At 43.5% G+C, this 143,835-nt stretch overlaps 3 protein-coding genes and 1 pseudogene across 12 annotated transcripts; 2 read left to right on the top strand and 2 right to left on the bottom strand.

The window, feature by feature from the left end:
• The first annotated feature begins 21,632 nt into the window (after nucleotides 1–21,632).
• On the top strand, nucleotides 21,633–36,482 carry ZNF852 (zinc finger protein 852). The gene is made up of 2 exons (XM_057706582.1): nucleotides 21,633–21,678; nucleotides 31,957–36,482. The coding sequence occupies exon 2, from the start codon at nucleotides 31,971–31,973 to the stop codon at nucleotides 33,408–33,410; it is 1,440 nt and encodes a 479-aa protein (XP_057562565.1). The 5' UTR covers nucleotides 21,633–21,678; nucleotides 31,957–31,970; the 3' UTR covers nucleotides 33,411–36,482.
• A 15,819-nt stretch (nucleotides 36,483–52,301) lies between these two features.
• LOC130835225 (transmembrane protein 14C-like) lies at nucleotides 52,302–53,647 on the bottom strand (annotated as a pseudogene).
• Nucleotides 53,648–56,304: 2,657 nt separating this feature from the next.
• LOC130834993 (zinc finger protein 445-like) lies at nucleotides 56,305–103,910 on the top strand. 10 transcript variants are annotated; one of them, XM_057706149.1, is made up of 8 exons: nucleotides 66,638–66,705; nucleotides 71,606–71,829; nucleotides 91,785–92,356; nucleotides 95,440–95,608; nucleotides 95,950–96,026; nucleotides 96,317–96,443; nucleotides 96,954–97,064; nucleotides 97,941–102,474. In XM_057706149.1, the coding sequence occupies exons 3-8, from the start codon at nucleotides 91,928–91,930 to the stop codon at nucleotides 100,109–100,111; spliced, it is 3,084 nt and encodes a 1,027-aa protein (XP_057562132.1). In that variant the 5' UTR covers nucleotides 66,638–66,705; nucleotides 71,606–71,829; nucleotides 91,785–91,927; the 3' UTR covers nucleotides 100,112–102,474. The 10 variants fall into 10 exon arrangements, 8 of the variants coding, with proteins under 8 accessions (XP_057562136.1, XP_057562133.1, XP_057562132.1 ...); XM_057706151.1 differs by having other exon boundaries at nucleotides 66,644–66,705; nucleotides 71,685–71,829; XR_009048810.1 differs by lacking the exon at nucleotides 66,638–66,705 and having other exon boundaries at nucleotides 97,941–101,099; nucleotides 102,336–102,465.
• On the bottom strand, nucleotides 85,393–85,687 carry LOC130834994 (ribosomal biogenesis factor-like). The gene is made up of 2 exons (XM_057706158.1): nucleotides 85,565–85,687; nucleotides 85,393–85,449 (listed from the first exon to the last, which is right to left on the bottom strand). Exons 1-2 carry the CDS (start codon nucleotides 85,685–85,687, stop codon nucleotides 85,393–85,395), a joined length of 180 nt encoding a protein of 59 aa, XP_057562141.1.
• Nucleotides 103,911–143,835: the final 39,925 nt, after the last annotated feature.

The following is a 143,835-nucleotide window of genomic DNA, read 5'->3' as shown; positions in this document are numbered from 1 at the left end:
GCTTATAAACAACAGAAATTTATTTTTCACTGTTCTGGAGGCTGGGAAGTCAAGGATCAAGTCACCAGCAGAGTCAGTGTCTGGTGAGAGCCTCTTCCTAGATAGCAGTCTTTACTGTGTGCTCACATGGTAGAAGGGTAACAGGTCTCAATGAGGTTTCTTTTATGGGCACTAATCCAATTCCTGAAGGCTCCACTGTCATGATCTAATCACACCCAGAGGCCCCCACCTCCTAATACTATTACCTTGGGGGTTAGGATTCCAACAAATGAAATCTTAACACATATTCAGACCATAGCAGGATCCAAATACAGCATACAGCTCAGAGCTGACCATGGATGTAATACTTAAAAAAGAAGAAGAAGAAGAAGGAGAAGGAGAAGGAGAAGGAGAAGGAGAAGGAGAAGGAGAAGGAGAAGGAGAAGAAGAAGAAGAGGGGAGAGGGGAGAGGGGAGGAGGAGGAGGAGGAGGAGGGGGGAGGGGGAGGGGGGGAGGAGGAGGAGGAGGAGGAGGAGGAGGAAGAAGAAGAAGAAGAAGCAAACTTGCCCACTCCAAGTTCTAAGCTCATTCATGACTTTCTGTCACAAACAGAAAAGTTCAAAACCCTCAGACATGACACCAAAGCCCTCCTCCACTCAGGTTTATGCCTTACTTTCTAACTTTGCATATCCCTCCTTCTCCCCCATCATCTTCAATGTAAACCCACCCATGCAGAGTAGGAACCTGCCAGAAGGCTCCTGATTTAATTACTAATCATGAATCCATGACCCGTTCAACCAAAGTCTCACTTAGAGGAAAGCAGCAATCACTTTTTCTCTATCTTGGGCTTCCTTTATAAGGCCCAGTTCTTTTATATTTTCTGATTCCTAACAATCCTTAATGTAGACAAGGAAAGAAGTGTTGAAATAAATTGACTGCCAGGTATTTCTCCAGCAAAGATGGGTGTATTCAGGATCAGCAAAGAATTGCAATTCAAGGTTTGCAATCATGGCAAGCCACATGCAGTCTCCTCACATGGCAAGGGAAGGAGAACACTTTCATAGAGAAGAAAAGGAAATTGGGATGGCTGTAGTAAACAAAGAATCCATGGCTTTTCATTGGTTGGGTCCTTGCTAGGAAAGGAGTCTTTCTTCTTTCTGTTGGGCCCCACTGTCATCACAGATGGTTAGAACTCCCCCTTCTAGTCTCCCAACTGTATTTAATTGAGGTTTTTGTTTATTAATTTTTTACATTTCCCCCTTTTGATCAATATCTTTCTCTGAAAGCATCACTGATTAAGAGTCAGGGTTTCTCGTTTTTATCCCTCAGGATCAAGAAGGATTTTTCTGGAGGTAGTGTCTCATGTCAGAGAGAAAGTGTACAGATTGGAAACCTATTCAAGTAACAAGGAGGGGTAAGAGGGAGAACTCTCAGGTGAATTTGATCTAAAGTTCATGTGTTATCAAAATCATAGACTTTTTTTTTTGAGATCTGAAGCATTATCAAAGCTTTGACAAAAGACTTCCAACAGCTCTGGTATGGTTATCTTGGGAAAGCTGTCTCATCAGATGTAATCAGCCTCAATTTCAGGAAATCTTTACTTTTAGATCACCAGATGACGTGCAGGTGCAGTCAGGACTCTGCTTTCTTTAAATGTATCTTGTGAATCCAAGAATTCCTTGGAGTTTGGTGGCACAAGGGTTTGGTTAGCAGTACTTGATAGGGGGCTTTCCACGATGCTGTAGAGAGTTCTTCTGAAAATGTTTCCTGTAGACAAAAATCTCTAGTTTGCAAGGTGTGGTGCTTAAGGTCTTTATCTCCTGAAGGTGCACTATCAAAAGATTACCCTACTAAAAACATGGTTATTTTTTATAATTAATTAATTAATTGCCTGTGTCAGGTCTTCATTGCTGCACACGGGCTTTCTCTAGTTGCAGCAGGTGGGGGCTACTTTTCATTGTGGTGCACGGGCTCCTCATTGCAGTGGCTTCTCTTGTTGTGGAGCACAGGCACTAGGCACGAGGGCTTCAGTAGTTGTGGCACATGGGCTCAATAGGTGTGGCTCAGAGGCTCTAGAGTGCAGATTCAATAGTTGTGGTGCACGGACTTAGTTGCTCCGTGGCATGTGGGATCTCCCTGGGGCAGGGATTGAACCCGTGTTCCCTGCATTGTCAGGCAGATTCTTAACCACTGTGCCACCTAGGAAGTCCAGCTATTTGGATCTTGATGGAAGGTGTGCTGTGAATTTTGCCAACATCAGTTGGAGATTTTGCCCATAAGGAAGATGGTAGATGATTCAATAGGAACTAATGATCAGCATTTCCAGAATCAGCTTTCGTACAGTCAGAGATGGAAAAAATAAAAATGTCAAAGAGTTTTTCAATTCATGTGTTGGTTACTTTAATGACTACAGTTTCTAGATTTTTTTCAATTTTGGGGGAGAAATTCCATCATAACACTTCTCTAAGAAGTCTCAGCCTAGTAAATGGATGGGTAGAGGAACTAAGGAGAAAAGGGTGTATATCTCTCAAAGGGCCTAAACAAAAGGGAATAGGTTCAGAGACAGGGACCTCTTAGAGATCCCCACTATTTGAACTGTTTTAGTACTCCAAGGCAGGGGCTGTTTTGTAGTGGTGGGGTTGAGCATCAAGAGCGGGGCTCTGGTGTCAGGACTGGAAGAGATTCATCCAAAATCTGGAGAAATGTTTCTCCAAGTGATTAAGGAGGATTGGAAAGAGTCCCTGTAGTTCCTCGGAGCCCCACCATTGAAAATTGGGAAGATGTTGGAAAGGCTGTTTGGAGGGCTGAAGGTGCTTAAATTTGTAACAGTCTCTTTCCAGTATCCTGGCTCCTTGCAGTAGCAGCAGAAACTAGGAGCGTTTTCATTTCATTTCTGAGCCTTCATTTGTTGAAGGTTAAGAATTTTGGCAGTCTTCCTTGGAGGTGACTCATCTAGAGTATAGGAGAGCTGGTTTGCCAGTTAACTAAATCTGGAGTGGACATAGTTTCCCATTCTATTCTGGTCCTTTTTACTAGAAGGCAATGGTCTCAGTTCAGCCTATTAATAGACACAATTAAAAGCTACTTGGATGGAATCAATATCTGAAGGAAGATCAGAATTTTCTTTAAAAACAGTCTGAAGTTGGGCTTCCCTGGTGGCACAGTGGTTAAGAATCTGCCTGCCCATGCAGGGGACACAGGTTTGCGCCCTGGTCTGGGAAGATCCCACATGGTGTGAAGCAACTAAGCTGGTGCACCACAACTACTAAGCCTGTGCTCTAGAGCCCTTGAGCCACAACTACTGAAGCCTGCACGCCTAGAGCCCATGCTGTAGAAGAGAAGCCACCATAATGAGAAGCCCAAGCACCTCGACAAAGAGTAGCCCCCGCTCACCACAACTAGAGAAAGCCAGCGCACAGCAACGAAGACCCAATGCAGCCAAAAATAAAAGTAAATTAAAAAAAAAAACATTCTGGAGTTGATTGTAATAATCATGAACAGGTTTGTCAGATTTGTGTGTGAGCCTGAATTTTGTTCCAATCAATGGGCCTTGGAAAGGTCCTAGGAATTACTTGATGAAGTTCTCTAGCGATTGCCCAAGCCTGATCAAGTAAATTAGCCAACTGGACTACCAGTTGTAATTCTAGAGACCTTTCACGACTTTCCTAAATGGTGGTTTTCATCCAAGGCTGGGTCTGGCCTTCACCAACAAGCATATGAACTAGCTGGTGTAAGTCAGAGAATCCAGGTTGATGTTTAAATGGCTACATTCAATTCCCCATCAAATCTGTGAGGAGCTTCATTTACTTTGGGAAAATTTTTGACTATGGTTTGCAGTTCAGCTTTAGTCCCAGGATTATAAGAAATTAAAGGTTTAGCTTCTGGAACCTTAGAGGACTTAATTTTAAAGGGACAGCTTCTGACAAGTTCAGAGGAAAGGGGAGCTGGGAGAGTTTCAGAGAAAAGGGGAAGTTTGGTGAGAGAATTAATATGGTGGAACTGAAAGTATAGAGGAAGTGTAGGCAGCGTAGATCACAGAGAGACAAGATGGTGCCCGAGGGAGAAGAGCCCGAGGCATCGGGAACTATTTCTTTTTCCTTTAATCTTTGTTTGCCTCAGTTGATCTCAGAATCTTACTTTGCAGAGAGGCAATTGAGACTCTTGATAATGTTGGAAAGCCTTAAAATATCAATGGAAATAAGCATTCTACTCAGTTCTGGAAATTTTTGAGCTCTTGTAGTCCATTTCAGTTTTAAGGAAATTAAGTTTGGGGATTTCAAAAATTCCCCATAATGGCCACTGATATTCCACGTTGCCTTTGGTCAGGTTAGTCCACTTAGTTAAAAATGCACATGAGGAAGCCATAATACATAAAAACATAAAATTGGCCCAAGTCCCTATAGGCACCCTCAAAATATTTAGATAACTTGGAACCCATCTCTCAGAGGTTTTTCTCTAGAGTAAAGAACAGTTTTCAAACAGCTCCAAGAGCTTACAGCACAAGCAGCTCAATTTAAATAGCTTGCAAGCCTGAATACCAGCCAGTCCTAAGGAGACAGCTTGGTCTCAGAGGAGCCAAGAGGAAAGGCTTTTTCAGCCAGTTTCCAGAGAATGGCCCTTTCCAAAGGAATAGGCCAAAGACTGAAAACCAGCACAGTTTCAGAGAAGCAGCCCCATATTTCTGAAGGAATCAGCCAAAGGCACTTTCAGCCAGCTTTGGTTGACAGTCTGACCTCAAAATCAGACTGAGGTGCCAAACATATACAAAACAGGGCTTAACCTGAAAGATGAAACATTTAAGTAGATCCCAAATAAAGCCTGAAGAGCTTCAAGTGCAAAGAGGGCACGAGCTCAGATTCTAGAGAAAGACGTGCCTTCAAACTCCAGGGTCGGCAGAAGCAATGAGCTAGAAAGCTCAGTAGGCTAAATTGCTGTTACCACACCTGTTTGCTCACTAGTGTGGAAGACATGGGCGGGGGAGGGGGGGTGTCTTTGATGGTCCCTGTATGAGCTACCAAAATTTTGACCCGAGACAAATAGACTGCCAGATATTTCTCCAGCAAAGATGGGTTTATTCAGGATCAGCAGAGATTTGCAACTTGGGGTCTGTAACCATGGCAAACCACACGCAAGTTCCTGCACAACAAGGCAAGGAGAACCCTTTTACAAAATTTATAAAGGAAAAGGAAGGACTTCCTAGGTGGCGCAGTGGTTAAGAGTCCACCTGCCAATGCAGGGTACATGGGTTTGAGCCCTGCTCTGGGAAGATTCCACATGCCACAGAGCAACTAAGCCCATGCACCACAACTATTGAGCCTGTGCTCTAGAGCCCATGAGCCACAACTATGGAGCCCATGTGCTGCAACTATTGAAGCCCTCGCACCTAGAGCCTGCGCTCCGCAACTAAAGTAGCCTCCACAACGAGGAGCCTGTGCACCACAATGAAAAGTAGCCCCCGCTCACAGCAACTAGAGAAAGCCCGTGTGCAGCAACTAGAGAAAGCCCGTGTGCAGCAACGAAGATCCAACGCAGCCAATAAAAAAAAAAAAAGTTTAATCACTAAAAAATAGTCATAAAAAAAAAAAAAGGAAAAGGAAGTTACGCAGATATAGTGGACAAAGAACCCATGGCTTTTCATTGGCTGTGTCCTTACCAGGATATAAGAAGAGTATTTCTGAGTATTTCTTCTTCCTGTTGAACTCTGCTGTGGTCACAGGGCCTAAGAGCTCGCCCTTCTGGTCTCCCAACTCTATTAATTGAGGTTTCTGTTTATTAATTTTTAAAAAGAGATTTTGTCTTTGCTCCTTTAAATGTGGCCCTCAGACTAGCAGCACTGCCCCCTCCCCCCCATTATCTGGGAGCTTGTTAGAAAGGCAGACTCTCAGGCTCCAGCCTAGTCCCATGGAATCAGAATCTTGTTTTTAGCAAGGTCCCAGGTGATTTGTATGTATCTTAAATTCTGAAAAGCCCTGGTCTGGGTGTTGCCTTTTGTTTACAATTCCCACTTCATCTCTAGGAGCCCCAACAGTCCCACGGAGGAGAGGTTGAGAAGCAAAGGGTACATATGGGATTAAGGTCTTCTAATCAATGGCACCTGTGGACTCTAAAACCTAGGGACGGAGGACAGGAGGCTGAAACCATTGGCCAGTCTTGGGGTCAAAGACAACTTGGGTGGAGCAGAGTTTTATACAGCCCTATCCTCCAGTTACACAAACAACTCTTTCTTAAGGAATCCATGCGGAACCTTTCCACAGGAAGCAAAACAAATTTAGGACAGTGCTTCTCAACTCTAATGCACAGAAGGATCTTTTCAGAGCTGTGTAAAAATCCAATGCTTGGGCTCTGCCCATGGGATTTGGATTGAATTGATTTGAGATGGGGTAGAGGACTGCATTAAAAAAATTCTCAAAAAAAAAATTCTCCTGAGATTCTAATGTGCAACTGAAGTTGAACTCCCAACTTAGAAGGTTTCCATTACGATAGTGGGTCTCCGAATGTGGTGCCCCAGGAAGATACTTTCCTGGCAGACCCCACTGGTCATTTTGCCTTGATTGTCCAGCTTACCCTCCAAAGATTCTGCTTATCTTTGCTTCCTCTTTACCCTACGGAAGAAAAACCACCTTCTGTTTGATTGGAGACACTTGCAGACCCTACGGTCATGTCCATCTCGCAATAACCCCCCCTTTCCTTTTTTTTAAATTGATTAATTAATTAATTTTTTATTGGTTGTGTTGGGTCTTCTTTTGCTGTGCATGGGGTTTCTTTAGTTGTGGTGAGTGGGGGCTACTCTTCGTTGTGGTGCATGGGCTCCTCATTGCCGTGGCTTCTCCTGTTGCCGAGCACAGGCTCTAGGCGTGTGGGCTTCAGTAGTTGCAGCACATGGACTCAGTAGTTGTGGCTCATGGGCTCTAAAGCGCAGGCTCAATAGTTGTGGCGCATGGGCTTAGTTGCTCCGTGGCATGTGGGATCTTCCTGGAGCAGGGATGGAACCCGTGTTCCCTGCATTGGCAGGTGGATTCTTAACCACTGTGCCACCTAGGAAACACCCCCCCCTTTCCCTTCTTGCATTAATTCTTTTGAATACAGGTCTCTCTCTCTTTTATTTTTAATGTTTATATTTATTTATTTAGTGGCTTCGTTGGGTCTTAGTTGTGGTGCGTGGGCTTCTCTCTAGTTGTGGAGAGCGGGCTCCAGAGCACGTGGGCTCTGTAGTTGTGATCCACGGGTTTAGTTGCCCCACAGCATGTGGGAGCTTAAATCCCTGACCAGGGATCGAACCAGCGTCCCCTGCATTGCAAGATGGTTTCTTAACCACTGGACCAGCAGGGAAGTTTCCTGAATACAGGTCGCTATTTAGTAAGTCTGGATTCATTTTTCTCTGGCAGTTTCCTACCATGTTGGCCATCTTTCAGTTTGTAAACATACCAAGCTCGTGACTACCTTGGGGCCTTTGCATGCTGCCCTCTCATCTGGAACATCCCTTCCCACCTTCTCTGACTGGCTTCACAGCCCTCGTGCCTGTCCTGACCCTGGCCCTGCTCACTGTATACCAGAGCCCAGGGTCATAGCCCTATTATGCACATTTGATAAATGAAATCATATAATATGTGGTCTTTTGTGACTGGCTTCTCTCACTTAGCATATGTGTTCCAGGTTCATTCACGTTGGAGCCTATGTCAGTACTTCATTTTAGAGCCGAATAATGTTGCATTGTATGGAGATACCACATTCTGTTTAATCATTCCCAGTTGATTCCCAGTTTGGGTTGTTTCCACTTTGGGGCTATCACGTGAATGCTGCCACAGACATTCATGTACAATTTCTGTGTGGACATATGTTTTCATTTTTCTTTGGTATTCTATGGGAAAAACCACCGGTTTTCTCCTCCTGAGTAGGGAAAAACACAGTTCTTCCCTCCTGTGTCTTTCTTTCCTGTGTGTCTCCTTTACTATTCACACAAAACACTTAATTTCTGACACTTTTGGTCACCAAATGTGTGAGCTTCCTCCCCACACCAAGCAATTCTCTGAGACACCAGTTGGGTGTCCTACAACTTAACTCAATTCTGACACTATGTATCCAGAGATAGTGTCAGACCCCACAGGTTAAGGGCTCAGTCCCACAAGACTGCCCCACCTCACTTCAGATGCCGATCACAAGTAGTACATCCCCAGGTGACCCACAACCCCTGTCTGCATCGGCTACAAATCAGAGGTTCCCTTGACCCTGTCCTTGGGTTGGATTAATTTGCTAGAGCCACTCACAGAACTCAGAAAACACTTACTTATATTTACCAGTTTATTAAAGGATATGATAAAGGATATGGTTGAACAGTCAGATGAAGAGATACATAGGGTGAGGTCTGGGAGGGTCCAGAGTTCAGGAGCTTCTGTTCCTGTGGATTTGGGGTATGTCACCCTCCCAGTACGCGGATGTGTTAACCAACCTGGAAACTCTCTGAACTCCATACTCTTTTTTTTTTTAAGAACTTTTATTGAGATACAGCTAACATACAATAAATGCATATATTTAGAGGGTACAATTTGGTATTTTTTTCTTATTAGTAATGCATATATAGCAATCCCAATCTCCCAATTCATTCCCTCCCAACCCTCCCCGCTTTCCCCACCTGGTGTCCATATGTTTGTTCTCTACATCTGGGTCTCTGTTTCTGCCTTGCAGACCAGTTGATTTGTACCATTTTTGTCTATTCTGCATATATGTGTTAATATATGATATTTGTTTTTCTCTTTCTGACTCACTTCGCTCTGTATGACAGTCTCTAGGTCCATCCATGTCTCTACAAATGTCCCAGTTTCATTCCTTTTTACAGCTGAGTAATATTCCATTGTATATATGTACAACATCTTTTTTATCCATTCATCTGTTGATGGACATTTAGGTTGCTTCCATGTCCTGGCTATTGTAAATAGTGCTGCAATGAACATTGGAGTGCATGTGTCTTTTTGAATTATGGTGTTCTCTGGGTATATGCCCCGCTGTGGGATTGCTGGGTCATATGGTAACTCTAGTTTTAGTTTTTCAAGGAACCTCCATACTGTTCTCCATAGTGGCTGTATCAGTTTACATTCCCATCAACAGTGCAAGAGCATTCCCTTTTCTCCACACCCTCTCCAGCATTTACTGTTTGTTGATTTTCTGATGATGCCCATTCTGACCAGTGTGAGGTAATACCTCACTGTAGTTTTGCTTTGCATTTTTCTAATAATTAGTGATGTTGAGCAGGTTTTCATGTGCCTCTTGGCCATCCGTATGTCTTCTTTGGAGAAATGCCTATTTAGGTCTTCTGCCCATTTTTTGATTGGGTTGTTTGTTTTTTTGATATTGAACTGGATGAACTGTTTATATATTTTGGAGATTAATCCTTTGTCTGTTGATTCTTTTGCAAATATTTTCTCTCATTCTGAGGGTTGTCTTTTTGTCTCGTTTATAGTTTCCTTTGCTGTGCAGAAGCTCTGAAGTTTCATTAGGTCCCACTTATTTATTTTTGTTTGTATTTCCATTACTCTAGGGGGTGGATCAAAAAAGATCTTGCTGTTATTTACATCGGAGAGTGTTCTTCCTATGTTTTCCTCTAGGAGTTTTATTGTGTCTGGCCTTACATTTAGGTCTTTAATCCATTTTGAGTTTATTTTTTGTGTATGGTGTTAGGGAGTGTTCTAATTTCCTTCTTTTACATGCAGCTGTCCAGTTTTCCCAGCACCACTTATTGAAGAGGCTGCTTTTTCTCCATTGTTTATCCTTGCCTCCCTTGTCATAGATTAGTTGACCGTAGTTTATCTCTGGGCTTTCTATCCTGTTCCATTGATCTATATTTCAGTTTTTGTGCCAGTACCATACTGTCTTGATCACTGTAGCCTGGTAGTATAATTTGAAGTCAGGAAGCCTGATTCCACCAACTCCGTCTTTCCTTCTCAAGGTTGCTTTGGCTATTTGGGGTCTTTTGCGTTTCCATACAAATCGTAAAATTTCTTGTTCTAGTTCTGTGAAAAATGCCATTGGTAATTTAATAGGGATTGCATTGAATCTGTAAATTGCTTTGGGTAGTATAGTCATTTTCACAATGTTGATTCTTCCAGTCCAAGAACATCGTATATCTTTCCATCTGTTTGTGTCGTCTTTGATTTCTTTCATTAGTGTCTTATAGTTTTCTGAGTACAGGTCTTTTACCTCCTTAGTTAGGTTTATTCCTAGGTATTTTATTCTTTTTGTTGCAATGGTGAATGGGATTGTTTCCTTAATTTCTCTTTCTGATCTTTCATTGTTAGTGTATGGAAATGCAAGAGATTTCTGTGTGTCAATTTTGTATCCTGCAATGTTACCAACTTCATTGATTAGCTCAAGTAGTTTTCTGGTGGCATCTTTAGGATTTTCTATGTATAGTATCATGTCATCTGTGAACAGTGACAGTTTTACTTCTTCTTTTCCAGTTTGGATTCCTTTTCTTTCTTTTTCTTCTCTGCTTGCTGTGGCAAGGACTTCCAAAACTATGTGGAATAGTAGTGGCGAGAGTGGACATCCTTGTCTTGTACCTGATCTTAGAGGGAATGCTTCCAGTTTTTCACCACTGAGAATGATGTTTGCTGTGGGTTTGTTGTATATGGCCTTTATTATGTTGAGGCCCATGGGCTGTGGTGCAGACACTCTGCAAAATGAGGTATGTTTGTTGAGATTAGTGATACCACACATTCATCAAAGTCTTATTACTCACCTAATGAGGAATTCTGGGAGAGCAGGGTGGCTCCCAAGTAGGTCCAAAAATGGCTTGAGAGAGCAGGGAAAGGAAATCGGTCTGAGGTTTTTACGGTGGTTCAGGATTGGGGCCAAGGTAGTGTTCTCACAGATGGGCAGAACTTGAATGGTTTGACTTTCCTACTGGCGTCAATGGAGGGAACACCTGGGATTTCTTACCAGCTTGCTCAGATATAGGGGAGAAGTGGAAGAGGAGAGTTAGGTGTAAAAGATGTCGGTTGTCAAACATAAAAAAAGATGAAGCAGACCCTATTACAGGCTGTAGTTGGCTGATCCCATATTTAAGGTTTTTGAAGATACCACATTATCTTCTAGCTTCTATTGTCATGTTGAGAAATCGGTTGTCAGTTTAATTGTAGTTTCTTTGTAGGAGGTCCTTTTATCTCTGGTTGATTATAGGATCTCTTTATAGCCTTTGATGCCCTGCAGTTTCATCACAATGCATGCAGGTGTTTATATTTATTTATTCCATTTGGGATATGTTGAGTCTAGGAATTTCTGAATCTAAAGATTCTGGCTTTTCAACAATTTTGGAAAATTATCGGCTATTCTATCATTGAACATACCCAGATATTTTTTATTCTTTTCTGAATTTCTTCTCTAATTCCTTCACCTATGTCTCTTAGTATCTCTTTCATATTTTCAATCTCTACATCTCTGTATGGGAGGGCTTGTTTTCAGGTTATCTAATATGCAAAATTACTTGAAACAGAAATCCTGTCCCACCACTGGTGACTGATCTCAGAATAAACATGCAGCTTCATCCTGGATGTTCCTGAGTTGTTTAAACTGCACTGAAAACAGAGCTATTTGGTATGTTCTGACAGACTTTCTGCTTCTGTTTACAGTGGCTTTTAAGACCCAGCTGCACCTCTGTTGTTCAAGTGTCTATATAAGTTCTTTTGAGTAATTTCCCCACTTGCTCAAACTAGTTTGATCTGTGTCTCTTATGTGTGATGAAGAAAGTCCTAACTTGTGCAGAGGACTATCTCAAAATTTCCAAGGACTATCTCAAAATTACCATTTCAGAGAGGGAGTCAGGAACTGCAGACCAAGGACAATGTGAGAAATTTGAGAGTTTTTTTTTAAACTTTGTGTGTTTGTTATCTACTGCTACATAACAAATTACCCTATAACTTATGGCTTAAACAACAATTTATTATCTCACAGTTTCTGTGAGTTAGACATTCAGGAGCAGCTTAGCTGGGGTGTTCTGGTTTAGGGTCTCTCCTGAGACTGAAGTGATGATATTGATTAGGGTTGAAGTCATGGTCCTTCCATAGTGCTGCTCAAATTTTCTGAAGACACGGCATCTAGCTTACCTCAATGTGAGTCATCTCAGAAAGACTGAGAGCAGAGAGGTAGCCTCAAGGCCTTTTTATGACCTAGTTTTAAAAGTGACACATCATCACTTCTGCCTTATTCTGTTTGTTAGAAGCGAGTCATTAAATCCAGCCCACACTCAGGGGAAGGGGAATTATGCTCCATCTCTTGAAGGTAGGAGTAGCAAAAAATTTGTGGACATATTTGAGAAACACTGCACTTTGTCATTCCTCCATAGGTTGTAAGCATGGCGCTACCGTCACAGCTCCAACTAGACCACTATTCCATCTGAATTTACAGCCTCTCTTCCTTTGAAGTTCTTGGTGCCAGACTTTGGCACTCACTACACCTCATGTCAGGAATTAAAACCCATGTTTTGCCATTAATGAAACCTACATCTTGGCCATAGCTACACCTTAGGAGGCCCGAGGGAATGTAACAGTTATTCTACACCACCAAACCCCTGAGATGGGTTGCCCCAGACCCCATCACTGATCCACATCCCTCACAGGGTGGCAGTAGATCATATTGACACACTTCACAAGAGTTCCTGTCCACATCAGTCATGGCCTACCTGTTCATCAAGGAGGTACCCTGTTCCCATGACTCCCAAGCCACTTGATTTCTGAATACTGTATCCAGTCTGCCTCCCAATTTTGGAAGGAACAGTTGAGGCATTCTGACTTGGTATTTACCCATTTGCTGCCCACTTTCCACTGATTGATGACCACACATGAAGTGTCAACTGTGTGCTCAAGAACACCTTCCTCATAACTCTCCTCGTTCTCTCATCTTGCCTCCTACAAGACTGCATCCAACTTGTATTCCACCGTCCCCAACAGAACAACTTTGGCCTCTATATCTCCCTGCTCCGTACACCCCTAACCCCCCTTACACCCCGGCAGTCAGGTCAAACAAGGGAGTCTACACCTTCTGCTGGTCTGGAAAGTAAGGTAACCAGAGCCAGGCCATGTGGGAGGCCATGTGCATGGGACACACCCAGCTCTCCTTCTAGCAGGCACTCCCCCATCTTCCACCCATGCAGTGAATAATTATCCAGGCTTGTGGAGAAGGGATGAAGTCCTTAACCCCATGACCCTATGATACCAGCCCTCCCTACTTTCTTAGCCTACTCCATCTTTCATTGCTCTACAATCATGCCAACCCTGAATCATCCACATGATCCAGCAGCTAAGGAGTTAATTAGGAGATGGAAAGATGCTGAGCGAATGCTCTTCTGTGGAAGGAAAATAAAAATGGAGCCTGTATTGCTAAGAGAGCTCTCTAACATGCCATTGAGGAAGCGTGACTTACCCTGTGGAATCTGACCTTTTGACCTAATGAAGTCATCCAGAACATCTACCAGAAATAACATATCTACTTATTGACACTCTGAAAAAACTTGTGATTCCTAAGGCCAAATCTTTTCTGATCATGTCAATGACAATCACAATTCTTGCCAGGCAACTTTTAACAGCCTCGTGGATTTTTGTCTTTATAAGCCCTTGACTATTCCTCTGTCCCAACAGGGAACACTCTTTCGGGGGTTACCTGAATCTGTGTCTCCCAAATTGCAATTCTTGCAATTGCAATACGATCTCAAATAAACTTTTTTTTTTTTTTTTTTTTTTTAAAGTCTCCTGCATTATTTGTTTGGTTGATACTTCCTACCTGGTCTCATTCTACCTGTGAGGAGGAGTTGCAGGTAGGGAGGGATATTAGGCCTCTCCAATGACTCCCAGTCCACAGATAGAACTGAAAGTGCTACTTAGGTCTCTTTCTCCCTTAGGGGTAATATTTAAATGATTAACAATTTACTAGCCTAAATGGATGAAAGCAGATCTGAAGGGTCCTTGATGGGCTAGGCATTAACTCTTCAATTGTTGGATCACATGAGTGATCTATGAAGGGGTGGTGGTGGTGGGAAGCTCCCGTGGCGTTCAGAGTCTATTTAAATAGTTCAGTCACCATTTACCAACTGGTATATGGGAACTTTAAAAAATGGTAAGAAATTGCAGATCTACTTTACAGAATACAGGAAAATCAACTCCGGGTGGGTTAAGGACTTAAATGTCATAACAAAGCTTTAATTTTTTAAAAGAATAAGTATTTTTCTGACCTTAGAATAGAGGATTTCTTAACTAAAACACAAAGGAATTAATGATGAGAGAAATTTGATTAGATGAAAATTAAGAACTGAATAATCAAGAGACACACTTTCCTAAAGAAAGACAAGGAAAGGAGTTTTGAACAAATGATCATTTTAATGTGATTTTACCTCCTTTGACTCTGTACCTCTACTCTCTATTACTGTGTTATTTTTCTGTAAAACTGATTTTTTGAAACCTGGCTTAAGGATTTCACATTTAATTCTGTAGCCCATTCACATTCTCTTTGTTTAACTGGTTTTAATGCTCAGTTTTAATTCATTTTGTTCATACCAGTGCTGCCCACTACAAACGTGAACCACATACATAACTTAACATTTTCTTCAAGTTTCATTAAAAAAGTAAAAAGAAATAGGTGAAATTAATTTCAATAAATTTTACTTAACATATGCAAAATTTTTTAAAAAATGGTTAGAACCAGAATAGCTGTAACCATATGTACAACTAAATTTTGTACGGCTTTGTACCTGCTTCTCGAGCTGATAATGCCACAAAATCTCCTCCAAGTATAGCCTAGGAACCAGCCTGCTCTAATTTTCTGATGTGAGTTTTGACCTTTATCCTTCCCTGTTGTTCTTGACATACTCTTGGCCTTGATTTTTGATCATTCCTGCTTCACTGTGTGGTGCCCATTCTTGGACAGGGACTTTAGTTTTCCTTGGAAACTTGTCCTTGAGCCTAAATAGCCCTCCTTCATCTAGGGTGGCCTCAGCCCGAAGCGGCTTGAAGCAGGGTTTCAGTTCCCAATCAGTGATTGAGGTCAGGTCCTGGAGGTGAGAACACCAAATCTAGCCACTAGACCAGTGGGCAGTGACAAGGCCCTGGCCCTATGGCTTTGCAGAAATGAATTCCCACAAAGACAGAAAGTAGTGAAACAAGTAAAGTATTTATTAGGGAAAAAAAGAGCAGAATACGTGTGGATAGACACATGGGTGGACTCAGAGAAAGTCTCGCCCTCGTGGCAATTTAAATCACTTACATGGGGCATTTCTTCCTTGTTTGCTTTGACCAATCATTTTGACTTGCTTGGTTCAAAGTCCACATTTGGTGTATCTCAGGTTTTTCCCATGTGTGCGTGCGCATCTCTTAGCCAAGTTGGATTCCACCCAAGAGGCTTATGGGTAAGTTTGGCCACTTGGCATCACTCCCCTTTTGACCTCCAAGGAGGCTTTCTGCACATGTGTAGTCAGAGAAGGTCTCCTGACTTCCAGAATAAGGAATATGTGGTCTCTTATCTTCTATATGGGAAGGACCCAGCCTCCTCTCCCAATTGTGCTTTTATTCCTGTCTCAGAGTATCAGTCCACAGGAATGAACTCAGACCATTTGCCCTGGGGGCCCATCTGTATCCTGCCTCATCCTCACTACCCCACCCACAACCCCCTTTCCCTAGCTTCTGGGATCCCAGGCAGAGCCATGCCATCCCCTGCTCTTCCTCTGGATGGAGGTGGGACAGGAAAGATAGGATGCAAAGCTGTAGTGAAAAGACCAAAGGATTTGTCCTGGGTGGCTATTCCACTTATCCTACTTCCTATGGCAACCCAAACAAATCTATGGCAGGCAGTGTGCTAGGAGCTACAGGAATTGTGAGGTGAATAAGAAAATATACAGGCATGGTAATCAGTTACTCTCAAATAACCCTGTTTTTGTTTGTTTGTTTGTTTGTTTTGGATGTGCTGCTCGGCTTGTGGGATCTTAGTTCCCCAACCAAAGATTGAACCTGCACCTTTGGTAGTGAAATTGTGCAGCCCTAACCACTGGACCACCAGGGAATTCCCTACATTCTGAAACTTAGCATTTGTAAATATTTGATATGAAGTTATTAGTAAAATGGCCTATCAGTTTTCCACACTGGACCACTGGCTTTTTTCATAGGAGGTACTTGAGAGCCTTGGTGTTGGGAAAGGCAGCTATGTCTTCAAAGACAAGGCTCAGATTTGTGGTCAGAAAAAGGGTGATGATCCCACCAGAACATTTTATTTCTGTCACTTGGCCACAGCTGATTCTCAGTTTTACGTTCTGATCCTTTTTCTCTGGCCACAGTCCCAACTACATTCCTCCTCCCCATACCCAAACTTCAAATAGGAGGGAAAAAATTCAGGGGGAGCTTTCCCCCTTCTTTTTAGAGGTAGAAAGCTGATACATTTTAAATTTGAAAACAAGCAAATGAACAAAACCTTTTAGCCTGTGGCTTTTGCACACTGCAGGGAATCAACTAAAAGGAAGGATCCTGCACTCCCAGGTTGTCAACTTTGGCTACATGTTGGGACTACCTGGGAGTTAAAGAAGAAGTAGCAACACTTGGGCCCCATCCACAAAGCTTTGCACTTAATTGATGTGGAATGTAAACTCTTTAAAAGCTCTCCAGGAGGAACTTCCCTGGTGGTACAGTGGTTAAGAATCTGCCTGTCAGGGGACATGGTTAGATCTCTGGCCCAGGAAGATCCCACATGCCTCGGAGCAACTAAGCCTGTGCGCCACAACTAGTGAGCCTGTGCTCTAGAGCCTGTGAGTCACAACTACTGAGCCCATGTGCCACAATTTTTGAAGCCCACACACCTCGAGCCTGTGCTATGCAATGAGAAGCCACCACAATAAGAAGCCCGCACACCACAATGATGAGTAGCCCCCACTTGTCGCAACTAGAGAAAAGCCCGCACACAGCAACGAAGACCTAATGCAGCCAATAAATAAATAAATTAAAAAAAAAACTCCCCAGGAGATTATACTGTGCAGCAGAATTAAGAACCGGTGATTTGCATTCACAGTTCTTTGCTACTCAAAGCCTCCTATAGGAACACAACACGGGTGGCGCACCTGTGAGTTTGTCAGACGTAGTCTTTGCCCCCTCCCACCACTTCCCGAATTAGAAACTGCTGTTTAGCCAGTGAAACCAGTTTAACCCCAAGTGATTTGTACTCATATGCACATTGAAGTTGGAGAAGCTCTACCCAGGGCTCCTGCCAAGCAAACTGGTCCAATGTGAAAGGAGGTAAAGCACTCAGGAAATAGAGCTCCAAGAATAGGTCCCCCACCAGAGGAAGGAAGAGACCTCCTTGCTGCAGGCTCTGTGCTGTGGCTCTCAGAGAAATCAGGTAGTGGTAGAGGTGGGCTGAGCCTCAGGGGGCTGGGCAGGACTTCAAAACAGAGCTGCTTTCTGAGCAGAGCAAACAGAGCAAAGAGCCTGTGCCTGCAGCTCTGCAAACGCTGGAGGGGCCGATCTGCTGGATCTGTTTGACTGCATCAGCCTGGGTGCTCTCCATGTTCGCTGCGGTCCCGTTGAGTCAGCACTCCGCAAACACAGAAGCTGCTCAAGCTCCTCTGTAATGGGAACATTTTGTTCTCAAACAGACTGTAAAACAAAAACTTGCTCACTATCCAGTTCTACAAGGATTAAGTCATTTACCAGTGCAGCTGCTCACTGACAGCACACTCTAGGAGGCATTCAGGTTGAGAACCAGGAGGAGGCGCTCTGTGCTTTGGAAAAACAGGCCCCTTAGACAGAGGTATATCTCAGGAAGAATTTTAATGAGTCCAGATTCTTGCATTTTCCCATACATAGATAAAGCACTAAAGTAATTAACTGAGATACCTGTTCTTTTTGACCTTTCACCGAGATGTGTGCTTGACAGCACCTATTCCCTAGACAAGATCATATGTGTCCTGGCTTCTCCCCTATCTCTGTGGAGCAGAGCTACTGAGAGGATGTCTTCTAGGCTATAGTCCTCAGTAAAACCCAATCTACCAGCTCTTATGTTGTGTGTTTTTCTTTCAGTTGTCAAGACAAAACTCAAAACTCTTTCCTATGGGTAGTTGCAGATGTTCAGTTCCTTACCCATTCACCCGCTTGCCGACTTCAAAAAATGCACAGTGTGAGAGCTGCGAGTTAAGTTTTATTTGGGGCAAAATGAGGACTGCAGCCCAGGAGATAGCATTTCAGATAGCTCTGAGAAACTGCCCCAAAGAGGCAGGAGGGAAGGTCAGTATATATGTGATTTTGGGGAAGGGGGAGTGCATGCAGTCAAGAATGTATTTTTACAGAAGGTTTCTGCTGGTCTCATGCAGGTTACTGCTAGTCATGAGGAGCAGACGTCACCATGAAGGATTTTAATGCTTTTCTAGATATGAGGAGATACAAGAACTGTGCTCATAAAATCGGCTCCTGAAAATATCGAACTATCTGAAGACCTGTTCTGCCAATTTTCCCCAGAGGACAGAGTGCCTCATTTCTGCTTTCCACCCGAACTCCTTTCAGGGGGAGTTGAAAGTCAGCAGCTGCAGCAGCACATGATTTAATCCTTATAGAGGTAGATGGCAAGTGCCAATTGTAGTTGACACACTCCTTGGAGACAAGTTACCAAGAACACTATTTCAAAAGGAAAACTGCATAGATCTGCAGTTCCCACTTTCCTTTTTGGGTGCATTGGATATTTTCCAGTTCTCCCCCATATTCATTCTCAATCCTTCTCAACCCTGCCTTGAGACCTGAGAAGTTGGCCTTCTTCTGCAAGCTTCCAGCTGAGTCATGTTGACTTAAACAAAAGTACACAATATAAGAGTTGTGAGTTTAAGTTTTGTTCAGGGTCTTACTGAGGACTAAAGCCCAGGAGACAGCCCCTCAGTATCTCTGAATAACTTCTCTGAAGAGTTGGGGGGCGGAAGGATACCAGTTTATATTTGATTTTTTTCTTTTCTTTTGGCTAGGAAATACATGCAGCCAAGCATAATCATGATAAGATTACTGCTAATCACAAAGAACAGATATCTCGAGTTAACAATTTCAGTGCTTTTCTATGTAGGAGAAGATGCAAGAATCTGCGGTCATTGAAATCCTTCCTGAGATACACATTTAACTCTCTAGGGGCCTGTTTATCCAAAGCACAGAGTGCCTAATCCTTTTTTCATCCTGAATTCCTCTCAGGATGCACTGTTGGTGGATGAGTACAGTGGGTTGCAACTTAACCCTTATGTAATTGGGTGATGAGTGATACTCTGTTCACAGTTGGGCCAGGGGCAGGCCCTGGCAGGTGATCAAAGGGAGAGTTAGGTTAAGGGAACGTATCCCTTCAGCTCACTGTGTGCTGGACCATGTGGTTGGAGGTGTCTCTCAATTGAAGGCTGCAGCTTCTGTCAGATAGTCTGCTCCTAGGGGTGGTAAGAGTTTCCAAATATCGCTAGCCCTGGGGTTTTGCACCACCCCATGTTCTATTTTCTTAATAATTATACTTTTTTTTGAGGGGGGGGCACTCCATACGGCATGTGGGATCTTAGTTCCATGACCAGGGGTCAAACTAGTGCCCCCTGCAGTGAAAGCATGGAGTCTTAACCACTGGACTGCCAGGGAAGTCCCTAATTACACTTTCTCTATATCGCCACTTGAACACTCCTCATTTATGATGTGCCACTGGTTTCTCTCTAACCTCATCAGTAGCTCTCTGGTGCCAGGATCCATTCTCTCTTTCCATCCTTGGTGGCTGGGGCACTGAAAAAGAACCTGGGGAGCAGAGCCTCAGGGCACAGATGAGCTTCCCTCCTAATGGAAGATGAGTTGCCAACATGCTGAGGCCTGGCACTAGGATGCATGTACCAGAGGGCAACCAGGACAGCTACCTGGCCCCTTGGCGCAGCAGCTTGCACGTGTCTCTGATGGTAGCAGGTGGTCTTTATGGCATTGGCTCTACACGCTCCAGGTTCTCTGGTGCTGCTGATAGAAGACATTCGCTCCTGCAGGGGCTGCACAGTCTCCTGATGTGGCTTCAGCTCTTCTTCAAGTAGCCTCTCTACCCCCAAACCTGCTCCTCCAGGATTTCACATATTGGCAAATAGCACCACTGTTCACCCACTACGTGAGCCTAGTTAGAACTCATCCATAAGGGAAAAGAGCTGGAAGCTGTGGGAAGGTAGAGTTTTGTGTGCCTGTGGCTGGGAATAAGCAAGCACCCCTGGTTGTGGTGGTGATGGGGGCAGAGACTGTTCTGGAACGGAGCCTCCCTGAGGATCTGGTTCCCCTTGTTGAAAGGGGCTCCAAGGAATAATAAGTGGTCCCTTTAACAGCTCCTTTTGGCCAGCCTGGCCCCTATTTTGACCCCTGGCTTTGTCACCAGAAAGAGACCCACACCTGGACAGAGGCTAACCTACTTTCTCTTTTTGTTCCCACACCACAGTCTGCTAATCTATGCCACAGCCACGCTTGCTTAATAGAAAGGAAGGCAGAAGACCACATAAGCAAAACCGAAGAACCAGCTGTGGAGCCCTATACCAAAGTCACAAGACCAAATTCCGGAGTTATCTCAACCCCTATAGCAATCTTTGACTCTTGACTTGGGCTAGCCGATTAACCTGACCCCATATCAGGGAAGGTATTCACCATATAGGACCCTAGCCTATCACATTTCGCCTTATGGTGCACTGACCAATCGATTAACATCATTTTCTTAGCAGGCATTTTCCTTGTCTTGGGGTTATAACAGTGGGTTGCCAGCTCACTGGAGGGCCAGCTCTCCCTGGTCTGCCAGGAAGTCATCCTGCTGTTTACAGTGCCCCTCACTAAACTCTGCCCTTTGTTTTCAATAAACTCACTCTCTTCTGAAATGCTTTGTGTCTGGAAATTCTTTTCCAACCCGTGCTCAGACCGTGACACCAGCCTGAGCCAGAAAGGCCCAATATGGCAAGTCAACTCTCCTGAACCAGTTCTAGCCTTGACCATGAGGGCAGCACCTGTGCAGGTGAGACCTCAAGTGTACGAAAGTTTGCTTCATTACCATGCTAGTATCTCTGCCCAAAGTGGAGACTTGCACTTTGCTAGGCACAACTAGTGCTGAGTGCAAGGGAGCCCAAAGGACTGCTCATGCTCCCAGTGTTTCTGGAAATCTCCACCTCTTCCTCCAAATTCTGACGGCGCACCCACCTCTTACCCCTTAAAAGTTGCAGGCTTCCCTCCCTCAAGGGGAAGGAGCCTTTAGTACAGGAGCTTTCCCCTCCTCATTCCTTGATCAACAAAACAAAGCTTCTGCTCTGCTGAACCTCGAGCCAGTAGCACCTGGCAAGGAAAGGGCCCAGCTGGGGTCCACCCAAGCAGGAGGGGATCCGAAACAGCTTTGATGCCATTCTCCTCTGGGGGAGGGAGCCCTGGAGGGAAGCCCTGCACACACATTGGGAGGGGTGTAGGAAACCAGGACAAGACTGATAGAGCTTTGGGGCACGAACAGAAGGCGGGCGTCCAGTGGGTTAGGTGGGGAGTGTGGGGGACAAGCCAGGCAAGGCACTGGGGCCCAGGAAAAGCCGAGATGTTGGCCCTCCCAGCTTCCTAGAGAGGCCGAGAGGCCCGGGGCGGTGATGCGCGTGCGCGGCACGGGCCAGCAGAGAGCCGCGAGAGGCGCCTGGTGCGGGGCAGGCGGCGCACTCGGGGGACGGAGCAGTGCTGTCTGCGGGAGCCGGTGAGCAGAGCGGCGGGGGGCAGCGAGGGCTGCCGTGCGGGCGCGGGGTTCCGAGGGGGCGGCGGGCGAGGCTCGGCCTGGAGGCCGCGCCCGGGCGGGGGTCTGGCCTGGAAGCCCGACCCGCGCGGGTGAGGGTATGTCTGCCTGCGCTTGGCTGCCCCGGGCGCAAATTTGGAGTAATGGTTTCAGCGTTTTATCACTGCTCCCAGTTATGCAAACAAAGCGTACTCATTGCAGATAATTAGGTGACGCGGGTGAGCGTAAGAAAAGTAAAAGTAACTTCAGTCCGTTCATGTTTTCGTCTGGAGGCTTCCTGACCTTTTAAAATTTGTGCATGATTACGCAAAATCTTATACGTATATGTAAATTTTTTTATTACGAAACAGGATCCTACTATTCCTTAACATTTTTTTTTTAGTATTGTAGTAAAACAATGTTGTGATAGTATATGCATAGCATTTACCATGATACATAAAAAGTTGCCATTTAAAGTGTATAATTAAGTAGCATTAAGTACATTCATACTGTTGCTTTTTGAAAATTGTATCTTCAGCTTCCTGAATGCATTTATTCCTATATTGGTTAAAATTGGTGCCAGCATTATGACACCACTGAGATATATACTTGCAAATATAATCAAAGTAAAACATTTTGTTTGCAGTTTATTTCGTATGCTACACATTACATGAAGCTGTAAATGCTGAGCAAGTGATATTTGTGCAGAAAAATTGCAAATTCTTTATTAGGGTGATTATCTCTGTTTTCAAAATAAAAGAGTAAGTACGTATAAAATGCAGTTTTTAAACACAACAGCACTAGCCTAAAACCAGTCTACTGTCTTCTGACACACAGACCTAAGAGTTAAGAAAATGTTGTCCTTCCTAAGAGTGATGGCAAGGAAAAGAACACCATCCTCTTTCAAACTGTTTGCAGTTCTGTTACCAATCAGGGTTCTGTTAATAGAAATTGATAAGAGGCCAGACAAGAAATTCAGGATTCAGACAAGGCACCAGGAGAGAGCGAAAACAAGTAACAGGTTTCCTTGTTCCCTTGCTTGGGGGTGGGGGTGAGGGGCGGGGGTCCTGCCTGAGGGGTGGCTTAGATGGTCTGCCCACCCTCTGTGGTGCTGTGTGCAGAGTGCATGCACTATTCTCTGCTTTTGCTCCCAGCTCCTCATAAGTTGGGTTTTTGGTCTTATGTTGTTCATAATTTGCCCCAGCGTCTCATGGATGCAATTATTTTTAGCCCCTTATAGTTTTGTATTTTGTTGCTGCAGGAGATGTTTGTCCAGGTATAAGCACTGCAGCAAAGGTCTCAGCCTGTCTCATTTTCAAACTGAAAACTCCTTGGTGTTAGGTCATTTATTTTGCAAGGAAATAATTTGCTTAAGGATTTCAGGAAATTTCCATTTGTTATACACGTGTTTATCTGTGTGCATTTTCAGGGACTGACAAATGAGGCTGCTCTTACATGTTGTTCTTAATGCTGAAGAAAGGCAGACAAACTTTGGTTTAAAAAGTAAGCCAAAAAGGACTTCCTAGGTGGCACAGTGGTAAACAATCCTCCTGCCAATGCAGGGGACACGGGTTCCAGCCCTGCCCTGGGACAATTCCACATGCCACGGAGCAACTAAGCCCATGTGCCACAACTACTGAGCCTGTGCTCTAGAGCCTGTGAGCCACAACTACTGAGCCCATGTGCCACAACTACTGAAGCCCACGTGCCTAGAGTCCATGCTCCACAGCAAGAGAAGCCACTACAATGAGGAGCCTGAGCACCACAGTGAAGAGTAGCCCCCACTCACAGCAACTAGAGAAAGCCCGTGTGCAGCAACGAAGACCCAACGCAGCCAATAAATAAATAATAATAATAATTAAAAAAGTAAGCCAAAAAGATGGGATTGTTTTGAAGATAAACCTCTAGATGTACTTATAAGGAAGGGAAACTGACAAAAGAATGAAAAATAGTACCTATGCCACAGTTAAGTTTTCTGTGGCTCTGGTATTCAGGAAATATTAGTGCCTGAGTGTTCTATGCTGTCATACTCCAGAGCAAAAATACAGAAAATGTAGTAAAATGTAACTCATATCACTTTGCAATCTTCAGTATTTTTAATATCGGAAACTGTCTGAAAGAGGTCCCTCAGCTGAGTCACCATGTGCTCAAGAGTGAATTTTTGAGCTTATACTTTTCCTTCCCTGATCTTAGACCTCTTATCCTCCTTCCTCATTTTATTTTACTGCATAAGACCTGTCGCTGTCTCTATCTCATTGTCTGTCTTATAAGCTGGTCAAGCAATGCTTTTTGTCTGCTTTATTCACTGCAGAGACCTTAGTGCCTAAAACGTAAGAAGTGCTCAGTAAATATTTGTAAAATTAATGAAAGAAAGAATACAATTGGAGATTATAAGGATTGACAGGACTCAATACCCTTATTGCCAAGTTAATCCTTATTATCTAGGTGTTAATATTTCTAGGTAGAAATAAACACAGTAACAAACTTCTTCAGTTGAAAACCCTTTTTATTTTGGAACTTCCCTGACGATCCAGTGATTAAGGGTCCAGTGATTAAGACTCCGAGCTTCCAGTGCAGGGGGCACAGTTTCAGTCAGGTTCAATTCCTGGTCAGGGAACTAAGATCCCGCATGCTGTGCTCTACAGCAAAAAAAAAACCAAAAAAACAAAAACCATCAAAAAGCAAACAAACGAAAACCAAAAAAACCCCCAACCTTTTTATTTTGAATAATTGTAGACTGACAGAGGGTGTCAGAACTTTACAGTTCCCTTTATTTTTACCTGTTTTACCTAAAGGTAATATCTTGCATTAACCATAGTATAACATCAAACTTAAGAAATTTACAGGGGTCCAATACTATTAATTAAACTGCTGATTAATCCGCAGTTCATCGCTGCCTCGCTAATGTTCTTTTTTTGTTCCAGGATCCAATCTAAAATCCCTCATGCCATTTAGCTGTCGGGTCTTCTTGTTCTCCTTCAGTCTGTGACAGATCCTCACTTTTGTTTTTCATGATCTTGACGCTTTTGAAATATTTTGTATTTGTAATTTTAAAATGACCTTCGATTTGGTTTTGAAAGATGTTCTCCTGCTTAGATGAGGATGATGTTGATAGTAGATAAGTCTTTCTGGTGATACTGCTCTTGATCCGGTATTTCTGTCAAGTTTCATCACTGAAAATTTACTGTCTTTCCTTTGTAATTAGCAATTATTTTGAGGAAGACACTTTGAGACTTTGCACAGAAATATCCTTTCTCTTCAATTTTCACCCACTAATCAGCGTTTCTTAGTGGATCTTGCCTAGAGCAGTTATTATTGTGATGTTCTTCTAGGTGCCTTTCATTTCTGTTTTTTCTTCTACATTTATTAACTGGAATTCTTTGTGAGGAAGAGTTGTACCTTCTCTCCCTTCTGTTTATTTACAGTGATGTTGGGTGTTTGTTTTGGGGTATAATGCAGTGTAATGTTGTTTATTTTGTGGCTTAAATTATTCTAACTTTGGCCATTGGGAACTCTTTCACGCTTGGCTCCTGTTTCCCCTTACATGCTCCCATCCTTTTTTGTGTCTTTTTCTGATTTTCAGGCACCACATGATACTCATCTTGTATTCTTACCTCCCCCAGCCCTGGAATCAACCATGTCTGCAAGGATTCCTGGTTTTGTTTATTGTAGAATGGTATTGAGAAACCAAATTTTGGGCACTAGGTTGAGCTCATTTCTTAATTGGCAAGTTGGTATAAATATTATTTTAACATTTTAAATGTGTAGTAGAAGCAATCTTTCTTTAGTGGCAATTGTCTTAGAAACTTGTTTGCTTATTATCAGTATATAAAATAAACTTTATGTACTCTCTCACTGGCAGGAAAAACATAAGAACAAGATACTACTTAATGAAGATTTTAAAAAGAAATCAAAATTACATGATATAAGATGATAAAGCAAAATGACAGAAAGAAGAAAATGTCCCTGAAAAACGCCCACGTGATTGCTTGGGATTTCCCCTGTTCTTTTCCAAGCCATTTTCATTTGGGAATGAAACTGGGTGAAGGGATGAAGCTGTGGGGGAGAAGAGGCCTGATCCATCTCAGGTTGCTCCCCAGGCCTGCAGGCTCACATTTGTGGTATAATTTTAACAAGTTGATGAATGAAGCTTTTCTTCTGTCCTCAAAAGCTGGTTGGGACCTGGAAGGAACCCTGAGGCGTTAGGATACTTGAATTTAATTGGGCAGTTTCAGCTCACTGGCCCCCAGGTCTTTACTGTGATGTGGGGCTTTCATTCAGACTTTGAAAGGCCCAGGAGGTGGTTCACTTTACCCATGTTCATGGTTACAGAGGCTGGGCTCAAAGGGCTGGAGTCCTTTGCCATCTTCACAGGCAGTTGCCCTCATTTTTCTGTTGGTCCATCTTCTCCTCACTTCTTTACAAATACTTCACTGACCTCTTTGGACATCTCTGCAACAGCTGCTTCAGAACAGGTCAGCTTGGAGGCTTATGTTTGGTGCTGATTTCACTGTGGGTCTTCATTTCCTGAGAGAGGTCAGTGCCATTTATATTTCCCACTGGATGCGTTTCTTCAAAATATTTCTCTCTGGCCTCCAGTTCATTCTGTTGAGTCTCACTCCCAGATTTTTCTTCCCCTGAGTGTCTTTCTCTTCCCCAGTCTGTTGTGCACGTTTGGCTCTGCCTCTTTCTCCGACCCTCAGCTTCCTCCTGAGCAGCTGTTTCTGCTCCTGTCGGTGCTGCTGGCCACAGCGAGGCTGGAGCCTGCCCCTGCCGCTCCGGAAGCACCTTTCCTTCTCAGCGTGTTGTTTTTGTGTCTTCACGTCTCTTTTTATAGGGTTTGGTTACGTACCTTATCACTTCTCAGTTGTCCTTTGCTTTTGTTTTCTCTGTATACTTATTTTCCTTACCCCACTCCTTTCTTTCACAGCAAAGCTTCATTTCTCTGCCCAAACTTCAGCAGCTTCCTCAGCAGGCATGATCCCAGAGTAGTTCTTCAGTTGACTCTCCATGCCCTTGTAGCAGCACTGCAGTTTCTTTTATCTGGGTGGTGATAGGCTTTCTGGTGTGAGCCCTCTTCCCATCTCAGTTTATGGTCATCTCTTTTTTGTCAATCCTAGCAGTGCTTGCTGAGTCCAGGAGACAGTGAATAGGCATTGGTCTGTAGCAAATATAGGAGATGATGGCCTCTGTTTTAATCATGGGTGAATGTAGTGATTTTTTAAAAAAATTTGTGTAACAGCGGTGGGAGATGGAAGGTTCCATGCTCTTAGGGAAAGCTAGCTGTCATCTGTGATTTGGTACACAGGGCAATGGGGCCAATTTGCAACAGGTGCCAAGGCCTTCTGTCCATGCAGTGTTCATATATAGTCTGAGGTATGGGTCTAACTTCATTCTTGTTTTGTTTTGTTTTGGCTGCATTGGGTCTTAGTTGCCGCACGCGGGATCTTCCTTGAGGCACACGGGCTTCTCTGTAGTTGTGATGTGCAGTTTTCTTTCTCTAGTTGTGGCATGCAGGCTCCAGGGCCCATGGGCTCTGTAGCTGTGGCATGGGCCCAAGAAGGCCTGGCCTCTGTGGTTTGTGTCATGCAGGCTCTCTACTGAGCCCGAGCTCAGTAGTTTTGGTGCGTGGGCTTAGTTGCACCAAGGCGTGTGGGATCTTAGTTCCCCAACCAGGAATTGAATCTGTGTCCCCTGCATTGCAGGGCAGATACTTTACTGATGGACCACCAGGGAAGTCCCTAACTTCATTCTTTTGTATGAGTACATCCAGTTGTCCTAGGAACATTTGTTGAGAAGTCTCTTTCCCCTTTGAGTGGTCTTGGGATTTCCATCCAAAATAAGTTGACTGTAGATGTATGGGTTTATTTCTGGAGTCTTAATCTATTTCACTGATGTATGTCTATCTTTATGCCAATATCAAAGTGTCTTGATGAGTGCTACATTGTCAAATATTTTTGAAATTGTTAAGTGTGAGTCCTTTTTTTTTTTTGGCTGCATTTTACGGCTGGCAGGATTTTATTTCCCTGACCAGGGATTGAACCCAGGTCACAGCAGTGGTGAAAGTGCTGTGTCCTAACCACTGGACTGCCAGGGAATTCCCTCAACTTATTTTTATTTTTCAAATTTCTTTTGCCTTGTACTGGAACTCTTGAATTTCCAGTGAATTTTATTATCAGAGTGTCAGTTTCTACTAGGGTGAGTCAAAAAGTATCAGCACTCTGGCTGTAGAATTTATTTTTGTTAACCTTTAGAAAAGACAAATGCATCATTTTTCAACATAATCTCCTTGCTTTTCAATACACTTTGTCCGTCTGTCAACAAGCTTTCGTATTCCCTCATTAAAAAATGTTTTGGGCTGAGCTGTGAGCCACTGATGCACTGCTGTCTTCACTTCTTCATCAGAAGTGAATCGTCATCCTCGTAGGGCTGCTTTCAGGGGACCAAACAGGTGAAAGTCAGATGGAGCAAGGTCAGAACTATAGGGAGGATACTTTAACATCTCAAAAGGAAGTTTTTGCAGAGTGTCGACAGTGTAGGCAGAAGTGTGTGGACGTATATTGTCATGCAATATCACAACGACCTTGGATAGCAGTCCTCTGTGTTTAATCTGAAGTTTAGGCTCAGCTCTTTAATAAGCATCTCACAAGCAATGTTGATTGTTGAACCTTTGAGCCATGGCTGATTTACAAATGATTTGTCACATAATCCACTGTTGCTTGTCTTTTCGACAGAATCTGTCTATTTGACAGAATCTGTCTATTCGACAGAATCATTTCACGTGTACGCTCAGTGTTGTCATCAGCTGTGGACGTGGACAGGCGTCCAGCTCCTTCTTGATGGCTAACCCTTGTGCAACCTTCCTTGAACTTCTCTGTCTATTCATACACACTTCTTCTCGACAGAACACTTTCTCCATATTGCACACAAAGCCTTTGATAAATAACGTTACCAGGGACACCCTCTGACTACAAAAAACGAATCACTGCACACTGCTCTTCTTTTGTGCAAATCACAAGTGAGGCATCCATTTTTGCTTACACTACAGTTACAAGTGAACTGATGTAGCATGTTCACACCTGCATAGCAGTGACTGGGGAGACAGTAGCCTTGAACAGAAAGTGCGGATCAGACAGTGCGACCAAAGAAGTTTTAACATAACCGAAGTACGGATAATTTTTGACTCACTCTTGTAGAAAGGAACCAGCTGAGTTTCTGAAAAGGATTGTGTTGAATCTGAATATCAGTTTGGGGAATATCTATTAGGTGCGGTTTTAAAGAAAGGAGAGAGTAAATTAAAGGTTTTGAGCAATGTCTGGAATCATTTAACAAAACATGGGATGATAGAAAATGAAGATGGTGAGAAGATGCGTTTTTGACACTGAATTTGTGCTAATATGGAATACCAGGCCATTAGAGCTTGTGTTACATGTGGAGGAGAGAACAAGGAGCTGTGAGAGCAGCATTAGAGAATGGGAGCCCTGACACCTGTGACAGAGGGAAAGGGGAAGCTCTGATCTGAGGCCTGAACACCTGCAGCGTCCATGGCGAGAGGGCAGGTAAAGGAAGAGAAGGCAGCAATTGAGGGGCAGAGAGGTGGGGAGGAGGGCAGGCAGGCTGCTGCTGGGGAAGCCACGGGAGAGAGAAGGTGGTCAGAAGTGTAGCTTCCTTCTGGGAGTGGCAGGGAGAGGGCTGAAAGGAGCCGCCAGTTCAGTTTGACCAGGGACCTTCTGCGCCTCCAGGCAAAGCTCACAGCTCACAAAGGATAATACCTTTATGGAGTAGGGATGAGGGTCAGCGTATGTGGAGGCGCCTGGGTTCTCTTGAATTCACTTACTGGGATACAGACCTCATTGGAGCCATGAGTAGCGCTGGTCCCACTCAGAGCTTTCTTTGCTCCCTCAGCTCAGCGTGCTTCTCCGGTGCCTGCCCTTCCCCAAGGGGGAAACTTAGGAGACCAAGCAGTGGCAACGGTGCTTCGGATGGTCAGTCCCCAGGTGAGCTTCCTGAGTTCCAAGTCTGTGGCCCAGGAGTAGCTAGAGCTCATCTCCTGGGCTCGGGCCCATTCCAAGTCTGCTCCTGTGGCTTCCCCGCCTCATTGCTTCCCTTGGAGCTGGTCTCGTCCACTGAGTTCATGGACTGTATCTTGCTCTGAACTTATCCTTATGTTAATGTTTCCTTCCAGCTTCCCACCCTCCCCCCACCCTTTTTGCCACCAGGACCCGACTCTATGCTGTCAGTGCCCCTGATGACTCTACCCCTGACTGGGAATGTCCCTGAGCGATAGAAGCTTGTCATTCCCGGAGGCTTCAGTGTTTGAAATTCTGTCTGTGGACTGTACTCAGAAGTGAAAAGGTCTGGCACTGAGCCAGAGAGCCTATACCAGAACATCATGCTGGAAAACTGCTGCAGTCTGGCCTCGTTGGGTAATGACTCTGTTCCCCAGTAACTTAGAGTCTGCCTTCTCTATATTTTCTTTGCTATGTTCTTTCTCTTTTTTAACTTTTTATTATGAAGATATAAAGAGGCAAAGTGGAGAGAATAGTATGATGAACCCCTCTATGTCATCATCCACTTTAATAGTTATTAACATTCCCTTTATTATTAATTGAGCTGGGCTGCTTTAGTTAGAGTTTGTAGTTGGAAGGAGTAGAGAGCCATTCAGTTGTTGTAAGTAATGAACTAAGTTATTTACAATAAGACTAAAGGAATGGAAACCCTGAACAGACCAACCAGCTAGACCAGACTTTAGGAAGTAAAGCCTTGTGGGGACCTGGGGCCTCAGTGGCAGAAGTGAAAAGATTTTTGTGCTGGTGTCATAAGGCGGCTGCACCTGCATATCTGTTTTCTGCTCTCACTGATACCCATTCTCTTTACTCTGAATCTTTGGTACCCCTCTGAGCTCCTTCTTAATTAGACTTTCTGTTTCCTCCCACGTTCTGCTTCTGTGGCTCCTGGTGGCTTGCCTTCATGCAGCATTTCAGCTTGAGCTCTTGCTTGAATTTCCTTCATTTTGTCCTACCTTCAGTTCAGAATTTATGTAGAGGGACTCCAAGGGTGGTTCAGCCATTAAATATCACCTTTGTTTGAGCAGAACTTTGGCTCAGGCCACACAGAGATGATGACTACTCTACAGATAAGCTGCACTTGGGTCTAGTGCTTGGCCCTGGCCCAGTCACCTGTCATCCATCATGGGATGAGCTGGGTTGCTTGGCACAGCATGGTTGCCTCGGCTTTTCCTTTGGAAGGACTGGGGCAGGGCTGCTTCCTGGAAGGGGCTGTTGTCAGTGTAGGTTCTGGGGTTGACAGGTCTAGGACAGTAGCCTACTCTGGAGAGGGTAGGATTAGAATCAAGTAACCAGATATCTTTAACTTTCCATATGCTAAGGTGGTGTGATGGCATGTGGCCTTGGTTAAGATGTGAATGAAAGGAACCAATATTTTTGTGTTTAGCTATGACCATGATTGCTCTGCCTTCTCCCAACTTTTGTATTCAAGAATTCTAGAATTCAAAAGCAAATACTCAGCTGTTCAGTCTCATTATGACTCCAGATGATTGAAATACAAAACATGTATTTTGATTTATATTTCAAATTAGTGCCTTTGTTAATTTTTATAGAAGTGCCTACTGGCACCTACCAGTCCAGTGCTCCAGGGACTAGGGGGTGCCCAATTTTAGAGCTTACTCTCTCAACCAATACTTTTCCCTAGCCTTTCTGTACCCATGCTTCTCCAAATATTGTTAATATTCTTTCATACCAGAAACACTTCTTTTTGTACACTTTTTCCTAGTCATACCCTCATAATATAAATTTCCCTTCAGCTCTCATATTTGCCCACACTGTTTCTCATATTTGATTTAGGTATTTACTGCCACTCTCTCTCCTCAACATCTTGGCCGAGAACTGTGGAACCATGATGTCCCATGATTGGAAAGGATTTTAGAGTTCATTGTTTTACTAAGGAGACATCGTACCTAAGTGGCTTCTGGAAGAGCACACCACACTTTACTGTCTGGTCTCTTGCCTTCCAAGTGTCCTGTTCACCTGGCTGTGCCAGCTCAGCATCCCCCTGTCCTGGTAGCTTTTATGCGCTCCTCCACTGACCAGCTTCCCCTCTTTGTTTTTTGGTCCATGAGGAAAAATTTGAGCCATTTCCCATTTTCTCTCCTGTTGTTTTTTAAAGTACATAGACTCCTGATGATACTCTTTGTTCAGTAGGACAAGAAATGAGTAAAAGTTGTTTTCTCCTTTCTTTTGGCAGCAGGTGAAAACAGGATGGAGAGTTCACAGTTGCCCCCAACGCAGGAAATTTCTAAAGTTTCTAAGTCACCTGATAGGACCTCAGTAGTACTCTGTGGAGTGATTCCTGGAGGATCAGAAGCTGGGGATTCCTGTGAAGAGGCTTTAGAGAAGCTAGAAGCTCAACCCTTAAGTGAAGAAGGGACCAAACTGGAAAGTGATTTTTTGGAAATAACGCAGGAGGATAAAAATAAATCCACAAAAGATGAATGTGATGAATGTAGGGAACTTGGGGAACATCCAGATGTGTCCTCCAGTCCTGCAGAACATCAGGGAGTTCTGAAGGGACAGAAATTCTATCGATGTGATGAATGTGGCAAAGCTTTTAATTGGAGTTCACACCTCATTGGGCATCAGAGAATCCACACTGGAGAGAAACCCTATGAGTGTAATGAGTGTGGCAAGACCTTCAGGCAGACCTCTCAGCTCATAGTCCATCTCAGAATCCACACAGGGGAAAAGCCCTTTGAATGTAGTGATTGTGGAAAGACCTATCGCCACAGTTCTCATCTCATTCAACACCAGAGACTCCATACTGGGGAGAAACCGTATAAATGTAATGAATGTGGAAAAGCTTTCAATGAGAGTTCCAAACTCTTTGACCATCAAAGAACACATACTGGAGAGAAACCATATGGATGCAGTGAGTGTGGAGCTGTCTTTAGTCGGAGTAAAAGCCTTGTCCGCCATCAGGTACTTCACACTGGTAAGAAACCTTACAAGTGTAATGAGTGTGGGAAAGCTTTCTCTTCTAATAGAAATCTTATTGACCATCAAAGAATCCACACTGGGGAGAAGCCTTATGAGTGTAATGAATGTGGCAAGGCCTTCAGTCGGAGCAAATGTCTTATTCGACATCAGAGTCTCCACACTGGAGAAAAACCATACAAATGCAGTGAGTGTGGGAAAGCCTTCAATCAGATCTCACAACTTGCTGACCATGAGCGAATTCATACTGGTGAAAAACCTTTTGAATGTACTGAGTGTGGAAAGGCATTCAGTCTGAGTAAATGTCTCATTCGACATCAGAGACTTCACACAGGTGAAAAGCCCTATAAATGCAGTGAATGTGGAAAATCCTTCAATCAGAACTCATACCTCATTATTCATCAGAGAATTCACACTGGTGAGAAACCTTATGAATGTAATGAATGTGGGAAGGTCTTCAGTCATAATTCTAGCCTCATGGTACATCAGAGAACCCATACTGGAGAGAAACCCTATAAATGCAGAGATTGTGAGAAAGCCTTTCGTGACAGCTCACAACTCACTGTGCACCAAAGAGTTCACACTGGAGAGAAACCCTATGAATGTATTGAGTGTGGGAAAGCCTTCAGTCAGCGTTCTACTTTCAATCACCACCAGCGAACTCACACTGGAGAGAAGCATTCAGGTCTGGCTTGGTCTGCTTCTTAAGGCATGATTCTCTAAGACAGCAAGGAACTTTGGGTTAAGGTTTCTACATAAGAAGTGTATTCACCCTGGTCTCTGCTTGGAACCAGTAATCAAAGTGGGTCATTCCCTAAATGCTCTCTGCTGGTCATGAAGCTGGGAGAGTGGAATTTAACAGTGCAGTCCTCCTCCATTATTGGGAAAGTAAGGACTATACATTGCATGTGCTTGTAGGCTTCCCTTTTCTGCCCTCCCCCCACTTTTGGCTGCGCTATGTGGCATGTGGTATCTTCCCTGACTTGGAAGGGAACCTGTGCCCACAGCAATGAAAGCATGAAGTCCTAACCACTGGACCACTAGGGAATTCCCTCCTTTCACTTATTAAAAAAGTTAAACTCTATCTTGTATCTTAGTTTTGCATCCCGTAATTCTCAAGGAAAGAGATATTTCCTTATTCTATTCCACCTCCTCCATTTTACCATTTATATTTAAGTCATTCTCAAGACTCTGAGTCATTCTTTCTACCTAAGTGTGGCCCTTTTAAAACTACTTTAATGTAGACCCATATCACTTGTGTTCTCTACCCAGAAAAGCTTTTCTTCTTCCTGTTTGCCAGTCTGTGTCCCTTGAACCTTTAAGATCCAGGTTATCTCTGAAGGACTTTGTTCTTCAAATGCTCCTTTTTTTCCTCCTAACCCTCTGTTGATTGATCTCGATGTTTTGAATTAGCCTGTGCTATTATTTGCAATTGTTACGTAATTGCCTTGTCAATTCTCAATGCGATGCTTTTGTGTAACCTTTTATACTAACTTCATGTAGGCTTTGAGGTTGAGTATGGTTTCCTATTTCTTTTAGCATAGAGATAATGCTTTGCATATTTTAAGTTGTTAAATAACTTAAAATCTCACCTCTCCAATTGAACCATGCTTAAAGTGGGCATGAACTCCCCTTTCACCACTGGTCCTAAAACTTCTAAAGATGGTTATCAGGATATCACATACAAAGGCCTCATTCATATCTTCTACTTGTGTCCTTCAGAGTCTTACTACTATTCCCTTAGCCTCAAAGAACTAATGGATTTATGTTTTGAGTGTGTGCATGTGTACGTGTGTGTGTGTGTGTGTGTGTGTGTGTGTGTAGGTATTGGAGGCAGCAGTTGTGTTCCACTAACATGTACTTTGCCATGAATGCTGACTCCAGTTCTGTACTAGCTTTCTCCACCCTGCTGTTGAAGTAAACAAGAACAGCATCAAAGTTACTGCAAAGAAGACTCAATTTTCATGGCAATGATGATTCAGAATTTCAGTTACTAGCATTTTTGGATGTTTGGAATTAACAGTAATGTAGTTTGTGACAAGATAATAGAGTCACACTATTCTGATTTCCTTATCAACTAGTTCTGTCTACCTGCAACTGCCATCTGATTTCTAGGTGAGAGGTGGACCCTTAATTATAGTGATGATCTCCTGGGCCAACTTTTGTACCTCAGAGGCATAAGAAACAGAAAATCTTTTCAGGGGATTTTTCTCTTCTACAGTCATATATCAGACATAAGCTTTTTCTTTCCTAACTTGTAATAGGGCCTCAATGCTAGGGGATCTTTGCCTGGTATCTTCCTGCTTCCTCCTAGCAATATGACAGGATTGGCATTGTGGCGGAGGAGGAGGAGGAGGTTAGGGGGCAATGTCAGGCATATAACCTGGAGTGGAGAGATTTTTGTGAGCTGTGACTTATGTCTCCAAGACAGAGGAGAAGAAAGGGAACAGAGTTGAGGCTCAGGAAAAGGAGTAGATACAATTCTGGGTGAGGCATCTTAGACAAGGCTCGAAAGAACATTAACTAGGGACCTAAAAAATTACTGAACAGAGGACAGGACTGGAAACATGCCATTTGTATGTATTTTAAATTTCTATTATAGCTGTATTTCTGGTGTTTATTTTCATTTTTTTTTTTAAACCGATAGGACTTTCTTTTTTAAAATGTTTTACTTTGGAAGCCCCCAGATTCCAGGGGAGAGCCTAATCCCATATGAACACACAGGTCCATCCTTCTACTCTGATTTCAACATGACTGGTCATAACTTCAGTAGAACCCTGTCTGTTGAATGTTGTAATTTTTTATCTTCTGGTTTTGCTCATACCCTACCACACTAAATCCCTGGAGGGAGACCTCCAGCACTGTTCATAAGTGGTGGTGGTTGGTTAGCCAACCACTACCAGTCCAGGGTAGGTCCAGTAGAAGTGAATGTCCTCCCTTCCTAGAAGAGCACTCAGGCTCTTGGTTGCAGGAAAAGGGGCTGCGTTTGAAAGCCACACCTCAGCTTCTGTTGGTTATTGCTAGTATTTTAAAAATTACTGATTAAAAAAAAATTTACCTGGATCCATTTACCTCATTAGTTTTGAAGTGTTTTTTAGTTTCATTTCCTAGCATTTCTAGGTATACAATAAATAACAATTAGTGTTCTCTTAATTTCTAATCTGTATGCCACTTACGTCATGCACAGAGCACAGATATTTAAAACAACAACAACAACAAAGTTGAATAGTGAATAACAGGCATTCCATGTCTTGTTCCTAACTTTTGGGAGAAGGGTTTTCTAGCATTTCAAAGTTTTATATGGGGTTCACCTTCATTGTTTCTGATAAGTATTCTACTGTGTTTGGGACGTTTTCCTCTATTCCTGTTTTTAGAAGAAACAATATGTTATAATGGTAAAGAGCACAGATTTTGTGCCTGGAAGCCTAGGTTCAAATCCTGCCTCCACCACTTTCTTTAGGTGTGTGATCCTGGGCGAGTCACTTTGCTTCCTTTTGTCTTCCACGTGTAAAATGGAGCTACCTCATAGGACCTCGAGGATAAAATCAGTTCATAAGTGTAAGGCACAAAACAATACTTGGCATGGAGTATACACTATAGCAAGTTATTATTATACTTAAGTTTTCATTAGGAATGGATGCTATATTCTATCAGAATTTTAAAAATCTGTTGGTGTAATATTATGGGTGTTATCCTTTATTCTTTTTGTAACTGATTTTGTTGGCAAGTTTCCAAATAATTGAAATTTCTTTGCATTCCTGGAATAAAATCAATTTTTTCATGGTGATTGTATTTTATTTTTTAGGTACAGAATTTGATTCAGTTTGCTCTGCAAAGTGATTTTGGGAGGTTTTTTCCCCTTTTGTTACTTGGAAGAGTTTCTATAATGAAGGAATTATTCTTTGAAGTGTAAAAATAACTGGGCCTGATCCCTTTTTGGGAGGAAGGGGATTGGGAGGGACATATCTTTTGCAGCTGTTTTAGTTTGGGTTGCTGTAACAAAATACTATAGCCTGGGTGGCTTACACAACAGACGTTTACTCCTCACAGTTCTGGAGGCTGCGAAGTCCAAGATCAAGTTGCCAATGAGGTCAGGTTCTATTGAGGATCCTTTGAGTCCGGTCTGCAGACACTCACTTTCTTGCTATAGCCTCACATTGTAGAGAAAGAGAGCAGCTCTTTGTCTCTTCCTCTTCTAAAAAGGACATTAATTCCATCATGAATGCCCTACCCACATAAACTAATCTAACCCTAGTTACTTCCCAAAGGCCCAACTCTACATACCATCATTCTGGGGTTAGGGCTTTAACATGTGAATTTCAAGGAAAAAAAACATTTGGTCCATAAATTCTGCCTCTGGCTCCCCCAAATTCATATGCTTTTCATTTGCAAAATAGGTTAATTCCATCTTAACAGCACCATAGTCTTAACTCAGCATTAACTCGGAAGTACAGAGTCTCACCTAAGTCAGATACAGGCAAGATGGGAGCTACAATTCATCCTGAGGCAGAGTTCCTCTGCAGCTGTGAACCTGTGAAACTAGACAGGTTATGTGCTTCCAAAATACAATGCTGTGACAGTTGTAAGATGTTGTATGTTGGAAAAAACCTACAGTTCTTCCCTCCTGTGGTTCTCTCCTGTGTCACCCTTACTACTCAGAACATTTCAGTTCTGACACTTGGGGGTCACCAAATGTGTTTTTCCCCCACTCTGATTCTCTGCAGCACCAGTTGGGTGTCCTACAGTTTAACTCAATTCTGACACTACATGGAGGTAGTGTCAGGTCACACAGGTTAAGGGCTTAGTCTTAACAAGACACACACACCTTACCTGCCACCCCCACCAACTTTAGACACTAGTTCCAAGCCTAGTGCTACTGACCAATGAGCTATAGATCAGAGGTTCCAATGACCCCTCCTTTGGGTTTAACTTGCTAGAGTGGTCAGAGAACTCAGGAAAACAGTTTACTTATATTTACTGGTTTATTATAAAGGGATTTGATAAAGCAGCAGTCCCCAACCTTTTTGGCACCAGGAACCGGTTTCGTGGAAGATAATTTTTGCGCCGGCACCCAGGGTGGGAGGTGAGGAGGGATGGTTTTGGGATGATTCAAGTGCATTACATTTATTGTGCACTTTATTTCTATTATTACATTGTACTATATAATGAAATAATTATACAACTCACCATAATGCTGACAGGAGGCGGAGCTCAGGCAGTAATGTGAGCGATGGGGCACAGCTGTAAATAGAGATGAAGCTTCGCTTGCTTGACCACCGCTCACCTCCTGCAGTGTGGCCCGGTTCCTAACAAGTCACGGACCGGTACCGGTCCATGGCCCAGGGGGTTGGGGACCCCTGTAATAAAGAATACATATGAATAGCCAGATGAAGAGATCACATAGGGTAGGTCTGGGAGAGTCCTGAGCACAAGAGCTTCTGTCCTCTGGAGTTGGGATGCATCACCCTCTGGGGAGCTCTCTGAACCTGGTACTATTGGGATTTTTATGGAGGCTTCATCATGTAGGCATGGTCAACCATTAAGTCCATTCCCTGGTGGCACAGTGGTTAAGAATCCATCTGCCAGTGCATTGGACACAGGTTCAATCCCTGGTCTGGGAAGATCCCACATGCCTCAGAGCAACTAAGCCCATGCGCCACAACTACTGAGCATGCACTCTAGAGCCTGCAAGCCACAACTACTGAGCTTAAGTGCTGCAGCTACTGAAGCCCACGCGCCTAGAACCCGTGCTCTGCAACAAGAGTAGCCACAGCAATGAGAAGCCCCCGCTTGCTGCAACTAGAGAAAGCCCACACGCAGCAACGAAACACAAAGGCAGTCAATAAATAAATTAATTTTAAAAAGTCCATTCCCAGCCCTTCTCCCTTATCAAGAGAATGAGGCCGGGGGAAGGGGGCTGAAAATTTCAAGCACTAATCACGGCTTGGTCCTTCTGGTGACCAGCCCTCATCTAGGAGGCTACTCAGAGTTGCTTTATTAGAATAAGATGCTCCTATCACCTAAGAAATTAGAAAGGTTTCAGGAGCCCTGAGTCAAGAACCAGGGTCAAAGAACAAATATTAGAACAAAAGATGCTCCTAGTGCTCTTATCACTTAGAAATTTACAAGGATTTCAGGGACTCTGTGCCAGGAACTGGGGGCAGAGACCAATATATATTATCTCACACATTCCAATTCCATAAAGGAGAAATCAGAAGGAAGAAAGTGTGTTAGGGCCTGAGCAAGTTCAAAACTTAGCAAGATACATGAGATCTTAAGACTCAAGAATAATTCTATTTGGTTTGGTCTTCTGCCCTCCAGGGCCACTGAGGTGATGGTCCCACCTTCTGGACCCACTGTCTTATCAGAGCTGCAGGGGAGTCTTGCTCCCAAGCGTCTGGGTGGCTCTGCCCCCATGACTTCTGTGGAAGCTGTCTGGGCTGTCTGAAACTGAGGTAGTAATGCTAATGATCTCTGAATCACTTTTAGGGTTGTTCTTCCATTGCCTTGAAGAATAAGCACACTTTCAGAATCTCTCTGCACTTCTCATTTTAGAACTTCAGATGCAGTCATATTGGAGGTTGGGGTTTCAACATGTTAATCTAGGATGGACACAATTCAGTCCATAGCAGTTCCTCAATTCTCCTGCAATACACACCAGTGGTTGGCCTAGGTCTTCAGCAAGCCCAGTTATCCCCAAAATTACTTTTCATCCACTTCGTTGACATCCTCATCACTGGCCTGGCCAAGAAACAAGTTGACCAGTCCCTATATAAGGTCGTAGATCTTATGACACGCTGGAAGGCCTGACAACTCTGATGAGATGCAGGGACCTGCTCAAAAGTGAAGTTCCTGGGAGCCACCAGCTCAAAAGTGCAGTAATCAGAGGAGTATTTCTGATAAAGTCAATCAAAAACGGCTGTCCTTGGCAGCCCCCACCAACAAGAAAGAAGCTCCATAACTGGTAGGCCTGTTTGGCTATCGGAGGCAACATGTACCAAATGTCCCTTATGTCAAGGTTACCCACAAGACAGTCATCTTTGGATGGGGCCCCCAACAGTGGCAGACTCTAGAGGCTGTGCAATATGCATTGGCATGAACCCTGTCATTGGGACCAATGGTGCTTGCCAGCACTCTGGAGCTACACGTCTTGGTGACTTACCTGTGAGATTTGCAGCCTGTGACAACAAGAGACTGCTACTTGGGTACATCGGCCTCTTGGGTTTTGGACATGTGAATATCCAAGACAGTTGCCATATACACCCCCTTCAAGTGGCAACTCCTAGCCAGCTTTTGGCCCTAATGGAAATAACTCCTGCCACCAAAGCCTTGTATGTGACCTTAAAACCTGAGCTGCCCATCTTCACGTGAGTTCTCACTTATCCTACTAATAAAACAGGAAAGGCTCAGTAAAGTGCATCCATTAAATGGAAATATTACATCCAAGATCAAGCCTGAATGGGATTCCAGGGGGTCAGCCAACTCCATGAAGTAGTTGCCTTGCCAGAAAGGGCTGAACAGCCTGTAGGAACAGCCTGTAGGGACAGCCTGTCGCCACTCCTGTAGTGAAGTGCAGCCATGGCACAAAGATGTTCCAGCTGGTGGTATGGCTTGTGTTTGCACTTTTTTTTTTTTTAATGAGTTGGTCAGTCAGGTGAGGCCAGAGGAGGAGACAGAGGAGCAGTACAGAAGAAAAAAATGACCCAAACTTTATTATACTCACCGATCCTAGAGACAGGAGGCATGGCACTCCAGGCAGGGCCACATGGGAAAGCCATCTGGGTGGTGAGGAGGCAAGAGGCAGGGGTGGGGGGAATGTTTAGGCCATGATCTTTATACAGATTTTCAAGGGAAAGGCAAGGCAGGATTTGATGGGTTTGGGGCTGAATGGTTGGTTCCTAGTTGCCTAGCACCCGGCCCCTGGGATGATTAAGGCAGATGAATACTGTTCCCTGGGGTGTATGGGCCAGTAGAGGTGGTAAGGCTCTGGACTGATTAGTTTGCATATCACTAAGGGCCTCTGGTTTGCAAAGGGCCTCTGGCTGGGCCCTATGCTAGCTCTAAGAATTGGCTAGCCCTAGGAAGGGCAGTCTCCCCAGCCAGAATGGTTGTTTGGGGGATGTCAAACATCATAACACACAGAAAATTTTAAAAATATTTATTTTATTTTTTAAAACATTTTTTATTTTATTTATTTATTTATTTATTTATTTATTTATTTATTTATTTAATGGCTGTGTTGGGTCTTCTTTGCAGTGAGCAGGTACTACTCTTTGTTGAGGTGCATGGGCTTCTCATTGCAGTGGCTTCTCTTGTTGCAAAGCCCAGGCTCTAGGCACACAGGCTTCAGTAGTTGTGGCTCACAGGCTCTAGAGCACAGGCTCAGTAGTTGTGGTGCACAGGCTTAGTTGCTCCATGGCATGTGGGATCTTCCCAGACCAGGGATCGAACCTGTGTCCCCTGCATTGGCAGGTAGATTCTTAACCACTGTGCCACCAGGGAAGTCCTTAAAAAATATTTAAATACAATCAGTCCTCCGATGTTTTGGCATCATGTTAATGAAAGTTTGGGGTGATGATACCAGAGATGTTTAGAGAGTAGGACAAAGTTGCACTAAACAGCACAGAAAAGATTTTATTATGAGAGTAGAATAGAGTAACACAGGTAGAATTATAAGGAATCTCTGCAGGCCAGCCCATAACTAGTTTCCCATTTATATGGCATTAGCCAAGAAAAATAGATCTGAAATTTTGGGAGTCTAAGAGCCTCAAGATTAAGAAAAACCACCAATCACAAACAACTCACTGGGCTTTTCGAATAAATGCAACTGCTTCAGCTCTAGCCAATCAAGCAATTTCCTTGCTTTTCTTCCTCGTCCTCTTTATAAAAATCTTTCACCTAGCGCCTGTTGGTGGCGTGCTCCTAACTACTTCCAGATTGGTGCTGCTGATTTGAACTAATGTCTGCTCAAACTCTTGAAAATTTTAATGTCTCAATTTATCTTTTAACAGTACCAAGTGTTGGTGATGTAAAAGGGACATAGAAATTGTCATGCACTCCCAGTGAAAATAAGCTGAGTTTTTTTGCTTTGTTTTGTTTTTGTTTTTTGGCTGCACCTCGTGGCTTGTGAGATCTTAGTTCTCTGACCAGGGACTGAACCCGGGCCCTCTGCAGTGAAAGCATGGAGTCCTAACCAGTGGACTGCCAGGGAAGTCCCGAGGCTGAGTATTTTAGTGAGAAATCTGGTATTGCTTGGAGAACAGCATGAACACTCAGTTTGGACATGCAAAGATAAAATGCAGAATTGGTGCCTTCCATCCAGGAGCTTTCAAGCCAGCAAGGGGCATAAGATCTATAAAAACATAAATACGCAGAGGAATAAAGATGGCAGAGTGGGAGGATGTGCGCTCATTCCCTCTTGCAAGAGCACCGGAATTACAACTAACTGCTGAACAATCATCAACAGAAAGACACTGGAACTCATCAAAAAAAAAAAAAATCACACATCCAGAGACAAAGGAGAAGCCACAATGAGACGATAGGAGGGGCGCAATCGTGTTAAAATCAAATCCCATAAGTGCTGAATGGGTGACTCACAAGCTAGAGAACAGTTATACCACAGAAGTCCACCCACTAAAGTGAGGGTTCTGAGCCTCAGGTCAGGCTTCCTAACCTGGAGGTCCAGCAATGGGAGGAGGAATCCCCAGAGAATCAGACTTTGAAAGCCAGAGGCATTCGATTGCAGGACCTCCACAGGACTGGGGTAAACAGAGACTCCACTCTTGGGGAGCACACAAAATTGTGCTCACCAGGACCCAGGGGGAAGGAGCAGTGACCCAATATGAGACTGAACCAGACCTATCTGCTAGTGTTGGAGGGTTGCCTGCAGAGGTGGGGGGCAGCTGTGGCTCACTGGGGAGACAGGGGCACTGGTGGCAGGGGTTCTGGGAAGTGCTCATTGGCGTGAACCCTCCCAGAGTCCGCCATTAACCCCACCAAAGAGCCTGTAAGCTCCAGTGCTGGGTAGCCTCAGGACAAACATCCAACAAGGTGGAAACACAGCCCCACCCATTGGCAGACAAGCAGATTAAAGTGTCACTGAGCTCCACCCACCATATCAGATTAAAGTCTTACTGAGCTCTGCCCACCCAGCCCTACCCACCATCAGTCCCTCCCATCAGGAAGCACCCATGAGCCTCCTAGACAGCTTCCTCCACAAGAGGGCAGACAGCAGTATCAAGCAGTATCAGCAGTATTTCGTCTTGTGGAACTGAAAACCACAGCCACAGAAAGATAGAGAAGATGAAAAAGCAGAGGACTTTGTACCAGATAAAGGGACAAGATAAAACCCCAGAAAAACAACTAAATGAAAAGGAGATAGGCACCCTTCCAGAAAAAGAATTCAGAATAATGATGGTGAAGATGATCCAGGACTTTGAAAAAAGATTGGATGCAAAGATCGAAAAGTTTACCAAAGACCTAGAAGAATTAAAGAGCAAACAAACAGAGATATGCAACACAATATCTGAAATGAAAAATACACTAGAAGGAACTAATAGCAGATTAATTGATGCAGAAGGGCGAATAAGTGACCTGGAAGACAGAATGGTGATAATCACTGATGCAGAAAAGAATAAGGAAAAAAGAATGAAAAGAACTGAAGACAGCCTAAGAGGCCTCTGGGACAATGTTAAATGCACCAACATTCACATTATAGGGGTCCCAGAAGGAGACAAGAGAGAGAAAGGACCTGAGAAAATATTGGAAGAGATTATAGTTGAAAACTTCCCTAACATGGGAAAGGAAATAGCTACCCAAGTCCAGGAAGCACAGAGTCCCAAGCAGGATAAACCCAAGGAGAAACACACCAACACATATAGAAGTCAAATTGACAAAAATTAAAGACAGAGAAATGTTATTAAAAGCAACAAGGGAAAAATGACAAAGAACATACAAGGGAACTCCCATAAGGTTAACAGCTGATTTCTCAGCAGAAACTCTGCAAGCCAGAAGGGAGTGGCATGATATATTTCAAGTGATGAAAGGGAAGAACCTACAACCAAGAATACTTTACCCAGCAAGGATCTCATTCAGATTTGACAGAGAAATCAAAAGCTTTACAGACAAGCAACAGCTAAGAGAATTCAGCACCACCAAACCAGCCCTACAACAAATGCTAAAGGAACTTCTCTAAGCAGGAAACATAGGAGAAGAAAAGGACCTACAGAAACAAAAACAAAACAATTAAGAAAATGGTAATAGGAACATACATATCGATAATTACCTTGAATGTAAATGGGCTAAATGCACCAACCAAAAGACACAGACTGGCTGAATGGATACAAAAACAAGACCCATATATATGCTGTCTACAAGAGACCCACTTCTGACCTAGGGACACATACAGACTGAAAGTGAGGGGATGGAGAAAGATATTCCATGCAAATGGTAATCAAAAGAAAGCTGGAGTAGCGATACTCATATCAGATAAAATAGACTTTCAAATAAAAAATGTTACAAGTGACAAGAAAGGACATTACATAAAGATCAAGGGATCCATCCAAGAAGAAGAGATAACAATTATAAATATATATGCACCCAAATAGGAGCACCTCAATACATAAGGCAAATGCTAACAACTATGAAAGAGGAAATGCAAGGCAGAAATGGAGACACAGATGTAGAGAACAAACACATGGACACCAAGTGGGGAAAGTGGGGAGAATTGGGGGGGAATGAATTGGGAGATTGGGATACCAAATTGTACACTCTAAATATATGCTGTTTATTGTCTGTTAACTGTATCTCAATAAAGTTCTTAAACAAACAAACAAACAAACAAAAAAAGACACATGCACTCCAATGTTCATTGCAGCACTATTTACAATAGCCAGGACATGGAAGCAACCTAAATGTCCATCAACAGATGAATGGATAAAAAAGATGTGGTACATATATACAATGGAATATTACTCAGTTGTAAAAAGCAATGAAACTGGGACATTTGTAGAGACATGGAGGGACCTAGAGACTGTCATACAGAGTGAAGTGAGTCAGAAAGAGAAAAACAAATATTGTATATTAACACATATATGTGGACTATAGAAAAATGCTACAGATCAACTGGTCTGCAAGGCAGAAATAGAGACACAGATGTAGAGAACAAACATATGGACACGAAGTGGGGAAAGCGGGGAGGGTTGGGGGGGAATGAATTGGGAGACTGTGATACCAAATAGTACACTCTAAATATATGCAGTTTATTGTATGTTAACTGTATCTCAATAAAAGTTCTAAAGAAAAAAAAAACATAAATATGGCATATGCTGAATGTAAGAAGTGTCACAAGAGAAAGGACCTAATGACCAGGCTTAGATTTAGAGAATATTCATTTACTTATTCAACAAGTGTTTATTGAGCACCTGCTATGTACTAAGTGCTATTCTAAGTACTTAGTGTGTGTCTGAAGCACAGGCTCTAGTTTGTCAGCTCCATCTTAGGGCTGAAATCCCCTTTCTGCATGACTGAGCTTTAGCCTACCCACAAGAAATGCGCCCAAGCCAGATATGTTCCTTATCAGTTCTTACCTTTTTCTTCTTCTGATCTTAGAACTGGAATAATGCCTTATGCTGAAACAGATGGTTAATGATCCCTGAGAAATAATGCTCACGAGACCCCCAGGGGGATGAGAAATCTCTGGTTCCTGTTGGTCTGGATGTGCTTATCCATTAGTGGTCAGATTCCTTCTTTGGCTTTGGCTCAATGTATTACCAAGGCTCTTGCCCCAGAATCACCCCTGTCCCTTTCTTGAATAGAAACCAATTATTTCAGTTTCAGAAGGAAGCTGCAAAGAAAAAACAACCAGTGGTTAGAACCCCTAGGCCCAAGATGGTGGAAGATTTGACTTCTAGTAACCCTTGAACTTCATTATACGTGCATTGTAATACATTATACATTAGCATGCTAAAAGACACACCCACCAGTGACAGTTGAAAATTGCCATGACTGATGCAAAGGAGTGTTGCATCTGTTCCCTGGCCAAACCACACCCCTGTTCTCAGATAAGTCAGAAATATTCCTCCTACTCTTTCCAGTTCCCTCCCTTTAACATCGATCCTTCTACATATTTGGTGTCTCTGCCCGAACTGGGTTGAGAAGTTGATCTGTGAACTAGGTTTCCGGTTCTCCATTCTTTGGCCATTGAATAAAGCTTGTGTGGTTTCAGTCTCAGCATTGGTTTCATTATTGGCTCTGTGAATCTTAGAGGGAAAAGAACCTCCCTGGCTGCGACAAAAGGTCTTGGGTCCTGTCAACCAATTTGGTAATACTTTGAATCCCCCTGTACCTCTTTCAGCAGTGCTGATTACAGATGTTAATACCTCTGGATGGTCATCTGCCTGATCCTTCCCATATGCAAATTACCCACAACATACTTCATAATTGCACTTCACAGAGCTGCCTGCTTCATTTTTTTGGTCTCATAGTTCCTTCTCAGTTCAGAGGTTATTGTGGAGCTTAACAATAGAACAGCTATCTTAGCCTGGGGAGGTAATTTGAAGATAAGACAATCACACCCTCCCCCGATGGAAAATTACCAGCAGTCACAAGGAGTTGGCAGCCCAGGAAGCCCTAACCACCATATGGGTGGAAAATTAATCCAAGGGTGACAAGAAGGGACCATAAAGAAAGCCCAGTTTCTCTCCCCCAGGGGAAGATCCCCTCTTGGTCTCACCCACTGCTCCTTTGCAGTGTACTCAATAAATCTCGCTTTCTACCCTTGCTTCGGACTTGGTACAGTCTTTTACCACTCAAGTTGCTGACCCCATTGCTGCGCCCCATGGCAGTTATCATTAAATATCCCTACCACCCAACACTTGGAATATAGAAATAAACAAAAACAGATTCCACAATCTTTCTTCCCCATGTCTGTGGCCTGACACAAGATAGATAGCTCCCCTACCCATTACCAATAGAGTTTCAACTCCCCCCCACAGCGTGCCTGATCTTCTTTCTACCCGTGCATCCAGAGGCACACCATAATCTTTTTGGAGGGGACTTCCTTGATGGCACAGTGGTCAAGAATCTGCCTGCCAATGCAGGGGACATAGGTTCGGTCCCAGGGTTGGGAAGATCCCACATGCCGTGGAGCAACTAAACCCGAGAGCCACAACTGCTGAGCCAGTGCAGTGCAACTACTGAGCCCATGCTCTGCGACAAGAGAAGCACCACAATAAGAAGCCTGTGCACTGAAATGAAGAGTAGCCCCCGCTGTCTGCAACTACAGAAAGCCGGCATGCAGCAACGAAGACCTAATGCAGCCAATAAATAAAAATACTTTAAAACAAAAAAAAGAACACATTTTTTGATTTCCTGTTTTCCCTCACAAAGAGGGGCTCAGGGTTTGTGACCCAGAAGGAGTGAAAATCCTACCAGGATAATTTTCTTTCTGTCACTTGGCCATAGCTGATTCTCAGTTGTACATTTTGGTCTTTCTTTGGCCACAGTCCAGACCCTCATCCCCACTTGCCATACCCAAACGTCTCTTCACATTTCAAAATAGGAGGTAAAGGAAATTCCCTGGCTGTCCAGTGGTTAGGACTCTGTGCTTCCACTGCAGGGAGTGCCTGGGTTCAATCCCTGGTGGGGGAACTAAGAAGCCTGCTAGCTGGGGGCACAGCCAAAATAAAAGAATAAACAAAATGGAAGGTAAGAATTAAGGGGGACCTTTCCCCCTTCTTTTTCAAAGTCAGAAAGCTGATGCATTTTAAATTTGAAAACAAGCAAATGAACAAAACCCTTCAGCCCGTGGCTTTTGCACGCTGCAGGGAATCAGGGTAAAAGGGAAGATCCTGCACTCCCAGGTTGTCAACTTTGGCTACACATTGGGACGACCTGGGAGTTAAAGAAGTAGGAACACCTGGACCCCACCCACAAAGCTTTGAGCTTAATTGATGTGGAACGTAAATGCTTTAAAAGCTCCCCAGGGGATTAAACTGTGCAGCAGAATTAAGAACCGGTGATTTGCATTCACAGTTCTTTGCTACTCAAAGCCTGGTACAGGAACACAGCATGGGTGCACCTGTGAGTTTGTCAGACATAGTCTTTACCCACTCCCAGATCTGAATTAGAAACTTCTGTTTAGCCAGTTAAACCGGTTTAACCCCAAGTGATTTGTACCCATATGCACATTGAAGTTGGAGAAGCTCTGCCCAGGGCTCCTGCCAAGCAAACTGGCCCAATGTGAAAGGAGGTAAAGCACTCAGGAAATAGAGCTCCAAGAATAGGTCCCCCACCAGAGGAAGGAAGAGACCTCCTTGCTGCAGGCTCTGTGCTGTGGCTCTCAGAGAAATCGGGTAGCGGTAGAGGTGGGCTGAGCCTCAGGGGGCTGGGCAGGACTTCAAAACAGAGCTGCTCTCTAAGCAGAGCAAACAGAGCAAAGAGCCTGTGCCTGCAGCTCTGCAAATGCTGGAGGGGCCGATCTGCTGGATCTGTCTGACTGCATCAGCCTGGGTGCTCTCCGTGTTCGCTGCGGTCCTGTTGAGTCAGCACACCCCAAACATAGAAGCTGCCCAAGCTCCTCTGTGATGGGAACATTTTGTTCTCAGACAAAACAAACAACTTTTTCCTTTGGGTGGCAATGAATGTTCAGTTCCACCCACCTCCCCCTTCAGCCCCACCCCTAGGGAGACAAGTTATCAGGAACATTATTTGTCGAACAATAATTAGTACCAAGGCTGCAACGAACTGTTGACTTACAGAAAGACACAACGTTAGAGTTGTGAGTTTAAGTTTTATTTGGGGTCTTGCTGAGGACCAAAGCCTAGGAGAGAGCCACTCAGTCCTGAGGAACTGCTCTGAAGAGGTAGGGGTGAAGCCAGTTGATATATGAGTTTTGGCTAGGAAATACATGTAGTCAAGCACGCATCTTTGGATGCATCAAAAGAAAAAGATACTGCAAATCATTAAATACAGATGTCTCAAATTCATAGTTTTAGTGCTTTTCTATGTATGGAAAGATTCAAAAATCCAGGACCATTAAAATTCTTCTTGAGATATACTTCTAACGATCTATGGGCCTGCTTATTCGTGTACATCTAAAGCACAGGGTGCCTTATCCTGTTTTTGTCTTTTAATTTCTTTTGGAGTGTAACTGTCAGGTTAGCAACTGCAGTGGGTTACAACTTAACCCTTGCAGAATTGGGTGATGAGCAATGCTCTTTGGCTTAGCGATCCTAATTTTTTGTGTCCATAGGACAAAGAGCTTCATTTGGGGTCTTGGAAATTGCAATTTGGGAGACACAGATGTGGGTAAAACTGAAAGAATGTCCTGAGGAAGAGAAAGAATCAGGGGCTTATAAAGGCAAAAGCCACAAGGTTGTTAAAGTTGTCTTGCAAGAATTATGATTGGCTCTAGCACAAAAAGGAAATATTTGCCCTTAAGGGACAGACTGTCATGGGTTATTTAGGGTAAGGGTCTGATAAGTATCTTGAGCTTGTGGAACATTGTGTAGATGTTTTGGATGCCTAGCTTAAGTCAGTACTTGGTCAAGGGATTTCCCTGGTGGGAAAGTCCCAGTCCATCAGGAATTTCCTGATCAGCATTAGTTAGGTAATCAGCCCGATAACCCCCTGCCATACTTTATAAGGAAAGTAACCTTGCAACAACCAATATCCTTTTTGTCTAGTATAACTTCCTTGTTCCTGCTCCCTTCTGCCTATAAAACCTCTTGCCTTGCACAACTCTTTGGAGCGCATTTCTATCTCCTAAGTTGGTGCTGTCTGATTCATGAGTTGCTGATTTAAGGCCAATAAGATCTTTAAAATTTGCTTCATTGAATTTTATTCTTTAACAGTTTTGGCGATGACAGTGGGATCCAAGGGAGCCTACTAAAGTTCTCAAGGACAATGGGAAACACAAGCATTAGCACCTGCTGAACCCTGCAGTTCTCTGTCTTTCTCATTGCTTCTGAAGGCTGTAGGTAAGTTTCTCTTGGATCTGAACTCTGTTCCCTTTGCATCTGAGCTCACTGCTCTCATTGGTTTTCCAGTCCAGGGTTAACAGGGCAGTTTGGACTGACAGGAGGTTCTAACAGAGTGCCAGTCCTTAGCTCTTGATTGGTCCACTGTACCATTTCTTTGGTTGCTGCTGGCATCCACAGGTCATTTCCTCCTCAGTTATTGTTGGTTTCACTGACATACACATTAGGTAAAAGCATGATGGATCTATTGTTAACGGGAATCTTAGAAGGCAAAGATGCAAAAGATGGTTTCAGGTTGAGCCCTTAAGAGCTGTTTGAGCTCTCCATCTAATCTAAGACCCCCATGCTAGGATAAATTGGTTAGGGAATGGGTTAGATCAGTACTAGGTCACCTGCCAAACACAGGAAAATTTTTGTGCCATAAGGTGCCCTTTAAAACATAAAACACCACAAAATCTCCAACCCAGTGGCACATTCCTGTTAGCTGTGAATTTGGTTCCAAGAGACCAAAGCCTTCACTAAAGAAATAGGGTCCTCAAGTTCCAAAGAACTGAGTGCTCTACCTTCTGGCACACCTGCTTATTTTATGTCTAAGAACTATGGTCCTGGAAGCTATAGATACATGCAAAAATGTCAAAATCTTACTAAAACAACCTAGATTTACAATGGCCATTACGGGGAACATTCCAGGTACACAAGGTTATTCATTCAAGAAGTACAATTGTAGGACTTCCCTGGTGGTGCAGGGTTAAGAATCCACCTGCCAGTGCAGGGGACATGGGTTTGATCCCTAGTCCGGGTGGATGCCACATGCTGCGGAGCAACTAAGCCCACGTGCTGCAACTACTAAGCTCATGTGCTGCAACTACTGAATCCTGAGTGCTCTAGGGCCTGTGCTCTGCAGCAAGAGAGGCCACATCACTGAGGAGCCCTCACACTGCAACAAAGAGTAGCCCCTGCTCACCACAATTAGAGAAAGCCTGTGTGCAGCAATGAAGACCCAACACAGCTAAAAATAAATAAATAAATGAATAAACATTAAAAAAAAAGTACAATTGTAATCGAGTTCCCAATCAAACCAACACAATGGGATATCTATTACTTTAATTGATATTCAGAAGCCTCCAAAAGGCTTCAAGATTCTAAAAAGCTTCATTGAAAGATTCATTGCAAAAGGCTAATGAAGGGCCTTCCCTGGAGGTCCAGTGATTAAGACTCTGTGCCGGGGACTTTCCTGGTGGCACAGTGGTTAAGCATCTGCCTGCCAATGCAGGGGTCACAGGTTTGATCCCTGGTTGGGGAAGATCCCATGTGCTGCGGAGCAACTAAGCCTGGGCACCACAACTACTGAGCCCACGTGCTACAACTACTGAAGCCCTTGAGCCCAGAGCCTGTGCTCCGTAACAAGAGAAGCCACCAGAGTGAGAATCCTGCACACTGCAAGGAAGAGTAACCCCCACTTGCCGCAACTAGAGAAAGCCCAGGCAGCAATAAAGACCCAATGCAGACAAAAAAATAAATACTAAACCAAAAAAAAAAAAAGACTCTGTGCTGCCAATGCAGGGGGCGACGGTTTGACCCCTGGTCTAGGAACTAAGATCCCACATGCCGCTCGGGCAAATAAATTAAAAAAAAAAAAAAGTCTAATGGAAAGTTAAAGATACAAGAGGTACCCAAAACCAAAGACTGATGTGGCTCCTACCACTTCCATCTATCTTCCTTTACCTGAATACTCACAGTCTACTAATCCTCTATCTGAATCGCCTTTCCACTCTGAAGAGACTTTTAAACAGTTTCCTTTTATTTCATTTTTTATTTGTAGTAAACTTTATTTTCATTGATTTCATTGAACAGAATTTCAAAGTAGGTCTGTACTCTAAGATAAGCAAAAGAACAGATATCCTGGCACTTCCTAGGTGGTGCAGTGGTTAAGAATCTGCCTGCCAATGCAGGGTACATGGGTTCGAGCCCTGCTCTGGGAAGATTCCAAATGCCACAGAGCAACTAAGCCCGTGTGCCACAACTATTGAGCCCATGTGCCACAACTATTGAAGCCCATGCACCTAGAGCCTGCACTCCACAAGAGAAGACACTACAATGAGGAGCCCATGCACCACAATGAAAAGTAGCCCCCACCCACAGCAACTAGAGAAAGCCCTTGTGCAGCAATGAAGACCCAACACAGCCAATAAATAAATAAATTTATATATAAAAAAAAAGAACAGATATCCTAAATCTCATTAAGAGATTTTTTTCACACTGTCCCTCTGAGGAGGGCACAGGGTTTCAGGGGCCCCACTGGTGACACCTAACATTTTATCACTGGAGATCTTACCTATAGATACAGAAGGAACAGATAACACCAACACACAAGAATCAAACTTCATGAGAGTACCACAGGAAGAAGCTCTTGTATTGCACTTTACCTACCTTTTTAGGGTTATAATGATAATGACTGACTTTCTTTCTCTGCAAAGGTCAGTGTTGTTTTTTGTTGCTGTTTGTTTTTGTTTTAAGTAAAATGTCAGAATACTTGAAAATGCTGTACTTATTTATCTTAATACACTAAAAATAGTGGAAGTTTAAAATTTTTTCATGAGTCCAAGCTGGGCCTTGACTACTACTGATGGGGTTTACCCAACGTGCTAATTCCAAGTTTGGTGACCATCAGCAAGCTGGAACCCGCAGTTAAGCCTGAAGGCATACATTTTCCAAAGGGGTAGAATCTCATTCCCGTAATGCCAGCCAAGGTTCCAGATATAATTAAGAAAATCTATCATGCAGCTTAATACCAAAAAAGCAAATAATCCAATCCACAAGTGGGCAGAAGACCTAAGTAGACATTTCTCCAAAGAAGACATGCAGATGGCTAACAAACACATGAAATGCAAGTCAAAGCCACAATGAGGTATCACCTCACACCAGTCAGAATGGCCATCATCAGAACATCTAGAAACAATAAATGCTGGAGAGGGTGCGGAGAAAAGGGAGCCCTCCTACACTGCTGGGGGGAATGTAAATTGGTACAGCCACTATGGAAAACAGTTTGGAGGTTCCTTAAGAAACTAAAAATAGAACTACCATATGACCCACCAATCCCACTCCTGGACATATACCCTGAGAAAACCATAATCCAAAAAGACACATGTACCACAATGTTCATTGGAGCACTATTTACAATAGCCAGGACATGGAAGCAACTTAAATGCCCATCAGCAGATGAATGGATAAAGAAGATGTGGCACATATATACAATGGAATATAACTCAGCCATAAAAAGGAATGAAACTGAGTTATATGTAGTGAGGTGGATGGACCTAGAGACTGTCATACAGAGCGAAGTAAGCCAGAAAGAGAAAAACAAATACCATATGCTAACTCATGTATATGGAATCTAAAAAAATGGTACTGATGAACCCAGTGACAGGGCAAGAATAAAGATACAGATGTAGAGAATGGACTTAAGGACACGGGGTGGGGGGTGAAGGGGAAGTTGGGATGAAGTGAGAGAGTAGCACTGACGTATATACACTACCAAAGGTAAAATAGATAGCTAGTGGGAAGTTGCTGCATAACATAGGGAGATCAGCTCGATGATGGGTGATGACTTAGAGGGGTGGGATAGGGAGGATGGGAGGGAGGCTCAAGAGGGAGGGGATATGGGAATATATATATAAATACAGCTGATTCACTCTGGTGTACAGCAAAAACTGGCACAAGTGTAAAGCAATTATATTCCAATAAAGAGCTTAAAAAAAAAACTTAAATGTTATTTGGGTCCTAAGACAGCTGATAGGCACCCAGGCCCACTAAACCACCAAAGAGGAGCCCAAAGAGGAGCCCAGCAGCCAGGGACGGGACACTGCCTGCTTTTGCATAGCCAATGATCCCACCGGAAGCAACCAGTGCTGCATAGGCAAAGCCAATCCAACGTAAAGGCACTAGTGAGCTGGAGTCCTTTTGCATTGTTCTCTTTCACTCTGCCCAGACAGAACATTACACCAGGCCTGTACCTACTTCCTGAAGCTCTGCACTGGCTGATGAGGGTACGCCTTGGGGTGGAGAGTCGCCAAAGTTACCTTTTAAAGTAAGCCTACCCAAGGGTGCTGGCGATCTCCTTTGGATATCTTTCATTCCTTGGTCAAAGATTAAGGACCACAGTTAAAGAATTTCCTAAACCCAGGGAGGATCCCCAAAAGTTTTCTGAAGAATTTAGAGTCCTCATCTGGGCTGTCAGATCTTTCCCAGCTTGTGCACATGTAGTAGGACCAGGTAAAGCCCCAAAATGGATGCAGGAGGCAGAATGATGTAACTCTGAGAATGATACTCAAGATCTCTGGTCTCCAACGTGGTCTCCTAACGTACCAGAAAAAGCTCGCAAAATAGCAATGGATCTTTTAAAAGCTATTCTCAAGGTCTTCCCTGCCTGCAGTGGTTGGTCTCTTATTCACACCTGCAAACCAAAGATGAATTTAGAGCAGACTTTAAAGCCCATCTGGAAGCTCTCTTCCTAAGGCATTCTGGTTTCCATGCAATAGATGATGCTACCAACCTGCTCTAACTACCTTATTGGTAAATGTGTTTTCTCCTGAGGTAAGTGGATTCATTAAAAGACAGAAAATAGGATGGGAAGTCACAGATCTGACCAAACTTATAATCACAGCTGAGCATTTTGAGCTGTTTGTATATTTTGGAAATTAAGCCCTTGTCGGTCACACCGTTTGCAAATACTTTCTCCCAGTGCGTAGGTTGTCTTTTCCTTTTGTTTGTGGTTTCTTTTGCTGTGTGAAAGCCTATAAGTTTAAGTCTCATTTGTTAACTGAGCACTTTGGAAAGGATATCTTTTTTTGGCCTGCAGCTTGTGGGATCTGTTGCAATGCAAATAGAAGTGATTGTTCTTTTTCCTCTTGAGAGCAAGGAAAACAAAGAGAACTTCAAACAGGCTAGAGGAGAAAGATAAAGTGGCCTGAGAGAGTTAAGCAATCTTGGTTATTCTTTAGCTGTTACTACTAACAAACACTTGTAGCTAGACTTGTCCTTCACAAAGTCGATTACTCTCTGACTCCATATGAATTACACCTTGCACCTGGCATTTCTTCCCCCCCTCCCCCAACTCCTTTGTAGCACTCTTCATTTCAGAAAGAAGCTCATGGGCTGATAACTTCAAAGACACCAGACTTGGTTGCTGCGCTGCCTGATGCCAGCTTTGGCCATGAATTTGCAGAAGAAAAGAATGCAAAATCCTCACCACCTGGGCTCTTATCATTTATCTGGACTGCAAGCCCCACACATAAAATCTTCCCTGACTCCCAAGGAGCAGGGGCACAGTTCTTGAGGCACTAGCCTTCTGTGTCTTCCCTTCAACCATCTTTCTCTTCCTCCAAAATCTCTGTCTCCATATTTCTATTTGGCCTCAGTGTACAGAGTAGCCATTATTACGGCAACAAATCTAAGTTCTCTGACCAGGGATGGAACCCAGGCCCCCGGCAGTGGAAGCGTGGAGTCTTAACTACTGGACTGCCAGGGGATTCCCTAAAGGATATCTTTCTATGTTCCTTACAATCTGTCCTTGATATAGAAGAGGAAGAATTCCAGACTGAAATCCCTCATTTAGTCAAGTTACCCTAATATCTGTGGGCTACCTCTAATACTGACATTGAAAGACTAAAAAGTGCAGAATCTATAAATATTCAGAAAGACATAACTAAACCTCTTCCCAAATTATCCCAATATCCATTAAAATCCGAGGCCACACAAGGCCTCGTGTTGATAGCAGAAAATTGAATCACCCAGGGGCTAACCGTTCCCTGTACCACACCCAGTGTGTGGCTGTTAACATAAATGATGCCATCTTGGGCCCTTACAGTTTCTCCTGTTTTTCACTGACCCTACCCAGGGCTGTACTGTGCAATGAATCACTTCTCTGTCATCAAGGGCTTTTTAGTTAATAGATATTGTTTAATAATCATTAGTGTCATGGTCCAAACATGGGTTGGAAAAGAATTTCCAGACTCAAGGCAGAATGTAAAGAAGATAAGATTTATTAAAGAGAAGGGTTGCTGCCAGAACAGCGGGCCAACTGAGGCAGGTCAATAACAAAAACAGGAAAGGACAAAGCAAACATAGGAAAATGCAAGCCCCAGGGAATAAATAACTTATGGCCTCTTTCACAAGATCCTGCCATGGGCAGTGCAAACATCTGGGTCAACGAGATAAGGAAAAACTAATGTATGCACTTTGGCTTCTGTACATTGCTTCTGCATAGATAAATATAGTTATAGGCTCCCAAAAGCGTGGGAACTGTTCTATAAAAGGAGAAGCTTTCCTCTGGTTCGGGGCTCAGACTTTGGATGTGAATCCACTGGGCCCATACTGGTACAATAAACATTGCTTCCTGCATTATAAGGCCTTGGTGTCCTGTCTGCCACCACTGATTCCTCCAACATTTCTGGGGGCTCGTCTGGGATAGGGAGATGGCATACAGAGATGGTGCTTTCACCTCCCTTGTCTCCAGATTACCATCCCAGGGATGCTGACGGTGGTGACATTGCCTGGCACCAGTGGACCAATTGATCCATAGGAGACTAGCCCTCCCATCATGTTGGGGTGAGACTTCCGAGAGAACAATGGAACCCGGAGGGGCACAGGAGTCAGTGCAGGGAGCACCACCCACCACACTGGTAAGAACCCGGGTTCATTCTGGTTTAATAGGCTCGTCCCTAAGTGATGGAAAGGGAGCCTGATCACCTCCCAAGACTCGCTTGAGTAACCTCCAAGACCATCTTGGGGGAGAGGAGGAGGCGAAACTGTAACTTTAAGGTTAAGGGATTTTAACTTTAAGCAGAGGGCTGGAGCTTGTTGAATAAATGTTAGTAAATGAGATGACCAATTAAGGTTGAAGCGAGTGTTGAGTCCTGATCTGGTTCCATGGCAATCCTCATACGGCTTAGGGTGGGTCTCTTCGGAGAAGTCCTGATGTGGGGTTTATTCCTTCCCACCAATGCTAAGAGGTGCCTGAAAATTTCCACGAGGGAAATGGCCGGAGACAGATGAAGCACATTTCCAAAACCAATTTTCCTTCTCCTACTCTCCCTTGTGTGTGTGTGCGTGTTGTCTGAGAGGACTGGAAAAAATGGGTAGCAAGCAAAGTAAACCCACCCCTTTAAAATGCATGATTAAAAACTTTAAAAAGGGTTACTCAGGAGACTATGGAGTTAAATTGACCCCTAAAAAGCTCCATACCCTGTGCAAAGTGGAGTGGCCATCATTCGGAGTAGGATGGCCCTCAGAGAACTGCTTGGACAGGGGACTAATCAATACGGTATATAAAGTAATGACAGGGGACCCAAGATATCTGGACCAATTCCCATATATAGACTCATTGCAGGATGTAGTCCTGATAAAGCCACACTGGCTTCAGTCATGCCTAGAAAAAAATTGTAAGATCCTGATGGCACAGGCAATAGCCTCCTCTAAGCACAAGCCTAAAACAAAGAAGCTGGTCCTAGTGGGAGAGCCAGACGAAGTGCCCCCACCATATATACCATTATACCCTCCCCTATACACTACTGACTCAGCAAGGAATAGTGAGGCCTATAGTTCATCTGAAGCCTCCTCACCCATTATGCCTCAGACATCAGACTCAAAACCACCTTCTAGAGGGAAGGCTTTGAGCCCTGGAAAACAGAAGGGAAATGAGAGCAGCCCACCCCTCACTCAGGGCCAATGGGCAGCCCTAGAAATGCCATTGAGGGTAACACAGGGACCTCTCTATTATGATCAGGATGGACAGATACAGGGGGGACAATGTACATTCATGTATTAGCCCTTCACCACAACAGACCTCCTAAATTGGAAAAACCATACCCCCTTGTATACAGAAAAGCCCCAAGCTATGATCAATTTGATGCAGTCCATAATTCAAACTCATAAGCCCACTTGGGCAGATTGTCATCAGCTTTTATTGACATTATTTAACACCGAAGAGCGCCATAGAGTCACACAAGCTGCCCTGCGGTGGCTGGAGGAACATTCACCAGAAGGCACTCAACACCCAGGCATACTCCTGATGCCATTTTCCTGAGGAAGACCCCCAGTGGGACCCCAATGAAATCCAAGGCCTTCAAATGCTAAAACGATACCAGGAGGCCCTGTTATGTGGAATAAAAAAAGGAGGGAAAAAGGCTATAAACATGAGTAAGACCACTGAGGTGCTCCAGGAGCCTGGGGAAAGCCCGAGCCAATTCTGTGAGAGACTGTGTGAAGTGTTCCGCCTTTCCACCCCATTTGATCCTGAAGCCGCAGAGAACCAGAAAATGCTTAATACAGCCTTTGTGAGTCAAGCCCAAGGGGATATCTGGCAAAAACTGCAGAAGCTTGAGGGTTTTGCTGGGATGAATATCAGTCAATTGCTGGAGGTAGCCACCAAGGTCTATATTAATCGAGACCAAGAAGGTAAGCAGGAGGCTAAAAGAAAATTAAAGAGAAAGGCAGATTTACTTGCAGCTGCTCTTATGGAAAGGAAAGGGTGCCCAGGAGGAAGGGACATATGAGGTCGAGGTTGAGGCCGTGGCAGGGGCCTGGAAATGAGTCTAGAGGGGAAACCAACCTATTCAAGATCCAGGCTGGGACCAAACCAATGTGCCTATTGCCGTAGGGAAGGACACTGGAAAAATAAATATCCTAACTGTTCAGAGGACTGTCATTCAGGCCATAAAGGAGAGGAAAGGGGGCGAGTAATCCAGGGGCACTATCAGCCTGGCGGCAGAGACATGAGACCTCCTCCGATGACTTTGTGGGTCTGGCTGCCATGGAGGTTTACGAGGAAGACTAGGATAGACTGGGCTCCATTTTACTAGGCCCCCAGGAGCCTGTGGTCCAAATGACTGTAGGGGGCCAACCCATGGACATTATGGTAGACAAAGGGACAAAGCACTCTGTAGTAATGCAATTGGTGGGACCTATTTCACAAAAACAAACTACCATTGTGGGGGCTACAGGTGATCGAGCGAGCCGTTCCTTTTTGTTACCTAGGGGATGCAGGCTGGGAGGCCATGAGGTGGTTCATGAGTTCCTATATCTTCCTGATTGTCCCGTAGCCCTAATGGGGCATGACTTGTTAGGAAAATTACAAGCCCAGATAACCTTTAACTCACAAGGACGTGCGGCTTTGACTTTGGGAAAGCCCAAGACTAGGATTTTGGCTCTTATTTTCCCCCAGAAGAGGAATGGTGCCTCTATGATGCCATGAAGGACCCACAAGAAGGACCCGAGCTCCCTTTCTGAATACCTGGGGTATGGGCAGAAGATAGCCCCCCTGGACTAGCTCGAAACCTTCCCCTGGTAATGATAGAACTAAAACCCAGGGCCAGGCCAATCCTCCAAAGACAGTACTTCATTCCCCGAAAAGCTCAGATTGGAATTCAAAAGCATTTAGAGAGGCTCCTAAAGTATAAGATTCTATGGCCCTGTCAGTCAGCATGGAACATGCCTCTCCTGCCTGTACAGAAACCAGGCAGGAAAGAATATAGGCCAGTTCAAGATCTCCAAGCTGTAAACCAGGCTACTGTCACCCTGCATCCAGTTGTCCCGAACCCCTACTTCCTATTGGGCCTTATTCCTGCTAAAGCAACATACTTTACTTGTCTAAACCTAAAGGATGCATTCTTTTGCATCCATCTAGCTCCACCATATCATGACATTTTTGCATTTCGATGGGAAAACCCTGTAAATGGAGACAAGGGCCAGCTGACTTGGACTAGGTTGCCACAGGGTTTTAAAAACTCCCCGACCACCTTTGGGACAGCCCTAGCAACTGATTTAAAAGCTTATCCAGCTGACCAGCTGGACTGTACCTTGCTCCAGTATGTAGATGACATTTTACTAGCCAGAAAAACCAAAAAAGGATGTATGGAGGAAACCTGGTACCTCCTTACCCTCCTATGGGAAGCAGGCTATAAAGTATCTAAAAATAAAAGCCCAGATATGCCAGGAAAATGTAAAATACCTTGGGTTCCACCTTTCACAGGGACAACGACGGCTAGGCCCAGAAAGAAAACAAGCCATTTGCTCAATGCCGGTACCTACAACCCGACGCCAGTTCTGAGAATTCCTTGAGGTGGCAGGCTTTTGTTTAATTTGGATACCCAACTTTTCTATAATGACAAAACCCCTATATGAAACAACAAAAGGGGGAAAAAGAAAACCATTAATATGGGAACAGGCACAACAGGAGGCATTCAAAAAGATCAAAAGAGCCCTCATTAACACGCCCAGTTTAGGGCTCCTGGATGTCTCAAAACCTTTCTTTCTACATGTACATAAACGTACTGGGATAGCGGTAAGAATGTTAACTCAAATTCTGGGCTCCTGGCACCATCCCGTAGCATACTTATCCAAACAATTGCATACAGTCGCTAGAGGATGGCCCCCTTGTTTGGGAACATTGGCAGCTACTGCTCTCCTGGTCACTGAGGCTGACAAGCTCACTATAAGACAAAAATTGACTGTTCGGGTGCCACATGCGGTGCTAACTCTGATGGACTATAAGGGACAACATTGGCTGACCAATGCTCAGATGGTTAGATATCAGGAAGTGTTATATGAAAACCTCCGTGTCCACCTAAAAGTGGTAAAAACTCTCAATCCAGCTACACTGTTGCCGGTGGGACCAGGTCCGCCAGACCATGACTACATTAAAGTCATGGATAAAGTATTCTCTAGCAGACCAGACTTAACAGATCAGCCCCTCAAAGACCCTGATATAAAATACTTTACTGACAGTAGCAGTTTTGTAAAGGAGGGAGAGTGGTTGGCCAGATACGCAGTGGTGACATTAAATTCCACCATAGAAGCTAGGCCCTTGCCAAAGGGAACTTCTGCCCAAAAGGCAGAGTTGATTGCATTGATCAGGGCTCTTCAGCTGGCAGCAGGTGTACAAGTAAATATCTATACTGACTCTAAATATGCCTTCACCACTCTCCATGTACACGGAGCCCTATACAAAGAAAAAGGGTTAATTAATTCAGGAGGAAAAGATATAAAATATGGAAGAGAAATTCTTGAACTTCTAGATGCAGTATTGGCCCCCAAGAAAGTGGCAGTTATGCATTGTCGGGGACATCAGAAGGTAAACACAATAACTGCTGGGGAAATCATCGAGCTGATCGAGAGGCAAGACTAGTGGCCTCTAGAGAACTTCAGGAAACTGCAGCCTTAACTACTGCTTTACTCCCCTGCCCCCTAACAGAATGGAACCCTCGGTACTCTAAAAATGTGGAAACTTGGTTTAAAACTGAGAAGGGAAAATATCTCCCAAGTGGATGGTGGCAATTTGAGGATGGCCACATAGCCATTCCAGAAACACTTGCTCCAGCCTTTGTCAAATCACATCATCAAGGAACACATGGGGGTCAAACGGCCTTAGAGGTCACTCTGAGCCAACACTTCTATGTTCCTTGGCTCTCTAGCATCGCTTGGACAATAAGCAAACAATGTGAACTATGTGCCAAAAACAACCCATGCCAGGGGCCAGTAATGGCTCCCGGGTCACAGAGTGTTGGAGGGACTCCATTTAAAAATATTGTAGTAGATTTCACTGAACTTCCCCACATCCAGGGCTATAAGTACCTGTTGGTATTTGTGTGCACATTTTCAGGGTGGGTAGAGGCTTTTCCCACCCATACAAAAAAGGCGCAAGAAGTAGCCCGGCTCCTTCTAAGGGAGATCATTCCCCGATTTGAAATTCCGATTACCGTAGGGTCAGAAAATGGGTCTGCATTTGTGACAGAAATAGTACAGTTAATTGTCAAAGGATTAAAGATTGCTTGGAAATTACATACTGCCTATCGCCCACAGAATTCAGGAAAAGTAGAGCAAATGAATAGAACCTTAAAACTACAGCTAAGCAAGTTATGTTGATGAGGGAATTTTTAAGTTTATAACTTTGTGCTAGCTCTGTTTCTGTAAAATCTGCTTGCTGTGCCATAATAAGAACAAGGTGACCTAGTAATCAACTGTAACCTTAAGATATTCTGATAAGTATGGAATGTCCTGCTCCTGCTTGTGCAAGTTTCTGTTTGGAAACAGCCCCCCCCCAACATGTAACCCATAGCAACTCCTGGGCTCTGTAACTGCCCATAACCTATACTAATTATGTAACCAATCAGTTTGTGCCAAACTCAACTAGAGCCTTGTTTAAACCAACCAATCAGTCTGTGCCAATTATAGCTCTATGCCTTAACCTATATAAGGAAAAGATTCCCCTGAAACGGGGTCCAGAACTTTGGAGCGTTAGCTCATCTGGGTCCGCCAGCTCAATAAACTTGAGTTCTCCAACCCTCTGAGTGTGGTGCTTGGTCTCTTGTGGGATCGGTTTTCTGCTAAGTCAGGAGACTTATTTACATTGGGATCAACTGCTACCTATTGCCCCATTGAAAATTAGGACAACCCCCACAAAACAGACTGGGTTTTCTCCATTTGAAATTCTTTATAGGCAACTGCCCCCTGTAGTTAAGAGCATAAGGGGAGATTTAAAAAAAATAAAAAATATCACTTTAAGACAACAAATGCAGGCTCTTGACTCGACCCTAACCAATATACATCACTGGGTTGGGGAATGACTGCCTGTGAGTCTAACTACTGAGGTCCATTCCTTCAAACCCGGAGATACAGTATGGATAAAGAAATGGAATGTCCAACCTTTGAAGCCCCTCTGGAGGGGACCATTCACTGTTATTATATCCACTCTTACTGCAGTAAAGGTGGCTGAGATGACACCTTGGATTCACCACAGCAGAGTAAAGCCAGCCTCTCCAGACTGGGAGTGCATCCCTGATCCAACAGCCCCGTGTAAACTGACTGTTCGAAAAAAAACCAGTTGTGGACTCCTAGAACCCTGGAAGGCAACAGCCCTGCCTCAATCACTCTGGAGGCTGACTGATCTATGCACAGCAGAAGCCTAAAAAAGGATGCCACAGCAAAAGGACAGATAAGACTATCATTACCTCCCCATGGACTGTAATCCCTTTTTTTTGATTCTAGCTACACTTTCAACACTAAATCTAGTGGTGGGATTAGCATCTACTGCTCCTGAAGATTGGACATGGGGGGAAAAGACTTTACTTGTGCTGTTTTTCCTCATGCTGATAAGTTGCTTGCTTGCTATTGGATGCTTGGGATAATTGTTGTGATAGGAAGTACCCCCAAACCCCTATTTCCCTATCAAGCTGACCATTAATGTGACTAGATCAACTACTCTCTTTTCTGTAAAATTTGATGCTTGCCAAGTCATACCCTGTGGAAATCTAAATGCACAAAAACAACTTTCCCTGGTAGATAAATACCTCTGTCCTGAGATGGATAATAGCATGGGGCCACCCTGTCCGACTTGGAATGACATATGGTGGACCATTCAGTATCAAGGGTGGACAGCCAGCACAAGTCCACTCAGATGGCGACTTAGGCGGGGATGGGACCACCTGAAGCCAAAATTACATATTTACAAAGGAACTACACCCCCTAACTGCCAGCCGTTACAATGTAATCCGATAATCCTTTCTATTAATAACCCTGCTGAAATAAACACCTTCCCTGTAGTAGCTCCTCAGACTTATGGACTGGGAGCTGATATTTCTGGAAGGGACCCCCCAGGGGAAAATTCAAAATAGCCTTGGTCAGCGATCCAGCAGTTAAATCTACAACCATAGTGCTTAACTCCTCCCCCCGAAAAAAGACATCAAAACGCCAGCCTGTAAATAATCCAAAACAAGTAAAGGTGAGTAAAATAAAGGATCTGAGACAGACCATAGAAGTAAAAACAGGATATGGGGGGGCCAAATGCCTAGACAGAATGGGTAAAATTCTCAGTGTTGGCCCTAAACAAAAGCGACTGTTACGCACGTGCTGCAGGGTGACCACAGGCACAGGTAGTCCCGTTCTCTCTTGGATGGGACAATGATCCCTACGGATTTGGTTGTATGATGACACTCTATCAAGACAAAAAGGCTTGGGAAAATAAGACGTAGGAATTTGGCCCTGCTCTACCCGGCGATCTGCAAGTCAGACCTGAGGGTAACACCCTCCTTCTCGGTGGAAAAGGTGAACTACTCTTCATGTCTCTCTAGACGGGGAAAAAAGTTCACTACTCCTGTGGGAGATCTGTCAGACTGCGTGAAGCCAAGAGACATGTCGCATGAACCGGGAGCCAATTACTCTAACTTAAATATTCCTCAGGCTGATATCTGCTGATACTGCGGAAACCGGACTCTCTTAGACAGATTGCCCACCAGCTGGACAGGACCATGTGCCTTGGTTCAATTGGCTATACCAGTCATCCTGGCATTCCAACCCCCTACAAGGGCCAAAAGATCCATGCCGGGATCTTTCGACCCAGATGTATATCTAGACTCAATAGGAGTGCCCTGGGGAGTCCCCCTACGAGTTCAAGGCATCAGATAGCAGCAGGATTTGAGTCCTTCCTTTTCTGGTGGGTAACAATTAATGAAAATGTAGATTGGATAAACTATATTTACTACAACCAGCAAAGGTTTATTAATTACACTAGAAAGGCCCTAGAAGGGGTGGCTAGCCAGTTAGACGCCATTAGCCGCATGACTTGGAAAAATAAAATTGCCTTAGATATGCTGTTAACAAAAAAAGGGGGAATATATGTCATGCTGGGAGGAAACTGCTGTACTTTTATCCCCAATAACACTGCCCCAGATGGCACCATAACTAAGGTCCTCAAGGGATTATCATCATTGACAAGCGAACTGGCTAAAAATTCAAGAATTAAAAACCCTGTTACTGGCTGGCTGGAAAAATGGTTCTCAGCTTTACGTGGTTACAAGACTCTAATAATAAGTATGTTCACAATATTGGAAATTCTCCTATTGCTTCCCTGTTTTGTCCCCTCAATTATACGGATAATTTCAAACTTCATTAAAATTTAGTAGAGAAAAAAATGGCCACCCATAAAATTATGCTATGAAAATATCAACCAGTAAGTCAAAATAAAAATGATGCTAGGAATTCTTAGGTGGCACAGTGGTTAAGAGCTGCCTGCCAATGCAGGGGACACGGGTTCGAGCCCTGCCCTGGGAAGATTCCACATGCCACGGAACAACTAAGCCTATGCACCACAACTATTGAGCCTGTGCTCTAGAGCCCATGAGCCACAACTATTGAGCCCATGTGCCGCAACTATTGAAGCCCACGCGCCTAGCGCCTGTACTCCACAGCAAGAGAAGCCACTACAATGAGGAGCCTGCGCACCACAATGAAGAGTAGCCCCTGCTCGCAGCAACTAGAGAAAGTCCATGTGCAGCAAAGACCCAATGCAGCCAATAAATAAATTAAATAAATACATTTAAAAAAATGATGCTATTGGACCTTAAGTCAGATCCAAGCATCAAACAGGGGAATGAGGCAGGTCAATGACAAAAACAGGAAAGGACAAGGCAAACATAGGAAAATGCAAGCCCCAGCGAAGAAATAACATGGCCTCTTTCACAAGATCCTGTCATGGGCACTGCAAACATCTGGGTCAGCGAGATAAAGAAAAACTAATGTATGCACTCTGGCTTCTGTACATTGCTTCTGCATAAATAAACATAGCTATAGGCTCTCAAAAGTGCAGGAACTCGTCTATAAAAGGAGAAGCTTTCCTTTGGTTCGGGGCTCAGTCTTTAGATGTGAATCCACTGGGCCTATACAGGTACATTAAACATTGCTTCCTACATTATAAGGCCTCGGTGTCCTGTCTGCCACTACCGATTCCTCCAACACAACTTCCTGGTAGCCAGGGAGAGTCGACCCTGAGCATGAGCACGGGTCACTTGTCTGTTTCTATAGCAGGGAGCAAAGGCAATTGCGAGTCATCTGTTGATTGGATATGGTATGCATACTTTCAGTGTGTAGAGCAGGAGAAGAACAGATGAATACCTTTCCTTATATGGGATGTGAAGCAGGGCATGCTGTTTGGGAGGGCTCAGAGATGTTACAAAGATTGCTATGTGACAGAGTGATAAGAGTCTGGTGACTCTTTGTTCTAGGGATGTTGGCATCCTGAGTCCCTTTGAGTTTATCTTCTTCTCTGTCCTTGGAGCACCACAATTAGGTCCAGGTAGCCTCTACGCTCTGCTAGTCCCCAAATAATGATGAAAACCTTCCCTGACTATTCCCATCGCCCACGGGACTAGTTACCCATTCATAAATCTTAGCTTAGGAATGCACTTACCCCCATATCCTAGGTTAACTATAAAAGATTATCCCAATGGTCCCTCATTTCTACTCCCTTCTGCCTATGAAACCTCTTGCTTCAGAGGCCCTCTCTACCTGCTAAATTGGATGCAGTCTGACTCATGAATTGCTAATTAAAGCCTTTTGGCTTTAAAGATCTTTAAAATTTACTCAGTTGAATTTTGTTAACAGGAGAAAACAGCTGAAAGTTGTGGTCAGGAAAAGTTTTGCGTGCCTGTGTGGGCTGGGAAAGAGCAAGTATCACTGCTTGTCGTGGTGATGGGGGAAGGGACTGTGCTGAACGGAGCCTCCTTTAGGATTTGGTTCCCCTCCTTGAAGAGTTCCCCAGAGGGTACTAAATGGCCCCCTTTACAATTCTTCCTGGCCAGCCTGGTCAGCTAGATCTTGCTGGTCCCTCATGTGACCCCTGGCTTTGATCCCGCTCTTCCTTGCGTGGAGGGAGCCCTCGAGGGAAGCCCTGCACACACGTTGGAAGGGAGACTGATAGAGCTCTGGAGTACCAACAGAAGGCAGGCGGCCAGTGGGTTAGGTGTGGGGTGTGGGGACGAGCCCCTGGACTGGGCTGGGCTCAGAGGTCTTCCAGCGAGGCAGTGGGTCCCGGGAGAAGCCGAGACGTTGGCCCTCCTGCCTTCCTAGAGAGGCCGAGAGGCCCGGGGCGGTGACGCGCTTGCGCGATACGGGCCAGCGGAGAGCCTGGCGCGGGGCGGCTGGCGCGGTTAGGGCCGTGCGGTCGAGTACCGGGAGACTCGGGGCTGCGGGAGTCGGTGAGCTGGGTGGCTGGGGGTGGCGGGGGGGGGGAGGCGGGGAAGAGCGGGGGAAGCGGCGGGGGCTGCGGTGCGGGCACGGGGTTCCGAGGGGGCGGCGGGCGAGGCTCGGCCTGGAGGCGGCGCCCGGGCGGGGGTCTGGCCTGGAAGCCAGACCCGCGCGGGTGAGGGTATGTCTGCCTGCGCTTGGCTGCCCCGGGCGCGAATTTGGAGTAATGGTTTCTGCGTTTTATCACTGCTCCCAATTATGCAAACAAAGCGTACTCATTTGCAGATAATGAGGTGACGCGAGTGAGCGTAAGAAAAGTAAAAGTACCCGCAATCAGTTAATGTTTTTCTTCTGAAGGCTTCCTGACCTTTTAAGATTTGTGCATGATTATGCAAACTCTTATACATGTACAAATATATCTTTTTAAGAAGTGGGATTATTGTACTGCTTTTTAAAAATATATAATCCATATATTTTATTTTTAGTTAAAAAAATTGAGGTGTAATGCACATAGAACATCATATTGGTTTCAGGTGTACAACAGTCATTCCATATTTGTATACTGTTGCTTTTAAAAAGCTTTTTTTTAAGTATTATTGTGACAAAATATACTTAACATTTACCACACGATACAAAAAATTGATCGTTTAAGTCATTTTAAAGTGTATAAATCAGTGGCATTAATTACATTCATAATACTGCTTTTTGAAAATTATAATATCTTCAACTTGTGGGATGCATTTGTTCATATATTGGTTAAAATTGGGGCCAGCATTATGATAACCACTGAGACATGTTTTTGCACGTATACTTAAAAGACAACATTTTGTTTGCAGTTTATTTTCCATAGTACACATTTCCTGAAGCTGTAAATGCTCAACAAGTGATATGAATTAGATCGATTGTTTCTGTTTTCAAAATGAAAGAGTAGTATATAAAATACAGTTTTTAAACACAAGGTAAAGCTGTAACCTAAAACCACTCTACTGCCTTCTCACTTACCTTGGCCTAAGAAATCAGAGAATATTCATATTCTTAAGTAAACAGTGGTGGCCAGGAAACAACACCATTCTGGTTCAAACTGTTTGCATTTCAAAACTGCAAACTTATTAATATTGGGTGGGTTATTTTGCAGGTAAGTGTCAGAGAGTGGTTTTAGCTCTAATTTGATTTCAGGGAAGTTTGTTATACACGTGTATATTGTGTGTATTTTCAGGGGCTGATGAATGAGGCTGCTCTTACATGTTGCTCTTAATGTTGAGGAAAGGCTGACAATTTTTGGTCAAAAACCCCCAAAAGATGGGAATGATAAACCCCTATGTGTACTTATAAGTAAGAGAAACTGATAAAAGCATGAGAAATAGTAACTATGCCACTGTTAAGTTTTCTTTGGCTCCTGGTATCCAGGAAGTATTAATGCATGAGCATTCTATGATGTCATGCTCAAAAGCAATGACAGAAAGTGTAGTAAAATATAACTCATATTACTTTGTAATCTAAAGTATTTTTAATATCAGAAACGGTTTGAAAGAGGTCCCTCAGGTGAGGCATCATGTGCTCCACAAGATTGAATTATTGAGCTTATACTTTTCCTTCCCTGATATTAGACCTGTTATCCTCTTTCCTTGTTTTATTTTACTACATAGCACCTGTCACTGTCTCTATGTCATTGCCTGTCTTCCCATAAGCTGTTCAAGACAGTGCGTTTTGCCTGCTTTATTCACTGCAGAGACCTTAGTGCCTAGGGCATAATAGGTGCTTATTAGATATTTGTTAAATTAATGGAAGAGTGAATTCAAATTGTAGATAACAATTGACAGTATTCAGTATCCTTGATTGCCAAGTTAATCCTTAATATGTAAGATAGAAATAAATTAAGAAAAACAGTAACAACTCCAATGTTTTCAATTTAAAAGCCTTTTTATTTTGGATAATTGTAGACTCACAGAGGGTGTCAGAACTTTAGAGTTCCCTTATATCTTTACCTGTTTTGCCTAAAGGTAGTATCTTGTATAGCCATACTACAGTCATCAAACTTAAGAAATTTACAAGGGTCCATTACAGTTAATTAAACTGCTAATTTATCCGGAGTTCATCACTGTCTCGCTGATGTTCTTTTGCTGTTCCAGGATCCAGTCTAGAATCCCTCATTCCGTTTGAGGGAATGAGGGATATTGTCATGTCTTATGGTTCCCCTTCAGTCTGTGACAGTTCCTCAGTTTTACTTGTTTTTCATGATCTTGACGCTTTTCAAGTATTCTGTATTTGTAATTTTAGAATGACCCTCTAGATTTGGTTTTGAAAGATGTTCTCCTGCTTAGATGAGGGTGATGCTGATATGTCTTCTTTCTGGTGATGCTACTCTTGATCCGGTATTTATGCCAAGTTTCACCACTGAAAAGTTACTGTCTTTCCTTTGTAATTAGCAATTATTTTGAGGAAGACACTTTGAGACTTTGCATAGAAATATCCTTTCTTTTCAGTTTTCACCCACTAATCAGCATTTCTTAGTGGATCTTGCCTAGAGCAGTTATTATTGTGATGTTCTTCTAGGTGCCTTTCATTTCTGTGTTTTCTTCTACATTTATTAACTGGAATTCTTTGTGAGGAAGAGTTGTGCCTTCTCTCCCTTCTGTTTATTTACAGTAATGTTGGGTGTTTATTTTGGGGGTATAATGCAGTGTAATGTTGTTTATTTTGTGGCTTAAATTATTCTAACTTTGGCCATTGGGAACTCTTTCACGCTTGGCTCCTGTTTCCCCTTACATGCTCCCATCCTTTTTTGTGTCTTTTTCTGATTTTCAGGCACCACAAGATACTCATCTTGTTTTTTTACCTCCCCCAGCCCTGGAATCAACCATGTCTGCAAGGATTCCTGGTTTTGTTTATTGTAGAATGGCATTGAGAAACCAAATTTGGGCCCTGGGCTGAGCTCATTTCTTAATTGGCAAGTTGGTATAAATATTAACATTTTAAATGTGTAGTAGAAGCAATCTTTCTTTAGTGGCAATTGTCTTAGAAACTTGTTTGCTTATTATCAGTATATAAAATAAACTTTAAGTATCCTCTCATTGGCAGAAAAAACATGAGACTAAGAGACTACTCAATGAGGATTTTAAGAGGAAATCAAAATTACATTGCATATAAGATGATTAAGCAAAATATCAGAAAGAAGAAAATATCCCTGAAAAACACCCACGTGATTGCTTGGGATTTCCCCTGTTCTTTTCCAAGCCATTTTCATTTGGGAATGAAACTGGGTGAAGGGATGAAGCCGTGGGGGAGAAGGGGCCTGATCCATCTCAGGTTGCTCCCCAGGCCTGCAGGCTCACATTTGTGATATAATCTTAACAAGTTGATGAATGAAGCTTTTCTTCTGTCCTCAAAAGCTGGTTGGGACCTGGGAAGAACCCTGAGGCGTTAGGATACTTGAATTTAATTGGGCAGTTTCAGCTCACTGGCCCCCAGGTCTTTACTGTGATGTGGGGCTTTCATTCAGACTTTGAAAGGCCCAGGAGGTGGTTCACTTTACCCATGTTCATGGTTACAGAGGCTGGGCTCAAAGGGCTGGAGTCCTTTGCCATCTTCACAGGCAGTTGCCCTCATTTTTCTGTTGGTCCATCTTCTCCTCACTTCTTTACAAATACTTCACTGACCTCTTTGGACATTTCTGCAGCAGCTGCTTCAGAACAGGTCAGCTTGGAGGCTTATGTTTGGTGCTGATTTCACTGTGAGTCTTCGTTTCCTGAGAGAGGTCAGTGCCATTTATATTTCCCACTGGATGCGTTTCTTCAAAATGTTTCTCTCTGGCCTCCAATTCATTCTGTTGAGTCTCACTCCCAGATTTCTCTTCCCCTGAGTGTCTTTCTCTTCCCCAGTCTGTTGTGCACGTTTGGCTGGGAATGTCTCTGCCTCTTTCTTTGACCCTCAGCTTCCTCCTGAGCAGCTGTTTCTGCTCTCGTCGGTGCTGCTGGGCGCAGCAAGGCTGGAGCCTGCCCCTGCTGCTCCGGAAGCACCTTTCCTTCTCAGCGTGTTGTTTTTGTGTCTTCACGTCTCTTTTTATAGGCCTTTGGTTACATACCTTATCACTTCTCAGTTTTCCTTTGCTTTTGTTTTCTCTGTATACTTATTTTCCTTACCCCACCCCCTTCTTTCACAGCAAAGCTTCATTTCTCTGCCAAAACTTCAGCAGCTTCCTCAGCAGACATGATCCCAGAGTAGTTCTTCAGTTGACTCTCCATGCCCTTGTAGCAGCACTGCAGTTTCTTTTCTGGTTGATGGTGGGGATATTGAATAATAGCATCTAAAATGAGAAGGAACTTTGAGACTGAAAAACGAAGCAGGCAGCTCCATGAAGTGTAATTATGGTGTTTATTGTGGGCACTTGCAAAGGGTTAGTGGGGGCGGACAGCCATCCAGAGGGATTGGCAGCCAGAAGTTTGTGCGGCCAGAAGAGGCATGGGGGAGTTTAAAGGGACCAAAGCGAAAGGTAGACTCTGCTAAGCGAGAAGCACATTTGTGTCAGTGGAAACTGGGGGTTTCTCCTCCCTTCTGAGGTCTCGTGAACGTTATTCCTCATGGTCCATTAACCTTTTGGGCTAGCAAAATGTATTCTTCCAGTTTTCATATCAGGTGAAGGCAAGAGAAAGAGTTGATAGGGAACTTACCTGGCGTGGGTGCATTCCTTGTGAGTAGGCTAAAGCTCAGAAGGGGGACTTTGGGCCCAAAGTGGAGCTGACAAAATGAAGTCAGTGTGGTCCAGCCACATAGATGGCATGCTTTCTTCGTCCCACCTCAGTTTACAGTCATCTTTTTGGACAGTCCTGGCAGTACTTGCTGAGTTCAGTAGCTGTTTGTAGGAGATGATGGCTTACTGGTTGAAGTAACGATTTCTTTAAATTTTCTTAACAGTGGTGGGAGGTGGAGGGTTCCAAGGGAAGATGACCATCGTCTGTGACCTGGTGCACTGAGTGATGGGGCCACTTTACAGCAGGTGCCAAGGTCTGCTGGTCCACCTCATACTTCGGTTGGAGGACGGAGGGAATGAAAAGTGCCCCATTGAACTGAGAAGATATCTTAAGACGGAAGAAGAAGGCAAGCAACTCCATATGACCAATGGATCAGTTTATTAGAGGGTAATTTACTCACATGGTGAGATCAGGTGGATGAACTAGAAGCATTTGCAGCTGTACTCCGCACAGCTATGGGGCCACTGGGACAGTTTTATAGTTAACCTAGGGTACGGAGGTATGTGCTTGGAAACAGAAAGTGCATTTCTTTCTCCCTCCCTCCCTCCCTCCTTTTTTTTCTTGTAAAGAAAGGGAAGTTTATTTTTATTTTTTAAAAAATTTATGTATTTATTTATTTATTGGCTGTGTTGGGTCTTTGTTGCTGCATACAGTTTTTCTAGTTGCAGGGAGTAGGGGTGGGGGGGCGGGGGCTACTCTTTGTTGTAGTGCTCGGGCTCCTCACTGCAGTGACTTCTGTCGTTTTGCGGAGCAAAGGCTCTAGGCGCATGGCCTTCAGTCATTGCGGCACATGGGCTCAGTAGTTGTGGCTCTTCGGCTTTAGAGCGCAGGCTCAATAGTTGTGGCGCACGGGCTTAGCTGCTCCTCAGCATGTGGGATCTTGCTGGAGCACGGATTGAACCTGTGTCTCCTGCGTTCGCAAGCAGATTCTTAACAACTGTGCCACTAGGAAAGTCCCTCTTTGTTCCTTTCTCTCTCTCTCTCTATTTCTCTCTCTCTCTTTCTCTGTTTCTCTATTTCTCTCTCTTTCTCTTTTTCTCTCTTTCTGTGCATTTCTAAGTCAAGTTTTATGAATGCGTGACTAGTCTGGTGGGCAGTGGGAATGTCTCAGTGAAGGTCTTCATCGTTGTTTGGAGACTAACAGAGCATAGAGGCCACTTGGAACTAACGATCCGAAAACAATATCTATTGACTACAACGCACTTGATGACAGAAAAGTGATTTAACTTGTACAGTCACAGGTAGGGTCAATGGAGGGGCAGGAAGAATTGAATGGGCCCATGATGGTGTCAGTAATGCTAACAGCGATACATTTTTTTTTTTCAATTGACATACAATAAACTGCATATATTTAAAGTGTACAATTTGATTTTTTTTTCTTATTAGTAATGTATATATGGCAATCCCAATCTCCCAATTCATCCCACCCCAACACCCCCTGCTTTCCCCACTTGGTCTCCATATGTTCTCTACATCTGTGTCTCTATTTCTGCCTTGCAAACTGGTTGATTTGTACCATTTTTCTATAGTCCGCATATATGTGTTAATATATATTTATTTTTCTGACTCACTTCACTCTGTATGACAGTCTCTAGGTCCATCCACATACTTTTTTTATAGACTCTCTTTTGGTTTGGTTTTGTTTTAACATGCTCTGTCTTTCTTTTTTCTTTTGCATGTTGAGGTTTTGGACAGCATTTTGCTCTCTCTTGTTCTCTTCCTCAGTTGTCAGTTTTTATTTTACCTTGTTCTCAGTTCAGCCAGCCTAGCCTTCTTTGGTTTGGTTGTTGACTCAGTGGCTACAATAGAACCAGGGTCAACCGGGTTTCTTTCTCCTTTTGTAGTTGCTTGAGCTGCAGCCACCAGCTATGTACAAGTGCCCTCAAGGATGTGTAGCCTCTTCTGCTGAGTGCCCACCTCTTCAGTCCTGGGAGCTGATACTCAGTTGCTTTTTTTTTTTTTTTTTTTTTAATTGGCTGCACTGTGCGGCATGCGGGATCTTAGTTCCTTAGTTTCCTGACAGGGGATTGAACCCCGGCCCCGGCAGTGAAAGCACCGAGTCCTAACTGCTGGACCTCCAGGGAATTCAAGTTGCTTTGTTTTTTAAGCAGAATTATTGATCACCTTGCTGATTATGAAAATAGTGTTGCACAATTCAGGAAACATAGAAAAATAGGAAGGGAAAGCCCTCTAATCCCACTTGCCAGAGGAGATAACTGCTGAAAACACTTTGGTGGCCAAGGCTTAGGAACTTTTTTGTGCATATGCAAACTGTGCTTTATTTTTATTTTGTTTAAGACATTAGTGAGTTCGTTTAATATCATTTCTAAAACTTGCCTCTTAATTTACTTTTTATTTTGGGAAATTGGGAAAAGACAAAAAATATGAAGAAGGAAATAACAGGCAGGCACATTTGCAACACACAGGAGTAACCTCTTCTAACATTTTGGCATATTTGTAGTCATCATTTTTGATGTACAATCTTAAAATGAAAAGAGACCTTGTACATAAAAATCAAATTACTACAAATAAACTGAAGTCCCCTTTAACTGTTATTCCCAGCCTTCCCACCCCCACAATCAGTAGGAGTTTTTGTAAATCCTTTTAGGCCATTTAAGAACTTCTCAAGTGCTTGGACGAGGGTGAGTCAAAAATTATCAGCACTCCAGTTATATTAAAACTTCTGTTGGCCGCGCTGTCTTATCAGCACTTTCTGTTCAAGGCTACTGTCTCTCCAGTCACTGCTGTGCAGGTGTGGACGTGTTCATTTGTAACTTCGGTGCGAGCAGAAATGGATGCCCCACTTGTGATTTGCATGAAAGAAGGGCAGTGTGCAGTGATTTGTTTTTTTGTGGTCTGAGGGTGTACCTGGTGACATTATTTACTGACGACTTTGTGCACAGTATGGAGAAAGTGTTTTTTCACAAAGAAGTGTGTATAAATGGATAGAGAAGTTCAAGGACGATTGCACAAGTGTTAGCCATCAAGAAGGAGCCAGACGCCTGTCCACATCCACAGCTGATTACAACACTGACCGTACATGTGAAATGATTCTGTTGAATAGATGAGTGACAGTGGATTATGTGACAAATCATTTGCAGATCAGCCATGGCTCAAAGGTTCAACAATCAACAATGCTCATGAGATGCTTATTGAAGAGCTGAGCCTAAACTTCGAATTAAACACAGAGGACTGCTCTCCAAGGGCATTGTGATCTTGCATGACAATGCACGTCTGCACACTTCTTCCTACACTGTCCACACTGCAAAAACTTCCTTTTGAGATGTTAAAGTATCCTCCCTATAGTTCTGACCTTGCTCCAATCGACTTTCACTTGTGTGGTCCCCTGAAAGCAGCCCCATGAGGACGAAGATTCAGTTCTCATGCAGAAGTGAAGACAGTGGTGCATCTATGGCTCGCAGCTCAACCTAAAACATTTTTTAATAAGAGAATACGAAAGCCTGTTGACAGATGGACAAAGTGTATTGAAAAGCAAGGAGATTATGTTGAAAAATGATGCAATTGTCTTTTCTAAAAGTTAATTAAAATAAATTATATAGCCAGAGTGAAGATAATTTTTGACTCACCCTCGTATGTACATCACACCTACACCCATTTACACATAAATATGATTTTAGGTTTTTTCTCCAGTTATATCTAGGGTTCTTTTCAACTTAGCCTATGTTTTTGATATTTGTTGGGAAAAGCAGTCAGGCGCAGCTTCCTCTCTCTTGCATAACACTGTAAGAGTAGCCTTGGGCTAAGGACATTCTCTTGCAGAGAAATCAAGAGCCCTCACAGCCTGTGCTGTGCTTACAGCCTTTTGAGGGGCTGTCTTTACCTGTTCAGTGCTTAATGTATACCCCATTTTTCTACTTAAGTGCATGTGTCAATGGCCCCCAGGCCCATCCCTGCTTTCTTTATTTCAGATCCCATGGGCAAGGCGCCAAGAGCCTACTGTATCATGAAGGGTGGTGCTTGTACCTGTTCCACCCACATGGCTTTGGCTGTGATGTGGATCCGTTGGTCATGGGGGACCAATGGATTGCAAGTGGTTGAACCTTGTACACTCTATTTTCTTCTCTTGTTCTAAGTAAACACTGTATCACTTGAACCTAGTGTGTGTGTTGTCTGTTTTCAGAAACTTAGAATTATGCTCTGGTCTCATCTGTGGGTGGCACTTACCTGCTTTTTAACCTTGGCTGCACAGCTTGACCACCCAGTAAACAGTGAAACAATTATATTGTTTCTTAAAGGTCTAGTACAGCCTTTTAAATTGTTGTATGGTATTTTATCCTATAAAGTGTTACACTTTTATTTAGTTGTATTGATGGACAAGGAGGTCGTTTCCAAAATTGTGTTATTACACAGAGTACTCTAGTGAACACCTGTGCAAATGCCTGAATACCTGTACAAGTGTTGTTCCAGGGAGCGTCCTAGCAGTGAAATTTCAGGGGCATAGGTAATGTGACTTTTTAGCTTTACTGCAGACTTTCAAACGACCTTTCCTGGTGGCTGTATACATTTACACTTCTATCCAGTGGTTTGTGCTTTTGTTTTTTTTTTTTTTGGACAAGAGGTTTTAAAATACAGCCATAGTCATAAATCACCTTTTTCCTTTTGTTTTATTAAAGGTTCTTACTTTTTGTTTGTTTTAATATTTATTTATTTCAGTGCACCGAGTCTTAGTTGCAGCACACAGGATCTTCATTGCAGCATGCCGGTTTTTTTCAGTTGTGGCATGTGGGATCTAGTTCCCTGACCAGGGATCGAATCTGGGCTCCCTGCATTGGGGGTGCAGAGTCTTAGCCACTGGACCACCAGGGAAGTCCCTGTTTGTTTTCGAAGTTAAGTCTTTAGCTAGAATTCATTTTTGTGTGTGTGATCCCCTGCAGGGACTGAAGGATGGCTGTATTATCTATCTAGGAATGGATTTGCAAGTAGTAACTGTATACTTAATAATGCCTGTTTTCCAGTGTGGCCGCACCAACAGTGTATGAATGTTCCAATATCTGTCTCCACACCTTACCAACACATGTTATTTTCTGACTTTTTGATTCTAGCCATCCTAGTGGATATGAAGTGGTATCTTATTGTGGTATCTGCTTTTCCCTGATGACTAATGTTGAGTATCCTATGTGTTTTTCAACCATCTTTATATTTTCTTTGAAGAAATGTCTGTTAAGATGCTTTGTCCAATTTTACTTTTTATTTTTATTTTTTAAAATGTTAATTTAAGAATTTTTATTGAGATATAATTGACATACAGTAAACTGCATGTATTTAAAGTATACAATTTGATTTTTTTTAAGAACTTTTATTGAGATACAGTTAACATACAATAAACTGCATATATTAGAGTGTACAATTTGGTATCCCAGTCTCCCAATTCAGTCCCCCAGCCCCACCCTGCTTTTCCCCCTTGGTGTCCATATGTTTGTTCTCTACATCTGTGTCTCTATTTCTGCCTTGCAAACCAGTTGATCTGTACATTTTTCTATATTCTGTGTATTTGCGTTAGTATATGATATTTGTTTTTCTCTTTCTGGCTTACTTCACTCTGTATGATAGTCTCTAGGTCCATCCATGTCTCTACAAATGTCCTAATTTGGTTCTTTTTTATGGCTGAGTAATATTCCATTGTATGTATGTCCCACATCTTCTTTATCCATTCATCTGTTGATGGACATTTAGGTTGCTTCCATGTCCTGGCTATTGTAAATAGTGCTGCAGTGAACATGGGAGTGCATGTGTCTTTTTGAATTATGGTGTTCTCTGGGTATATGCCCAGCAGTGGGATTGCTGGGTCATATGGTAACTCTAGTTTTAGTTTTTCAGGGGACCTCCATACTGTTCTCCATAGTGGCTGTATCAGTTTACATTCCCACCAACAGTGCAAGAGCATTCCCTTTTCTCCACACCCTCTCCAGCATTTACTGTTTGTCGATTTTCTGATGATGCCCATTCTGACCGGTGTGAGGTGATACCTCGTTGTAGTTTTGCTTTGCTTTTCTCTAATAATTAGTGATGTTGAGCAGGTTTTCATGTGCCTCTTGGCCATCTGTATGTCTTCTTTGGAGAAATGCCTATTTAGGTCTTCTGCTCATTTTTGGATTGGGTTGTTTGTTTTTTTGATATTGAGCTGGATGTACTGTTTATATATTTTCGAGAGTAATCCTTTGTTGATTCCTTTGCAAATATTTTCTCCCATTCTGAGGGTTGTCTTTTTGTCTTGCTTATAGTTTCCTTTGCTGTGCAGAGGCTTTGAAGTTTCAGTAGGTCCCACTTATTTATTTTTGTTTGTATTTCCATTACTCTAGGGGGTGGATCAAAAAAGATCTTGCTGTTATTTATGTCGAAGAGTGTTCTTCCTGTGTTTTTCTCTAGGGGTTTTATGCTTTCTGGTCTTACACTTAGGTCCTTAATTCATTTTGAGTTTATTATTGTGTATGGTGTGAGAAAATTTTCTTTCATTCTTTTATATGTAGCTGTTCAGTTTTCCTAGCACCACTTATTGAAGAGACTAATCTTTTTCATGTTGTATATTCTTGCCTCCTTTGTTGTAAATTATTTGACCATAAGTTGCCGAGAGCAGCTCGGCGACTCGAGGTGAGTGACAGGTGCCGCAAGCTTGAAGAAGACACAGACACAGACTGAAGAGAAAAGTGGGACCGGGGGGCTCAAGACCTCTCGGATCAAGAGCCCTGCTGACTCATCCCAGGTTGCTTTTATTGAGTTCTTCGGCTAACATTCTCAGGTTACACTCATAAACAATCAAAGGCCTCACATGACTGAGGCAATTATCTTTGTTTACTTCCTGGGTCCGAGTTGAGCAGGTGTGGATTTGAGCTGGGCGTGGAGAGCAAAACAGCCCTGGGGGCAGGAGACCTCTCTCAGATATTGGGGGTCTGTGCCCCACCCCTGTTGGCCCCTCTGTGACTGTGCCTGTCTTAGGTTGTTCCTCCCTTGAGGAATCTTACCCGTCTCTGGCTAACCAGTCACCCTCCAGGGCCAAACATGGTGATATAAGGAAGGCTCTATGCACCACCCCTGTTGGCCCCTCTACGGCTGTGCCTGTCTTAGGTTGTTCCTCCTCTGAGGAATCTTACCCGTCTTTGGCTAACCAGCCGTCCTTCAGGACCAAACAGGGTGATATTAGTCTCCACGCCCCGCACCCTCAGTTCCTCCACTGCTCAAGCAGGACATTCTGAATCTCATTGCTCGGCCCACATACTTTAACATTTTCAAGGTTTCAGAAAGGGTCCCGAATGTCTTCCCACATCTCCCCCTTTTTGTTTTCGTAGGAGAAGATAAGCCTATTCAAGTTATTTCTTTTTCAGTCAATCCTTGGAGTGTTCCTCCTGCGCACCTGAGAACTAAACATAGGATAATTAAAAGACAACAAAAAGTATCAAAATGCTTAGGAGACTGCTATTCATGCCTTTTATCCAATCCAATGGATGCAATGCTTTTAATCCATCAGCTATACTTTGTAAAGTAGCAAATTTGGTGTAGAGATTGCAAAGACGCATATTGCATGCCAGTTATTTTAGTTTGTAATTGTTGTATGTCCAGTGTGAAACCATCCGCTCCATATCCCAGCAGATGTGTCACTGGCATCATGGCCATCCCAGATTTGTAATGTTCTTAAACTTAAGGGAAGTTTCCATATTTCTGTTTGAGCTCGGCCATTCTCTAATTGAGGCCAAGGAGGTACTAATCCAGTCCTAAGCCATAAGATGGGATAGGGCGAGTGCATGGCAATATTGGTATATGCCATCACAACCTTTTATAGGGATTGCAGGAGGAGTTGTTTTGGTGTAAACCATTAGAGACTGCATACCCCTTAGGGGACCAGTTTCATACTGTTCCATAGGAACCATTAAGTAGTATCACACCCTCCATCCCATGGCAAAAATCCCAAAGAATCTGATCTTGTCTGTCAGCCCATATCCGTTTTATTTTACACAAAGGTCTATCAGGGATGGCATAATTAGTAAACTTAGTCTCTTGATATCCAAAGCTCAAACCTGAAAACAAATGTACAAAGTTCATCTCCGGAGATTCTATATCCCATTCAAGATGGCGTTTCTTTGGAGCGCTCATGATATGGCTTAATTCTCCGAGATGGAATCCACACAGGTTCCAGGCCTTGTCCTGGTGACACACAAGCAAACCCTCTTCCCCATGTGATTAACCTTCCTGATGACCAGATATTAGTCAATGGGTCCTGCCACCATATCAGAAAAATTATAGAAGCATCTGGTATAGGAATCCATTGAGTTTTCTTAAGAAACTGCAAAATGGGATTTTTCGGATAGTGATTATCAATTTTCCCAATATAATCAGCAAAGGCAATTTGCCAACTTACACAATTTTGGAAACAAGCCTGAATTTCTTTAGTAGTTAAATTAATAATTATATGTGAAGGGTCAGTTCCAATTAAATGCTTACTTCGAGTTCTTCCCTTCAGAACCAACTGAGTTAATAATTCTAAATAAGGTGACAAGGATTTTACCACAGTATTTGCTAAAAACAACCATTCCACAATTCCTTCATTTTGCATTAATATCCCTGTAGGTGAATGAGGAGAAGTTAATATAATTAATTGCAATGGCTGATTAACAGTTACTCTCTGTAATTGAGAAGAATGAATTTTATTTTCTACAAGTTTTAGTTCCTCTAAAGCAGCTGATGTTAAAGTTCTTGGACTATTTAATTTTGAATCTCCTTTTAACAAAGCAAATAGGTTAGACAATGCATAGGTGGGGATCCCTATGCATGGGCGAAGCCAATTAATATCTCCTAGGAGTTTTTGCAAATCATTAAGAGTTTGGATTTGATCTGACCTCAGTTCCACCTTTTGTGGTCTAATAGTTGTTCTATCAACTATTGTGCCCAAATATTGATATGGGTTATGCATCTGTACCTTTTCTGGAGCTATTTTAAGTCCTGCTCTATCAAGGCAAAGCTGCATGCTAATATACGCAGAAGTAAATAAATCTTGATTAGGAGCAGCACATAAGATATCATCCATGTAATGGATAAGATAACAATTAGGAAATTCTAGTCGCACTGGTTCAAGGGCTTTAGCAACAAAATTCTGGCAAATAGTAGGACTATTCAGCATGCCTTGAGGTAACACCTTCCATTGAAACCTTTTTCGAGGTTCTTTATTATTTAGCGCAGGCACAGAAAAAGCAAATTTTTCTTTATCTTTGGGATGTAATGGAATGGTGAAAAAGCAGTCTTTCAGATCAATAACTATTAAAGGCCATTTAGCAGGGATCATATTAGGTGATGGGAGGCCTGGTTGTAAGGCCCCCATTGGTTGTATAACTGCATTGACTGCCCTGAGATCTGTTAATAAATGCCATTTACCAGTTTTTTTCTTTATTGGAAATACTGGAGAGTTCCATGGGCTAAAAGATTCTTCAATATGCCCTTTTTCTAACTGTTCAGTCACTAATTCTGTTAGAACTTCTAACTTTTCTATGGTTAAAGGCCACGGCTCAACCCATACAGGTGTATCAGTTTTCCAGGTCAATGGGATTGGTGCTGGGGGAAGAAGTAAGCTTTTACGAACAGTGGCCACTAGTGAAAAGATTGATATCCAAGACCTTCTCTATTTGCATTACCTTCAGCTGGAATGGGAAATAGTTTCCCTTCATGATATTTACCAAAACCTAACCCTGGCTGATATCCTTGATTTATCAGCATTTCTTGACTTTGCATACTATAAGTATCTAACGTTGGGATGTGGATTTCAGCCTTCCATTGTTGCAATAAATCCCTTCCCCATAAATTAATGGGAAGGTCTGCTATATAGGGTTGTAAGTGGGCTGGCTGCCCATCTGGGCCAATACAAGGCAATATTTTAGCACTTTGCTGCAAGCCATGAGCTCTACCTAAACCTACCACTGTAATGTCTGCAGGACAAGTAGGCCAACGAAAAGGCCAATGATTACTGCTTGTAATTGAAACATCAGCACCTGTGTCTATTAATCCTCTAAAAGCTTTTCCATTTATAGTTACTGAGCACGTTGGGCGTGTTTCTAAAATTTTTTCAGAGAGGAAAATTCCGGCCTCTCCTGTGCTTCCAAAGCGTTTCATTCTCCTTACTTTTGTACTATTGCCAGTCTTATAATATGGCAGAATAAGCAACTGTGCTATTCTATCACCTGGATGGGCTTTCCATGGAACCGAAGTTGATATCGTCACTTTAATTTCTCCAGTATAATCATTATCAATCACTCCAGTATGAATTCTAATTCCTTTTGATGTTAAACCAGACCTTCCTAGTATTAAGCCAACGGTTTCTTTTGGCAAAGGTCCAGTAATTCCTGTCCTGACCAATGTTGGAGTTTCTCCAGGCAGTATAATAATAGATTCCGCACAAGGAAGGTCTAAGGCTGCGCTGCCTGCTGTGGCTGGTGATAATTTCATGACACTGTGGAGTATTGGGCCATTTCTGTCTGTTTCTAGATCTGATAGGCTCCCTTTGGTTGCGGGGCTAGGAGCGAGCCCCATTGATAGTTTCCCGACAAGGGGGTTCCATCCTTATGGAAGTTAGATTTACACTGGCTTGACCAGTGAAATCCTTTTCCACATCTTGGACAAAGTCCAGGCTGTTTTTGCCCTTTGATTACATTATCTTGCAAATTAACAGCCCTTCTATCCACTCTCTTCCTACATTGTTTCTTTGTATGTCCTTGTTTACCACAGTTAAAGCATTTCCCTGGAAATTTGTTATTTATTTTCAGTCCAGCCATAGTTTGTGCCATCATTGTTGCTTTAAAGCTCTCAGTTCCCACTCCCTGACACACTCTAATATAATCATTTAATGTTCCCTTTCCTTTCATAGGTCCAATGGCCTTCTTACAATCTGTATTCGCATTTTCAAAAGCCAATAATTGCAAAATAGTATCAGCAGCCTCAGCATTAGTGATCTGCCGCTTGATAGCCTCCTGTAATCTGGCAATAAAGTCAGTATAGGGCTCTTTTGCCCCCTGCATGATCTTTTGAAAAGAGACAGGAGCTTGCCCTTTAGCTTCTATTTTCTCCCAGGCTCTTAAACAACAACGTCTCACCTGTTCTATGGCCTGATCTTCCATCAGAATCTGATCTTGAACTCTGCCCCAATTTCCACTACCTATCAATTGATCCAAGGAAATAGGAATCTGCCTTGCTCGATTCTGGTTTGCCATAGTTTCAGCATGATCACACCACCAGGTTTTGAATTGTAAAAATTCTCCCGGGGCTAGTACTGCACGAGCGAACGTTGCCCAATCAGCTGGAATCAAACGAGAGCCTTTGGTTACTCCCTGTATGATACCTATGGTGAATGGAGAATTTACTCCATAATTTTGTACTGCTTGTTTTAATTCTTTCAATATTTTGAAGGGTATCGGCTCATGTACTGCCTCATAAATTCCATTGGGATTATTAGGATCCACTCCAGGTGCCACCCTTTCATGAATAGTTACTGGAAATGCCATTTGCATAGCTTCCAGATCTCCCTCTTGTCTAGCCTGCAAAATGCCCTTCTGTAAGGGTGATAAAACTGAGTGTCCTTTAGACACAGGAAAGGCATAAGCTCCCCCAGGCGGCATTAAAGAGGGTGGAGGAGGGGGCAGTATAGAAAGTTTGCCCTCCTCCACAAGTGAGGGAGCCGAGGGTCTTAATCCCTCAGCCATTTGTATTCCCTTTTGTTTTTCAGTTTCGTTTGGTACCGCACATGCCCATCGGTCCTCTGATGGGGCCGGCTTCTTCATCAAAGCTAACATTTGAGCCCTCAGGAGCCCATAGAGGCTCTAATAGAGGCTTTAATATTGACTTAATCAGAGACCACATTTGACCAAACAGAACCAGGTACGGGAGTCCCTTTAGAATGCAGTTTTTTAAGTTCGCTCCCAACCTTATCCCAAGTACATAAACCCAGTGTTAGCCTAAAGAAGGAAACCACATACAATATTCTCAACTATTTACAGAATTTATAACAATCGACCTTCACCTTGCTTTTTACAAGACCTTCACTTGCTTTTTACTCCACCTGCCCTTAGGAGCTGCCGTAACAGGCATACATCTGGTCGATATTAATCTGAACTTTCTTTATTTCCCATAGTTTACCCCGAACACAAACTACCCAAGAGATTTACTTACTGGCAGGATTTTTTCAGAGGCCTCTTACTCTCCTCTTGGGGGCTTCACGGCACTTCCCAATTCTTTACTTTCATCAATTTCACTTTCCGTGAACCTTCGTCACTCAAGCCTTTCGTGCCCCACGTTGGGCGCCACTTGCCGAGACCAGCTCAGCGACTCGAGGTGAGTGACGGGTGCCGCAAGCTTGAAGAAGACACAGACACAGACTGAAGAGAAAAGTGGGACCGGGGGGCTCAAGACCTCTCGGATCAAGAGCCCTGCTGACTCATCCCAGGTTGCTTTTATTGAGTTCTTCGGCTAACATTCTCAGGTTACACTCATAAACAATCAAAGGCCTCACATGACTGAGGCAATTATCTTTGTTTACTTCCTGGGTCCGAGTTGAGCAGGTGTGGATTTGAGCTGGGCGTGGAGAGCAAAACAGCCCTGGGGGCAGGAGACCTCTCTCAGATATTGGGGGTCTGTGCCCCACCCCTGTTGGCCCCTCTGTGACTGTGCCTGTCTTAGGTTGTTCCTCCCTTGAGGAATCTTACCCGTCTCTGGCTAACCAGTCACCCTCCAGGGCCAAACATGGTGATATAAGGAAGGCTCTATGCACCACCCCTGTTGGCCCCTCTACGGCTGTGCCTGTCTTAGGTTGTTCCTCCTCTGAGGAATCTTACCCGTCTTTGGCTAACCAGCCATCCTTCAGGACCAAACAGGGTGATAATAGTCTCCACGCCCCGCACCCTCAGTTCCTCCACTGCTCAAGCAGGACATTCTGAATCCCATTGCTCGGCCCACATACTTTAACATTTTCAAGGTTTCAGAAAGGTTCCCGAGTGTCTTCCCACAATAAGTGTGTGAGTTTATTTCTGAACTGTCTATTCTATTCCACTGATTTATGTATCTTTTCTGTGTACATGTGCACATGCCTGCATGCAGCACCATACTATTTTGATTACTGTAGCTTTGTAGTATAGTCTGAAGTCAAGGAGCATGATATCTCTAGCTTTGTTCTTTTTTCTCAAGATCACTGTAGCTATATGGGGTCTTTTGTGGTTCCACATAAATTTTAGGATTATTTGTTTTAGTTCTCTGAAAAATGCCATGGGTTTTTTGAAAGGGATTGCATTAAATCTGTGGATTGCTTTAGGTAGCATGGAAATTTTAGCAATATTAATTCTTCCAGTCCATAACTATGGAATATCTTTCCATTTCTTTATATCATCTTCAATTTTCTTCAATAATATTTCATAGTTTTCAGAATATGTAGGTCTTTCACCTCCTTGGATAAGCTTATTCTTAGGTATTTTATTGTTTTTGATGCAATTTTAAATGATTGTTTTCTTGCCTTCTCTTTCTGTTAGTTCACTAGTAGTGTATAGAAAAGTGACAGATTTCTGTATATTAATCTTGTATCCTGCAACTTTACTGAATTCATTTAGTCTAACAGTTTTTTGGTGGAAGCTGTGGAGACTTTAGGGTTTTCTATATATAGTATTATGTCATCTACAAATAGTGACAGTTTTACTTCTTCTCTTATAGTTTGGTTGCCTTTTATTTCTTTTTCTTTTTTTTTTTTGTCTGATTGCTGTGGTTAGGATTTCCAATACTATGTTAAATAGAAACAGCAAGAGTGGGCATTCTTGTCTTGTTCCTGATTTTAGAGGAAAACTTTCAGCTTTTCACCATATGATGTTAGCTGTGGGTTTGTCATAAAGGGCCTTTGTTTTTTGTTTGTTTGTTTGTTGTATTAAACATTTAATTTATTGGTCTTTTTGGGGAATTTGGTGCATCGCCAGTGTATTACAACTGAGCCATTAATCTTGTAGCTTCATCAACTGGTTTGTTTTCATGATGCTGCTGAAGAATCAACTTTCTGCAGAGGCTTGAGGGAAAGGCCTTTTGAGAAGTTTGCAAGTTCCTTTTGTATATCTACAAAAGCTTTATTCATTCTGTCAACTTTTTCATCATTTACGATGTTTATCTTCTTAAGATTAGTGGTAACTGGTTTTGCTTTATTTTTAACCTTAAAGCTTTTTTGGCTGGCTATGTGGAACACATTCCTGGACTTCTGCCCTCTTAGTTTGTTCTTGGCCATTGTCTCCAATACCCTCGTGGAGCTGGTCAAGTTCCAGGTGACGCCATCTGCACGCGCAGGATCCAGGAAGTTTCAACGCCTTTGTTATATTGAGATATTTCCCTCTAAACCAACTTTGATGCGAATTTTTGTCATTGAATTTTGTCAAATGCATTTTCTGCATCTAGTGCGATGATCATGTGGTTTTTATTCTTCATTTTGTTCATGTGGTATATTATGTTGATTGATTTGCAGATATTGAGCCATTCTTGCATCCCTGGAATAAATCCCATTTGAATATGGTGTATGATCCTTTTTATATACTGTTGAATTTGGTTTGCTAGTATTTTGTTGAGGTTTTTTGTGTCTGTGTTCATTAAAGGTACTGGCTTGTAATTTTCCTTTTTTGGTAGTGTCTTTGGTTTTGGTATCAGGATAATGTTGGCATTGTAGAATGAATTTGGGAGTCTTCCCTCTTCTTCAAAAGTTTGAGAAGGATAGGTATTAGGTCTTCTTTATACGTTTGGAAAATTCCCTTGTGAAGCCATCCAGTTCTGAAATTTTGTTTGCTGGGAATTTTTTGATTACTGATTTAATTTCACTACTAGTGATTGGTTTGTTCAGATTGTCTGTTTCTTTTTGATTCAGTCTTGGAAGAGTGTGGGTTTTTAGAAATTTATCCATTTCTTCTAGGTTGTCCAGTTTTTTGGTATATAACTTTTTTTAGTATTATGACTTTTTTGCATCTCTGTGTTATTGGTTGTAATTTCTCCTCTTTCATTTCTTACTTTGTTTTTTTTTTTGGGTCCTTTCCCTTTTTTTTTTTCTTACTGAGCCTGGCTAAAGGCTTGTCAGTTTTGTTTATCTTTTTAAAAAAACCACAGTTCTTAGTTTTATTGATCTTTTCTGTTTTCTTAAATTTCAGTTTATTTTCTCTCTGATCTTTACTATTTCTTTCCTTCTGCTGACTTTGGGCTTCATTTATTCTTCCTTTTCTAATTCCTTTAGATGGTAAGTTTGTTTATGTGAGATTTTTCTTGTTTCTTGAGGAAGGCTTGTATTGCTATAAACAGCTGCTTTAGTTATGTCTCATAGATTTTGGAAAATTGTGTTTTTATTTTTATTTGTCTCAAGGTACTTTCAGATGTCCTCTTTGATTTCTTCTTTGATCCATTGGTTTTTTAGTAGCATGTTTAGTCTCCACATGTTTATATTTTTCCCATTTTTCTTCTTGTAATTGATTTCTAGTTTCATATAATTGTGATTGGAAAAAATGCTTGCTATTATTTCTATTCTCTTAAATTTGTTAAGATTTGTTAAGAGTATTTTGTGGCTTAGCATGTGATCTATCCTGGAGAATGTTCCATGTGTACTTGAGAAGAATGTGTATTGTGTTGGTTTTAATGGAATGTACTATAGACATCTGTTAAGTCCAGCTGGTCTAATGTGTCATTTAATACCACTCTTTCTTTATTGATTTTCTCTCTGGATGATCTGTCCATTGATGTAAGTGGGGTGTTAAAGTCCCCTACTGTTATTGTATTATTGTCAGTTTTTCCTTTTATGTCTGCTAATATTTGCTTTTTGTATTTAGGTGCTTATATATTAGGTACATATATGTTAACGAATCTTACATTTTCTCTCTCTCTCGTTTTTGTTTTTTTGTTTTTGTTTTTTTTTTTTTGCCTCACTGTGTGGCTTGCAGGATCTTAGTTCCCTGACCAGGGATTGAACCCGGGCCCTTGGCGGGGAAAGTGTGGAGTCCTAACCACTGGACTGCCAGGGAATTCCTGTGTCTTCTTCTTGTATTGATCTGTTTGTTATTGTATAATGTCCTTTGTTTTTTGTTATAGATATTGTTTTAAAGTCTACTTTGTCTGATATGAGTATTGCTGCCTCAGCTTTCTTGTCATCTCCACTTGCTTGAAATATCTTTTTCCATCCCCTCACTTTCAGTCTGTGTGTGTCTTTAGCTCTGAAGTGAGTCTCTTGTAGGCAGCATATACACGCATTTTGTTTTTATATTGTTAGGCACCCTTTGTCTTTTGATTGTAGCATTTAGTCCATTGACATTTAAAGTGATTATTGATAAGTATGTACTTTTTACCATTTTGTTATGTGTTTTCTTGTTTTTGTAGTTCTTCTTTGTTCTGTTCTTCTACTGTTCATTTCTTTCCTTATGGTTTGATGATTTCCTTTAGTTGTATTCTTGTGTTCCTTTCTCTCTAGTTTTTGTATATCTATTATAAGTTATCGGTTTGTGGTTTTCATGGGGTTCATATATGTTAATCTGTAACTATGTTTATTTGTTTTAAACTGATAATCATTTAAGTTCAAAATACACTCTAAAAGATTTGTATTTTTCATTTCCCTCTCTCACTTTATGTTTTTGATTTTGTATTTTACATCTTCATGTTTCTCCCTTAACTGTTTACTGTAGTAACAGTTGATTTTACAACTTTTGTCTTTTAATATTTGTGCTAGCTTATTTAAGTGATTCCTCTTTACTATATGTTTGCCTTTACTAGTGGGGTTTTTCCTTTCCTATAAATTCTTCTTGTAGCCTATTTTTTTCCACTTAGAGAAGACTTTTTAACATTTCTTTTAGGGTCTGTTTAGTATTGATGAATTCTTAGTTTTTGCTTGTCTCAGAAGTTCTTTGTCTTTCTATCAATTCTGAATGATAACCTTGGTGGTTAAAGTATGCTAGGTTGTAGGTTTCTCCCCTTCAGCACTGTAAATATATCATGCCTCTCCCTTCTGGCCTGCAAAGTTTCTGCAGAAAAATCTGCTGATAGCCTTATGGGGGTTCCCATATATGTGATTCTTTGTTTTTCTCTTGCTGCCTTTAGAATTCTCACTTTATCTTTCATTTTTGCCATTTTAATTTGTAATATGTCTTGGTGTAGGTCTCTTTGGGTTCATCTTGTTTGGGACTCTCTGTGCTTCCTATACCTGGATATCTGTTTCCTTCTTCAGGTTTGGGAAGTTTTCAGCCATAATTTCACCAGATACCTTTTCAGTCCTTTTCTCTGTCTCTTCTCCTTTGGAACCCCTATAATGTGAACGTTGACATGCTTGATGTTGTTTCAGAGGTCTTTAAAACTGTTCTCATTTTTGAAAAAAAATTGTTTTTCTTTTTGCTGTTCTGATTGGGTGATTTCTGTTATTCTCTCTTCCAGGTCACTTGTGCATTCTTCTCTGTCACATGGTCTGCTGTTAATTCCTTCTAATTCCTCTTTCATTTTAGTTATATTTTTCAGTTCTGACTGGTTCTTTTGTATATTTTCTAGTTCCTTTTTAAAGTTCCCACTGTGTTTATCTATTCTTGTCCCTAATTTAATTAGCATTCTTACTACTGATGCTTTGAACTCTTTACCTGGTAAATTACTTATTTCTCTTTCATTAATTTTTGTTTGTTTTTATTTAGGGGATTTCTCTGGTTCTTCCATGTGAAACAAATTCTTCTGTCTTCTCATTTTACTTGACTTCCTGTCTCTGTGAAATTAGGTGAAAGTTACCTATCCTGATCTTGAAGGGGTGTGAGAGCGTTCCTGTATAATCTTTGCATGCCCAGTGGCTTTGGTGGCAGAGCTGGATCAGATGTGAGCATGACTCACACCTTCCCCCAGGGTGTGCTCCCGCTCTCACCTTAGTGTGAGGTGGGGCTGGAGATCTAGGGTTAGAGCTAGAGCCGGGCGTGAGCCAGAGCTTCTCTTACGCTCAGTAGACAATACCACCCTATTGGGGGCAGGGGTGGTCCCAAGTTGCTGGAGCAAAAGCCCTCAGGGTCGGGTCCAAGCCAGTTCTGTACCCTGTAAGTGTGTGCTCTCCTCCCTCCCAGGACTGACCCTTGCCACAGAGGGGAGCAGTGCTGGAGCAAGAAGGGCTGGAGCAGGCACTTGACATGGGTCGAGGGGCAGTGTGGCACTGGTCTGAGTTCCTGCGTGCTCCCAATCTGCTGCCTCTGCACCTCCAGCAATAGCCACCCTCAGATGCCGTGCTGAGTCTCTTGCCCAAGTGTGCACTCTCCTTAGCAGCATTAGCCTTCACCCTGGTGAGGAGCTGCACCAGGACTCGAGGGGCTGGAGCGGGTGCTTGCCATGGGCCAGGTCGCATGCTGGGGTAGTCACAGGAAGGTAGCCAGTGCCCTGGGTGGTTTCAGTCTGCTTCCTCTACCTTGTTTCCGGGAGTAAGCAAGTTTGTGCACTCTCTTCACAAGTGGAGCCCTCCTGTAAGTCCCACTGGTTTTCAAAGCAGTCAAGGGAATTCATCTTCCTGGTGTCAGGCTCTAGACCTGGAGTGTCCAGTATGTAGTTTGAACCCCTCATTGCCCAGGGAGGATCTGTGAGCCCATGATTATCCCTCTCTTCTGTGTCTTCTCCTGTGGGCTTAGGTCCCAACGTTATTGCTTCTTCTCCCTTCCTGCCCAACTCCTTGTGGATCTTTCTTTATAGTCTTGGTTGTAGAAGAGTTTTTCTGCCAGTGTCCAGCTTGCTTTTAGTGAGAATTGCTCCACATGTAGATGTGTTTTTTTCTTTAATATTTATTTATTTACTTGGCTGCACTGGGTCTTAGTTCCTGCATGCGGGATCTTCATTGCAGCGTGTGGTAATCTTCACTGTGGCATGAGGGATCTTTGGTTGCAGCATGTGGAATCTTTAGCCGTGGCATACAAACTCTTAATTGTGGCATATGGGATCTAGTTCCCCAACCAGGGAATCAAACCTGGGGCCCTTGCGTTGGCAGCACAGAGTCTTAGCCACTGGACCACCAGAGAAGTCTCATAGATGTATTTTTTTTAAATTAATTAATTAATTTTATTGGCTGTGTTGGGTCTTTTTTGCTGTGCCCGGGCTTTCTTTCAGTTGTGGTGAGTGGGGGCTACTCTTCGTTGTGGTGCGTGGGCTCCTCATTGCTGTGGCTTCTCTTGTTGTAGAGCACGGGCTCTAGGCATGTGGGCTTCAGTAGTTGCAGCACATGGGCTCAATAGTTGTGGCTCACGAGCTCTAAAGCGCAGGTTCAGTAGTTGTGGCGCACAGGCTTAGTTGTTCCGCGGCATGTGGAATCTTCCTGGAGCAGGGCTGAAACTTGCGTCCCCTGCATTGGCAGGCAGATTCTTAACCACCGCGCCACCTAGGAAACCCCCATAGTTGTATTTTTGATGTATTTGGGGGGATGTGAGCTCAGCATCCTCCTACTCTGACATCTTGATCTCCTTTCTCTCTTCCAGCTTATTCTTTTTCAAGACTGTGTTGTGTATTATGTGGGTCTCTTGTGTTTCCATATGTTAGGATCAGCTTTTCAATTTCTACAAAAAAGCCATCTGGGATTCTGATAGGGATTTTTTTGAATCTATAGATAAATTTGGACACTATTGTCATATACAGTGTTTTGTCTTCCGACCCATGAACACAGAATGTCTTTCCATTCAAACCTTTAATGTCATCTAACAATGTTTTACAGTTTTCAGAGTATGTTTTGTTCTTCTTTTGTTAAATTCATTCCTAAGTATTTTATTTATCCTGTAATTGCAGATGGAATTGTTTTCTTAATTTTATTTTTGGTTTGTTCATTTCTACTATGTAGAAAAAGCATTGTTTTTTTTTTAAAGTAAAAATTTTTCTTCCAGCTTCATTGAGTTATAATTGGCATATAGTACTGTATGAGTTTAATGTGTACAGCATAATGATTTGACTTATATACATCATGAAATGATTATCACAGTAAGTTTAGTGAACGCCTGTCATCTCATTTAGATACAAAATTAAAGAAATAGAAAAATTTTTTTCTTGTGATGAAAATTCTTAGAATTTTCATCTTTCATAACAATTTTGTATATAGTGTACAACAGTGTTAATTATATTTATATCATGTACATTACATCCCTAGTATTTATTTATCTTATGTACCTTTGCCTTCATCCAGTCCCCCCCACCCCTGGCTCTGGTAATCATAGATATGATCCCTTTTCCTGGTCTGCTTGATCCTGACAGGCTCCACTGTGCAAATGTTTATGAGTCCTTTTCTCGGAAATCCAAAGATGATCCTAACTAACAGCACCTACTTGCACCATCCTTCTCACATCTCTCCTGAACAGTAATATTGGTTATTTCAGTCTCTCGCCAGTGACTTCTGATGTCCCAGCAAATGGCGTTGTCCCCAGCAGTGCTGGAAAGATACTCCCAAGGGCCCAGCAGTGATATATAGAACTAACGCAGACTTGGTTGCACTCTGCTGTGTAGACCTTGAACAGGAGTGATGCCTCCAGGCAGGTGGTATGCTGTCCATCCAGCTCAGGCCAAGGCTTCAAGGGAGCGAGGACGCCTTCAGATGGTAAAGAAGGAAGAAGAGGATGAAAGCTACACATCAGTGCCAGCTGCCAGACCACAGACTCTCAATCGTCCTGGCCAGGAGCTCTTCCGCCAGCTTTTCAGGCAGCTTCGCTATCATGAGTCTTCTGGGCCTCTAGAGACTCTGAGCCGGCTCCGGGAGCTCTGCCGCTGGTGGCTAAGGCCAGATGTTCTCTCAAAGGCCCAGATCCTGGAGCTGCTGGTGCTGGAGCAGTTCCTGAGCATCCTGCCAGGGGAGCTTCGGACGTGGGTGCAGCTGCATCACCCTGAGAGTGGTGGGGAGGCTGTGGCCTTACTGGAAGAGCTACAGAGGGACTTCGATGGGACATCATGGAGGGTGAGTGTGAGCAAGTGTGCAGTGCCCAGTGAACTCTGCCTGCCAGTGAGCCCGCTTGTGAGGGTGGGGTGGTCCTCTGAACCTTCACCGTGGAGGAGTTCAGGGGAAGTCTTCCCTTCTCATTCCCATGGCACCTGAGCAGCTAAGAATTCGACCCTAAGCCAAGGACTGTTTAGCAGGCAGCCTTTCCCTCCTTCCCAGAGGAATATAAGCTCTAGGAAGAAGAGGGTGTGCAAGTATCCATAAACAATAATGAGGTCTTGGACACATTGACTTACAGCACACAAACTACATCTCCACATACCTAACTTGACTTGCTACCGACCTGTAAAATGGGTTGATATCTCTTGCTCGTAAATGGGGGAATTAGTGTCAGGATCCTTGGCTTCTGAGTACATGTTTAGACCTAGAAGAGCAGTCTACACGTACATGTTACTTCTTTCTCAGTAGACTTTTGGGGGTTTGTTCTGTGTAGGGGAGGTGGGGAAGAAGAGTGGTGAGGGGCATCCCAGGGCGAGGAAATTGAAAGATCTCAATTTTAGACTGCATTCCACATCTTCGGTGTTCTTGCCCACATTATGGTACCTTCAAAGCCTTAGTTTATTGAAAAGAAAATGGAAAATTGATCTAACAATGAGAATTTGTTTATTACATATTTGAGTGCCTACCATGTGCCCAGCCCTGGGCTTGGTGCTGGGAAACAGAGCTGACAGTCCCAGTGCAGGCAGTAGAGCAGCGGCTCAGTTAAAGTGCACTCTTCCTGCCCCTCTGTCCCACTCAGGCCAGCCTCTCAACACTTCTCCATACCTTTGAGGGTTTTTTGGGGTTTTTTGTTTGTTTGTTTGTTTAAAAAAGCATTTATTGGGGCTTCCTAGGTGACGCAGTGGTTGAGAATCCGCCTGCCAGTGCAGGAGACATGGGTTTGATCCCTGCTCCAGGAAGATCCCACGTCGCAGAGCACCTAAGCCCATGCGCCACAACTATTGAGCCTGTGCTTTAGAGCCTGTGAATCACAACTATTGAGCCCATGTGCTGCAACTACTGAAGCCCACGTGCCTAGAGCTGTGCTCCACAACAAGAGAAGCCACAGCAATGAGGAACCCGTGCACCACAACAAAGAGTAGCCCCCACTCACCACAACTAAAAGAAAGCCCGGGCACAGCAAAAAAGACCCAACACAGCCAATTAAATAAATAAATAAGCATTTATCATTTTTTAGGCTTTTAAAAAATTTTATAAAGTGTGTATAATTCTGCATATATGATGCATGCATAAATGAAAGTTACTTTTAAGATTTTTGAAACGTTTGACATACTTCTCCCCTAAATTTTTAAAAATTAATTAAAATTTTTTTTGGCTGCATTGGGTCTTCGTTGCTGCTTGCGGGCTTTCTCTAGTTGTGAGTGGGCTCTACTCTTTATTTTGGTGCGTGAGCTTCTCTTTGTGACAGCTTCTCTTGTGGAGCACAGGCTCTAGGTGTGTGTGCTTCAGTAGTTGCGGCATGTGGGCTTAATAGCTGTGTCTCGAGGGCTCTAAAGTGCAGGCGCAGTAGTTGTGGTGCATGGGCTTAGTTGTTCTGTGGCATGTGGGATCTTCCTAGACCAGGGATTGAACCTGTGTCCCCTGCATTAGCAGGCAGATTCTTAACCACTGCGCTACCAGGGAAGTCCCCTCCTCTAAATTTAATGTAAAAGTTATATCTGTCAGTTAAAACATCTGAACATGATGTATCAGTAGTAAATGGTAACGAATATTAAACAAGAATCTCTCTTTGCTCAGCATTGGGTACTATTTCTTAAAATCTAAAAGAACACTTATAATTTTTACCAAAACAATAAATTGTTCAAAATGATCTAAAGATAACTTTTAAAGCAAATGAGGTACACAGTAGGTACAAAATTGTGGCTTGGGTATATTCAAGTCAGTCACAGTTAGGTGTGTGGTTTAAAACTCCATGAAAACATTGCCGAACAAGCAGCAACAACCTACCTGATAGCTAGTTAGAAATTAGAAAACAAAAAGAAACCTGGAAAAAAGCCTACCAGATTGTAAAAAATGAACAGAAATACTCAAGCATATAAAATTACAGAACCACCCTATAGTTTATCAAAATTACCAAAGTGTGAGAAACTGGGGCCTGAGAAAGTTTTTCCTTAAACTCACTTGGCTGTGCTTCCATATTGTTATTGTTTCTTTATTCTCCCTTTGGTAGGATTTGGGAGGAACAGGAGATAAATTTCTGTGATGACTTTATCATCTTCAGTCTATAGCTAGTTATAAGATGCTTAATGGCCTCAGGCTAAGATTCGTCCGTATCAGTGTAGAGAATGTCTTGGCAACAGGACCAGAAAAACCTGAAGTTCATTGGCTGTAGCTTCCTATACTCACTACTGCATCAGGGACAGTACTTGCCTCCAGAGACCAGGACTGTTTTGAAGTCCCAGGACAAAGGCCACCTCTCTCCAGGTCTGTGCTTGGTTGGGCACTGCCCTTTTATGCACCTGAGACTTTTTCTTCTATGATTCCATAGCTCACATTCACAGTTACCATTGCATCTCTAGTGGTGTTACTATTTTAGTCAGGTATGCAGTCTGGGAGCCTTCCTGTCTCTTCAAGGTCGCTTTGCATATCATTACGTAGAGCAGTGCCTGATACGGATAGACATTATTTAACTGCATCTCTGCTGTGAACCATTATCACTTTAACTCTCAGGGATAAATTTTTTCTCTCATTACTAAGTTCCTGGCGGGGGTAGGGGCTGAGGGCCAGTGGAGAGGTATCCTGCAGAATCCCAGGCCTGACAGCAGTGCTGTCACTGACTTGCCAGTTGCTTTCCTATGTTGAGCGGGAATCTGGCTGTACCTGTCTCCACATAGCCTGCATTAGAGCCCAGGGAGGTGGAGGGGTGAGGGGATCCTCCCTGGGCTTTCTTTTCCCCCTTTCCCCTCTGCCTGTAGGTAATAAAGGGCCCGGCTCACCGTTCCCTGGGCCTCTGCCTTTTAGAGATTGGCCACATGGCCTGTTCTCTGAGTTTGTTTTCTGATTCCTACGAGGATCCTCTCACAGCATTTTCTTCTTGCCAGGACTCAGCCCCTGCCCAGAGCCCCGATGTGCGTTGGATGGGCACAGGAGCCCTGCAGGCCGCACAGATATGGCCCCCTGCTTCACCTCTCAGGAGCAGCTCGGCTCTGGGGGACCATCTGCAGCCTCCCTATGAAATAGGAGTGCGTGACTTCCTGGCTGGGCAACCCGGTACTCGCCACCTGGCTCTAAGACCCCAACCTATGCCATGCTTCCGAAATTTCCTATAATGTCGTCTTTTCACCCTCTGTCCTTTCTCGAGAATCCCTCCTGTCCTGGCCTTGAGCTCTGTGTCTTTTCTATCCTTCTGTGACCCATGTCTACCTAGCTTCTCCTCCCATTACACCTCTCACTCCCTGACCCCAGCAGACACCGGGGAAAGGTGAAGTGGGTGTTTAAAACAGTCCATACCTGCTTGTGGGCCCAGGAGTCCTCCATGTGGGGGGAAGAGTGGGCTTCTCAGTGGGATACCAGAGCTGGGCTGCCCTCTCTCATGACTCTTTCTTCTTTAGATCCTCCTGCTGCACAGGTGCCTGCCCTTTGCCAGAGAGAGGGATGCCCAGGAGACCAGGTGACAACCCAGCCTCAGGTGAGCCACAGGTCCTTCCTGATGTCCCACCATTGCTGCCTAATGGGGTAGCTGCAGCTCTCCCTTGCCCTGTGTCTTTATGTCCAGTGACCTTACATCCTGAGACCCATGTCCCAGAGACCACGTTATTCCCCTTGAGCCCAGAGCTCTTCTGCTGGGTGATAATTTTCCTTTTTTCACCTTTACCACATCCATCCTGTACTCACTCAGAGCTAGCCCCATTCCCCTGCCCCCTCCTAAAAGCTGGGAGCTGTGGACTGGCTCTGAGGCATAGGACCATGTTTTTTCAGGAGGCTATGACTTTCAAGGATGTGGAGGTGACCTTCTCCCAGGATGAGTGGGGATGGCTGGACGCTTCTCAGAGGAACCTGTACAGGGATGTGATGCTAGAGAATTATGGGAACATGGCTTCTCTGGGTAAGGCGTTGATATCCCCATGCTACTGCCTACCTCTACTTCTGCCTTCTTAGTTCTCATTTTGGTGTGTAGAAAGGGGCCTGACGTGGGTTTAGGCCTTATCTCTCTAACTATTAACAAAATCACTTAACCTGTTACTTCAGTCCTTTCTTAAAAATGGGGATAATAATGCCTCTCATGCTGAGTTATTACAAAGATGAAAAGTCATATGTGTCAAGGTCCTAGTCCATTTAGGCATCCAAAAAAAAGTTGACTGATTTAACCAGTTGAGTTATTATATGGTTCTGGAGAATCCTGGTGACCCTTTTGTCTGTGGCTTCTCTCAGCCTCTCTTGTCTCTTCTCAGAGCTGTCAGAAATTCCTGTTTAGGCCTCCTGCCCTAACTTCCTCCACCTGCTCCCTGGCTTTCCCTCCTCCCTACCACGAGCTCAGGCCTGAGAGGGTCCTGGAAACTAGTTCTGTATGATTCATCTGCCTTCCAGTCACATCCCATTCCCTTCTCTTCTGCAGTGGGGCCATTCACCAAACCTGCTCTTATCTCCTGGTTGGAGGCAAGGGAGCCATGGGGCCTGAATGTCCAGGGAGCTCAGCCTAAGGGGAATCCAGGTGCTGCTCCTGCAGGTGAGTTCCAGAGAACTGACCAGGTCTTCCTCCTCCCGCATCTACTCTTCTTTTAAGGTCTTTTACACCAAGGAAATCATGGGGAACTTACTCCATTGTTTGCTGAAGGGAAGATCCTTAACAGTGTTGCTAACAAGTGCTGGGGGCCTGAGCTTCTCCCCTCCAGACCGGCCTGTTAGGCATTGGTTTCTGGCCCTGCGCTTTCCCCAGCAGCCCTCTCAGTAGCAGCTCTTGCCCATTGGAGGGCTTCACTGCCCTTCTCTTGTCCATTCACCGATGCTCCTCCTCAGCCCTGTGCTGCCCTCGCCTTCCTGCTCCTGGGAACCTTTGTCCCACTCCTCCTCTTCTTTGCTTGGTCCTTCTCCGTGATAGGCTTGATCTCCAGCCCTTGGAGCTAGCCCTCCTCAGAGCCCCACCTTTCAGCTCTGGGAGACCTTCCTGTCATGTGCTTGTGTTGTGAGTCCTCTCCCCACTCTTGCTGTTTAACACTCCCTTCTTAACCCGTTTTTCACCTGGACGTGGTTTCTGCACATGGCTAGCTGCTGTACCCATCTGGCTTCTCTCCCTTTTCTGTCACCTAGAATACTCTTCCATTTTTGCCTTAGCCCTGACTATTTTGTGAAGGTATTGGCAGTCAGGCAAAAGCCTCACCACCTAAGTTCATGACATTTCTTGGTCTCTTTCTGCAGTTTCAAATATGGGAAAAGAGAAACATTCTCTCCCTCTCTTTTTTTTGGCCACACCTAGTGACTTACTGTATCTCAGTTCCCCAGCCAGGGTCGAACCTGGGCCATGGCAGCGAGAGCCCAGAATTCCAACCACTAGGCCATCAGGGAACTCCAAAGAGTACATTCTCTTATGTTTTATTTGTGTCAGGAGATGAGCTCCACGTGAAGACGGACAAGTTCACCTTAAAACATGAACCTTTGGAAGAAGCAGTAACCTTAGCTGTGCCATTAGGATGTCATGGTGCAGCAAATGTTTCTGAGGGAACAGGGCTCAGAGAATCTTTTGCACAGAAGAGCAGGTTAAAGGAGCAATGTGGAAACCCCATACAAGTGAGAGTTAAGAAAGAAGAGACCAATTCCAGCCATGAGACAGGAAGAGACTGTGAAGAATCGGGAAGAAGTAATAGTCTTCATCTAAAACATATTATGTATTTGAGAGGACCCAGAAGAAAGCAGTCCCTTAAACATGGCTATGGCAGACACTTCAGAGGGAGCTCATACCACTATGACTACAAGGACTATGGGAAAGGGCTCAGACGCATGATTGGTGGGTTTAGCCTACATCAAAGAATTCATGCTGGACTGAAAGGGAAGGCAAAGGATGCGCACGGGAAGGACTTCAGTCTTAGTTCTCATCCTCAACACGGGCAGAATCTTCACGTGGTGGGGACGTTGTATAAGTGCAGCGACTGTGGGAGGACCTTCAGTCATAGCTCCCATCTGGCACGTCATCAGAGACTTCACACTCAAGAGAAGCCGTTTAAATGTAGGGCATGTGGGAAAGCCTTCAGATGGAGCTCGAACCGTGTGCGACATGAGAAAATTCACACCGGATTGAAACCTTATAAATGCAGTTTATGTGACAAAGCTTTCCGACGCATGTCTGCTTACCGCCTGCACCAGGAAACCCATGCTAAACAGAAGTTTCTTGAATCTAATCAGGATGAAAAAGCTCTCACCTGTGGCTCAGGGTTTGATCATCATTTGAGAGACCAGAGTGGAGAGAAACTCTTTGACTGCAGCCAGTGTAGGAAATCCTTCCACTGCAAATCATATGTTCTTGAACATCAAAGGATTCACACCCAGGAGAAACCCTATAAGTGTACCAAATGTAGGAAAACATTTAGGTGGAGGTCAAACTTCACTCGTCATATGAGACTGCACAGGGAAGAGAAGTTCTATGATGCAGACAAAAGTAGGGAAGACGTCAGGCAGACCTCCAGCCACAGTCAGCCCCCGCGTGCCCCAGGGGTGGAGAAAGCTCTTCTGTGTCAGCAGTGTGGGAAGACTTTTAATCGAAAGAAAGCTCTCATTGATCATCAGAGAGTTCACACAGGTGAGAAACCTTACCGATGCAGTGAATGTGCAGAGGAGTTTCCACATAGGTCGGCCTTTATCCTTCATAAGAGGCAGCATGCCGTCAAAAGAAAGCCCGAGGACGCACCGTCGTTGAGTCAGGACAGAGCACTCCAAACTCTTCCGAGCAGTCACACCACAGAGGAACCCTACCAATGCAACCAGTGCGGCAAAGCCTTCCGTAATCACTCATTTCTCCTCATCCATCAGAGAGTCCACACCAGAGAGAAGCCTTATAAGTGCAGGGAGTGCGGGAAATCTTTCAGATGGAGTTCTAACCTCTCGCGACATCAGAGGATTCACTCTTTGGGGAAACCGTATGAGTACCATGAAAGTGAAGATACTCCAAATCTGCAGTCACAGATCCAAACTGGTGCAAAACCTTTTTGGTGCCAAGAATGTGGGAAAAGCTTTACACGTAAAAGAAGTCTTTTAGATCATAAGGGAATACACAGTGGAGAAAAGCGCTATAAATGTAATCTGTGTGGGAAGTCTTATGACAGAAATTATCGTCTTGTTAATCATCAGAGAATCCACACGAAAGAGAGACCATTTAAATGCCAGTGGTGTGGGAAGGATTTCATCGGAAGACATACCCTCTGCATTCATCAGAGAAAACACACCAGAGTGGCCCAATCTGAATGCAGCGTAGCTGGGTTGTCTTCTCGTCAGCATACAGGGGTGAGTTTACAGGAATTAAAACCAAGTGAGGAGAAGCCTCTTGAAGATTGTGGGAAAACTTGTGATCAGAGCTCCGGACTCACTGGACTCCAGGACATACCCACTGGGGGAAAGTGCCACAGATGTACCACGTGTGGGAAAACTTTTGGCAAGAGCTCACAACTCGTTAGCCACAAGAGATTTCATACTCGAGAGAGGCCCTTCAAATGCAGAGAGTGTGGGAAGACGTTCAGGTGGTCTTCAAATTTGGCTCGGCATATGAAAAACCATATTAGAGATTAGGTTGGTGTCTGACAGTGTGGGGAGGAGGTCCTGGCTACCCTGTTAGAGAACCCCTGGTTGTAGGCGTTGTGGGGCAGACCTTCACAGAGGGCCCAGCCCTTTCTGTTTTGGAAGCTAGTGGCAGAGAATCCTGAGGATTCAAAAATGCAGGGCAGGCACCCCCATCCTACAGCTGGAAAATGAGATGCTGGAAAAGAGCAGCATTGTGTTCCAGAAGGAGGCTTGTGCCCCTACTAGTGGTCTGTGCACAATGGCCTGGAGCTCCCCCAGCTAGATCTCCTTCTATAACTCTAAGTGAGAGACCATTGCCCTTCATGATTCAACGAAACGTCTGTGGTGTAGTGGGCTGTGGCTGCTGGAAAGGGGCCATTTGGTCCTAAGTTTCCCTTTGAGTTTGGCCTGTGATGGTGCCTAGTCTTTTTGACCTTAAAAGCACCAGCAACGGCAAGAACTAGCCTCTCCCGATGCCTCCAGGGGAGTTCTGGCTGCAGCTTCAGTCTTCACAGTGACTGTGATATTTGGTTATTTGCCAAGGACATAGAGTTGTCTCAGCTGTGCGTGGAAGAGAACAGGGTACTGGGCTTGATCACCTGGAGAATGTGCCCCATCGCCATTTCCATCCCACAGGTCTGTACAGGCAGCAGCGGTCCATCTGCTAAACAGAAATGTGCCAAGCATCTCTGATGTGCCAGGCACTGTTGTGTGTGCTAGAGACCCAGCAATGAGTGAAACAGAAAAGTCTGCCATCTTGAATCTTTACAGACAATAAACAAATGAGATGTATATAGTATTCTGGATGATGGTATGCGTTGTGGACAAAATGAATCAGAGTGAGAGGGAGTGCTGGATTGGGAGGTGGGTTGAGATTTTAAACTGGCTTATCAGGGAGGGCCTCAACTAAGAAGGTGAGCTTTGAACAAAGACCCAAAGGAGATCATGGAGGAAGCCCATTAGGTCCCTGGATCCTACGCAGGACCCTTCACAGGAGGTAGGGTCTTGTCTGGTCTTCTTAGGGAATGGCAGGTAGGCCCCTGAGCCAGAGTGGAGAGAGCCAGCTGGAAGCGAAGAGCCCAGAAAGGTGAGGGCCAAGCCGTGTGAGCATCATAGCTCCTTGCTGGGGCTTGGCTACCTCAAAGGGAGGTAGGGAGCTTTTGGACAGTTTTGAGTTGAGAAATACTGTGGTCTGAATCTGAACCCTTATAGAATGTAATTCAGATTCAGAGTCCCATGTGTTGAGGGCCCAGGGTCATGGGAAGGGCCTTGGAGTCATCAGATCTGCATTCCAGGCTTGGTGTGCCTTTTCTTGGCAGGATGATCTTGGGTGGGTCACTGAACATCGGCATTTGTTTCCTGGTGTGTAAAATTAGAGTAGCTGGCTGTGCTACCTGACTCTTGGGACTGGTGAAAAGAAGGCTTGGTTTACTAAGCTTCTGGGTTAAGACCTTGATCTCTAGACCAGCACCTTCACAAAGCTGCAGCTCCCACGTTGGTCGATGCTACAAGCACAGAAGTACCCCTTTTCTATCCATATTTTCATCCCCCCACTCCTTGTGCCACCTGGTACTTCATAGAGTTTCTGCCCCAATAGGGGTATTTCTACTGCCATTTTTATAAAATGATATATATTTATTTTTAAACATTCAAATCAAATTTTAAAAAATGTAATGAAGTAAAAATCAACAGAAATCCCTCTATACTGAGGTAAGCGTTGAATATTTTGGGATTGTACTCTTATCGTCTGTTCAGTAACCTGAGTTTTAAAATGATTTTAATTATATAAGTAGTATGTGATTATTATGGAAATATTAATAAATACAGATCAGCTAAAAGGAAAAGTCTGCTACTTGGAGCTAACTACTAAACATTTTGGTGTAATCAGTGTTAGATTTAACTTCATTGCCTTTCCCTGAACGCCCCTGGGCTGACCTGCCTCTTGCTGTCTCCCTTCACCTGGAGTGCCACACTCCTTCCAGGCTGGCCCAGTTCCCAGCCTTCTTTAACCCTTGTCCCTCTAAGCCCTCTGACCTGGTCCCACCTCTCCTAGTGCCTGTGTGTTGCTCTGTTAGGTGTTGTCTGGGTTTCCAAAAGTTATTGCCACTCATGCAGCCAGACCGAGTACTCGGGAAGCCGGGTTTGGGTGCTTATTTATCCTTTTGCTGGGCAGAGTAGATTCTGCACAAAGTTGCCTCTTTTATGGAATGTAGAACTGGATTTATTATTTCAGCTAAGTCAGGATTGGAAGTTTTTGAAGAGGTCCGTGAGTGAAATGTTGACCGGAGACTTCCCACAAGCGTGCCTGCTACTTGGGAGCCCAGCCGTGGATGGTTCTGAGCTGACTGCCCCAGCCATCAGTGCTCACCTCACAGTCCATCCTGGCCTGGAGAACACACCTCTTCTTCCAGCCCTGCTCCGCCTCCTCTCCTTTCCTTGGGAGGAACTGAAGTTAGGGGTGGCAGGAGCCAGATGAGCTTGGACTCCATGGAGAGGAGTATCAGGAGGTCTTTCAGACAGGTGTTCAGGGTGGTCGGTCTTACCTTTGCTGACAGACTGTCAGCCCAGACAGAGGCATGTGCAGAGAGGAAAGCATAGGAAATGGAAATTGATGTGGACCATCTTACACTCACGAAGTTGGCAAATTTTTAAAAGCCCTTGTGTGGGTACGTGTATGGTGCGTGAGAGTTCACTGCTCTGGGAGCGGAAATTGTGACAACTACTGTGCCAGGCAGTTTGCAAAACCTTGTAAATTATGTGTACCCTACTACCCAGGATTCTGCTCTTGGATAAACCCTAGAATAACTCCATGTGAAGGAGGAAATGTGTATATGACTGTTCATTGCAGTACTGTGTAGATAGCAAGACTGGGAGAAGCCTGAATTTCCATCAACAGAAGAACAGGTAAATAAATGCGTTGTTTTTGGTACTTTGGGAAACGAACATGAAAGAGCTAGAGTTACATCTATCAACATAGGTGAATCAAAAATGATGCTGAGAAGGTTGCGGAAGCTATGAATACCATTTATGTAAAGTTAAACATACTGTGTATCTATGGGCACATTATTTAAACTTACTTGTGTTTTACTTTTTCTGTAAAATGAGATAGTAATGCTAACCTCACAGGGTGATCGGGGGAGGGGGATGGTTAATGAATTAATGCATGTAAAGTGCTTAGAGTAGTGGCTGGCATGTAAGCCTTGGTGGCATATAGTAAACAGTGTTACTGTTTTACACAATAATATATTTCCTGTGGATTCAAATTATATGCAGTGAAGAGTGTAAAATCATGTGTTAGAATGATGTGCGAAAACCATGCTCTGCCTTCCCAGAGCAAGAGTTGCTGATGGAATCAGGGAGGGTACATGGAGGCTTCAGTTGTGTTTTATTTCTTTTAAAAAGTTGATGTAGATGGGTCAGCATGTTGATTTAATGGGATATGTCGTGGGTTCTTTTTTAACTATTTGTTTAAAATATCTCAAAATAAAAATATTTTTAAGCATGGGCTCTGCCATTTTATGTTGTATAGAAACCCTGGGTCTACCATTTATGTGATGTTTCTTAGAACGAGCCACTCCATCTCTCAAGGCTTCAGGTTCCTCACCTGCAAAAACCAGGAGCAGCACACATGGCTCTTAGTAAAGGGGTGGTTAAACTGTTCTGATACATCTGTGATGGAAAACCAGGCAGCAGTTAAAAGAATGGGGATGTTCTCCATGTAGTGACACACAATCTCCAAGACCTGCAGTTTATGGCACATTATAAGCTCCATTTCCTTTCATTCCTTCTTGCCTAAAAGTAACAAGTGATGCCAGAAGTTGTAGCCTCAAAAGTTTAGTGAAGAAATGGGATCCTGTGGATGGAAGATGCTTAGTCATCCATTCCACTTTTTTAGGTTGGTGAGTAAGTAGCTTTACATACCAACTACCTCACCTTTTTAAGTTAATGCTAACCCAGCTAAGAAGAGCAAAGAGGCTTAGTATCAGCCAGCTTCTAGTCAGGAGCCAGAAACCATATTTTAACAAAAAACTTGTAAAGAATTATTCACTAGATCTAAGTAACGAAAAAGGCAAAAAGAGAAGGCTGAGGTATCACTGAGGTTGTAACTGTGAGGAGCTACCAACCAGGACTGGAGGAGCTGTGATAGAATCTGGCCTCATTTTGGATGTTTGACCACTGAGAGCTTTCAAGCCCTGTCCCCATTTTGCCTCACATCTGGGCAAGCTGATAAGAAGTTCCAAGCACACCCTTTCAGCTCTGAAGGGAAGTTGATGCCAACCCTGGCCTGATTTTGTCGCATTGGAATCCTCACCCCTAACCACAATAAAAACCAGAGCCACTCACCTCTCCTTTATCAAGGCAAACCAACTGGCTTTGGTACTTTACCTGCTCTCCCCACAGAGCCTCATTATGTGAATAATAAACTTTTTCATCACCTCTTGATGTGTGTGATGTCATTTAGTTTCAACATCTGAACCAGTTTGGGGTGGTGGTATCATACTGATCCTGCCTCTACAGGGCAAGCTACAAAGCAGGAACAAAGAGAAATGGTTAGAATTGTTAAAAGATTAGACATTGAAAGAGAGCCCCTATGAACCGAGCTCAGACCGATGAGGAGGAGAGCACTGCTGGGATGGTGCTAGTGTCAGAACTCAGAGGAAGGGCCCCATGCAGGCAGAACTGCAAGCTGGACTCAATTGGTGCTACCAGAAGGAATTGCTACTGCTGGGGTGAAGAAGCACTGAGAATAGAAAGCAATGTCCACAAAAAACAGGAAGGAACAAGTCCCCTCTTCCTCTTGTATTAGGATTCTCCTGGGAATCGGAATCAATAGGAAATATATACATATATATATGAAGAGAGAATAAGGAATCGACTCTTGATTATAGAGGCTGGCAAATCCAAAATCCGCGGAGTGGACCAGCAGGTTGGAGACTCAGGAGAGCCCGAAAGGCTGTTTGCTGTAGAACCTGGAAGAGCTGATGTTGCAGGTGAAGTCCGAAGGCAGTCTGCTAGAGAATACTTTCTTGCCAGGGGAGGCCAGTCTTTTTGTTCTATCCCGGCATTCAGCTGATTAGAAGAAGCCTGGCCTCATTATGGAGAATAATCTGCGTTACTCACAGTCCACCAATTTAAACGTTAATCTCATCCAAAAAACACCCTCACAGAAATACCCAGAATAACATCTGACCAAATGTCTGTGGCCCAGACAAGTTGACACACAGAATTAATCATCACGCTCCTCCCACATTGCAGCTTCCCTCTTATATTCCTTGATTGCAGACCCTAGTGGAACCAGTGGGCAAAGCAGAGATGTGGATTGCAGAATTCAACCCCATCATCGCAAAGCAGCTATAGAAGGGCAGGCTTGAAGCTGAGAGATAATAAGCTAATAAGTGGTGCAGCTTTCCTGAATTATTTTAAAATTCCTAGGATATTTAATTTAAAAATTTGAGACCAATCATATTTGTTGAGAAAATTATGTGTTAAATTGTAGACAACTCATGTCTTAAAGGTGTACATTGTCATAAGCAGTTGATTTTGCCCATTGACCTTGTAATAACTAGCTGTTGACTGTGACCTTACTCATCTTGCTGTAATGAACTCAAACTTAATAAAAGCCACACGAAGAGTCTCTCAAAATAACACAAAGGTATTCCTCTTTATCAACATTTATTTTACAAGTTTCAATAAATTAATAAATTAAATAAAGCAAATTTGTGACTTTAACAGAAACATAGCACAGGGTCCCAATTTGCCTCAAATGAGGCAATGACTTGGGTAAACCCCCAACGGAGCACAGGGGAGAGCAGACAGTGGAGTCCTATAGCCCTGAATTTAAAAAGAATCTCCTAATTAAAAAGGCAACCATGCCTCCATTTACATGCTGTGGTTGAGCTATCTGTCTTTGTTGCCCAAGTGACCTGGGAGTACATCAGTTCGTGCCTTTCACAATAAAATCTGTATAAGCTAGGTAAGGGAAGGAAATGTATGCATCTAGGTCTGCTGGTTAAGATTCATAGGCTATTAATGTGGTTTCAACAGATGGTTACTATTGGTGTGAATCGAATCATAAATATATTTGATAGAGGTAGAAAAAGTTGGTCTGGGGGTGTTTTCCCTCTGCAAATTTAGGTTTGAATGAGAGCAGAAAACACTGCCCTCAAATACATCATTGTGATTTATTTAAAATTACCATGGAAGATTCTCCCTTGGTGAGAAAGAGTTCGAGGAGTTGTTATGTACATAAACCAATACTAAGTGTTGAAGTCAGCCACCCAAGAGACATATACTTTTAGATTCATGCAAACATTTCCACATACTAGTTGTACGCATGAATCATATTCATATAGAAATATAAAGTTGTTGGGAAAGTCCACAAGTTTTCCTTTTTTTTTTTGATCCATTTACAATGAAAATAATTCTACACATTGAAGGTTCTAACATCAGATTCACAGCTGAGAAGCTCATTCTACCAAGGTGCAGTCTAATGTGAACGTAAGCAGGAATTTCTATATGTTAAAAAAGAGAAACAAGTAGCAGTTACATGTAAGAAGAAAGCCGGTTGGAGTCCTGACAGCAAGCATGGTGGCTGCAGTGTCATCAGAAGGAGCTATGTTAGGCAAGTAGAGAGTCTTACTACTATGATTTTAATTGTATGAGGTGGATTGTACAAGAATGTTGTTCCAATTGGTAAGCCTTGGTCACTAGTACTAGAGTAATCCAATGTTCAGTTGGGTATTTTCCTGTCCTCAAATGTATCATTCACACACTGAAGCTTCACCCCTAGGATGACTTTTCACTTATCATTGGTCACATTAGTTGGAGCTGGCATTCATTTGTTTGTTCATTCATTCATGGGAATCTTTTTGTTGTTGTTGTGGCATGCAGTTTGTGGGATCTTAGTTTCCTGACCAGAGATCGAACCCGGGCCCTTGGCAGTGAAAGCGCAGAGTCCTAACCACTGGACCACTAGGGAGTTCCCAGGAATTTTTTTTTTAATTGAGGCAACATTAGTTTATAACATTATATGTTTCATGTGTACACCACTGTAATTCTACTTCTGAATACACTACATTGTGCTCACCACCAAAAGTCTAGTTTCTACCCATCATCATACAATTGATCCCTTTGACCCTTTTTGCCCTTCTTACCCTCTGATAATCACCAGCCTGTTCTTTATATCTATGTGTTTATTTCTGTTTGGTTTTATTTATTTTTGTATTCCACATATGAGTGAAATTGTACAATATTTTGTTTTTCTCCATCTAACTTATTTCACTTAGTGTAATACTCTTAAGGTCCATTCATGGTGTTGCAAATGGCAAGACTTCATCTTGTTATGGCTGAGTAGTATTCCATTGTATATATACACCACATTTTCTTCATCCATTCTTCTGTTGATGGGCACTTAGGTTGTCTTTATACCTTGGTTATTGTAAATACTGCTGCAATGAACGTAGGGTACATATATCTTTTCAAATTCGTGTTTTTGTATTCTTTGGATAAATACTCAGACTAGCTGGATCATATGGTAGTTCTATTAATATACTGAGGAATCTCCACATTGTTTTCCATAGTAGCTGCACCAACTTAACTTTCCCGCCAACAGTGTGTGAGGGTTCCTTCTCCACATTCTCTCCAACACTTCTTTTCCTTTTTATAATAGCCATTCTAATGGGCATGAGGTGATAGCTTGTGGTTTTGATTTTCATTTCTCTGGTAGTGATATTAAACATCTTTTCATATGCCTGTTGGCCATCTGCATGTCTTCTTTGGAAAAATGTCTGTTCAGATCCTCTGCCCATTTTTCTTTTTTTCTTTTGTGCACCCTGCACAGCTTGCAGGATCTCAGTTTCCTGACCAGGGATGAACCTGGGCCATGGCAGTGAAATTGCTGAATCCTAACCACTAGAGCACCAGGGAACTCCCCTGCCCATTTTTCAATAGGGTTTTTTGTTGTTGTTGTTATTGTTGAGTTGTATGATTTCCTTACATATTCATATTTTGGATATTAACCCCTTATTGTGTATATGATTTGCAAATATCTTCTCCCTTTCAATAGGTTGTCTTTTTTATTTTATTTTATTTATTTATTGGCTGTGTTGGGTCTTCATGCTGCACGCGGACTTTCTCAAGTTGCAGAGAGCAGTGCCTACTCTTTGTTGCGGCATGTGGGCTTCTCATTGTGGTGGCTTCTCTTGTTGCAGAGCGTGGGCTTTAGGTGCGTGGGCTTAGTATTTGCTCTGGGGCATGTGGAATCTTCCTGGACCAGGGATCAAACCCATGTCCCCTGCATTGGCAGGCGAATTCTTAACCACTGCACCACCAGGGAAGTCCCTGATAGGTTGTCTTTTTGTTTCCTTTATTGTACAGAAGCTTTTTAGTTTGATGTAGTCCCATTTGTTTATTTTTGCTTTTGTTTTCCCTTGCCTGAGAAGACATCCAAAAAGATGCTAAAGCCAATGTCAAAGAGCATACTGCCTATGGTTTTATGGTTTCAGGTCTTACATTCAAATATTTAATCCTTTTTGAGTTAATTTTTGTGTATAATGTAAGATAATAGTCTAGTCTCATTGTTTTGCATGTGGCTGCCCAGTTTTCCCAACACCATTTATTGAAGAGGCTTTCCCTTTTCCATTGTATGTTCTTGGCTCCTTTGTCATAAATTGGTTGTCCATATATGTGTAGGTTTATTTCTGGGCTCTCAATTCTGTTCCACTGATCTGTCTGTTTTTCTGCCAATACCATGCTGTTTTGACTACTAGCTTTGTAGTATAATTTGACATCAGGGAGTGTGATACCTCCATCTTTGTTCTTTTGTCTCAGGATTGCTTGGGCTATCTAGGATATTTTGTGGTTTCATACAAATTTTAGGACTTTTTGTTCTATGTCTGTGCAAAACATCACTGGAATTTTGATAGGGATTGAGTTGATTCTCTAGACTGTTTTAGGTAATATGAACATTTTAACAATGTAATTCGTCCAATCCATGAGCATGGAATATCTTTCCATTTCTTTGTGTCTTCTTCAATTTCTTTCAACAGTATCTTATAGTTTTCAGTGTACAGGTCTTTTTACTCCTTGGTTAAATTTATTCCTAGGTATTTTATTCTTTTTGTTGTGATTATAAATGGGATTGTTTTCGTAATGTCTTTTTTTGCTAGTTCATTTCTAGTGTATAGAAATGCAACAGATTTTTGTATATTGATTTTGTACCCTGAAACTTTACTATATATTTTTTTAATTAATTAATTAATTAATTTTATTGGCTGTGTTGGGTCTTTTTTGCTGTGTGTGGGCTTTCTTTTTAGTTGAGGTAAGTGGGGGCTACTCTTCGCTGTGGTGAGCGGGCTTCTCATTGCCGTGGCTTCTCTTGTTGTAGAGCATGGGCTCTAGGCATGTGGGCTTCAGTAGTTGCAGCACATGGGCTCAATAATTGTGGCTTATGGGCTCTAAAGCACAGGCTCAATAGTTGTGGCGCATGGGCTTAGTTGCTCCACGGCATGTGAGATCTTCCTGGAGCAGGGATCAAATCCATGTCCCCTGCATTGGCAGGTGGATTCTTAACCACTGCGCCACCTAGGAAGCCAACTTTACTATATTTATTATTTTTAATAGTTTTTTTTTTTTTTTGGTGGAGTCTTTAGAGTTTCCTATATATAAAATCATGTCATCTGCAAATAGTGAAAGTTTACTTTTTTTTTTTTTTTTGCCATACTGCATGGCTTGTGGGAATCTTAGTTCCCTGACTAGGGATTGAAACTGGGGCCATGGCAGTGAAAGCACTGAGTCCTAACTGCTAGACTGCTGGGGAACTCCCCAAAGTTTATTTCTTCCTTTCCAATTTGGGTGCCTTTGATTTATTTTTCTTGCCTAATTGCTCTGGCTAGGGCTTCCAAAGCCATGTTGAATAAGAGTGGTGAGAGTGGGCTGTTGTCTTGTTCCTGATCTTAGAGGGATAACTTTGTTTTTCACCATTGAGTATGATGTTAGCTGTAGGTTCATCATACATGGCCTTTATTATGTTGAGGTACTTTCCTTCTGTACCCATTTTATTGAGAATATTTTTTTTATCATAAATGGATGTTGAATCTTGTCAAATGTTTTTTCTGTGTTTATTGAGATCATATGATTTTTATCCTTCATTTTATTAATGTGGTATATCCTGGTGATCAATTTGCAGATATTGAATCATCCTTGCATCCCTGAAATAAAATCCCACTTGATCATGGTGTATGATCTTTTTAATGTGTTATTGTATTTGGCTTGCTAATATTTTGTTGAGGATTTTTTGCATCTGTGTTCATCAGAGATTTTTGCCCTGTAATTTTCTTTCATGTGTGTTGTCCTTATCTAGTTTTGATAATAACTATTATCAATCAAAACAAAAATACTGAAAATTTAAATAATTGTTAAACAAAAAGTAATTTTTATAGGAATTAAAGCTCTTAATGAGAAAAATAAACTAAAAAGGACTTAATACCTAAACTTCTCCAACTCTGAAAAAATTGAAGAGGAGGGAATGCTTCCTAACTCACTTTATGAGGCCAATGTAAGCCCTACTGACTTTGGGCTTCATTTGTTCTTCTTTTTCTGGTTCCTTTAAGTGTAAGGTTAGATTGAGGTAGGCCTGTATTGCTATAAACATCCCTCTTGGTACCTCTTTTGCTGCATCCCATAGATTTTTGTATTTTATATTTTTATTTTCATTTGTCTTGGCATTTTTTGATTTCTCCTTTGATTTCTTTGTTGACCCAGTAGGTGTTCAGTAGCATGTTGTTTAGTTTCCATATATTTGTGATTTTTCCAGCTTTCTTCTTGTAGTTGATTTCTAGTTTCATACTGTTGTGGTCAGAAAAGATGCTTGATATGATTTCAGTTTTCTTAAGTTTATTGAGATTTGTTTTGTGTCCTAACACATGGTTTATCCTTGAGAATGTTCCATATGTACTTGAGAAAAATGTGTATTCTGTAGCTTTTGGATGGAATGTTTTATATATATCTGGTGCAGTGTTTCACTTAAGGCCAGTGTTTCCCTGTTAACTTTCTTCCTGGATGATCTATCCATTGGTGTAAGAGGGGTGTTAAGTCCCTTAGTTACTGTGTTGCTGTCAATTTCTCCCTTTAGATCTGTTAATAATTGTTTCATATATTTTTTGGTGCTTCCGTGTTAGGTGCCTATATACTAATAAATGTTATGTCTTCTTGATGATTTATCCCCTTCATCATTATATACTGTCTGTCTCTTGTTAACCTTTTGTGGCTTGAAGTCTATTTTGTCTGATATGAGTATGGCAATCTCCCTTTTGGCTGCCATTTACTTGGAGTATCATCTTCCCTCCCTTCGTATTGAGCCTACATTTGTCTTTATTTTTTTAAAAAAATATTTATTTATTTGACTGCACTGGATCTTAGTTGTGGCACACAGGCTCCTTAGTTGTGGCATGTGAACTCTTAGTTGCAGCATGCGGGATCTAGTTCCCTGACCAGGGATTGAACCTGGGCCCCCTGCATTGGGAGCACAGAGTCTTAGCCATTGGACCACCAAGGAAGTCCCTATATTTGTCTTTAGGCCTGAGTTTTTTGGAGGCACCATATAATCAGATCTTGTTTTTTAATCAATCTAACCACTCTGTCTTTTGATTGGTGAATTTTATTCACTTACATTTAGGCTAATTATTGATATATGAAGACTTATGACTGCCATTTTATCTTTTGTTTTCTGGTTGCTTTGTATTTCCATTGTTTCTTTTCCCTTGTGTTTCTGACTGCTGTTTTAGTTTGGTGGTTTCTCTTTTTCTTCCTTTCTTCCTTCCTTGCTTTCTTTCCTTTTCTTTTTTTTTTAGTTTGTTGGTTTTTCTGTGATGTTTTTCTCAGTTTCTTTTTCTCTCATGTTTCATGTCTCTGCTGTAGATTTTTGTTTTGTGATTATCATGAAGTTTATCTAAAATGTCTCAGATAAAATAGTCCTTTTTCTGCTGATAGCATCTTATCTTCATTTGCCTATTTAGGTTCTATGCTTTCCTCCTACTCTTTTATTTTTTTCCTGTCATAAACTAACCCTTTCCCTTTTTATGATGTGTCTTCTTTACCAAATTGAAATAGCTGTAGTTATTTTTAATGTTTTTTCCCATTTAACCTTTATGCTGTAATTAAGTGCTCAACAACCTATTCCGATACATAGCTGGAAAATTTTCTGATTCTGTTTGTCCATTTATCACTTTTCTCAACACTTTGTGTACTTTTGCCTTGTTTCAAGTAGAAGAGCTCCTTTCAACAATTTTTTGTAAGACAGATCTAGTGGTGACGAACTTCTTCAGCTTTTGTTCTGGGAAAGCCTTTATTTATTCTTCATATCTGAAGAATAACTGCTGGCTAGAGTATTCTTGGCAGATAGTTTTTAATCTTTCAATATTTTGAGTGTGTCATTCTCACTCCTGGCCTGTAGAATTTCCTCTGAGAATCTGCTGATAGCCTAATGGAGGTACCTTTGTAGATTACTGTCATTTCCCCTCCGCCTGGCTGTCTTTAAAATCCTTTCTTTATCATTGACTTATGACAGTTTTAATATAATGTCTTGGAGAAGGTCTTTTTATGTTGAGCTAATTAAGTGTTCTCTTAGTGTTGTGGACTTGTACATCCAGTTCCTTTCCCAGGTTTGGGAAGTTCTCAGCTATTATTTCTTTAAATAACCTCTGCTCCCTTCACCCTCTTCTCCTTCTGGAATACTTATTATTTTAATGTTACATTTTCTAATGGAGTTGGATAGTTTTTGTAGTTCTCTCTCCTCTTCTACCTGAATCATTTCTAGATTCTATCTTCAACTTGCTAATTCTCTTTCATTTGGTCTACTCTATTTCCAGTGCTTTGTAATGTATTCTTTGTCTCATGTATTGAGTTGTGTGGCTCCAGAATTTCTACTTGGTTCTTTTTTAGCATTTCAGTCTCTTTGGCAAAGTATTCCTTAGGTTCATTAATTTTATTCCTGAGTTCATTGAACTGACTTTCTGAATTTTCTTGTGGTTCATTGAATTTCTTCATGACAGCTATTTTGAATTCTCTATCAGATCACAATCTTCCATGACTTTAAGTTTGGTTTCTGGAGAACTGGGTTTTTTTTTTTTTTTTTTTTTTTTTGTGATACCATGTTACTGTGGCTTTTCATGGTGCTCGATTGAGTTTTTCCTCTGCCAGTGCATTTGAAGTAGTGAACACCTTCTTATTTAGGTAAAGCTTTGTTTAATTTGATTCTAACAATTCAACAGATTGGTAATTAAAGGCATTTATTTGTTTTTTCAGTAGGTTTCCCTATACCACAAGTTTTTGGTTTCATTTACCTGAGCTGCCTCTGGCTACATTTGAGAATCAGCACTCTCCACCTTCCATGGTCTGTGCCAGGTGTGTTGTTGGTGCCCTTGTTTTTGCTGTTTGTGCCTCTGGGTTTGCTGATACTTTGCTGCTGCCAGTGTTACTGCTGTAACTAGTGTCATTATAGGGACACAAGGATGGCGAGCACCTCTGCTGCCTCCAGGATCACCTAGGTCATGGGCACCACTGTTGCAGTGGGGGGAGGGAGAAAATGGAGGGGGAGCCAGGATCTTTGGCACCTACGCCACATTTGGGGCTGTTGGGTTTGTGAGCACTGCTGCTGCAGGCGGGGTGGGGTGCGGAGTCATGTGTGCTGCCATGGCTAGAGGGACCAGGGTTTGGGCCCTGCCTCTAATGCTGCTCACTTCTTTGCGGCCATGGGAACTTCTGTACTCGGGAGGCTGGAGTCATGTGCTGCTCCTTCACTGCTGCTACTAGGTTCTCTGGGTTGTGGGACTCAGTCGCTTCATCTGGGGAAGCCAGGATCATAGGCATTGCTTTCACTGTTGCCCTGGTTCTGCCTCCTTTATGTGTTCCAATCCACCCACCTTCAGATGTACAGATGTGTAGATTTTTCTGGGGTCCTAGTGTGTTGGGCACAGGAATGTTGGTTGAGCTACAGATGTTTTAGATTAAAGGGGAGAGACAAAGAGAGTGTCTTATGCCACCATGATGCTGACATCACTCAGCAATCTTTTAAAAATAATTTTAAATATAAAAGTAACTTAGATGGTCTGGTCTCAGATTGGCTGAACACTGATGAGAGACATACTTGATTTATATTTTTGGGCATTGAACAAATTCAATAATTAAAACTTGCTGGGACTTCCCTGGTGATCCAGTGGTTAACACTTGGTGCTCCCAAATGCAGGGGTCCAGGTTCGATCCCTGGTCAGGGAACTAGGTCCCAAATGCTGAAACTAAAGATCCTGCATACCACAACTAAGACCAGGTGCAGCCAAATAAATATATTTTTTTTAAACTTGCTTTCTTAGGTGGTGGTGGTCTGAGTCAAGTTGAGAACAGATTCCTTTCCTATCCTCTTTGTTTTTTAACAAAGTTGGGAAGAACATGAGAACTATCAGTGAGTTTATAGTTTAGCTTGAATTATTTGAGTTTCTATTTTAAGTTTGATCAAAATTAACTGCAAAGCGGAATTAAATCCAAATAGTTTTGAATTGGGAATTATTTTCACAATGGGAGGGAGCTGTAAGATTGTAAATGACTTAACTTAGAGAACTGCAGTTGACCCTTGAACAACACAGGGGTTAGGGGCATGGACACTCTGTGCAGTTAAAAATTCAAGTATGATTTATAGGCCCTCTGTATTGTGGTTCTGCATCCACAGTTTCAACCAACCATGGATTGTGTACTACAATAGTATTTACTATTGAAAAAAAAAATTCTTTTGTAAGTGGACCTGCACGGCTCAAACCTGTGCTGTTCAAGAGTCAGCTTTACCTCTAGTTTTGGAGGATCCACTCAAAGGAAAATCATAAGGCTTAAAAGCCCTGGGTAATTATAAACTCTGAAAGTACAACATTTTAAAAATGTGAAAGTAACAATATTTTTAAAATATTTTTATCATGAAATGTAGTAGTATATGAAATAAAAAATGTACAACTCAATGAAGTTTCATAAGGTGAGCTCCCCTGCAATCACGAGCCAGACTTTGTGGGAAACTCAGAAGTTCCCTCCTGTCCTTCTCAATCAGTTCCTCTTCCTTCCCTTTCCTACAAAGTAAACCGTATTCTGATGGATTGTAATAATTTCCTTGCATTTCTACCTTTTTACCACCTAAGCACACTCCCCTAAACACTGTAGTTTTGCTGTTCTTTGTTTTGTGTGTGTTTTTACTTTAAATAGATGGAACCATACCGTATGTATTCCTTTGTGTCTGGTTCTTTTTCATCCAAACTTATGTTTGTGGGATTCATTTCTGTTGTGTACCCCTGGTTGGTTCATTTTCACATGAAAGTGTAGGTAGCACAAGGGATCACAGAAGATCTCAGCAGCTTAGCTTTTCAAAGTCTGGACAAGAGGACTGGAAAGTAAAGTGCCATAGGAAAGGAATAGGTACTCTCAGTAGCTCACTACCCTGAAATTTCCTGGAAGCTAAGCCTTATAGTTGTTTTCATCTTTCTAGCTGAGATGCAAAGGAGCTTTTGGATGTGGAAATTTTGCTGAAGAAGTGAAATCGAACAGATAACCCAGTGGGATTTTAGGAGCTATTCTCACAACCCATGTCAGGCCTGTATCTGTTGGTTCTGGTGGTGATATAAGTAAGTGCCCAGTCAGGAAGAATGGGGTTCAGGAATTCAGGGAAGAATTTCTGGATCCTGATCTAAGAAGGGCCAGATCTGGGGAAGGAAGGTTGGAAAGTCAAGAATCATCAGCTTAGGGAGTTTCCTGGTGGTCCAGTGGTTAGGACTTGGAGCTTTCACTGCCGAGGGCCTGGGTTCAATCCCTGGTCGGGGAACTAAGATCCCACAAACCATGCAGCATGCCCCCCCCCCAAAAAAAAAAAAAAAGAAAAGAATCATCAGCTCACTTTCGTCCTCACCATAGCAAATGCATCTGCCTCAGGTCTAGTGCTGGCTCCATGGCTGTGCAGCTTGTGCAGTTGCACAGGGGCCCTATACTGAGAAGAGTCTCACACTTGCTTTAGTGCTCTGCTGTCATTGTTTTGAAATTCAGAATAATTTTGAACATTTTGCACTTGACCTGGCAAATTATGCAGCTGGTCCTGATCAGATCTCAAGGCAGCCCCAAACTAATACTTCAAAGGTCAGCACTGCCCACTGAGAGGATGAGTGGCTTTTGTGAGCTGAGAATTATCTGAGACTTGAGGCAGCCCCTTTGGAAAACATTTTGGTGGTTCCCCAAAATGTTAAACAGAGTTACCATATGACCCAGAAAATCTCATGTAGAATTGTCTCTTGTGGCCCCTTTAAGTATACAGAACATAAATATGAATGTACAGGGACTTCCCTGGTGGTCCAGTGGTAAGGAATCCATCCTGCACTGCAGGGGACCCGGGTTTGATCCCTGGTCAGGGAACTAAGATCCTGCATGCTGTGGGGCAACCAAGCCTGCAGGCCACAGCTCTGGAGCCCGTGCACCACAACTACAGAGCCCACGTGCCCTGGAGCCTGCATGCCACAACTAGGGAGAAGCCCACGCGCTGCAACAAAAGATCGCACATGCTGCAATGAAGATGCCATGTGCTGCAACTAAGACCCAACCCAGCCAATGCCAAGACCAGCTCAGCAACTCGGGGCGAATGACAGGTGCCGCAAAGCATAAAGAAACACAAAGACCGACTTAAGAGAAAGATGGGACCGGGGGACTCAAGACCTCTAGGATCAAGAGCCCCGCTGATTCATCCATGTTGCTTCTATTGAGCTCTTGGCATTCAGGAAGAAGATAGCATAAGGTTCCCACACTCCCAGTTACGTCCCACAATCAATGTTTTCTTTGAAGTAACTAAGTTTTCTCTTTGTACAAAGGGCCTCACATGATTGGGGTCAGTGGTCTTTTGCAAGAACAGCAGAAGAACAATCAGTGCGTGAGCAAGCAGCATTCTAACTTGCACTGACCCGGCTTTCCTAAATCTGCACCCTTAGGTCCTCCGCTGCACAAGCAGGATGTCCTGCACCCAGTTGCTCAGCCCACGTACTTTAATTACTTTTAGCCATATTTTCTGTTACATTCTCAAGGCTTCAGAAAAACACCTGAATGTTTTCCCACATTTCCCCCTTTTTGTTTTTGTAGGAGAAGATAAGCCGATCGAGCTACTTCTTTTTTCATCACTTCTTGGAGTGTTTCTCTTGTGCATCTGAGGACTAAACATAAGACAATTGAAAAGCAACAAAAGAATATCAGAGTGCATAGGAGACCATTACCCATGCTTTTTATCAAGTCCAATATATTCAATGCTTTTAATCCATTGGCTATACCTTGTAAAGTTACAGTTTGGGGTAGAGACTGTAAGGATGCATGTTGTATGCCAGTTATTTTAGCTTGTAATTGTTGGATGTCCAGTGTGAAGTTATCTGCTTTATACCCCAGTAGATGTCTCCTTACTTTATCCCAAGGTGTGTCACTAGCATCATATTCCTGTGGCATTACACAAAACGAGGTAACATTCCAGTCGCACTTCAAATGTATTTGTAACTTCAAATTTTGCATTTCATCCCCTAAGAGCAGTACAGCATTTTCTAAATCTACAAAGTGACTGTTTTTTTCCTTGTCAATGTGGCTTTGACTTCCCCATGCTGAACTGGCGTTTTTATGCCATTCTTGCATAAAAGTAGTTGTCTATATAGTCTGGTGTAATGCCATTCCAGCAATAGCAGCTGTAGTAGTTACAGCAACGATGCCCATATGGCTGCTATTAGCAACCCTATAAATTGTTTAGATATTTTTATGATAGTGTTTAATACTGACAGCAGGGCATGCATGTCTGGGGATACCTCCGAAGGTCTGGTTTGGTTAACAGGAAGCCAGATTCCCAACCATCTCCTCAAAATTACGAGTGGTTTTGGTTATAAATTGTAGAGTTTAAACTTGTATATAACTTACAATTCATACATGTCAAATTTTTCTCCCTATCATTAATAATTATAGTGCTGGCCATCAATAAATAAGGATCTCGTACACATGCTTGAATGTAAAATGTCCAATTAGTGGAAGTATTAAAGGATAAGTTATAATTAGGTTTATGAGTATAATTGCCATCCAAGATTCGTAATGTTTTTAAACTTAAGGGAAGTTCCCATATTTCTGTTTGAGCTTTGCCATTCTCTAATTGAGGCCAAGGAGGTACCAATCCGGCACTGTGCCATAAGATGGGATAGGGCGAGTGCATGGCAATATTGGTATAATTATGTCTAGATACATGCCATCGCAAATCTTTTGTAGGGATTGCAGGAGGAGTTTTGGTGTGAACAATTAGAGACTGCATACCCCTTAGGGGACCAGTCCCATACTGTTCCATAGGAACCATTAAGTAGTACCATACCCTCCGTCCCATGGCAAACATCCCAGTGAATCCGATCTTGTCTGTCAGCCCATATCCATTTTATCTCACATAAAGGTCTATCAGGGATGGTACAATTAGTAAACTTGGTTTCTTGATATCCAAAGCTCAAACCTGAAAACAAATGTAATTGCACGTTAGTGTGGTTTCTATTTTGAGAATTGACAGACAGCCATGCCTGCATTGTCATATTCAAACACCCTTTGTCAGCACCTGTGCATATAGGCCATGTTTTAAAACCCATGGAGCTATTAAATTGGGTTCCTTCTTCGCCCTTGTGTTTAGGCAGTCTTTTATCCTCTGGTCCAGGAACCCAAGAGTAATCATTAACATAAACAGGTATAGATCTTTCTCCCCAGTTAACAGGTCTTAGTAATGGAGGATTAGGCACATAAGCCCAATAGGTATAATTCCTTTTCCTCTGCTGAGACAAGGGGCATCCTCACTGCGATAGTAATCAGAGCAAACATCGCCATGGTCAAGTTGCCTGGAGTCACTGGTTGTTTCTGCTCATCCAGGTGTTTCTCTGCTTCTTGGCACAAATGCTTCATTTGCCCCCACGTCGGGATTTTCGCTCTCCGTATTTGTGGTAAAGGGCCTGTGATTTTAGTTGTCTTTTAAAGTCAGACCCTCAAAGCTCATTACCAGAGGTTCCACGTCCCATACAAAACAGTGTCTCTTTGGGGCGGCTCATGATATGGTTTGACTCTCTGAGATGGGATCCACATAGGTTCCAGGCCTTGTCCTGGTGACACATAAGCAAACTCTCTTCCCCATGTAACTAAACTTTTCTGGTGACCAAATATTAGTCAATGGGTCCTGCCACCATATCAGCAGCTGTGAATCATTAAAATGAATCACATTCCTGGATGAGGCTTGAAAATGCTTCTCAGCTACTGTATCTGTAGTCTGTGCAGATACATTCAAAAAATTACTAGTGTACAGAGAATGGACTGGAGAACTCGAGGTATGGGAGGGGGCGGGGGGTGAAGGGGAAACTGAGAAGAAGCGAGAGAATAGCACAGACATGTATATACTACCAACTGTAAAATAGTCAGTGGGAAGTTGTTGTATAACAAAGGGAGCCCAACTCAAGGATGGAAGATGCCTTAGAGGACTGGGGCAGGGAGGGTGGGGGGGACTCGAGGGGGGGGGGGCGTCAAGGAAGGGAGGGAATATGGGGATATGTGTATAAAAACAGTTGATTGAACCCGGTGTACCCCCAAAAATAAAAAAATTAAAAAAAATAAAAATTAAAAAAAAAAAACTACTAGTGAATAAGGCTTTATTTAAAGTTGTCTGTTGCCCTTGGGTAATTCCGCCTTTTTGTTTTTGGAGCATGTTTTTAAGTAGTTGGTTTGCTCTCTCAATTATGGCCTGCCCTTGGGGGTTGTAAGGAAGTCCTGTAGAATGTGATATGGACCACATATCAAGAAATTGTTGAAATGTCTTACTAAGATAAGTAGGGCCATTAGCTGTTTTAATGGCCTGTGGCAACCCCATGACTGCGAAGCATGCATATAAATGCTTCTGCACATGCCTTGTAGCTTCACCGGACTGGGCAGTAGCCCATATGAATTGAGAAAATGTATCAATGGTTACATGCACATAGGAGAGCTTACCAAAGGATGAGATGTGAGTTACATCCATTTGCCATAAAGAATTAGGGTGCAAACCCCGTGGGTCTACTCCGGGTTCAGATTGTTGAGGATTGTTAATAATTTGGCATGATGGGCATGTTTTTAATATATCTTTGGCTTGATTCCAGGTAATATCAAACTTCATTTTTAAACCTTTTGCATTTACATGAGTTAATTGGTGGAAATGTTTAGCTTTATCCAATAAGGGTGCAACAAGTCGATCAGCAGCCCTGTTACCTGTTGCCAGAGGCCCAGGCAAAGTAGTATACGCCTGAATATGGGTACAATAAAAAGGGGCGCTTCTAGAATGGATAACCCGCTGGAGTAATAGAAAAAGATCATAAAGAGGCTGTGGAATAGACTGCTTGATAGTAGCTGTTTCCATCATGTTAGTGGCTTGAACCACATAGGCAGAATCAGATAAAATATTAATCACCTGAGATATGTCTTTCAAAACACAGATAACCGCATATAATTCTGCTTGCTGAGCTGAAAACTGAGGGACAGGGATTTGTTGTGTTTTAAATCCCATATATCCTGTTTGGCCCTTACCGGAGCCAACAGTAAAAATTATAGGAGCATTTGGTATAGGATCAGATTTTACTATTCGAGGTAGAATCCATTGAGTTCTTTTAAGAAACAGCAAAATGGGGTTTTTTGGATAGTGATTATCAATTTTCCCAATATAATCAGCAAAGGCAATTTGCCAACTTACATAATTTTGGAAGCAGGCCTGAATTTCTTTAGCAGTTAAATTAATAATTATATGCGAAGGGTCAGTGCCAATCAAATGCTTACTTCGAGTTCTTCCCTCCAGAACCAATTGAGTCATTAACTCCAAGTAAGGTGACAAGGATTTTACCATAGTATTTGCTAAAAACAACCATGCCACAATCCCTTCATTTTGCATTAATATCCCCGTTGGTGAATGAGGAGAAGGTAATGTAATTAACTGCAATGGCTGATTAACGGTTACTCTCTGTAATTGAGAAGAATGAATTTTATTTTCTACGAGTTTTAGTTCCTTTAAAGCAGCTGACGTTACAGTCCTTGGACTATTTAATTTTGAATCCCCTTTCAACAGTGCAAATAGGTTAGACAATGTGTGTGTGGGCACCCCTATGCATGGACGAAGCCGATTAATATCCGCTAGGAGTTTTTGCAGTCATTAAGAGTTTGAATTTGATCTGTCCTCATTTCCACCTTTTGTGGTCTAATAGTTGTTCTATCAACTGTTGCACCCAAATATTGATATGGGCTGTGCATTTGTATGTTTTCTGGAGCTATTTTAAGTCCTGCTTTATCAAGGCAAAGTTGCATGTTAGTGTACGCAGAGGTAAGTAAGTCTTGATTAGGAGCAGCACACAAGATATCATCCATGTAATGAATAAGATAACAATTAGGGAATTCTAGTCATACTGGTTCAAGGGCCTTAACAGCAAAGTTCTGACAAATAGTGGGGCTATTCAACATGCCTTGGGGTAACACCTTCCATTGAAATCTTTTTTGAGGTTCTTTATTGTTTAATGCGGGCACAGAAAAAGCAAATTTTTCTTTATCATTGGGGTGTAATGGAATGGTGAAAAAGCAGTCTTTTAGATCAATAACTACTAAAGGCCAATTAGTAGGGATCATTTTAGGTGTTGGGAGGCCTGGTTGTAATGCCCCCATCGGTTGTATAACTGCATTGACTCCTCTGAGATCTATTAATAAATGCCATTTACCAGTTTTTTTCTTTATTGGGAATACTGGAGAGTTCTATGGGCTAAAAGATTCTTCAATATGTCCCTTTTCAAACTGTTCAGTCACTAATTCTGTTAGAGCATCTAACTTTTCCGTGGTTAAAGGCCACTGCTCAACCCAAACAGGTGCATTGGTTTTCCAGGTCAGTGGTATTGGTGCTGGGGGAAGCAGAAAGCTTTTACAAACAGTGGCCATTAGTGAAAAGACTGATAGCCAAGACCTTTTCTATTTACATTACCTTAGCTGGAATGGGAAATACCTTCCCTTTCATAGGTCCAATGGCCATTTTACAATCTGTATTTGCATTTCCAAAGGCCATTAATTGTAAAATAGTATCAGTGGCCTCAGCATTAGTGATCTGTCGCTTGATAGCCTCCTGTAATCTGGCAATAAATTCAGTATAGGGCTCTTTTGCCACCTGTATGATTTTTTGGAAAAGAGACAGGAGCTTGCCCTTTGGCTTCTATTTTTTCCCAGGCTCTTAGGCAACAGCGTCTCACCTGTTCTATGGCCTGATCTTCCATCAGAATCTGATCTTGAACTCTTCCCCAGTTTCCACTACCTATCAGTTGATCCAAGGAGATAGGAATCTGCCTTGCTTGGTTATGGCTTGCCATAGTTTCAGCATGATCACACCACCAAGTTTTGAATTGTAAAAATTCTCCTGGGGCTAGTACTATACGAGCCCAAGTTGCCCACTCAGCTGGAATCAAACGAGAGCCTTTGGCTAATCCCTGTACAATTCCTGTGGTGAATGGAGCATTCACTCCATAATTTTGTACTGTTTGCTTTAATTCTTTCAATATTTTGAAAGGGATTGGCTCATGTATTGCCTTGTAAATCCCATTGGGATTACTAGGATCCACTCTAGGCACCACCCTTTCATGAATAGTCACCGGGAACGCCATTTGCATAGCTTCCAGATCTCCCTCTTGCCTTGCCTGCAAAATGCGCTTTGTAAAAGTGATAAAACTGAGTGTCCTTTGGATATGGGAAAGGCAAGAGCTCCCCCAGGTGGCTTTAAAGAGGGTGGTGGAGGTGGCGGTGGAGGAAGTTGGCCCTCCTCAACAAATGAAGGAGCCGAGGGTCTTAATCCCTCAGCTGTTTGTATTCCCTTCTGTTTTCTATTTCCCTCTGGCACCGCATATGCCCGTTGGTCCTCTGACGGACTGGCTTCTTCATCAAGGCTATTGTCTGAGCTTTCAGGAGTTTGTAGAGGCTCTAGTACTGATTTAATTAGAGCCCATGTTGACCAAATTGAAACAGGTATAGAAGTCCCTTTAGAGTGTAGTTTTTTAAGTTTGCTACCAACCTTTTCCCAAGTGCACAAATCCAGTGTGCCCAAAGAAGGAAACCACGTACAATGTTTCTCAATCATTTGCAAAAGTTCTAATAATCCACCTTCACTTGTTTTTGTTCCCCCTGCCCTCAGGAGCTGCCATAACAGGCATACATATGGTCGATATTGGTCTGAACTTTCTGTATTTCCCATATTTTACCCCGAAAACAAAATACCCGAGAGATTTACTTACCAGCAGGAATTTTCAGAGGCCTCTTACTCCCCTCTTGGGGTTTCACGGCACTTGCCAATTTTTTAATTTCACTTTTGGTGAGCCTTCGTCATTCGAGCCCCTAGAGCCCCACGTTCGGCGCCACTTGCCGAGACCAGCTTGGCAACTCAGGGCGAATGACAGGTGCCGCAAAGTATAAAGAAACACAAAGACAGACTTAAGAGAAAGATGGGACCGGGGAACTCAAGACCTCTGGGATCAAGAGCCCCGAGGATTCATCCCACATTGCTTTTATTGAGCTCTCGGCATTCAGGAAGTAAGATAGCATAAGGTTCCCACACTCCCAGTTATGTCCCACAATCAATGTTTTCTTTGAAGTAACCAAATTTCTTTTTGTATATCTTTTTGCACAAAGGGCCTCACATGATTGGGGGCAGTGGTCTTCTGCAAGAACAGCAGAAGGACAATCAGTGAGTGTGCAAGCAGCTTTCTGACTTGCCCTGACCCGGCTTTCCTAAGTCCACACCCTTAGCTCCTCAGCTGCTCAAGCAGGATGTCTTGTACCCAGTTGCTCGGCCCACGTACTTTAATTACTTTTAGCCATATTTTCTGTAACATTTTCAAGGCTTCAGAAAGACTTCTGAATGTTTTCCCACACACCTTGTCTTTGATGAGTAAGTGTTACCACATGGTTGCTGCCTCCTCAGGATTCCATCAGCCCATTGCATTTAGGTAGTAATTCCTATGGTCTATAGATTGCCTTTTTTTTTTCTTCTATGTAGATAATCTGAGCACCTATACTAATGGCAGTTTTGTTTCTTCCTTTCCCATCTTTATACTTTTATTTCTTTGACACATGTTAATAAACTGGCTAGTTTTACAATGTTGAATCCTCATCTGATTCCTGATTTTAAAGGGAATTATTCTAAGATTTCACTATTAGGTATGATGTTTGTTGTATGATTAAAATACTAGCCTTATTGTGTTAAGGAACACCCCCCTATAGTTTTAGTTTGCTGACATTTAAAAAATTGTGAGTGGGTGTCTTATTTTGTCACAGGCTTATTCAGTTTCTATTGAGATGTGGTGACTTAAATGGATTTCCTAATGTTAAACCATTTGCGAATTCTTAAGATAAATCCAAAGATGTATTTTTTAAAGTATCTATATGTTCTTAGATTTGATTTGCTAATGTTTATAATTTTGCATCTATGTTCATGAATGAGGTTGGCCTATAATTTTTTTATTTTCCTTATCTAACTTTGGTATCAAGTTTATACTAGCCATATAAAATAATTTGAAATATCTTCTGTTTCCAACTCTCTGGAAGATTCCATATACAATTGGTGTGGCAGAGACCACTAAATGTCCTCCATGTTTTGATCTCCCTTCTTTTTCAATAGTAGAAGGCTCAGCTGTTAATAGGACCAATGAAATTAAAGACTCTAGGTCCCAACTTTTTTGAAGGTAGGTGTGGCCATGAGATGTATAGTTAGTGTTATAGGGGTTTTCTGGGATCTTCCTTAAGGGTTAGCAGACATAAAATTGTGGCTCCTACTTGAATTCTTCCTCTATCATGTGGCTTGGAATGCAGATGTCACTTTCTTATACCAGAAGGACGAGGTTTGGTCCCTAGGGACTGCAGAGGCTGAGCTGGGAGGATTGTGCATGCCCAAGGATTTCACACAGCACATGAGATATGAACCTCACATTTCTGGACTTTTATGTGGTCATAAAGGCAGGGGTTGACAAACTATGGTCTGTTGGTAAATCTGGCTGACACATATTTTTGTATGGCCTGCAAGTAAAGAATGGTTTTTACATTTTAAATTAAAAAAAAAAGTTTTTGGCCGTGTCTGCACAGCATGTGGGATCTTAATTCCCTGACCAGGGATCAAACCTGCACCCCCTATATTGGGAGCATGGAGTCTTAACCACTGGACTGCCAGGGAAGTCCTGGGTTTTACATTTTTAAATGGTTGGAGAAAAAAATTGAAGGGAGAATATTTTGTGACATGTAAGGATTATATAAAATTCAAATTTCAATTTTCTCTAAATGAAGTTTCACTGCAACACATCTACACTCACTCATTACATATTGTCTGTGGTTACTTTCACTCTTCAGGTCAGAGATAGCTCACAGCTTTTACAGAAAGTTTCCTAACCTTTGCTTTAAAGTCTTTTGTTTTGTTTTGGTGTGGGAGCTCCACCAGCATTTTTTGGTTAGTATTTGTATTGTAGACCTTTTTCCCTTGTTTTACTTTTGGCTTGTGTCTTTATGTTTTTGGTATATATCTTGAAAACATCACTTAGTTGCATTTTTCCTAGTTTGACTATTTACTTCCTTTACAAATATCACATTTACTGATATTCTTGGACTCAATTCTGTAATCTTATAGTGTTTTAATTTGTCCTGCTTTATCTAAGATGTTCTTTTCCTACTTTTGTTTGGATTTATTGAAGCCTTTAAATTCAGTTTTTCCTCTATATTTTATTAGAAGTTATACTCTGTTTCTATTATTTGAAAAGATGCATTTTTATACTATATAAAAGTATTGTACTTGTGTTAACTTATAAAGTTAATACCTGTGCCTCAATTAGTTTGAAACACTATCTTTAATCACTCTCCATCTTTTTTTAATTTTTGAAATTACTTTTATCCAAAAAATTAAAATGAGCAATTATTGCTTATAGAATATAAATCTATGAAGAAAAAATCAGTTGTTTAACCAGAACTCCTTGAATCTCTCCCACTTCCTTTTTTCATTTAACAATATATCACGGACATCCTTCCAAGTCAGTATATATAGACACTATCTTATTATCTAAATTTTTATTTTGTTTGGTTTTTATCCCATAAACTGGACATTTTTATAATTGGCTTCTACAATGTTTACTATCGATGTAGACATCTTTAAATATAGTTTATTTTTGCCTATTTTTAAAAAACTTTTTATGTAAATGGAACTAATTTCAAACTATTTTCTGTCCTTTATCTTGCTCAAAATTATGTCAGTTTTAAGCATGTTACTACTGCATGTCACTGTGCTTTATTTTCATTGTTTTATGGTATTCTGTATGATAACACCACGATTAATATCCAGTCTACTTTTTTCAAGATTATTTTTAATTTATATATATATGTACTTTAAGCTCTTTATTGGAATATAATTGCTTTACACTCTTGTACCAGCTTTTGAGGTACACCAAAGTGAATCAGCTGCATTCATACACACATCCCCATATCCCCTCCCTCCCACAACTTCCCCCCCACCTCTCTGTCCTGTCCCTCTAAGGCATCACCCATCAGTAAGTTGATCTCCCTTTGTTATACAGCAACTTCCCACCAGCTATCTATTTTACAGTTGGTAGTGTAAATAAGTCTATACTACTCTCTCACTTCATCCCAGCTTCCCCTTCGCACCCCCCCAACCCCGTGTCCTTAGTCCATTCTCTGCATCTGCATCCTTATTCTTGCCCTGTCACTGGGTTCATCAGTACCATTTTGTTTTAGATTCCGTATATACAAGTTAGCATACACTATTTGTTTATATTTATTTTTTATGTACTTTTATTTTATTTTTTAAAACAAATTTATTTATTTATTTATTGGCTGTGTTGGGTCTTTATTTTGCTGCGCAGGCTTTCTCTAGTTGTGGTGAGCGGGAGGCTGCTCTTCGTTGTTGTGCTCAGGCTTCTCATTGTGGTGGCTTCTCTTGTTGTGGAGCACAGGCTCTAGGCACACGGGCTTCAGTAGTTGTGGCACGTAGGCTCAGTAGTTGTGGCTCACAGGCTCTAGAGCGCAGTCTCAGTAGTTGTGGCACATGGGCTTAGTTGCTCCACGGCATGTGGGATCTTCCAGGACCAGGGATTGAACCCGTGTCCCCTGCACTGGCAGGTGGATTCTTAACCACTGCACCACCAGAGAAGTCCCTATTTTTTATTTTTAAAATATTTATTTATTTGGCTGCACCAAGTCTCAGTTGTGGCATGTGGGCTCTTAGTTGAGGCATGTGGGATCTAGTTCCCTGATCAGGTATCAAACCCAGGCCTCCTGCACTGGGAGCATGGAGTCTTAGCCACTGGGCCACTAGGGAAGTGCCATATCCAGTCTACATTGGGCTCTTTCCAGTTTTTATTCTGGCTCACTGAGAATGCCTATGTTCAATGCTATGAAATAGCACCAAATTGGAGCAGTTCTCACTAATGCTTATTTATTCATTCATTCATTCATTTATTTATCATGTTTTTGGTTGCATTGGGTCTTTGTTGCTGCACAAGGACTTTCTCTAGTTGTGGCGAGTGGGGGCTACTCTTTGTTGCGGGTGAGCAGGCTTCTCAGTGTGGTGGCTTTTCTTGTTGCACAGCACAGATTCTAGGCACATGGGCTTCAGTAGTTGTGGCTTGCGGGCTTAGTAGTTGTGGTGTATGGGCTTAGTTGCTTCACGGCATATGGGATCTTCCCCGACCAGGGCTTGAACCCGTGTTCCCTGCATTGGCAGGTGGATTCTTAACCACTGTGCCACTGGGGAAGTCCCGTTAATGCTTGATTTTTGCCACTTTTCTTCATGTTTACCAATATGATAGATGTTATAAAGAAGCACACACTTAAACTCATCTTTGCTAGCAGCACCAATGTTATCTCCTGCAAAGGCTGCCTTTTCATAGCCACAGCTCATAACTGCCTTGGCTAAGTGTATAGAAGTGGTTAGTTTTTTTAAACTTGCAGAGAACCAACTTATTCAACTTTCCATGTATAGCAGGCCACAATTGGGTGTTAACTACATAAGCAACACTCTGGATCCTTCCAACTTACCTTGCGTAGTGGCTCATTCCAGCCAGAGACCACCTTTCTTACAGGAAAGCAGCCAAGGAGCAGCCAATAAAACTACCATTCTGGATTCTTACTACCAGTTTCTTTTCTTTCTTTGTTTCTTTCCTTTTTTTTTTGGCCGCACCACACAGCTTGTGGGATCTTAGTTCCCTGGCCAGCAATCCATGGCAGTGGAAGCCCGAGTCTCAATAGTTGGACCGCCAGGGCATTCGCGTATTACCATTTTCTTAATGCCACAGATGTGTTCAAACTGTGGTTTCCCCTCCAGATTAAGACTGCAACCTGACCAAACATTTTAAAGCACCAGCCTTCCTATCTCTGCCCAACTAAAGACTGTGGTTCCTGTTACTAGGGAAAGGGGAGAATGGACGTTGGTGAACCCTAACCTTGTCTTTCTGTAGGCATCCTGTGGCGTCATTTTCTTTCTTCCTGAATAACACTGTTTAGACCAATGGTCTTCAAAGAGGGGACATCTGGCAATGTCTGAAGACAATTTTTGTTGTCACAACTAAGAAGAATGACATCCAGTGGACAGAGGACAAGGGTACTGCTGAATATCGTATTGCTACAGTACACAGCACTGTCCCCCAACCCTACAAGAAGAAATCACAGCTGACCCTTGAATAACAGGTTTAAACTGCAGGTCCATTTATACATGGATTTTTTTTTTCTACAGTAAATACTACAGTAGTACAAGATCCGTGGTTCGTTGAATCTGAGGATGCAGAGGCACAGCGGATACGAATACTCGGATTTTCCTCCATGGAGGGTCCGAGCCCCTAACCCTCGAGTTGTATCTGGTCCAGAATGTCAAGGGTGCTGAGGTTAAGAAACTCTGCTGGAGGCATTCCATTCGTTTAGGTTTGATTGTGATAAACTTTTTATCTTGAAAGTCTTTATAGTTCCCAATTCTTGAATAACTAGGTTAGCACAGAAATCTGGAGTAACTGGTTTTTCTAAGTATATTAAAAATAGTATTCAACTAAATTCCATCATTTCTTGATGTCGTAGGTTATTTTTAAAACTTATTTATTTTGGCTGCATTGGGTCTTCATTGCTGTGTGTGGGCTTTCTTTAGTTGTGGTGAGCAGGGGCTACACTTTGTTGCAGTGTGCGGGCTTCTCAATGTGGTGGCTTCTCCTTGTGGAGCATGGGCTCCAGGAGCATGTGCTTCAGTAGTTGCAGCATATGGGCTCAGTAGTTGTGGCACGTGGGCCCTAGAGTGTGTGGCCTTCAGTAGTTTGTGGCGCGTGGGCTCAGTAGTCATGGCTCTTGGGCTCTAGAGCGCTGGCTCAGTAGTTGTGGTGCATGGGCTTAGTTGCTTTGCAGCATGTGGGATCTTCCTGGACCAGGACTTGAACCCGTGTCCCCTGCATTGGCAGGCAGATTAATCACTGTGCCACCAGGGAAGTCTGATGTTATAGGTTATTTATTTTCTTTAGCTGTTTTCAAGATTTGTCTTCAGGGTTCCATGGTTTTGCTACAATGTGAGTGTGGATGTTTTTAATTATCCCACTTAGGATTCAGTGGAATCTTTGAGAATTCCTGTCTTGCATCAGTTTTAGAGAGCGCTCAGCCTTCTGTCTTTGATGTGGTCTCCCTTCCTCCCTGTTCCATCCTCCTCAAGCTTCCTTTCTGTGATTTGTATATTGTCACTTCAAATTTCCTCATCTCTATACCCCTTCAAGAAAATGGCACTTGAGATCCTGTTCAGGTTCACTTAGTCCTTCTTATGTGTGTCCTATCTTATACTCAATCTGTCCACTGAGTTCTTATTCCTAATAATCATATTTTTTCTTTTTTAAAATGGAAAACACATAGTAGCACAATAACTGAAACACTGGATATTATTTTTTTTAAATTTATCTTGAATAATTTTTTAAAAGAATTATATATATATATATATATATATATATAAAATAATAAAAAGAATTCAAGAAAGCCTTCAATATTAGACTTTAAGAAATTTTAAAGGTCAAACCATGTCATGATCTGTGTCAGGCTGGAGGCCTCTGAGGACCCTGTGCAGGGTCCTGTGAATAATACTAACAGCCTGGAAGATGATTTTCTGGGGACTGAAGGATGTCACCTTCATGGACAAATCATAAAAGTAGGAAAGCCCTTGAGCTGGGAGAGTGCCTTGCAGGGAGGGACATGTGGAGGGCAGTGGCTGAGGGGGTGGTACTGACGGCCTACAGAGCAGGCAAGGGCCTGTGTCTGGCTGTGATGGAGGGCTGTTGACGGCAGCAGGCGCCTGGCCAGCACCTGGAGAGCAGCCAGGGCTCCTTGAGCCACTTTCTGTCGGGGAGGTAGCAGCAGGGGGTGCCACTGGACTCCACGTGTGTGCGAGGACAATAGGTGGGCCTCTGGGACAGGGGGGAGCCACATCCCCAGCCCCACATCCAGATAGGGGTTCACATCTCAGGCTCAGCAGAGAAGTAGGAGATAGTGCCGGAGGATCTGTCTTGCACGTGGGGTAGGTAGTTTGTGCTGTGACTTCATTTACCCACATAAATGTAGGGAGAGGCCTGTTCTTTGACCCCACCTGACTTCTAGACATCTAAAGGAGAGGAGAGAAAACCTAGGTGAGTTCTCCTTCAGTGGGCAATGGAGGGACCACCCCTCACACAGCATGCGTTCTTACCCACACAGCAAGGAACCCAATGGTCCCTGGGCTTCAATGATCTAACCCCATACCCCATGGGGGTACAGCTTTTCGGGATTTCTTCCAGGAACAACAAAGGTCTCATAAACTGTCCAAAGTTCATTTTCACATTTGATCACACCTTCAGTAAGAGACACTGGATGTCTCCAAGTCCGCTCCTCCTCTAAAGAACTGACACACATGTTTGCCAAAGGCTATTTCCTATGCATTTACAAGTTCTATTTCTTTTATAAGGCATGAAGTGACAATCCTTTCTGGTGAAATCTGAAAGCCCTTACCTTCTAGGTTAGAGTAGGGTTCAAGATCTGAGCAGCTTTTCAGCTATTAGATGCTGGGTGGAAAATGTGGGTCCAGTTGAGGAGCAGTGAGAAGTCTTTGGGCCTGGAACTGGAATGCTATGTGGGTTCCAAGGCCATGTTCAGTGGGTTTGGGGGAAGGAAGACTTCAAAGGAGAGGACCACGAGAAGGAGTGGCTGAAGACTGGTAGTCCCTTCTCTGCCCTGTGGCCCTCTCCTTTTATTCTCTAGCACTAGCACCTGGCCTTTATGACATTGAAGTCTTCAGCCAATCACAGCGCTCACCCTTTGCTTTCACAATGGGCCCTCCGAGGCAGTTTGTAGAGGAAAGCACCTTTGCTACCAGTGTAAATATGCACCTCTTTGCTTTTGCCAGTTGGCATGCCTGGGCGAGGGCAATTATTTTAGTCCTATGGACTTTAGTTTTGGGAAATTTAATTTTGGGGAGTGGTTTATCTTTTTAAGGGTGAAATTACTTCCATGATATTTAAAAATACAAACAAAATTAGATCAGAGCTATGCAAGGGAATCAATAACAAGATGATTTAAGTGTATGCGAAAAGTACTGAGAGTTTGCAGAATAGTTTGGTGACAAAAAAGGAACCTCTACTAATTTGTGCATTTAAAAAAAGTATTCATTTTACATGAGAGACTGTATTAGGGTTGTCCAGAGAAACAGAACCAATAGGATACATATTTGTATATATATATAGAGAGAGTTATTATAAGGAATTGTCTCACATGATTATGAAGGCTGAGAAGCTCAGATCCAAGAGAGCTGATAGCGTAGTTCCAGTATAAGTTGGAGGCCAAAGGCGTGAGAAGACCAATGTCCTGACTTGAAGACAGTCATGCAGAGCTTTTTTTCCATTCAGGCCTTCAATGGATTGGATGAAGCCCAATTTCCACTAAGTTATGGAAATAGTGGAAACATATTTAACTTATGAAACCAGTGTAGGAAATATAGGAAGTTTGAATCCTGAGAAATATAATCTTGGTGTTAGTCAAACCAGTACAAAACAGGTTTTAAAATGATAATACTGAGTCATGCTAAAGGTTTTTTTAACTTGATGCCTTATTATCTCATAAGTAGTTACAAAGGCTATTAGGTAAATATACTTTTTTTTTTTTTTACTAGATGACCAGTTTATTATAAAAGGATATAACCCAGGAACAGGCAGATGGAAGAGATGCACAGGGCAAGGTGTGAGGAAAGGGTATGGAGCACCCATGCCCTGTCTGAGCGACCCTAGTCCCAGCATCTCCACGTGTCCACCAGCCCAGAAGCTCCTAACTACACTTTCTAATGTCCATAAATAGAAACACTTTAATAATGTTTCTTGAGCTTTCCTGGTGGCGCAGTGGTTAAGAATCCACCTGTCAATACAGGGAACATGGGTTCGAGCCCTGGTCTGGGAAGATCCCACATGCTAACTAAGCCTGTGAGCCACAACTATTGAGCCTGAAGCCCATATGCCTAGAGCCCAAGCTCCGCAACAAGAAAAGCCACTGCAATGAGAAGCCTGCACACTACGAAGAAGAGTAGCCCCCATCTCTGCAACTACAGAAAGCCCGCGTGCAGCAATGAAGATCCAACACAGCCCATAAATAAATTAATAAATAAATGAATTTTAAAATGTTAGTTTTTTAAAAATTTAATTTATTTGGCTGCATCAGGTCTTAGCTGCGGCATGTGGGATCTTTCATTGCAGCACGCAGGCTTCTCTCTAGTTGTGGCACACAAGCTCAGTAGTTGTGGCATGTGGTTAGTAGTTGTGGTGCACAGACTCTCTAGTTGTGGCACTCGGGCTCTAGAGTGCTTGGGCTTAGTTGCCTCTCGGCATGTGGGATCTTAGTGCCCCGAACAGGGATTGAACCTGTGTTGCCTGCACTGGAAGGTGAATTCTTAACCACTGTACCACCAGGGAAGTCCCTTTCCTTTTTCTTATTTAGACAATTTTGGCTTTATCCAAACTAAATGTTTGTAGAGTATATGTGTAACAACTGAATGCATTTTTTGATGAGTAAATCCTTCACATTTTCTAAAGAGGGAAAAGAGAGGAAGTGTGATAGAAAAAAAAATAAGAGGGAATTGGCTTTAGACAGATAGCTAATCATTTTTCTCTGTAAGGAGAGAGGAGAAAGTTTAGACACACACACACAAAAGAGTGTCATAATTCTGGTTCTGACATAATTTGGTCCTTGAAAATTATATCCAGCCATAAGATATTTAAAGCCAGCACTTACTAATTCCTGATGTATGGAAAGGAAGGAAGCAATGCCTCCTGCATGAAACAAAATGGTGTGTTGCTCAGGCAAACAAGACAAACCATTTCCCCATGAGACTTCTTTTGTATTTTGGTGTCTGAAGTCTCCTTAAAATATATAACCAAATGAAAATATTTGTTGATGAAAATTCAGTTAACAATCAAGTTAAGAAAAAAAATTGGTCAAGCCAAACTGAGGATTATAACCTGGCAGACAGACTCTTAGAAGCTCTGAGAACTGTTCTGCCTGTTAGAACATATTTTTGAGACAAAGGATTGTACATCAAAATGACACACTGACAGTTTATTTAAAATGCAACAAATATACATAATCCAGGTAACATGTACAAAGAGAGAAGCAAGTCTCCATGACCCCTCACAGAACTGGGAAAGAATGCTCATTTTTTTTTTAATTAATTTATTTATTGGCTGTGTTGGTCTTTGATGCTGCACACAGGCTTTCTCTGGTTGAGGTGAGTGAGGGCTACTCTTCATTGTGGTGCGTGGGTTCCTCATTTCAGTGGCTTCTCTTGTTGTGGAGCATGGGCTCTAGGTGCATGGGCTTCAGTAGTTGCGCCACACAGGCTCAATAGTTGTGGTGCACGGGCTTAGTTGCTCCACGGCATGTGGGATCTTCCTGGAGCAGGGATCGAACCCATGTCCCCTGCATTGGCAGGTGGATTCTTACTGCGCCACCTAGGAAGTCCCAAGAATACTTAACTTTTAAGAAGTTACATTACTAGCATCAGAAGGGAAAAAAAATAGATCTTTACAGTTGAGCAGGCATTCCTACCTTTGAGGAGGTCCGGTTAATGTATAATGCAGGTGCACACTGCACATTAGGGAGGGAGGGAGGATGCTCAAACAGAAAGAATTTTATGTTTAAATTTTCCTGTCCTGCTTTAAAATATAAACTTTATTTCATCACGCCATGGAGTTATTTGCCAGCTAACATTTTTGTTTATCTAACATATCTATGCTTTCTGACTTTTAGCCATTAACCAACAGTGGAAAGGGCGTTGGAAGTAACATCGTTGGAAGTAACATCAAAAGCTAATCCTGAACACTGTCAAAAGGTGCTGATGAGGGGGAAGATTCTCATATTTTACACTAGTTTTCACTAAATAATATTTAGGGAGGCAAGTTTTGAGTTCAAATTATGTTTAGAATCCTTCTCATACCAATTAAAGAAAGCAGACCATTGAACAGTCAGAATTTTGCTTTGTTTTTTTATTCTAAGATACCTCTTAGGGACTTTGCTGGTAGTGCAGTGGTTAAGAATCTGCCTGCCAATGCAGGGGACTGATCCCTGATCCAGGAAGATCCCACGTCCTGCAGAGCAACTGAGCCCGTGCGCCACAACTACTGAAACCTGTGTGCCCTAGAGCCCGTGTGCTACAACTACTGAGCCCACACACCACAACTACTGAAGCCCGTGTGCTCTAGGGCCCGCGTGCTACAACTGCTGAGCCTGTGTGCTGCAACTACTGAAGCCTGCACACCTAGAGCCCATGCTCCTCAACAAGAGAAGCCCCTGCAATGAGAAGCCCACACACCACAACGAAGAGTATCCCCTGCTCGCCACAACTAGAGAAAACCCACACACAGCAACAAAGACCCAACGCAGCCAAAGAAAAAAAAGATACCCCTCAAATGAGTAATTTTATTCATATCAAATTTCCTCAAAAGTGGCCAGTATAATTCCAAATTATCTTTGGTGAAATTGAGCCAGTGAGAAAGCTGTGCACAGGCATTAGCATCATAGTGAGAACACAGTCAGGAAGCAGGTGTTTCAGAGCTGTAGATGGATAAGACCCCAGAGAACTGGGTGTGTGTCCAGAGGTGTGTAACTTTTCCCCTCCGAACTTGTCAAAGGCCAGTCATCACCAATCAGCGTTTTCAAATGCGTGGAAGACAAAGCTCTCAGAGCACAATTTTAAACAGCTGAACACTGGTGAGAACAAGTGAAATCTTAAGCCTGGTAATATTCTCAGCAAGCTGAGTTTCCAGGCACAGAGAGATGAGCTGACAGGATGGGTTAACCTTCCTGGGGGAGCTGCCCTTGTGTGCGCATGGTGACCGGTCCAAACTCTGGCTGCCCATCGCACGGCAGGCCAGTAAACTGAAGACAAGTTGTTGGGGTGAGGAAAGCCTGCAGACAGAGAAGGTGATGGACTAGTGCCCCAAGAACCATCTTCCCTGAATTAGAAGTCAGGCCTCTTATGCAAGAAGGGGAGAGAGTAAAGTCCTGGTTCCTGTCAGCCTCTGGGGGCGATGTAGTCATTCACAGGTGGGCCTGGTCAGGATGTGCGCTGTGAGCTAAACAAAGGCATTTTTGCTTAATGCTCATTACCTGGGAGGCAGGGTTCCCAGAGACGGGCCATTATGTATAATTTAAGCTTATAGGCAACATCCCTTTAGTGATTAACTTGAAATAGAATACAAAGGTTCTTCCTTATCACAGACAGGATGGGGGTGCTGGCGAAAGAAGTGGGAGACTCACTTAGGCCTAGATAAGTAGCAGGAGGGGATGAGTGGAGCCAGGGAAGGAGACAGAAGGCTTTAGCAATGGCCTTATGAAAGGGATAGGCTCACAGCAGTCCCTGGGAAGAGTCAAGGCCACAGATGCCCATGGGAGAAAGTTGCTGGTGGCAGGCTGCTGGGTGGAGAATACCTGGGGGCGTAGAGGAGACTCGTCAGTGCTTTTGCACTTCCCTGCTTCAGGTGGGCAGCAGCAGGCAGATGAGAAGAGGGGAGAAGCCTAGGGGGATGACCTGGGGCCAGTCTAAGAGGTCTGCCAGTCCGTCTCTGTCAGCACGATCGGCCAGCACCCTGTAACACTTGGCAGCTGCTGGGTCCACAGCGTGGGGCAGCCCCAGGTCAGAGGCAGCTTGGTGAGGATTCAGAGGGGGCCAGGGCTGGGGCAGAATCTCAGTTAGCACATGGAAACATGGGGAAACAGAGAACTGAGGCCGTGAAGAGGGTGAGGGTCCATGGGTGACCCAAACCCAGCGAGTGGATCTGTGAGAAATTCCTAACCCAAGAACCCCTGGCATCCATTATGCTAAAAATAAACTAACCCTGCCAGAGGAGGACATCCCCCCTTGTCTATGAGTTTATGTCCTAGGAAAAAAACAGACACTGCTTGTGGAGCCACACAGTGGGACTGGCAAAAGTCAGGGACTATGGGAAGGGGAAGGGCGGGTGCCAGGGACACCCTAGGTTGGAGATATCAGGCACTGCGACAGAGGGGACTGGAGGAGGGGTGAGGTGCGTGTGTGGCTGTGCTGGAGAGATATGAGGTCACCAGGTGGAATCTAGGCTGGGATAGGGTGGGAAACGCTTTACACAATAAAGATCAGGTTGCTAGGAGCCCTCAGTCTTCTACTGCTCCTTCTCCACGCTGAAGCTCCCTCCACAGGCTCCTGCCCCCAGCACCTTCTGACAGGTGAGCTTCAAACCCTTCATACCTTTTTAGTCCCCTAGCTCCAGGCCAGCTCCTACCTGTTCAACTCACTGTGCCCTTGCTACCAGCCACCCTGACTCTGGGAATCCCTGCGGGATGTGCTGACTTCCCCTTGGCCTTTGCCAACCTTCAGGGGAAGGTGGGGAAACCCTCTCTGCCTGAGGGCAAACTGGAGCTTCAGGTGTCAGGTGTCAGGTGTCAGGACCTGGAAAGCTGGTTGAGTTGGTTGATGTTCTAGGTAGTGTAACTGGATGTTTCTCAGGGGTGACAGTCACTGTCCATTCTAAAGAAAGCGAAGCAGTTATCAAGCTTGACAGAAGGAAAGTAGGAAGAGTCCCCAGACTGGCTAATAGGCCCACACCAAAGGCAGGCATACCCTGAGCTCAGGAAGAGTCAGCTTTGCAGCCTCTCTCTTGACTGATCCTGAAAAAGTGTTCCCATGGAGTATGGGTTTGTTACTGTAGTAATAAATGACCACAAATTTAGCTGCCTGAGCCTGGCAAGTGTGGCTTGGTACTCTGCTTAGGGTCTCACAAGACCACCATCAAGGTTTTGTCCACCCTGGGTGCTTATCTGGACACTCCAAGGAAAATCCACTTCTAGGCTGGTTCATTTTGTTGACAGAATTGATGTCCTCTCATGGTCTTCACTTGGCCCCTGCCATCATCAAGCCAGCAATGGCGGGAAAGTCCTTCTCATGCTTAGTCTCTCTTCCACTTCTCCTCCTGCTCCATCTCTCTGACCCCAGCCAGAGAAAGCTCTCTACTTTTCAGAGCCCAAGTAATTAGCTTGGGGTACCCAGGTGATACAGGATAACATTCCCCTAGTTTGAGGTCCATAATTTTAATTACATCCACAAAGTGCCTTTGGTCATGTAATAAAACATATTCACAGGTTCTGAGATTTGGGGCAAGGACATCTTTGGGGAATCATTCCACTGACTACACATGGTCATGTTTTTGTAAAATCTGTAAGAGTGATTTTTTTTCTTCTTTTGTAGAAGCTCCAGCATTCACATTCTCCATTTTCCTCTTAATCTGATACAGTTTTTGAAGCTATAGTTCATTAATCATTGTTGCTTCCTTTATAAAGTGAGTTTAAGGAATGGCAACAAGCATTTTCTTAAGGAATATCGGAGAACCCAATTGCATAGAAAATATCAGAGACTGTTGCCCAGAACCAGTCACATTCCATGCAATTGTTATTATTCATACACACACACACACACACACACACACACACACACACACAAATACATCTGAACTAGACCAAGATGTAAAGTATACTTTTTAAAAATTAATTTATTGGCTGTGTTGGGTCTTCGTTGCTGCACGCGGGCTTTCTCTAGTTGTGGAGTTGGGGTGTGCAAGCTTCTCATTGCTGCGGCTTCTCTTGTTGTGGAGCACGGGCTCTAAGCACGCGGGCTTCAGTAGCTGTGGCATGTGGACTCAATAGTTGTGGCTTGCGGCCTCTAGAGCACAGGCTCTATAGTTGTGGCACACGGGCTTAGTAGTTCCTTGGCATGTGGGACCTTCCTGGAGCAGGGATCGAACCTGTGTTCCCTGCATTGGCAGGCGGACTCCCAACCACTGCATCACCAGGGAAGCCCTGACGTATACTTTTTAGTATACTTGGTTAAAATTTTAAAATTTGAAAAGATACTTAAGAAAAAAAAGACCCTAGGGAATTCCCTGGCTGTCTAGTGGTTAGGACTCCGGGCTTTCACTGCGGTGGCCTGAGTTCAATCCCTGGTTGGGGAACTAAGATCCTGCAAGCCCCCGCGGCCCTGCCATTAAAAAAAAACACACACCCAAAAAAACCAAAGAAACCTAGAATTCATTGGAGCCTCCAGGTAGGTCTGCACTTGGTCCTGGGAAGATCTCTGGTGCATCTGGGACGACAGAGGCCCAGCACAGGTTGTTTATAGAAGCGCAGGGGCTGGTGGCTCCCTTTGACGCTGGTTGTGTAGGTGGAGCCCTCCCTCAGTATGAACGGCTGAAGACGCTCCTGTATTGTCTCCATTTTCTCCTTTGTAGTCATGTCAAAGAGTCAGTGCGCGCAGGGGAAGAAGCCTCTAGATGTGTTTTTCTGGGTAAACGAGGTAACTGGAGAAATCACCTACTCCGCGCTGAAGGCAGACGCACCCGCAGCTTCTCCAGCTGCTGTCGAGGATGCCGGAGAGACGCCCGGATCTCAGCGCGGGAGCGTGCAGGAGGCTCCTCCCGGCGCCCAGGGCGCAGCCAGCACACCTGCGCAGAAGGCCGCCGCTCCATCGTCTCCTAGGGCTTCACGGGAAGACACTGGCTGCCGAAACTCCCTCCCAGATATGCAGACCCTACCTCCTGGCCAAAGCTGGAGCCCGGAGCCCCTCGCCGTTCTCCGCAATTCCTGCCACCGTCTCCCCGCCAGGAGGCGCTCCGCCACTGTTCGACGCCCTTGGACCAGCCCCTCTGCCGCAAGCCTCCACAGCCCTTCTGCCCCCGGGCCTTCACCTGCAAGCTGAAAAACGTCCTTCCTGGGAGTCACCGATTTCCCTTTTGAGCCTGGCCACGCCCTCTATGCACCTTTCTGAGCCCTAGTCGCCTGCCACCTGTGTGCTTTCATGCCCGGCGAGGACCGGTCTGCCCTCCCCTGGAAACATTCAGGACCCTCTGTGGAGTTCTTATAGGAGTGTGCCCGATGCTTTCAAACCCCATATAAAGTTAACTTAGATTTTGACACATAACGTTTTCTAGAACTTCCTTTACCTCTGGAGACATCTTGGTGTTTTTAACTCTTTGGGGTTCAAGAATTAGGTTCTAATGTTGGCAGCAGAGTAATATGCTTAGGTCCCAGCCAGAGCCAGAAGGATCCCCGCCTTGGCTGAGGTAAGAACAAGCCAGGATGAGTGGGACGTGAAGGCCTGGGCACAATCTGGGGCCACCTGGGCTTGGGGGCAGCATTGAGGACCAGCCTGAGCCCTGATCAGAAAGGGGCTAGAGCCGGGGCTGGAGGGGCAGCCTGAGGCCAGGGAGCCTTTGGGTAGAGAGCCCCATGCCCAGCCCAGCACTGTGTCTTCCCTGCTGCAGTAGACTCTGGATGATGCTTTGGTGGGACAGCGAGCAGCCTCTAGGCCCTCCAGGAATGGAGTGACTCCTGCGTACTGGTGCAGTCACGCTGGGCAGCAGGTGGTAAGTGGGGCTTCTGCAACCCTCCGTCCCAGCCTGAGGACCCCAGGAAACCCCAGTTCTCTGGGCTGGAGAGTAAAGGCCTGGGGTCGAGCCTTGATTCTCTGGCCAATGTCTCTCTGATGCAGGCAGGACCCCACCTCTCTTGGCCTCGGGTTCCCTTGCTGCACAAAGTGGGGGTGAGCAAGCGTGTCTGCAGGTCTGCTCAACTGCACAGTCTGTGACTGTGTTCCCAGGAGCCAGGGCTGGGTGAGGCCCCAGGGACACAGGGGGCCTGGAGATCTGGCCTGGGGTGGGGCCAGCTGATGCCAAGGGCATGACGGCTTCTGAGAGTGGCAGAGGGCAGGGGCCATTAGCTCCGTGGGTGGGTGGGAGGACCAGCGTACACTCTCCAGGCTCCCTGCTGGATGGCCTTGACAAAGACCTCGTTGTCATGGCTGCAGGTGCTGGCCTCTCAGGGTTTTTGGGGCCAGGCCCCCAGTCCTGACCTTGCTGGGGTTCTTAGCCTCACTCTCATCCAGCCCCCAAGTGTCTCAGAGAGGCCCAGAGAGGTTCAAGCTAAGCCTGGGGCAGGGACCAGGGCTCAGTCTACACCAGCAGAGTCCCCAGGGTAACAGTGACTGTTATAAATCCCATGGACGAACCACCCAGAGCCCTTCTGGGACAGCATGGCTTGGTCCTCTACCTCATGACCTGGCAGGGCCTCTTGCGCTGGCAGTGTACATGTGAAAAAAGCTTGGCAGGCATTTCCTGTCAAGGTTGGCCTGATTTCCACAGGGTCTCTAGTCTGGAAAGCCAGCCAGCAATGGGTGTAACCCTCACCCCCACCCCTCTCCAAGCAAGTGGATAACAACAAAGGCCCTGCAGTTAACAAAAGCACAGACTTCACCCAAGGTCTATACTATAGGCTGGAGTGTGTGTGTGTGTGTGTGTGTTGGGGGGCATGAAGTGGGGGAAGGATAAATAGAGATCTGTGGGTGGGGGACTTCCCTGGCAGTCCAGTGGTTAGGACTCCATGCTTCCACTGCAGGGGGCACAGCTTCGATCCCTGGTTGGGGAACTAAGATGCCCCAAGCCACATAATGCGAGGGAAAAAAAAAAAAAAGAGAGATTTGTGGGTGGTTCTTGGGTCAGAGTATAGTGACAATTACACAGCTGTGAAGGGAGGGGCTGTTTGCTGATGGAATTCATGTTCTGCCTCCTCAACAGCTAGAGAAGTGGGAGTTAGGGGGATCTTGGGAGTTGAGTGTCCTTGGGGATCACAGATCGTAAAGAAAAACCTGTTGGGCCTGGGCAGGGAGGGCGCCCAGGCCGTGCACTCAGCAGCCTCACACCTGGGGTCCGGTCCATGGTCCCACTCATGTGAGCCTAACTTGCTGGACCGTGGCTCTGATAGGGGGATATTTTGGGCAAGGCCCCAGTGGTTGGGTTTCCTCTCTTCTGAGCAGAATGCACATGAGGCTGTGGGTGGCCTGGCGGAGTAGCGATGGGGTGGTGGGTGAGGGGCGAGGGGCTCCAGGATGTCTGAGGGTTGTGCTCTAAGGAGGTGATTCTTAGGGAAGAGCTGAGGGTGCTGGGGCTGCCAGGTCTGGGGGAGGAGATGCAGGGGTCTATTGGGCTGTCCTACAGGGACCATGAAACCAGTGTGGCGGTCAGTGGGGAGACACAGGGGCAGATTTCAACTCCAAGTGGAGAGAGCTTCTGCTTGTTCAGAGCTGCACCCCACCATGAGGGGCTGTCTGGGAAGGCCATGAGCTCTCCATCACTGGAGGTGTACAAGCAGAGTCTAGGCAAGCCCTGCTAGGAAGTGGCCAACCTGAAGCTTCCCAGCCTGTAGGTGCCCACAGCGTCCTGCTACCCACACACTCCCCTGGGGCTGGGGGCGGCCTGAGTCAAGTACCCTTCCAACAAAGGGGTGCCCCTGGCATGCTGGTACTGCAGCCCCTCCCCCAGCTGGATATGCATCTTCATGTTTGGCCGAAGAACCAGGCATTCAGCAACAGACCCCAGTCCTCTGCCCCCTCCCCACCTCATCAGCTCCCACTTCATCTTTAGTGCCTAGCTACTCAAGGGCACTGCCCACCCCTGCTCCCACTTCAGACACCAGTTGCAAGTCCAGGTTGTCACCTGTGCATCTAACCCGCTATAGATCAGAGGTCCCCACAGCCTCCTCCTCAAGTTCGATTACTTTGGTAGAACAGCTCACAGAATTCAGAGAAACATTTTACTTTCTAGATCACCAATTGATTGATTGATTGATTGATTTAATTAATTAATTTATTTATTGGCTGCATTGGGTCTTCGTTGCTGCACACAGGCTTTCTCTAGCGGCAAGCAGGGGCTACTCTTCATTGTGATGGGTAGGCTCCTCATTGTGGTGGCCTCTCTTGTTGCAGAGCACGGGATCTAGGTGTGTGTGCTTCAGTAGTTGCAGCACATGAGTTCAATAGTTGTGGCTCATAGGCTTGTTGCTCTGCAGCATGTGTTATCTTCCTGGGGCAGGGATAGAACCCGTGTCCCCTGCATTGGCAGGCAGATTCTTAACCATTGCACCACCTAGGAAGTCCTGGATCAGCAATTTATTATAAATGGATATAACTCAGGAACAGCCAGATGGAAGAGGTGCCTAGGGCAGGGGTTATGGGAAGGGGCACAGAACTTCCAACCCTCTCTAAGAGCAACACTCTCCCAGCACCTCCATGTGTTCACTAACCCGGAAACTCTCCAAACCCTGTCTTTTGGGAGGTTTTACAGAGGTTTCATTATATTACAGTGGTTAAATCAGTGGCCAATGGCAACTGATTCAACCTGTGGCCCTTTTTCCCTCCTTGGAGGTCAGGGGGTGGGACTGAAAGTTCCTATCCTCTAATCACGTGATTGGTTTCCCTGGCAACCAATCCCCCATCTGCGTGTGCTTTCCAACAGTCACCTCATTCATGTAACAAAAGACACCTTTACACTCTCAGCACTTAAAAAATTCCAAGGATTTTAGGAGCCCGGTGTGGGGAGTGGGGACAGGGACAAAAGACCAAGTAAATATTTCTTATTATAAATCACAGTATCACACTGATGGAGCAGGAACTCTTATTCCCCACGAGTGCTGATGTTTTCACGCGGCCATCAGCCCACCCTGGGAGACCCCGAGCACCCATGACCCCTTCACTGGGTGAACCTTCCAGTGCTGTGCCAAGCCTGGCGCCTGCCAGAGAAGGCCTTGGGGAACACTCCACAAAGGATTCCAGGGCCCCTAGACGGCAGGACCCCCCTCCTCCGGTGATCACGTCAAGTACCTGTTCCCCTGTGAGGGGCTCCCTTGGCATCCTGATCTTACCTGTTCCAGGTCACTGTGGGCTGCAGGTTACCTTTACTGGGGGGCTGATACGGAGCCAAGAGCCCCTGGGCCTGCACATCCCTGCTCGTGACCTGCATGGACGGGAACCCTAAATGGGGACGGGGCTGCGAACCCAGGTTGCTCGGACACTGGCTGTGTGAACATGGGCAAGCGGTCCGTGCGCCTGCCTCCCACCTCCACCCCAGGTGCTGGAAACCGGTCCTTGTGCCCCCAGCGGGTGGTCGTTGAGTCTCCGAGTTACTCTGGTGGCCTGTTTGCTTCCCAAGGGATAGAATCACCTCATCCTGATTCTGGTGAGACCTCTGATGGTCAGGAAGGTCTTCATCCTGTCTAACCACTGGCTACCTTGCTTTGACTTAAGCCGATCCAAAGGCACTTGG

This window comes from Hippopotamus amphibius, chromosome 13 (assembly GCF_030028045.1).
Source record: "Hippopotamus amphibius kiboko isolate mHipAmp2 chromosome 13, mHipAmp2.hap2, whole genome shotgun sequence".
Lineage (NCBI taxonomy): Eukaryota > Metazoa > Chordata > Mammalia > Artiodactyla > Hippopotamidae > Hippopotamus > Hippopotamus amphibius.
The sequence above is the reverse complement of the archived record's forward strand: the minus strand, read 5'-3'. Positions and strand labels throughout refer to the sequence as shown.

Excerpts from the sequence above, each read along its gene's own strand:
- ZNF852 (XM_057706582.1), top strand. The coding sequence starts at position 31,971 with ATGGAGAGTTCACAGTTGCCCCCAACGCAGGAAATTTCTAAAGTTTCT.
- LOC130834994 (XM_057706158.1), bottom strand. The coding sequence starts at position 85,687 with ATGGCCAAGAACAAACTAAGAGGGCAGAAGTCCAGGAATGTGTTCCAC. Across the intron at positions 85,450-85,564 it reads ATCTTAAGAAGATAAACATC|CAGCATCATGAAAACAAACC; the intron begins GTAAATGATGAA and ends TTGATTCTTCAG.
- LOC130834993 (XM_057706153.1), top strand. The coding sequence starts at position 91,928 with ATGCCTCCAGGCAGGTGGTATGCTGTCCATCCAGCTCAGGCCAAGGCT. Across the intron at positions 92,357-95,439 it reads TCGATGGGACATCATGGAGG|GACTCAGCCCCTGCCCAGAG; the intron begins GTGAGTGTGAGC and ends TCTTCTTGCCAG. Across the intron at positions 96,444-96,953 it reads TGGGAACATGGCTTCTCTGG|TGGGGCCATTCACCAAACCT; the intron begins GTAAGGCGTTGA and ends TCTCTTCTGCAG.